General features: G+C 42.8%; 1 protein-coding gene and 1 long non-coding RNA gene across 6 annotated transcripts; one reads left to right on the plus strand and one right to left on the minus strand.

The window, feature by feature from the left end:
- Nucleotides 1-28,948: 28,948 nt before the first annotated feature.
- CPEB4 (cytoplasmic polyadenylation element binding protein 4) lies at nt 28,949-94,216 on the minus strand. Of its 5 annotated transcripts, XM_069972156.1 has the most exons (10): nt 93,740-94,216; nt 92,262-93,648; nt 69,583-69,664; nt 45,457-45,480; nt 39,634-39,807; nt 35,271-35,360; nt 34,001-34,119; nt 31,197-31,311; nt 29,873-30,054; nt 28,949-29,192 (listed from the first exon to the last, which is right to left on the minus strand). In XM_069972156.1, the coding sequence occupies exons 2-10, from the start codon at nt 93,372-93,374 to the stop codon at nt 28,965-28,967; spliced, it is 2,127 nt and encodes a 708-aa protein (XP_069828257.1). In that variant the 5' UTR covers nt 93,375-93,648; nt 93,740-94,216; the 3' UTR covers nt 28,949-28,964. The 5 variants fall into 5 exon arrangements, with proteins under 5 accessions (XP_069828257.1, XP_069828265.1, XP_069828271.1 ...); XM_069972164.1 differs by having other exon boundaries at nt 92,262-94,216; XM_069972170.1 differs by lacking the exon at nt 45,457-45,480 and having other exon boundaries at nt 93,740-94,215.
- LOC138793571 (uncharacterized) lies at nt 87,383-91,824 on the plus strand. The gene is made up of 2 exons (XR_011363302.1): nt 87,383-87,525; nt 91,566-91,824. It is a non-coding gene; the product is annotated as an uncharacterized lncRNA (long non-coding RNA).
- Nucleotides 94,217-144,179: the final 49,963 nt, after the last annotated feature.

Below are 144,179 nucleotides of genomic sequence, written 5' to 3' on the forward strand. Positions count from 1 at the left end.
TCACAGAGTAATGTTTTGTCTAACAGATGTTGCCATGACAGTGTTAAAAATTGGAAAATGTCAAATTTTACTAAATGTAAATTTTTGCCCTGGACAGCAGTGGACATTGGTGGATTAGCAGCATAAAATCAATTTTCTCCAAGAACAGCAGCAGACTTTGGTGGATGAGCAATGTAAAAGGATGCTTTCACCCATGATATCAGTGCACATTGGTGGAGAAGCTGCATTTTTCCTAGGACAGCAGTAAAGGTTGGTGGATCAGTGGTGTATACTTACCTTGACAGCATTGGACATTGGTGATTTAGAGACGTAAAATGACGCTTTCTCCCAGGACAGCAGTATACATTCTACTAGAGATGGAGTGATGAGATACCAGCGTCGTTGCCATAGTCAGGGAGGTACTTTATTATTTTCAAGCATCCACTCCTGGGCAGGGCCGCCATCAGGAATTTCGGGGCCCCATACAACCAAAGTGTCTGGGCCCCCCACATTAATAAAAAAAAAAAAAATTGTGTGTTCGACCCACGCCTTGCTGGGAGGTATAATTTGGTTCACATCAATTCTAGAGAACAGGCTCATATACCCCATTTTCCCCAGTGGCTTAAAATGTAACCTCTGTTATACAGTTATAAAATTGTAGAAACTACATGTGAACAAGGTGCAATTTAAATGTCACCATACAGACACTTACTTGTATAGCTGCCTCTTGTGCTCTGTATGCAGTGCATTATATTCACCCCTGCAATTTATAGCGCGTCTACAAGCCCAGCGGGGCTCATTATGATGGAGACTAAAACTTATACAAGAGTGGGGTAGGGGTTCCCCTGTATTCAGAATGGTGTTGAGTACTAGGCAATGCCCCGTTTGGGGCCCCCAGAGGTGGCCCCCATGAACTAATAATGCCCCCAGAGGTACCCCCATACACTATAATGCCCCCAGAGATGCCCCCATATACTAATAATGCCCCCAGAGGTGCCCCCATGAACTAATAATGCCCCCAGAGGTGCCCCCATATACTAATAATGCCCCCAGAGGTGCCCCCATGAGCTAATAATGCCCCCAGAGGTGCCCCCATACACTAATAATGCCCCCAGAGGTGCCCCCATGAACTAATAATGCCCCCAGAGGTTCCCCCATGAACTAATAATGCCCCCAGAGGTGCCCCCATATACTAATAATGCCCCCAGAGGTGCCCCCATACACTAATAATGCCCCCAGAGGTCACCCCATACACTAATAATGCCCCCAGAGGTGCCCCCATATACTAATAATGCCCCCAGAGGTGCCCCCATATACTAATAATGCCCCCAGAGGTGCCCCCATGAACTAATAATGCCCCCAGAGGTGCCCCATATACTAATAATGCCCCCAGAGGTGCCCCCATACACTAATAATGCCCCCAGAGGTGCCCCCATGAGCTAATAATGCCCCCAGAGGTGCCCCCATACACTAATAATGCCCCCAGATGTGCCCCCATGAGCTAATAATGCCCCCAGAGGTGCCCCCATATACTAATAATGCCCCCAGAGGTGCCCCCATGAGCTAATAATGCCCCCAGAGGTGCCCCCATACACTAATAATGCCCCCAGAGGTGCCCCATATACTAATAATGCCCCCAGAGGTGCCCCCATACACGAATAATGCCCCCAGAGGTGCCCCCATGAGCTAATAATGCCCCCAGAGGTGCCCCCATACACTAATAATGCCCCCAGATGTGCCCCCATGAGCTAATAATGCCCCCAGAGGTGCCCCCATATACTAATAATGCCCCCAGAGGTGCCCCCATGAGCTAATAATGCCCCCAGAGGTGCCCCCATACACTAATAATGCCCCCAGAGGTGCCCCCATGAACTAATAATGCCCCCAGAGGTGCCCCCATGAACTAATAATGCCCCCAGAGGTGCCCCCATATACTAATAATGCCCCCAGAGGTGCCCCCATACACTAATAATGCCCCCAGAGGTCACCCCATACACTAATAATGCCCCCAGAGGTGCCCCCATATACTAATAATGCCCCCAGAGGTGCCCCCATATACTAATAATGCCCCCAGAGGTGCCCCCATGAACTAATAATGCCCCCAGAGGTGCCCCATATACTAATAATGCCCCCAGAGGTGCCCCCATACACTAATAATGCCCCCAGAGGTGCCCCCATGAGCTAATAATGCCCCCAGAGGTGCCCCCATCCACTAATAATGCCCCCAGATGTGCCCCCATGAGCTAATAATGCCCCCAGAGGTGCCCCCATATACTAATAATGCCCCCAGAGGTGCCCCCATGAGCTAATAATGCCCCCAGAGGTGCCCCCATACACTAATAATGCCCCCAGAGGTGCCCCCCATGAGCTAATAATGCCCCCAGAGGTGCCCCTAAAAAAACAAACATCCTACTCACCTAATCCGCGCTGTGCAGGCAGCAGCTCTTCCTCCTCTTCGGGCTCCATCTTGCGAGCCGCAGGGACGGGACTTCCGGCAGACGTGATGACGTCACATCATCACGCCTGCCGGAAAGGTCACGGCCCGGCCTCCCATAGGTTGCTGGTATGAAGTGCCAGCAGCCTATGGGAGGGAATACAGGAGTAGGACGCTGACAGGTCCTGCTCCTGTATTCTGATCGCTTTAATGTTCCGCCCGCTCACTGTGCGGGCGGAACATCAAAGCGATCAGTGCATCCCGAGAAGCTGCGCGGCCGCAGCTTCTCGGGATGCTCAAAAACAGGTGGCAAGGGGGGCCGTGCGGGCCCCCCTAGCGTAGCGGACGGGGGTCGGCGGTCGGCGGCCCCCCCCCCCATGTCTGTTAGGGTCCGGGCCCCATACGGCGGTACCACTTGTACTGCCGTATCGGCGGCCCTGCTCCTAGGGCATATCTCAAAGTAGACCCCTTCTCAGACAACCCCTTAGAAAGTAAGGAGCAATACTGGTGAAAGGTGAATGTGATTCTTGGATTCTTGTACATTGTATATGGTAAGTGTTTGAGATAATAAAAAAGTCCGTCATTCTTATAGGACATGTAATGCTCCAATGGCAATAAGGCTAGGTTTACACTTTTTACATCTGTTTCACTGTATCCATTTTATTTTGAAGTACAGAAAAACATTTGTGTGCACAAAAAAAATCAAAAATCAAATGGATCTATTTTGATCCTTTTTTTTTTTTTTTACAACGGAAGTCAATGGAAAACAGATCCTGATTGATGGCATACAGCTGCGTCCATTTTTACCATACTTTTTTTTATAAATTGAATATGTTGAACAAACAGCAAAAACGCAGTGTGGACCTAGCCTAAAATTTATAAAGTGGCTCTCCTATAAAAGGAAAAATTCTTGCTCTCTATCTCATCGAGGTAGCAACCCTTCAAGTCTATGTCTCCTTAGAACATGTCGGGGGATTATTAGCCAAGCCAGAATTTCCTCCAGATCAAAGATATGCCCATCTGTAGACTTGTTTTGTACAGAGCAGGGTGCTGACTGGCTAGCAGAGAGACCTTCATTATGAGGCTGAAGGGGTAGCTCTGCTAATAATCTGAAGTCAAGTTTCAAGGCTCTTAAAGGGGTCAAGCATTGACTTTCAGGGATGCTTTATCTAGTAGGTAGCAGCAAGAAGCTTCCTTCCTTCGGCAGGAATATTATTTTGCATATTTTTTCCCAGTGGAACTTTGCATGGCCTATAAAAGTCGACACGCAATTTGGCATTCTCCTCAAGGACCTATATAGCACAGGGCAAACAAATCATAAATAACTTCATCTTTATTCATTATGCATAGTTACAAAGGATGAAAGCATAGTAAATAGGTAGGTCTGCTGTCAGAGTATATTTGTTTTCCTGACTTTGTAAGCTCTTTTGAGGTACTCCTGGTGTCCAAATAACAAAATGTAATATACAGACAGCAGGAAGTGTACCCCTAGTGTGCCTACAAAGTCAGGGAGACACATACATATTACCAACAAATGCCACATGCTACATGTTTCATCCTTGCTTTGTCAGGGGGAGTGTGTCAAGTTGTCATTGGTTGTTCAAATGTATGTACAGTATATGAAGGAACCAGTCAAAATTGAAAAAAATAAGATTAAGTATATAATGCAACAATTTACTGCAGAAGACTTAAATATGTTGCGTGCCTGAAGGAAGTGTTACTGCTTCAGGTTGGGTTCACACTACGTGTATATCAGTCAGTATTGTGGTCCTCATATTGCAACCAAAACCAGGATCTGTTCACACAATGTTGAAATTGAGTGGATGGCCACCATTTAATGGCAAATATTTGCTGTTATTTTAAAACAATGGCTGTTGTATTGAAATAATGGCAGTTATTTACTGTTATATGGCGGCCATCCACTCAATTTCAACATTGTGTGAACAGATCCTTTCTGTGTTTTTAATCTACTCCTGGTTTTGGTTGCAATACTGACTGAAATATACGTAGTGTGAACCCAGCCTATATCAATCCATACAATTCCAGAGCCGAACTGGGACTAAAAAGCAGCCCCTCCATTCCACACAAAATAATACCCACCTCCTTTAACCCCCTGCTGCCATTGCACTGTAAATTAATGTCACTGCAGCCTATGCCTGAGGCTGCAGTGACGTTAATTTAACCCCTCAAGGACCGGGCTAATTTTTGTTTTTGCGTTTTCCTTTTTTCCTCCTTGTGTATATAAGGCCATAGCAGTTGCATTTTTACACCTACAGACCCACATGAGCCCTTATTTTATGCAACACTAATTGTACTTTGCAATAACTGGCTGAATTTTTGCATACAATTTGCTGAGAAACCAGAAAAAAATTATATGCGTGGTGAAATTGAAAAAAAAAAATCGCAATTCTTTTTCTTTGGGAGGGCTTTGTTTTTACGCTGTGTGTCCTATGGAAAAACTGGCATGTTATATATGTTCCTCAAGTCGGTATGATTAAAACGATATGCAACTTGTATAACTTTTATATTAATTGATGGCTCGTAAAAAATTGAAACCTTTTTACAGAAAATAAACGTTCCTTAAATTCACTCTATTTCCATGTTATAGCGCTTTTATCCTTTGGTCTATGGGGCTTTCTGATGAGTTATTTTTTGCGCCATGATGTGTTTTTTCTATTGGTATCTTGATTGTGCATATGCAACTTTTTGATCGCTTTTTATTACAATTTTTCTGAATTTGATGCGACCAAAAATGCCCAATTTTGCACTTTGGAATTTTTTTGCGTTTACGCTGTTTACCGTGAGGGATCATGAATTAAATAAACTAATATTTCGGGCGATTATGCACGCATTGATACCAAACATGTTTGTTTATTTATTGATTTTTATTTATAACATAGGAAAAGGGGGGTGATTTGGACTTTTCTTAGGGGAGGGGGTTATTTATTAATAAAAACACTTTATTCTTTTTACACCAACAGTAATTAGAAGCCCTCAGGGGGACTTCTATATACACAGCACTGATCTCCCATTGAGATCAATGCTGTGTATATAACAGAGCACCGATCCATCAGTTCGGTGCTCTATTATAATGGTCTGCTGCAGACCATCTAAATGGATTGCCGAGCCGGGATCAGAGTCATTTCGACGCTGAGCCCCGACTGGCTCTTTAGAACGGATCTCCCCTCCACGATCACATCGCTGGGGGGAGATCCCCCACTAGTCCCCAGGGACAGGGGGCACATATACTATCCAAATGCAGCTGTGAGCTTTGACAGCTGCATTTAAATAGTTAATTAGCTGGCTAATACCTGCGGTCCCTGGCTGCACGTAGCAATCGGAGACCGCAGGCTGCAGAGAGGGCTCACGCCGGAAGCCCTCTCTGTTTTCCCTTAACGGCCCCATGACGGGTATACATGAATGGATACTGACATATTCATGATATGCATACACTAAGGGCAAACAAACAAATTTGAAAAGACTACAGGAAATGGGCACAGCTGAGGTCAAAGGACCACAGTATATAAAGTATAAATCCATGTGGCCATGTTTTCTGCTAGAATTTTCTTCCAGTTGCCAGCTCTTGGGCTCAACCCCACTGTGTGCCCCCGTGGTCACCTATTGAGCTCAAGTAAGGTGGGACCTACTGTACATTATTGAGATTACAAGAACAGGTGACAAGGTATATAGCACCAGAGATGCAACAGTTAATGACATATGTAGTCACAAGTTCCCAACTGCCTGCAAAAGTCTGCAATATGGTCTCTATACTTGTACTTGGCACACAGTTTCCATGAAGTCTGTTGGATCTGATGGAAGTACTGAGCTAACATGTGGTTCAATAGTAACGTGTTCCAGTGTTTCTGCAGCGCTTCCTGCATTTGTCTCGATCTGGAATGGTACAGAGAAATAAACCAATTGTCAGAAGATTGCCACTTCTTATGGGTCAAAAGGATGTTCAGTTGCTTTAGCTCTTTCTGTTTCAATTGAATAGTCTATGTATTCACATTCTTTGAATCTTCTAAGTTCCAATGCCTGTTGTTCAAAGGACTCTTCGGTGAGACATATTCTTTTGATCTATAGAAAGTGACCATAAGGAATATTTTATATTAGTCTCATGGGGTGAAAGAATCGACATGTAGCTCTGCATTGTCAGACCCCTTTTTTCTAAAAACATTTGATTGAATCTTTTGAGTCTGATTCACATAGACAAGGATATCAAGAAAATCTATTTCAGAGCATCGAGCCTTATATTTGAGTTTTAGGTTATGTTCACACAACGTGAGAGACCGGCCGTTCTGTGACCCCGGTACTGCAGTACCGGCCGGATGATCTTTCCGGCCGGAGCCGCTCGCTTCACTGTGTGAACTGATAGGGTTTCATACGGCCTCAATTCATTGAATTGCGGCCGCAGAAAATTGACATGTCAGTTATTTGCGGTGCGAGATTCTATAGAACAACAGGAAGTGTTCACAGGTGTACAAAGTACGGCCGTTGTTGCCGATGGTAAGATGGTAAATTGTAAAGATTCTTGTTATACCTCCAATAACTATTAATCGAGGCCTGATTACTAGCCATTATATGACTTTTAAGTGGTTAAAGTTATCTGCTGTCAGACTGTTGGTTCATTTGCAAAATGTTAAATTATTTATAGAAATGCCATTCTAATTTTGAAATACAAATTGTACTTCCGGGTATTCATTTTATCAACATGTCAGTTTATAAATACTATTCACTCTAGTCAATAGTTCATGTACATTCATGGAAAATCAAAGAATAAGAAAAAAAAAAAAAGTGAGTCATACAATGGTACAATGACACAAAAACACAAGGGGTTGGGGGTGGGGGTCATTACTTCAGTACCTGGGGTACATCTGCAATAAGTTGTAGATCTTTGCTCATGCCTGACTCACCTTGCTTGCATTCGCACAGACATGGCCTACAGCTCTATTCTGCATGGATTATGGGGTCTTCATTCTATCACTGCTACTTCATGTTTAGAATTTTTTTTTTACTTTTTTCTTTCTCTTTAAGCCAATGTGGAGCGTTGTCGACAGAATCCCCTTTGTCTGTGGAACTTAAAGGGGTTTTCCAACATAAGTGACTAATGTATGCTGCTGCCAGGGACAAAGCAGTGATACTTACCTGTCCTGCTTCACAGCAAATTCCAGTTCTTGGGCCGCCCACTGTCCTCTGCTCCCCACCACTGTAACCTACTTAACAACCTGGTTGCGTGCCTCATAGACTATTAAAGAAGAAGTCCTGTGAAACTAACAAATGACCGGAAAATATACTTACCAATCCTTGTGCCCTTATAGTGCCATTCTTGGGTCTCTCCAACAGCTTCCGGAAGTAATTTTTAGCTGGGTTCATCCATGTACATCATGGCCCTGCTCCTCCAACTGCAACGTCACAGACTGGCTGATGGATTGCCCACTTAGCCAGTCAGTGTCACGCCCAGTCACGGATAGGCTGAGCAGGCAATCCATCAGCTGAATATATGACGTTGCAGCTAGAGAAGCTGCAGGACACCGCCGGCTGTCGGATATTGTCAAGAAAGCACTATGGGGACACAGGGATTAGTAAGTATGCTATCTTTATTATGTTTCCAAACACCCCTGTCTGCTTGTTTTGGTAGATTCGTGGGACTTTACCTTTAAGTGCTTAACCCTTAGAGGACCGGGCCAATTTAAATTTTTGTGTTTTCGTTTTTTCCTCCTTGTGCTTAAAAGGCCATAGCAGTTGCATTTTTTTCACCTAGAGACCCACATGAGCCCTTATTTTTTGTGCCACAAATTGTACTTTGCAATGACCGGCTGAATTTTTTCATAAAGTACACTGCAAAAGCAGGAAAAAATTAAATGTGTGGTGAAATTGAAAAAAAAAACACATTTTTTTTATTTGGAGGGTTTTTGTTTTTACGCTGTTCACCCTGGGGTAAAACTGCCTTGTTATATATGTTCCTCAATTCATTATGATTACAACGATATGTAACATGTATAACTTTTATCTGATGGCTTGAAAAAATAAAACCATTGTTAACAAATATATGTTCCTTAAAATTGCTCTATTCCCAGGCTTATAGCGCTTTTGTTGTTTGGTCTATGGGGCTGTGTGAGGTGTCATTTTTTTGCGCCATGATGTGTTCTTTCTATTGGTACCTTGTTTGCGCATATGCAAGTTTTTGATAGTTTTTTTTTTTTCAATTTTTCTGGATTTGTTGTGACCAAAAATGCGCAATTTTGCACTTTGGGATTTTTTTGCGCTTACACCGTTTACCATAAGATTAATAAAAACATTTTTTTTTTTAAACTTATACTGGGGGAATTCTAGTATTAGTACACTGATCTCTCATTGAGATCTATGTAGTATAGTTATACTGCATAGATCAATGAGATCGGCACTCGATTGCTTTCGGCTGCAACAGCGAAAAACAAGCAAGTGCCAAGCCGGAATCAGCGCCATTACGGCGTAGACCTCGGGCGGATAAGTACACAGGGATCGCCCCTTGGGGGGATCCCCCCACTAGACACCAGGGAATCGGCTGCATGTAGTAATCAGATGCAGCTGTCAATTTTGAAAGCTGCATCTGATTACTTAATTAGCGCGCACGGCGATCAGGCCGTGCCCGCTAATAGCCGCGGTCCCAGGCTACAAGCAGCACCCGGGACCATGGTGGTTCAGAGCGGGGCCAGCGCACGGCCCCGCTCTAAACACCCCTTAGCGGCCCATGACGTACCTGTACACCCAGGGTTGTCTAGGGGTTAAAGGGGTTATTCAGTGCTACAAAAACATGACCACTTTTCCCCCTCTGTTGTCTGCAATTTGAGTGGGGTTTCAAACTAGTAAATGAGCATAATTGCAAACCACACCTGAACTGGAGACAACTACACAACAAGGAAAGGGTAATGCACAGCCAAATCAATGGTGCTCATAGTGTGACATACTAGACAGGCAACAATTACATACAAAAGAAAAAGATGTATGTCATAAAACACTAGGCACACAACTATTAATTAAAAAATATATAAATACCATCTTTATATATGAAGCAATACATACGAAACAACCCTACACAAACTCCAAAAACATTAAAAACACTTAAAAAACCCAATGTATCCAGGAGGGACCTATTTGCAATACACAAGATCTCTCTCAGCTCAATACAATTATACACACACTCTATTTATATTAATAATATAAAACCTCCAAAATGAATCAAGTCACAATATACCAAAAGCACACAGGATAAAGTGTCACCAAGTAGAGTGGGGTCAGCTGAGTGGGGTCCAAAGCACCCTACGCGTTACGTCCCGAACCCAGAACTTCATCAGGGGTACACTCACAATAAATCATTATCATATACACATGTGGAGATATTAAACTAACATATGGTGTATTTACACACAGAGATTTATCTGACAGATTTTGGAAGCCAAAGTCAGAAATGGATTTGAAAAGAGGAGAAATCTCAGGCTTTCCTTTATGACCCATTCTCTGTTTATAGTCTGTTCCTGGTTTTGGCTTCAAAGATCTGTCAGATAAATCTGTCTGTGTAAACGCAGCATTACAAGTGGAGGAGAGTCCCAACAGACATGCCTGCGGTTCCGCGCATGGTAAGGATGGCGCTTGTGGCGTGCTTGTATCTATTATGCGCATGCGCCAGCACTAAGTTATTAGCTAGCATGTAAGAAGGCCAGGAAATACCATACTGTGCTGCACGCATGCGCAATGTGCTCCCCTTAAAATGTAACCTACTGTTTGTCACCAAAATGTCATGAACTCGCTGCGCATGCGTAAGTTTCATATGTAAAAAGGAAACAATATAAACTGCATATATATTTCATGCACGTATTAAGTAGACATACCTACAAGCCCACGCCAAATTAAGTTCATACCTGCTTTGCACATGCGCTAGCACTAAGTCATTGGCCCGTATGTAAAATGGCCACAAGATACCAAACTGTGCTTACACGCATGCGTGATGTCTGTACCTTAGGACGCAGTCCGCTATTTATCACAAAGATGGCGCCCGCACACATAATGATCACACTGTGCATGCATGTATTTCGTACAAAGAAATAACCTGCATAAGTATCACCTACAAATATAAAACACCATGGATAGTTACTATCAATTCACTGGTCAGAAACACTTGACCGTTTATTAGGTGATTATGTGCCTGCGCTTTTCTCAAAGCGTTTGGCAGTGTTAGCAACACTTATAGAGGATGTTCATACAGTAGAATAACATAAACCCCCGAACATGCCAATGCGCGCGCTTACATGTGCCATTACAAAGTTATAGAAAAAATACATTCTGCTCACTCTCAGTGGGCATGCGCATGCGCAGCGTTCTCATTATGTGTGCGGGCGCAATCTTTGTGATAGATAGCGGACTGCATCCTAAGGTACAGACATCACGCATACGTGTAAGCACAGTTTGGTATCTTGTGGCCATTTTACATACCGGCCAATGACTTTGAGCTAGCGCATGTGTAAAACATATATGTACACCATCTTAATTAGGCACGGGCTTGTAGGTATGTCTACTTAATACGTGCATGAGATATATTTGTAGTTTATATTGTTTCCTTTTTACATATGAAACATAGGCATGCGCAGTGAATCATGGCGGGATGCACATTGCGCATGCGTGCAACACAGTTTGGTATTTCGCGGGCATCTTACATGCTGGCTAATAACTTAGTGCTGGCGCATGCGCATAATAGATACAACCACGCCACAAGGGCCATCTTTACCAGGTGCGGACCGCAGCCATGTCTGTTGGGACTCTCCTCTACTTGTAAGTTAGTTTAATATCTCCACATGTGTATACGATAATGATTTACTGTCTTGGATATATAAGCAACCCCAGACAACCAGAGTGTACCCCTGACGAAGTTCCGGGTTCGGGACGTAACGTGTAGGGTGCTTTGGACCCCACTTAGTTGACCCCACTCTATCTGGTGACACTTTATCCTGTGTGCTTTGGTTTAGTCACTTATTCATATATTTTTTTTCTACAATTGTATGCTGTATACTGTTGGATTCATGCACTTGCACTTTGGTATATTGTGACTTGATTCATTTCAGAGGTTTGTATGTAGAATGTGTGTATATTTGTATTGAGCCGGGTGGTGGAAGTAGGGATCTTGTGTATTGCAAATAGGTCCCTCCTGGATACATTGTGTTTTTTAAGTGTTTTTAATGTTTTTGGTGTTTGTGTAGGGTTGCTTTGTATGTATTGCTTCATGAATAAAGATGGTATTTATATATTTTTGAATTCATAGTTGTGTGCCTAGTGTTTTATGTCCTTTTCTTTTGTATGAAATTGTTGAACTGTAGACAAGAGAGGGGGGAAAAGTGGCCATGTTTTTGTAGCGCTGGATAACCCCTTTAAACAAGTCATCTTGCCCATGTTGTTTGTCAATCATCAGGATTTTCTGTTTCTGAGGCAAACAAACTTATTTATATTGCACAGAAAACTGGGTTAATTTCCTGGTGATTTGCATAATTTTAAAGCGACTCTGTACCCACAATCTGACCCCCCCAAAACCACTTGTACCTTCGGATAGCTGCTTTTAATCCAAGATCTGTCCTGTGGTCCGTTCGGCAGGTGATGCAGTTATTGTCATAAAAAAATACTTTTAAATTTGAAGCCCGTGCCAAACGGGAGTATCTGTGCCCTAACGTTGCACCACCCCTCCGTCCCTCCTCCCCACCCTCTTCAGCATTAGGAATGGCACTGAAACATTTTCTTTATGCTGAACATTGCACAGGTCCTTAACGATCCAGACCATGTGCCGGGCTGCCACAGGTGGGGAATAGGAGGCAATCTGCCTGGGGCATTCCTAATGATGAAGAGGGTGGGGAGGAGGGACAGAGAGGCTGTGCAAAGTTAGGGCACAGATACTCCCGTAGGGCATGGGGCTTCAAGTTTAAAAGTATTTTTTTAGGACAATAACTGCATCACCTGCTGAACGAACCCCAGGACGGATCTTGGATTAAAAGCAGCTATCTGAAGGTACAAGTGGTTTGGGGGGGTCAGATTGTGGGTACAGAGTTGCTTTAAGCTTGAAGCAGAAGAGGTAGAACCTTTTATGCTCTTCGCTTTTAGCTTTGCCTGTCCAGACTTGATGGGAATTGTGGTTTTGCAAAAGCTGTAGGGCAGAGGGTTCCCCATTCTTGCTTTAAAGGGATAGTGTATTAACTAACCCACTTCCCCAAAAAAGCTGGTACCGTCCGTTTGATGAGAGTAAGTCCTTTATGGCCGTGTCTTTTAAAATGTGCCCAGTTCCTTGGTTAGGGTTTAAAATTAGATTTTATTCTGCAGCAACCAAGTCAATGTGACATGGCCTACAGTGTATGTGCCCTAGACCTGCAACGCCTCTCCTATATTCCTTCCCTCTCTCCTCATCATTAGGAACCCATTGGCAGGATTTCTCCTAATAATTGCTTGTCTAAACATTGCACATGTGCGGGATTGTTAAGATACACAAGCACTGTTTAGACAAGTGATGAATAGGAGAAATCCCGGGGGCATTCCTAATGATAAGGAGGGAGGGAAGGAGAGGCATTGCAGGCCTAGGGCACTAGACAACGCCACATTGACTCGTGTTCTGGTGCCTAGTAGGGGGGCAGCTCCAAATTTTTGTTTTCATTTTTTTTTTACTCTCCCACCTCTTGTTCAGACTTGCCAATAAACCTGATGTCTTTTTGAGGTTGTGTGTGTATGTGGGAGGTGTGGTGGTATTGGTCAGGTCTGGTGTGGCGGTGTTACTCAGTCACAGTATGGCGGTACTGGTCAGGTCTGGTGTGGCATTGTTAAATGTGACGCCTGGAGCTATTACCCACCAATCCTACCAATTCGTTCAGTGAATATGCAGACTGCTCTAAACACTGATTTAATGTGGAAATTTGTGTACGTTTTAAGCTGTTTTAAGCAATTAAAGAACACATTTCTACATGTAGAGAAATGCATGTGGCCGAAACTAGGCTCCCATTTCTTCCCCAGTAGTCATGTGCTGTTACCAGGATTAGTGCCTATACGGCTATTGGTTACTGCATAAGGGTCTGGTTTCGGCTCCATAGGGTGACGTACAGTAAATGTGGGAACACGGCCTAAGACTGAAACTAGAAAATCATGATGCTAATTGGTGAGTGCAGATGGGGCGTCTGCAGGTTTAGTGCCTAGGGCAGCTGTTATTACGGCCCTGATGCAAAGAGAGAAGTTATCCAATTACTAGAAACATATTGGAAATAATTTTATTTTTTTATAGTAACTGGGGGAAAAAAATTATATAGAAAGTTCATATAAATAAATTGGAAAAAAAAGTGTGCATTAGCTTCCTGGTCCTAACTTGTATAAATAGTAAGTCTGCTGTGCAGCCCAGTCATTACTTGTATCAGAAAATAATGTAAAGTACTGCAGAGTATGTTGGCGATTAATAAATAAATATTATTAGGATAAATACCAATGCAAACAGAAACGTATTTGCATGAGTTACACAACACAGCAGCTAGGCAAACTACAAGCAGTCAGGACAGCAGCATCTGTCTAATTCTGGAACAATTTATTTTATGCTACTCGAGAATTTCAGTATTAACTAATGTTCCGATTGTAAAGTAATGAGCGTATGCTAATCTAGTGTTTTTGTAATGTAATTTGTACAGTTTTCTTGCACAGTATTATCTATCGCTTTCTGAATTGAAATATGAGTCCATTTCAGTTTGTCTAGTGGACACAATTATTACAACAATAACAAAGCCATAAATGATAAGAGGTCTTACAGGTAAAATTATGCCCTGTTCACGCTGCTTAAATACCCTATTGTACTTTAATGTGACTTGCAATTTATAAATCAGTTACACAGTACACGCTGAGAAATGAACAACTAAAAGGCCAAAGCTACCAGCTGCTGCTGGATATTGGCTTTTATTTAAAGAGAGTTGTGCTAGTAAAGCATACAGTGGCTTGAAAAAGTATTCACACCCCTTAAACTTTTCCACTATTCTTTTATGTTTTACTCACAAGTGTAAATTTATTTGGATTTTATGTGATAGTAGCAAGTAATTATGAAGTGGAAGCTCCATAAGATTGGATGGATGGAGACATCTGTGAACAGGCATTCTAACACATCAATATGATTTGATCCAAACCATGCCAATGTAGCTCTGGCTGTATGTTTAGAGTCACTGTCCTGCTAGATAAAATCTTAAAGGGGTACTCTGGAGGATATAAAAATGTTATTACATCATTTAGTGTCAGAAAGTTATACAGATTTGTAAAGTACCTCTATTTACAAAAGCCTTCCTGTACTTAGCAGCTGTTGAATGCCCTATAGGAATTGGTGTGTTCTTTCCTTTATGACATTGTGCTCTCTGCTGCCACCTCTGTCCATGTCAGGAACTGTCCAGAGCAGGATTGGTTTTATATAGGGATTTGCTACCAATCTGGACAGTTCCTGACGTTGTCAGAGCTGGCATTAGGGAGTACATGTCAGACTGGAAAAAAGTACTCAAGAAATACTTTTAAAAAAATTCTTTAATAGAAGTAACAGTATAACTTTCTGGCACAACTTTTTGTACCTCTTTAAAGGACAGCTGTGGTGTTTTATCCCCCCCTTAATCAACACCCATTACAAAGTTATATAACTTTGTAATATATGTTGTTTAGCTATCTGGCCCTGATATTGGCTGAGCAAATTGGAAGCCATGTTATGTGATCCAGCCAATGAAAAGGCTGCTTATGCGCATGTGCACCAGTAGCCTTTTCTCTCTCATTCACTTCAATGGAACCCAGAAGTAAGGGATATCTTAAGATGCCGACCGGAGCTGACAGAGACCACAGCGGGAAATTCAAGCAGCGATCCCCACCGGAGGGATGGTAAGAATGAAATGTATGTGTCTGTGTTTTGTTTTTTTTTGAACGCCGGAGTTGTCTTTTGCAGCCAGGTTTTTCTCCAGGACTTAAATAATCATATTTAGCGATTTTCCCATGAACTCTGACCAGCTTCCCTATCCATGCTGAAAAAACCCATCCCAACAGCATGATGTTGCCACCACCGTTTTTCATGGTGGGGTTGGTGTGTTCGATCTGATGTGTAGTGTAAGTTTTCCATCACATGTTTCCACTACTGTTAACACCAGGTAAGGGCAGTCAGACAGATATAGATAGACAGTGAGCCCTGGCTGTTCCCACCCTCTGTCCCTGCCTACTTGCCTTGGTCAGCCGTAGGCAGCTGCGGACAACCACAAAGACGGTCCCTGCATTGTTGTAAGTGGAAAACAGAACACGGACAGACAAACAAACACAATAAAGCGTGGTGAACAGTCCAGGTCAGTAACGGCGGGCAACAAAGGTACAAAATACGGAGGCAGTCAGATAGTCAGGGGTCAGGCAATATTTTCAAGGCAGGTGGCAAAACTGGGAAGACAGGAAACGAGCAAAAGGTTAGAGTACTACAAGTCACAGCAAGCTAGCCTAGCAAAGAACACTAATAGCCAGCACTGTCTGCTGGGCTTGCACACTATTTATGCAGGATCAGGAACTCAGTCCAGCAGCTGATTGAACCAGCCAATGATCCTCCACACAGCTCACCTGCACAGCAGCAGGTAACCCTCAAGCTGCCCAGGCATTACAAGCAAGACGGGTAGGGCTGAACAAACCTAAAATAGACCTGTGTACTAGAACTGCACAAAAACACCAACTCTGCGTCTTCTTGGCCGCACAGCTCTAACTGAGGAGCGCCAGCGCACAGTCCTAACAATTACACTTCACAATTACTTGCTACTTTGTGTTGGTCTATCCCATAAAATCGAAATAAAATATATTTTGTTAGTGTAAGAAGATAAAGAAATGTGGCGCTGCATATTGTTTACCTCCTAATAGTAAGTTGCCTCCATGTACACTTTTAGGCCAATTGCACACATACCGTATCACAGCGTATTTCATGCTGGGAGTGAAACTAGCCTTAGTTATTATGTTCCAGCCAGTTGTTAGAGGAGACTCCTATCCAATCACCATGCAAGGAAATTCATGCTTACGATTTCTAGAAAGTATATGTAGCTCTAATGACTTGACCTGAACCTGAGACACATTGAATTAATTGCATGTGGTCTCTGCTACAGTGGTGACAAAGGGCTGAAGTAGAAGAGTAATATTAGACATGTTGTTGACTGGCCACATATATATTTCCTACACAAGCTACTGTATGATGACTTCATAATTGAAGGTTCTTTTTACACGTACAGATAAATTGCTTAAGCAGTATTTTTTTTTTTTTTTTTTGGAGATGAAGAGATAAATTACTCTTAAAAGTTGTTGATATGATCATAATTGCATTTGTAGGCTGGGTTCACACTACGTATATTTCAGTCAGTATTGTGGTCCTCATATTGCAACCAAAACCAGGAGTGGATTAAAAACACAGAAAGGATCTGTTCACACGATGTTGAAATTGAGTGGATGGCCGCCATATAACAGTAAATAACGGCCATTATTTCAATATAACAGCCGTTGTTTTAAAATAACAGCAAATATTTGCCATTAAATGGCGGCCATCCACTCAATTTCAACATCGTGTGAACAGATCCTTTCTGTGTTTTTAATCCACTCCTGGTTTTGGTTGCAATATGAGGACCACAATATTGACTGAAATATACGTAGTGTGAACCCAGCCGTAATGTATATTGCAAACGCTGATCAGGTCAGATCAGGTCATAAAGGAAAGACAGATCTATCCTCCTCTCAAATCCATTCCTGGCTTTGGCTTCCAAAATCTGTCAGATAAATCTCTCTGTGTAAACGCACCCTTAGGCTATGTTCACACTACGTAAAACTTTTTTTTTTTTTTTTAATCCGTTCACTGACCCATGAATCACTAAGGGCAATATGTAGAGCAGAGTGGAGATGAATTTTCCACATCACTTACAAATCATAAAGTCCATAAAAAGGAATGAGGGAAAGAGGACAATCAGAGACAGAGACCATGCTTGCTTCTGGATAAACTGTTTACACTGCTCTATAATGTCTTCTATGCTGGGTAGGGAAGTGGGTTCTCCGGTTTTCTGTATGTATCTGAGCCATTATAGAGATTGATCAACCAGTCTGGGGTTAAGCTCAGAAAAAGCTGACAATTAAAAGCCTGCAGAGATGTAGCTAGTGAAAAAGCCATATACAAATTATATAATGGACAGAAATAGTGCTACTTCTCATGTACACATACAGGACAGCTCATTCTGAAAATATTTAGGACAGCACAGTGGAAGAAGGGCCCATGGCTTATTCTCTCTACATCATCACAAAGACAGGTTGTAATGAAACACTGACACAATGAGAGGGCACGAGCGTTCTGTGTCATGTGTCATCAGAGAACTACAGCACCTGATTGTGTTCCAAATCAGTAAATGGATCCACTAAAGGAAGAAGATCTACTACTGATTTCCCTTTATGTTGTTGAATGTGGAGCACAACATAATTTTATGTTGCAAGGTATCTTTTTTTTTTACAGTAAATAGGTCCAGAATTGCATCCCGATTAACTTCTTGCCTATATCTTTATAGCAGTAAGAGTTATGATTTTCCGCTTAGGGCGTTAAGTTATAGCTTTACATAAAGAAGAGAAATGTTTGTTATGTGTTGGACAATATAGTTGTGTTGTTTGTCATGTGTTGGACAAAACTGTGAAGTTATTGAAACACTTCTCTGTAGAAGTATTTGCTATCGTGTTTCTGGATAGTCAACTCTTGAAATAACAAGTATTTCCATAAAGCTTCTCCTACATACGTCTAGAAATATGTGGTCAAAGGTTCATTCCACTGGAAAACTATTTGTGAATGGGGGGCTTTCTTCCAACTGTTAGCATGTTTTCATGTGTTTGCATTTCCATGAAGAACTTCCCTTCTTGTGAGTAATGTCCTAAATGGTGCTTATCCTTTCAGAATAGATTCCAAAGCTTTATTTGGAAAGACCTGCTGACCGAAGAGGTTGGACAAACAGGAAAGTGAAGCCGGAGATAAAAAAAAAATGTAATGGTACTAGTTATGAATTTCAACTCCTTCACAGCCAATTATTTTTGTCCAAATGAATCTGAAATGAAATAAACAAAGTGGTACTGGGTGTTAAACAATTCTCATGATTTGGGGTCTACAGATGTATATTTTCTTCCAACTGTTGCTACCAGGCTACTAAGAAGTAGGGATTTGATGAAAGAAAGTGTGAGATCAGGAGTAGATTATACAGGGTTTTTTGTCTGTTACTATGAGCATGCATCAGTCTGCATAGCAGCTTTATTAAGAAGAATGATAGGATATGTTTCATTAAAGGAGAACTCCAGGCTGGGGTGATTTTTGGCAGAGTACTGGGAAGGGGCAGGATGAAGGAAGTAACATACTCTCACCAACCCCGCTTCAGGACTGGTGCCATCATCTCACAGCTCCGGTCCCGGACGCTTCTGGGTCTGAGTGGGTACCTGGGGCGTGAGGTGCCAGGCCTGCTCAGCCGGTCAGCGTCTGTAGGAGGGTCCCGTTGTGGGATACCGACAACCAACTACGATACGGTACGTGTCAATAGACCTTTAGGCCATTTTCACTCACAGTAAACTAAACGCAAAATATGACATTAAAATAGGTATAAAATGTGTCCGTGCTTTGACTCTAATATAGTCTTAAAATAAGGTACTGTACATCATGGATCTATTGGTATACCATAAAATCAGCAAGGGTTTTTCCACTACTTAGCTTCCCAATTAGGCCACATTCACACGTTCCATGTTCCGCACGGAACATGGACGTGGAAGGCCTGTAGCAGAGTCTGGCCCCCACATGGCAGCATCTCTGAGATGCTCCTGGGAGTGGGGGAACTGTACACATATGAGCCGCGCTGTAATGACCAAGCCGCGCAGTTCATATCTGTACTGTTCCCCCGCTTCCAGCAGCATATCAGGGATACTGCGGTGCGGGGGACGGACTCTGGAACAGGAACGTGTAAATGCGGCCTAAGACCCACATCAATATGTAAAATCCAGTGGATAGACAATAAAAGGCCCTGTGGAAAACTCCCTTATGTTCCAACTAAAGCTATCATTGCCCCAAATACTCTCTGCAATTTATATAATGGAAGAGAGCAGCTGTAGAAAATTGTAGAAAACTGCTGCTATAAATAGTTTCTGAGTATATTGAATGAAGAAACATAGATAGTGGTTGTGGTAAAGACCAACAGTCTATCTTTTCTCCACATTTGGGGAGCTTTTATAGTGCTGGGGAGCAGCTGTAGAAAATTAGATTTTTGTCAGAAGCTTTGGGTATTGGGGATTAGAAGAATAATGTGTGAATTACCTGAAAGGCACTGAAGAATTACACTGTTTTCACTTTTTAAGATGATTTAAAATATACAATATATTGTAGAATCATCTGTATTAGCATAGTAGCTGTGTGTTAATCTGACAATGTCCTCCTGTTTAGTATGCAACATCAACCACCAGCAGTGCAAGAGACACAAATGTGTCTTGTTTGCTTTAATTAAAAGTAAGAAATAACTAGAAAACAAGTCTGGAAGCAATTCATATCCCAGTTTCTTCATTGTAGTGTAGCCTAACAGAGCAACCAGTTGCCACAAAGAGGTTAAATGTTGTTTTCTACCATCCAAATGAGTGAACTCAGCTGTGTATTTATTTATGCAGTGGAAGACATGATGTCATCCAGTTCTTTCATCTGGCCATCAAGGGCTTTTATTCCTCTTTAATTTCCTGTGGCCAGCAAAAAGCCTGTTGGACAGTGGACTGACTTCGCTATGAATTTAGTGGGTACAGTCCCTGGAAGTTCTAACAAAGATAAAGGCCAGCATAAATGCACAGTCTGAACACCTTTTTTTAAAGTATATATGTACTGCAATTGTCCTAGGAATTCAGCAGTGAAGTTTTCATTAGTTTATGTTATACATGAATATACATAATGTTACCCTTGCAGCAAGTGTTCTGCAACTGTATCACACGTGTTGAAGGTTTAGTTGCCAAAAAGATAGAGCAACATTGTTATGCATCCAACTCACCGTTATAGTCAATAAGATCTAACATAACAGAACCAGGGTTGTTGTCCTATGACGGAACAGAAAACTAAAAAAAAAGCCTACCAATTAAATAGTAAAATGTCAGTATTTCTGTACATGAAAAACAAAGATTTAAAGGGGACTCATTAGTTCAGAGAAAAGTGGTACTGTTCATAAAGCACACTGAGAGAAATGATTTAGCTATTTTTCAAGTAAACTGGTGAATTAATTCATGAATGATGGGCAGTGAATCTGCAAAATACTAATCAGGCCAAAGTTTTTCTTTTCTTACTTACTGCCAAGAGACTGAACTTTACTCCATACAGAATATGATGTATCAGTCATGTAATAAGGTTTCTGTGTATTATACAGCCTTGCTGAAAGAAGAGGACATGGCTGCACATAAAGGGGTAATCTGGTAAACCAGGACATGTAATCTGCGTGTAAATCTGCTAGGGGAGGGCATAGATGCACACTAGAGCATTTACCTCTCTTCCTTCTACTTCTAGCCTCCTTCAGAATACATAGAACTCGTCCATGTTACTTTGCTGCTTGCTTATATTTTAAAGGGGTTATCCAGCGCTACAAAAACATGGCCACTTTTACTCCTCTCCTTCTCCAGATTGGGTGGGGTTTCAAACTCCCTTCCATTGAAATAAATGGAGCTTAATTGCAAACTGCACCTGAACTGGAAACAAGAAGGGGAAAAGTGGCCATGTTTTTGTAGTGCCCTTTAAGGGCATTATCCAAGATTTGTAAAAACACAACAACCTTCTTGCAAAACCTATCTTTAGGTTGTGTGCGGTATAACAATTCAACTCTGCTCACATCAATGGAATGGAGCTGCCAAACCCCACTACCAAACTTAAGACAAGAGTGGTGCTTTTTAGGGAAGAGGCTGTGTTTTTGCAAACCTGAATAACCTCTTTAGCATCCTGCATGAAGTATGATAGAAACAGAAGTCTTCAACTGTATTTAAAGCCCCCCACTCCACCCTACCTACTTAAAAGCAGGAAGTCTCAGAGGTATCTCTTAGTGACCCTACACTCCTGCTGACTCCAGTCTTCCTTTTGCCACAGCTATGTTACACTAGAGAGGAAATGTTTCACTTTTTCTAATTAAAGAGTACCAGTCAGGAAGAATCCCGGTGTAGATCAGCATGCAATCGTAGCTGGTGCCGGAGGGCATGAGCCCAATTAATTATAATAGGACTTACGCAGGGAACTCTGCACACGTGGGACATATCCACAGCATTGTGATCTGGAGCCAGCAAGCCGCTCTGCACTGGGATTCTTTTTTATAGCTACTCTTTAAATAAATGTATATATTTATGCTTTAGTTTACCAGGAGGTAAGTGATTGCCTGGGCAAAAGAGTTTTCATGTGTAGGAATAAAAAAAAAAAAAAAAAAAAAAAAAAAGCATGACTTGCCTCCCTAACTCTTGCACTGCTGGTTGACCCTCCTGAGTTTGTGACACTGCAGGCTCTCTCAACAAATCAATGGCTTAGATGGGACACTGCTGTAGTTGATGACTGGCTGGCTAGGCCTTTGACATTACAATGCCAAATCTGGAAGTAGGTACAGAGCAACATAATACTGGCAGCGTGGACCCCAGGAAGATGAGTAAATGTTATGTTTTTCATACACCCCCTCCCCAGGAATATACATAAATACTATCCTGCCCCTTTAACAATGACTGCAGCTTTGTTTTAACAGTACAAATGCCTTTGACATCAAGTTTCATTATGATAGTTTATTCCTTAAAGTGGACCTATCATCAGGAAAATAGGGGTGTAGATAATCAAAGGTATGTCTAGAATCATGCTGAGAGGCCCTATCTAACTATGGTCATATGTACAACCCTGTTTTTCTGCTGACAGGTTTGCCTTAAAAAGAATCCAACCTCCCCCCAATGAAAAATAATAATCAACTAGGCTACATGTATAGAGGCATAATATTAAAATCAGCAATAAGAGAGAGCGGCACTCATTGTATCAAGTAATGAAAGTCAGGTAGTGATGTACTGTACATATACACAAAGAAATAGTTCACATCCAGCTCACATTTTCAGCCTTAAAAAAGATTCATGATGTGAGCTAGATCTTTGTGTGTACCTGAACAAGTTAATAAAACTAAATATTTCTTTTATTTTATGGAGTGTTGAGGCCAATTCTCTTTACTATTATTATGTAAGAAAAACTGCAGTTTGGCTATTTAAATAAAGTTAAAAATACCTTTTGACATGTCATCAGGCATGTCAAAAGTTATTGATTGCAGTGGATCTGACACTCACTAATTCCGACACTGTAGCCCTATGGATTGGCGATCAGAAGCCAGGGAGTGGTTTGCACAGGCACCATGCTCTCTCCCTGGCCATCTCTCTTGATCTTAGCTGGTCTGAGCATTGAGACTTGCTGCGATGAATAACTTATGGCATGTCAAAAGATATTTTATACAGTGACACTTTAAAATCTGTTGAAATGACTTACATCAAGTAGCGTGTCCAGAAAAAGTGAATACCAGGATAAACAGTATGTATTATAAATGTCCATAGCATGTAAATCCCCAAAGAATATACTGCACAAACTGCAACATTAAAAAAAATAAAGACAAGCAAGAATGTAGAGTTAAAAGTTTATTCATTCAACATCTCACATTACAAATATTTAAAAATTATATGCATACTGGTATAAATAGTCATTTGCAAACTATTTAATAACATTAATTTTTCACTAGCACTTCAACAAATGAACTCTTTAAAAAAAGAACTTGTGTTATATAACTTAGAGTAAAACATACAAAAATATGAACATAAAAGTGAAAATGACTTTAATAAAAAAATGAATTATCTTTATTTAAAATGCTATAATAAATACTACAACCTCCCCATACACAGTAAAAACTATGTGTAAATTCAGCCAAGTGGTACAATTAACTGACATACTTAAATAACTTTTTTTCCTTCTGGTAAATGAGCAATACAATGGAAAAGAAGATAACATTAGGGATTAGTAAAAACTAGACACCCACTTGTTAATAATAATAATTATAATAATAATAATAATTTCACTTTCAAAAAAATATAACAAAGGAATCTGATGAAAATTATAAAAACTAATTATGCTTTCAAATTTAAAAATATAAAAAATAAAATAGTTGAATACAATATTGTCCCAATTCTTACAATGTTATCAATCACAGTAGCTTTAAACCCTGACTGTCTGGAGAGGCACAAGTCAAGAAGCCTCGTGCTCCTCCCTGACACCAGATGTTAAAAGAAGGTAACAAAATAACGCCAATGACCAAAACCTCTTTTATTCCATTTTTTTAAAAAATAATCTCAGTTTTACATTAGTAGAAAGATTGATTTCTGATTCTTTTCTTTAGAAACACCAGCAAGAAAGAGGATTACTAGAACAGTAGAAAACGACATCTTTAAATGCCTGCAATTAAAAACAATGAAGAATTACACTGCAAAGATCTCTCAAAAGTCAGAAATAAGTATTGCACATAACAACTTGAAGTTCAACTCGCCACAATATATTATCATATTCAAGTTTTAAAATCACCTTTTAACAGAAGGCTTAAACTCTTCAAAGCAATAAAAACATAAAAAAATAAAATTAAAAGTAAAACAATAAAAAAAAAAAAAACAATAAAAAGGTGGGATTATCAAGTCTTTCCAACAGCATTTTTTCTAAAATGCTGGTCATTCACTGCAAACATATTAACTTGCATTATGCAGAGGTCTGTGTATGGAGAAGTATATACTAGGCCAAAGCATTGGGCAGTGAGGGTTTCTGTCACGTGGAAACAAAAAGTAATGCGGTTCTGTTTTACAGTGCAGAAGAGATTCATGTTATAACACCCTGGCGTGTGATGCTAGGGCTGTTTTTCAGCTACAGGTACAAGCACTGCACTCACTGCTAGAAAGGCTTATTCAGAAGAAAGCAGGTTACAAAAAACCAAAAACTCCTGGCATGTGAAGAGACAAGGACTTATGCTATATATCACATGCTTAGCCCCAGCTAATAAACCGAGGTGCCGAATATTGGCCGAAGAGGTCGATTATCTACTAGCATACGTTATACTAAAGCCATGAGTCCGTACAATGGAGTAAGGTCATGGGACTGTAAATTAAAGTGTTACCAAGTCTGTATCTGTAAACACGCTTTTCACACAATAACAACAAGTGAATATTAGTAGAATAACTAGATTTTTTTTTTCCTTATATTAGTCATGCATACTAACATTACACATCTGGAACCCGAAGGTATGGTTTTATTTCTTTAATTTTTTTTTTTCCACTTAAAACTTTTTTTTTTTTACTTTTTTTTCTAAACTGCAGACTTGTCTGCAATATAAAACACCTAACATTAATTTCGTTAATATGTAAAATGGCTAAACATTCACCAAAAAAATTTGCAATTTATATATATATTTTTTCACTTCTTTAAAAAATGAGAAATATGAAGAAGCAGAATACATTTTCAGTTGTTACGTTAACTTTTTAAATTTTTATGCTACAATTTATTTTTTTTTTTGCATTTTTCCAAGGGACTAAAAGAGTAAATTGTCTTGTTCATGCGATTTCTATTTTTGTTTTTTAAATTCATCTCCTCAATATTGGATCTAGAACATCCTTAACTGAAACATCCACCAAATGTTTGGTGTGGGCTAGCATATTTGAAGCCACGTGCTTTGTATCTCTGCAGGTTCTGAAGTAGCATTACCAGTGCGCAACATCCATCATTCGTAATGTATGCAGGGCACTGAAATGTATAAAAAGCAGAATAAGAAAATAAAAATTTATTAAAATTATTTATCTTAAAAAATGAAGTTATATGAAGATCTCTCCGTAATAAAAGTACAAAAAGCTACTCTTTGCAATATGAAAAATTGAGGTATTGCATAAAGAGATATCCCGCCAGTGAAAAGTGGGCCTAAATGCTCACTGCTGGAAACATAAGATATATAAAATTAGTGCATAACAAGTGTACAATATGTGCATGACAAAAATAAGTTAGCTACAAAAACACTGTACCGAAAGTCAGCAGGTCATGTACAAAGGGAAATAAAGAGAAAATATTCTTCAAAGCTAGCTTCCAAACAGTGGTTTATTTCCACAGTTAACCTTTTCCATGCCAAGCTGGAGTCGACACAAAGCCACCCAGACTATTCTGTCTTGGATGTAAAAGGGACTTTTGGGCTTTGCTGTAGAAACGTTTAGCAATGAAAAGGTTAAGTTATCGCCACTGTTTACTGGTAGGAATGGCACTCTAGCACACCCCAAGCCTCCTACACTCACTTTCAGCAGATAAAAGGATTAAAACAAACAATCTGTCAATCCGTTGACTAGATGTATACAAGAGCACCCACCTATAGAAATGACGTTTGTCATTGTAGTACAGGGATTGGTTTTGTAAGCAGCTTCTCTCACGAGTTCTCTAGAACCATCAGCAAATGTCTCCACTTCGAAACATATTTACCATACCCCTCTGATGGTAGCGATGCACAGTATAACAAAGGAATATCGAGAATAAAAAAGGCAGGTGCATTGTTTAGTAACGTTAATGCTGAGGGGAAGGGAGGAAGGATCTGGCTTCCTCTGTGAAAAGGCAAATACCTCAATATTCTATTTGGGGAAAAAAAGAAGAAAAAGAAAAGATCTCATTCTGGAAGTGGAAATTTGGTAATAACAGAGGGGCTCCTAAAGAGTTAAGCAGCAAAACTGAAGCAAGTCTTTGGTTTCCACAACCTGTGACAGCATTGTAAGGAAGCAATGTGCTTGGGCATTTTGAACCAGTTAGGTCTGGTTAGTTTTTGGAGCTAGTACTTGCCTCTATAAGCTTACAGCAAGAAGTCATTGTAACCCTTTTGCAGTCAGACAGCACTAGGTTATGAGCTGCCATGAAAGCTCATTGAATAAGCCTTTGCAAAAATGTTGCCCTTCACAGCAGCAATTCAAGAATAAGAATCTGCAAACCTCTGCTAAACATGGTGTTATGTGCAATTATTGCCATACTGATCTATGCATCGGCTCTTCAATCCAGTCATGCCATTATGAACAGAATAGAAAGCTATTGGGTGTCTTAGAATCCACTACATGGACCTCAGAACTGCGCATGAGCAATGAGTGCGACTCCCTGTGGCCCCTGAAGTATTTGCTGCTTCAGACAAGTTAGGGGTCTGGCTAAAAGGATTCAATGGTGGGGATGATGCTCTGGTTAGTAGCTCAGAAAGCCATACAGTGGATACATACAAATCATGCATGAGAAGGCCCTAATATAAAGAGTCTATTCCAGTGATACATGGCATGCAAAGTGAACTTGTCACTTACACACAATAGAAGATGCATATTTCAAGGTTAGCCAATAATCACAAATCTCTGTTTCAAGCTCCTAGGGTCTCAGCAGACAATGCTCAGATATAAACTGCTTCTACTTCTTGTCAGCAAAAGCGGAGACACATACTGTACGAACTAGAAATGTGCTGCTCCTGGAGTATACATACATAACATAACTTTCTCTCAAGATGTCCTTATGGGTGTTGAGGTCACTCAGTAATGCACATTTGTGTGATGGGTAGCAGCAAATTTCCAAGCATAACAATATTGCACATTGGATGTAATGGATACATCTGCTTGAACATACAGGGCAGTGCTTGCTAACTAAAAAAAATAAAATAAAATTTTTATATATATATATATATATATATATATATATATATATATATATATATATATGACCTCACACCTACAGTACTAGCAAATATAATTATTATGAAACCCTTTTCAAGGTTGTTATGTCTCAGCGGCTGGCAAATATGACTGCTGGCTAAGTTACTTGGCCTGTGAAGAGTTAAGGCATCAAGATTATTCAGCGGTATAAGCAGCTTAAAGTCTACAGTGCCAAAGGCTTTAAAACTATGTACTGAAAGTTCCTTAGCCAAACTCTGCACAAGCTAGCTCAGAATGGAAAGAGTTTCATTTTAAAATAATTATATCTTAGCCTTGTACGAACTACAGCGAGAAAGGAGGGGGCATTTAAAGCAAAAGTGACAACTATTACAATGAGATCCAGCAGCCACATAGTACACTGTTTTCTAGGCTCGCTGGGTAACATTTCACTGCGCTACCCATAGCCAAGCAGAAGAAGCAGGTGTGTAAAGTGACTTTATGCTGAGGGAAGCCCTTCATTGGTCCTTTGACGTTCAAAGGGTAATAATACGTCTGCATGAGTTATGGGAAACTGACGTGCGCTGCCACTACACTCTCAGACAGCAAAGGGGTTACATAAGCAAGAATGGGCTCCTCTGTTAACGTCCAGAATACTAGACTGGAGGCATTACAAACATCTAGTTCCATCCTAGAGGTATCTTTCAAGTGGTCGATGTCAAAATGGAGAACAGAAGCTGGCACCTGATATAGGTTAAGAAAGTTAGGACTATAGATATATATTAAGCATCAAAAAATAAAAATCTATACATTTGTTCTTTCTGAGCAGAAAAAAAAACCTGCTTTCTGTAATTTTACTTCTTTCAGCTTTGGTAGGAATTTTTTTTTCGGGGGAATATGAGCTAACTGATACTGTGTTACTCTGTAGATTTTTTTTTATTATTTTTAGATTTTTTTTTTTCACTGAAAAAATAAATAAGTGCACTCCCCTCAGTAGTAACTTCACTCAACATTTACATTCTTAAAAAGCTTAAATAGCCCACGCTTAAAATACTTCAGAGCTCTAAGGAGATTCAGCCAGTTATGTGGATGCCAAAACAGAAAGAAAAAGTGACAATGAGATAATAGAAAAGATAAATATTGGAGGCATATGCCTTTGTTTTACCCTTCCAAAAATTGTTCACATAAACGCTGCTATCACTTTTCTCTAGCTTTTTGTGTGTGGGTTACATATTTTCACAATAGGCAATTAATAACTTTTGCTAAAAAGGTAAAAAGCAAACAAAAAGAAATAAAAAAAACAATCCCCAATAAATAGGAAATAAAAAATCCCCCAGTAAAAAATAAGCTGTGTCAAACAGACCAATAGTGTTACTGTGGTTGCATGGTTACATTAACAGTATTCTTCTGTTAATTTTTTTTAACAATAATTTAATTAAAAAAAATACTCTGGTTTTCTTTTCTTAATAATTATCTAGTTGCAAGCTCTCAAACTCTTCTCTTAGAATAATAATAATAATAAAAAAAAGTTTAATAATATTATTAGTTGCAGTCTCCCTGCTCCCTTGGTTTTCGATGAGGACAGCATGAAACATGCATGCATCAGAGTGATATTGTTATGAACAAAAAGGCTTTCCAATACAGTTCTCAATGACACAAGACTTTACAAATACCTATGGTGTAGGTCATTCTTTCATTATACTATTTTTAAAATACAGACTACAACAAGAGGACATGCTTTCCTAAGGATGGTAGGAGGGAGGAGGGTTAAGAGAACAGAAGAGTGCACTTATTTGGATCCTTGGAAGGAAGTTAAGCAATGGGTGGTTTAATTCCAACGGAATGAAATATGCCTCGGGCGATCTCCTCCCTCCTTCACCAGCGGCTTGTGGAACTCCCGGCCAGCACGCGAGTGGATAGCAGCCCAGCAATATTCACAGTAATACTGCAGACAGGTAACATTAGCACAGAAGAACGGAGCAAACTTGCCACTGCAGCGAGCTCCTTGACACTCATCACATAGCTGGTCATCCAAGACATATGGCTTCACCTCCACCTGAGCACGGAGTAAGCATAGATACAAATCAAAATCATAGTATACAGTAGGAAATTTATGAATAAATACAACATGATTTACAGCATATGTAGGATGAAGTATATCCTATAGACAACTGCAAAACTCTGAGCAGCAGATATAACTAATATCTAAGTTCATGTAAGGTCTCTAATGTTAAATGAAAGTACAATCAGATCCCCATCATTCAGGGTATATTCACAGAGGGCCAAAATGCTGCAGACTTGTGGCAGATTTTCCTTCAGAAGGGAAGTCAAAATCTGAGCCAAATCATGAATCTCTGTGAACATACCTTTAAACTTAAAAGGGGTTCTCCAATTAAAACTTACTTGGAGACGAGTAAGATTGCGGAGCTGGGGTCGAACCTCTGCACCCCCTGGTGATCTCCAGATAGGCCCTTGCCTCTTTTGTTTTGCGTACACCTGACCCGCGGCTGTATTCAAAACAAAGGAGGCAGAGGTCGGACCCCACTCGATGATTTACTTGTGGATAAGTGGCAAGTAGGCTTTAATCAGAGTAACCCTTTAAATTAAAATGGGGTTATTTCACAATAATAAAAGAGAGGAGTGTTATGCGCAGTAAGAGAAAGACCATGTTTCCATCTGGTTATATTATGCATCTTACTGTAGGTTAAGAAAATGCATGACCTGAAATCCACATACCCGCTTATCAATTTCTCCATGCTGAAGCTGAACGAAGCGGGCGCTGATAGCAGCTATATAACTTTGTTGATTGGAAAAGGCAACGCGCCCAGCTCCCTTGGGGTATTTTAGCTCAGGATCTGTGTCTATGCCAGCATAACATACACCTCCATACAGGCGGTCCATAATCATAGCTAGCTCCACTATGAAGACAAAACAAAACAAAGAAAAACAAATTAAGAGTCATATGCACTAGAAATAGATTATTTATACACTAGAATATGGACATATATCTACTATGAAAATTAGTATAAAGAAAAGAACTCCCTAAAACATCCATCTATACGAGGCACTGATACCAGCAATTCTTCTGCTTGCGGTCTGCAAATGGGAATTTTCACTGTTACCTTCAAGAGGATAAAATTCTGTCCTGGTGATAACCACATACAGGCGCTTCATAAGAATGATTAGGGCAGATTTTCATCATGTGGAAGTGAACAATGAAACTTTAATAAAAAAATAAATTTTTCTTCTATTTCTCCCACCATAACCTTTGACTTTTCTATCAACATAACCACAATTGGGCTTATTTTTGTAGGACAAGGTTTTTGGGAAGGGGGAATCTGTGGCGATCCATCTGCTGCAAAACTACAATCCCCATCGTGCCTTGACAGCCAAGGCTTTCCCACATGAACCCTATCTCCCAATATATGTTAAAGGGGATTCCACTCTATTTCAGGTGAAATACATCAACTGAATCATCCTGCCTCCCGGAGACTAACAATTCCTTCCATACTTCCATCCCCAAGTTCTGAGCCTGCTACTTTGTGCTGAAGACAAAGAAAACTGTGTGCGAGTTTTTCTCTCCCTGTCCCACGCCTTCCTTCCGAGACACCTCATATAAACAGCTCCATGGCTGGCTGTATCTGCACTCTGTAATACCTAGAGGGTTAATCTGAGGTTAAGCTGCTCCTGACCTTACGGTGATTAACCCTCTCAGCATAACAGAGTGCAGATACAGCCGTCCAGAGACTCTAATTACATGTGTTTAAATCAGCCGTCTTGGAAGGGAAGGGGGAAGAGAGGGAGATGGAGAGAACAGCTCACACACAGTTTTTGTGTCCTCAGCAGCAGCTCAGAACTGGGAGAAGGAGACTGAATAGATAACAAGTATGGAATAAATTGTTACTCTCACCATGGGTAGCAACATATGAAAAATTATATTTAAATGAAATACCCCTTTAAAGCAATAGCCTTCCCCTTAAGTTTATGTCTATGTCAAAATATCTGTACACACTAAAAACAATGAAAAATTAGTGGCTTTAACTGTACAAGTAAAACATACCAGCTCGCAAAGGTCGCGGGACACCCCCGACAAAAATAGTTTTTCGTGGATCGAGAGGTTGAGAGCCATCCATAACAAAGTCACTGTCACTAAGATTCCAGGGCCGTATCTGAACCTGTAAAGCAATACAGTGAATAAAATTAATTGTGGCTGCAGCAGAATGGTCCAACCTTCTTTTCTGAGGCTAAAAGTTTCCGATACTTGGTTAGAAAAATTGTAAATGCTTAAGGTTTAGCTCGGCTTTGGACTTACTTTGCATAAACAAATACTAAGTTGCTAAACTAACATTTTACTAGTTCACTTTCATTAAAGCGGCACTATCAGCAGGTTCGTTAACCTGCTGATATGAGCCAGCCGCTCTTTACCTCAGGATTCCCGGGCTCTCCGGTATAGTGGTGTTTTCTGATAATTCCTGAAATGCTGATTATCGGGTTCAGAGCATTTGGGGCGTTCCCCAATGTGTCAGAGCACCCGCTTGTCCCACCTGCCCCTCCTGGCCCACCCACTATGCATATTCATATATGCATAGTTAGTCCGCTTGTTACGGCGCATGTGCAGGAAGCAGCCGTAACAAGTGGCCTAACTATGAATATGCATAGTGGGCGGGCCAGGAAGGGGCAAGCTAGGCGGGACGAGACAGTGTTTGGATGCATAGGGAATGCCCCAAATGCTCTGAACCTTATAACTAACATATCGGGAATTATCAGAAAACACCACTATACCGGACCCCACAGCAATAAGTAGTACAGCCCGGAAATCCTGAGGCAAAGAGCAGCTGGCTCATATCAGCAGGTTCAATGGCCCAAACTTGCTGATAGTGCAGCTTTAAACAGGAACGCATTCCACAAGAAGTTAGTTCAGCACATGCAAAATTCCACTCCCTCTTTGACAGGGGCTTCTTCAAAGGAAAATTATCAGCAGGTTAGAAAAATTTAACCGGCGGATATTTCCCTATGGTCCACAGGTCACTGAGGATAAAGGTGCCATTTCCTTGCTATGATGAATTTAATCTTTATGCTAATTAGGCATTTTGGTGCAATGGGGGCATTCTGGTCGGGGACAGATTGGTGCACTGGGGGCATTCTGGTCAAGGACAGATTGGTGCACTGGGGGCGTTCCGGCCTGGGGCTTAATCCCGCCCCCAGTGCACTAAAATGCCTACTTGGCATAAAGAATAAACTTCTAATAACAAGGAAACTTACCTTCACCCTCAGCACCCTGTGTGCAACAGTGAGGTATTCGCAGGTAAGATTTATCTAACCTGCTAAAAGTTTCCCTTGAAAACATTGACTGACATTGAGTTAGCAACTGGACAACCCAATACCACACCACAGGGCGTTGTCATCTGAACAGAACCTGTAGTGGGGACAGTGGAAACTACTATGCTTGAAAAATCAAACTGGCCTTGGACAGCAGCGGTCCTTGCAGTCACATGATTGACTGTTATGGCAGTCTAGTTATAGGAAAATGAATATTTAAAAAAAAGAAAAGAAAGAAAAACCATTGCTTTCAGCAAATATGGTAAAAAAAAAATTAGATGTCTAGAAAAAAAGCGTAACCTTTTTAATTAGATAATTATTGGAGGATCCTATCATGAAAGGAAGATCTGACAACAATTTGATACTTTAAAGTGTCACTGTCGTGATTTTTTTTTTGCAGAAATCAATAGTCCAGGCGATTTTAAGAAACTTTGTAATTGGGTTTATTATCCGAAAAATGCATTTTTATCATGAAAAAGCAGTTTGAAGCTCTCCCCCCTGTCTTCATTGTTCTCCTATGGAGAGAGCTAAAGAAAAGACCAAAACAGGACAACAAAGAGTTAATCTACAAATCCCTCACCCGTTATCTCTTCTGACCATCACCAGTGACCTGTCTGAGCTCAGATTACAGCTGTCACCCAGCTCTGTGCCTGTAATCCTCTGTTATCTGCTTTCTGCTGCCGGCTAACTCCCTCCTTCCTCCTCCCCCCTCCCCTCTCCCTAGAACAGACAGGGTACGACTCCTGCAACAAGTCACAATTTTCAGATTTTTTGGATTGGATGAAAAAGAGGAAGGAGGGGGGGGGACCTGGGAAAAGGCTTTTTACATGCAGATAATGGCAGATTTGGATAATAAACCCAATTACAAAGTTTCTTAAAATCGCCTGGACTATTGATTTCTGCAAAAAAAAAAAAAAAAAAAATACGACAGTGACTCTCTAAGAATCTGATGGCTGTGTTATCCTATTTAAGAAAAAGTTAGAATTGTCCACCTATTGTCCAGTGGTCACTGGGCCAATGAAATCAGGTGCTAGGTGCGCAATCTACTGTGTCTGTTCACATCAGCACTGGTTTACATTGATACTAAAATGTATTAGATTATAGCAGCATAAGACGCTTATAATGCCAGAGTTTAGAATGGTAAAAGATCCAATAATTCAGCAATTACAGATCAAAAGATAGCAGATCAGACCATCTTCTCCTCCAGCAGACAAAAGCATCTTCTGCTTTTTCTATATACCTGTTACACAGCAGGTTTTACTACTAATGGGCTATTCACAAGACCATGGTTTCAGCCGCACTTTGATGGCTGGCCTTATTCTGAAATGAAGAAGAACTTATGAAGCACACTTGAAGTTGTCAAGCAGCGCACAAGACAGGATGTTCCACCCAGTTAAAGCTTTCAAGTCCCCGTGTAAACATTGGAGGTGCTTCAATGAAGACTTATTTTCCAAGCTTAGCCATTAGGTGATACTTGTACTTCAACTTACCTTGCCTGAATAACTACAAAGTGAAATTATGACATTTTTTATAATGAATACTCACAGGCTTGTCTTTAATGGTAGGGCTTGACACACACAGGTAGAGCTTACTATCCTCTTCAATGCAAGCATCAATAAGAGCCTGCACAGAACTTTCATCTTGAAACAGCAAGAATGCATAGCCTAGGTTATAAAATACAAAACAATTGCGTAAGATGAACCATTATATAAAAACCCATATTAACTGAAACTTTTTACCAGGTCATGTTAACCTCAGATAGGATATTGGGCAGATCTCAGAGTGGAGCACAGACACTAGCCTTTTGGTAAACTGGATATGGTTAGGCATGAGAAAGGAAGAAATGTAATGTGCAAACATACAGGCCAGCACGGCACTGAGCTATAACATTGTAAAAGAATGTCCCAGCTTGACTTCATGGTATGTTTTTGTTTTGTTTTTTTGGGGGGGGGGGGGGCAGAAGATGCCCCAAAAATACTACACTTCATGGCAATGAGGTTTTAGACTTGACAGCTAAACTGTGATCCGCTATATATGTCTCTTATATGCCCTCCTTTTACACTTGTGATTTGCATTATACCAACCTGTAGTTGTTCTGTTCAGTAACTTGTTGCAATTTATATTATACAGATCTTGTACATGGTATCTTTCTGGCTTTTCCTCAATGACTGTACAGTGGTCCCTCAACATAGAATATTAATGTGTTCTGGAAGGACCATTGTATGTTGAGCCCATAACTCTGGTAAAAATGGTAATTGGTTCTAAAGCCCCCCAAGATGTCAAACCGAATGGATAAATGGAATTGGACAGGCAATAGATAGATAGGAGATATATCAGGAATCACATCATCCACATACAGAAAAGGCCTATTACAAAAATCAGATTTCTGCATGCAGTCCTTGGACTGACTTACACCAGGGCTTAAAGTGACACTGACATTTAGCAGTTTTCATATCTTATTTTATATCATACATCATGGTTGCGTTAAGTGGGCGGGGCTTTGCGGCAATAGCACCACTTAGCCCCGCCCCCTCGCCTACCATTGGAACAGCCCCGCTGCAGTTACGGATTTGCTGCACGGGACCTCCGGGAGCAGGGAGCCTCAGATGCGGCCGGAGAGTGGAGCAGGTAAAATATCTTCCCGGTGGCGGGGGGTTAATGAGAGCGGCACTTACATACTCACAGCGAGATGACAATCCTGCTGCGAGTATGTAATCACATTGACACTGACAGGAGAGGTATCTGCAGCGGATTTCGCATGAAATACGCTCCGGATATGTTACATGTGAATCTAGCCTTTGGCAAAATAACATACCTTTTGGTGGGAAATAAGATTTGCTCTCTGCCTTATGTGGCCAATCCACGATCAGGGGACCAAACCGACGGAAACTAGCAGTGATCTCATCTAAAGGAAAAATACATAAAATGTACATTAGCGCAGTAATAATAATGGTGCTTCCCGTATAATAATAATAATGCTTTTATTTGTATAGCGCACACAGATTCCGCAGCACTTTACATAGTTTAGCCAATTATTGCTCCCTGTCCCCATTAGGACTCACAATCTAAATCCACCTATCTGTATGTTTTGGGTGTGGGAGGAAACTGGAGTACCCGGAGGAAACCCACGCAAACAAGGAGAGAACATACAAACTCTTTGCAGATGGTGGGATTTGAACCCAGGACCCCAGCGCTGCAAGGCTACAGTGCTAACCACTGAGCCACATTAACCACACAAGTATATCAGTATGTGGAATATACTAAATCTTAAATTACACCAATGTAGGAAAATGTACTATTGAGTGATAACTAGAGATGAGCGAACCGGGTTCGGGTCGTTCCGAACCCGAACATTCGGTATTTGATTAGCGGTGGCTGCTGAACTTGGATAAAGCTCTAAGGTTGTCTGGAAAACATGGATACAGTCAATGACTATATCCATGATTTCCACATAGCCTTAGGGCTTTATCCAAGTTCAGCAGTCACCGCTAATCAAATGCGGGTTTGGATCGACTAATTTTAGTTTTTGCGTTTTAGTTTTTTCCTCCTTGCGCTTAACCCCTTAACGACCGTGGGCGTATATTTACGCCCTGCGGTCGTTAAGGACGTTCAGAGCGGGGCCGCGCTCTGAACCGTGGCGGTCCCGGGTGCCGCTTGTAGGGTGCCGCTTGTAGACCGCAGGTATTAGCGGGCACGGTCCGATCGCCGTGCCCGCTAATACAGTAATCGGATGCAGCTGTCAAAGTTGACAGCTGCATCCGATTACAGTTTGCAGCGTCATCCCTGGTGTCTAGTGGGGCGATCTCAGTTACTGAAGCCGGCCGGGGACCGCTCCAAGATGGCGCCATCCCCGGCTCGGCACTCGTTTACTTCCGGCTGCAGCAGCCGGAAGTAAATGAGTGCCTATCTCATGGATCTCTGCAGCATATCTATGCTGCAGAGATCTCTATGAGAGATCAGTGCACTTATACTAGAAAATCCAAGAACAGAATAACGGATGGCACTCACCGGGTGATGTCAAAGTGAAATTTCGGCTTTATTGGAGCATGTGAGGAGCGGGGGAGGCTGGAGTCGGGTGACCGCAGTTTCACGGCAAGAGACGCTTTGGTGGGTTTGACAAAGCGGCTCTTGCCGTGAAACTGCGGGCACCCGACTCCAGCCTCCCCCGCTCCTCACATGCTCCAATAAAGCCGAAATTTCACTTTGACATCACCTGGTGAGTGCCATCCGTTATTCTGTTCTTGGATTTACATATACACTGTTTGTTTCTTGGATTGAGCAACACAAGAGGTGCATACCGCAGGTTATCGGCATGGTCTGAATAGCTATCTAAGGAGTTAGCAGTGCCGTCCTCTGTGTCTTTTTTCGGAGCACTTATACTAGAAGTCCCCTAGGGGGGCTTCTAGTATAAGTGTAAAAGTAAAAAAAAAAAAGTGTTGTTATTAATAAAAAGCCCCCTCCCCTAATAAAAGTCTGAATCACCCCCCTTTTCCCAGGTTATTAATAAAAGTAAATAAATAAACAAACATATTTGCTATCGCCGCGTGTGTAATCACCCGAACTATTAATTAATCACATTCCTGATCTTGCACGGTAAACTGTGTAAGCGCGAAAAAATCCCAAAGTGCACATTTTTGGTCGCATCAAATCCAGAAAAATGTTAATAAAAAGTGATCAAAAAGTCGTATATGCGCAATCAAGGTACCGATAGAAAGAACACATCATGGCGCAAAAAATGACACCTCACACAGCCCCATAGACCAAAGGATAAAAGTGCTATAAGCCTAGGAATGGAGCGATTTTAAGGAACATATATTTGTAAACAATGGTTTTAATTTTTTACAGGCCATCACATAATATAAAAGTTATACATGTTATATATCGTTTTAATCGTAACGACTTGTGGAACATATATAACAAGTCAGTTTTACCCCAGGGCGAACAGCGTAAAAACACATATCCACTAAATACACAAAATGTGTTTTTTTTTCCTGCTTTTGCAGTGTACTTTATGCAAAAATTCAGCCTGTCATTGCAAAGTACAATTAGTGGCGCAAAAAATAAGGACTCATGTGGGTTTCTAGGTGAAAAAATGCAACTGCTATGGCCTTTTATGCACAAGGAGGAAAAAACGAAAACACAAAAATCAAAATTGCCCCAGTCCTTAAGGGGTTAAAAGGCCATAGCACTTGCATTTTTACACCTACAGACCCACATGAGCCCTTATTTTTTGCGTCACTAATTGTACTTTGCAATGACAGGCTGAACTTTTGCATAAAATATGCTGCGAAACCAGAAAAAAATTATATGCGCAGTGAAATTGAAAAAAAAAACAAAACAAAAAAAAAAAACACAATTCTTTTTCTTTGGGGGGGATTGTGTTTTTACGCCGTGTGTCCTATGGAACTGACATGTTTTATATGTTCCTCAAGATACGATTATGTTACGATTAAAACGATATGCAACATGTATAAACTTTTCTTTTTTCTGATGGCCTGTAAAAAATTCAAACCATTGTTAACAAATATATGTCCCTTAAAATCGCTCCCTTCTCAGGCTTATAACGCTTTTATCCTTTGGTCTATGGGGCTGTATGAGGTGTAATTTTTTGCGCCATGATGTTTACTTTCTATCGGTACCTTGATTGCGCATATGCGACTTTTTAATCGCTTTTTATTACAATTTTGCTGGATTTGATGCGACCAAAAATGCACAATTTTGCACTATGGGATATTTTTGCGCTTACGCCGTTTACCGTGCGAGATCATGAATGTGATTAATTAATAGTTTGGGCGATTACTCACGGGGCGATACCAAACGTGTTTGTTTATTTATTTACTTTTATTTATAACCTTGGAAAAGGGGGGTGATTCAGACTTTTATTAGGGGAGGGGGCTTTTTATTGATAACACTTTATTTTATTTTTTTTACACATATACTAGAAGCCCCCCTGGGGGACTTCTAGTATATACACTTTGATCTCTCATTGAGATCTTTGCTGTATAGTTATACAGCAAAGATCAATGAGATCGGCACTCGTTTGCTTTCGGCTGCTGCAGCCGAAAACAAACGAATGCCGAGCCGGGGACGGCGCCATCTTGGAGAGGTCCCCGGCCGGCTTCAGTAACGGAGATCGCTCCTCCGGGACAACGTGCCGGAGGAGCGATCTCCCCCACTAGACACCAGGGAACGGCTGAATCCGGTAATCGGAGGCAGTTGTCATCTTTGACAGCTGCCTCCGATTATCTAATTAGCGGGCACGGCGATCGGACCGTGCCTGCTAATAGCCGCGATCCCGGGCTACATGAGGCACCCGGGATCGCGGCGGTTCAGAGCGGGGTCGCCGCGCGGCCCCGCTCCGAACGCCCGCACCCGCACGAGGACGTACAGTTACGTCCTTGTGCGGGACCAAAGGGTTAAATTCTATATTACCACACAGGATTCCAGCTACACCTTAGATCTAAATATATAGCTCACACACAGAGCTATCAGAAATCTGTGTGCATAAGCCCTTAGAACATATATCATCCGCTCCCTCGTGTAAAACCCGACTAGTATCCATCATCAGATCAGTTTTATATAGTATGTTTATTAAAGGAGTTTTCTGGGGAAATACAAAAATCCCTTTAAAAGGTAGCTTTACACACACACACGGGGTGTTAACAGGCGGCATTTACATATTCGCAGCGGGATGTCATTCCCACTGCGAGTATGTCTTCTCATTCAAATTAAATGACAAGGGATCCGCAGTGGATTCTGCTTCAAATTCGCAGCGTAAAATCCGCTGCAGATCCGTTGTGTATGAAGCTACCTTTAAAAGCCTTGGAAGTCATATGTCTATCTATGTGTGTCATACACTGACTGTGTTTGTACCAGATGTGGCATTAGGAGAGTGGACAAAAGGGCTGCAATGTCGCATATATGGGTAAGAATGGTTTTATTTATGAAGAAATTTAATTCAGGCAATGACTGTAAGTTAACTCTTTTCACCTTTGGTCTTAGGGAAAACTATTAAAATCACAATAAATAATATCTATTACAAGCTTGCGCCATTGACAAGTTCCTGTTCTACCAAGTCTGCATTTCTCATTATATATGTATAATAGATGCATTTAACAATGCACATATCATTAAAGACTTTAGGGCCCCATTTAATAGGTGTTATTGACTCTGCTGACCTTCATCGATGTCAGGAGGTAAACCACCCACAAACACTTTGCGGGAATAGCGCTCCACTCTTTCACCGTTCTGATGGGGAAAGCAGTGAGGAGATCCCAAGCCACTGTGGAGGGTTTGATCACTTCGACCGTCATCCAAAAAGCCATCTTCCATTGGAAACAGACAGGACTGGCCTACGAGAAATACAATATAATAAATAACTGTATACATGCATTCAGCTGTGTAAGTAGGCATTGGAATGCAATGAAATAAAGTGAAATGCAAACAAGCAACCAATGGGAAAATGTTGGTTTCCCCTTGGGTGACAAATCTAGGACAAATAGAAAGTTCCTGTAAGTATGATGTGCAGAATGACTTTTCTGCATTATATACTAAGCTATGTCCTTAAGGGGGTTACGCAGCGTTCCAAAATCTTATCTTCATTATAGTTTATTAATATTAAAACAGCGGGGGTTAGCCTCCCTGAACCCTGATCAGCTATATGAATGGGCGGTGGCGTCGTTCAAGTAAACAAGACAGTGCTGCAGTACCTTGCATTGCCTCTACTAATAAAAAAAAAAAAGCATAAGTAAACAATAAAGGGGCTACTGCACCTGTGCAAGCACTGCAATCTTTTCAAACACTTGATGTTGGAGGTGCCAGGATTTAAAACCCTACCAATATAATATTTATGGCCTATACTTAAATTATAATTAATATATCATTATTGTAAGGCTGGATAACCCCTTTAAATATTAGTCCTTATCCACATGCAGCCATGAGATACTGCCAGAAACCACATTACTGCTGTAGAGATTAAAGCAACTCTGTACCCACAATCTGCCCCCCCAAACCACTTGTACCTTCAGATAACTGCTTTTAACCCAAGATCTGTCCTGGGGTCCATTCGGCAGGGGATGCAGTTATTGTCATAAAAACAACTTTTATTCCTGTAGTGCTGTGTCTAACGGCAGGGGCTTACATTTGTATATGCATTAGGCTGGCACCACCTCTCCGTCCTTCCTCCCCACCCTCCTCATCATTGGGAATGCTCCAGGCAGATTACTTCCTATTCCCCACCTGTGTGTATAATGAACATGGGCTGGATCGTTAATACACCTGTGCAAAGCTCAAAACAGCAGTAAATGTTCCTGGATCATTCCTAATGATGAGGAGGGTGGGGAGGAAGGACGGAGAGGTGGTGCCAGCCTAATGCATATACAAATGTAAGCCCCGGCCGTTAGACACAGCGCTGCAGGATTAAAAGTAGTTTTTTAGGACAATAGCCGCATCACCTGCCGAACGGACCCCAGGACAGATCTTGGATTAAAAGCAGCTATCCGAAGGTCCAAGTGGTTTGGGGGGGACAGATTGTGGGTACAGAGTTGCTTTAAAACACCATTTTCTCTTCGCCTAGTCTATATATAGACCTTGACTATAACTATTCATCCAACCATGCTATTACAAATATAAAAAAGGACAAAGATGATTTTAAAAAATAACTAAAAAAAAAAGTAACCTTTCATACAGAAAAGAAGCATTTTACAAAACTGAAATTGTACATCAATTGTCTTAACACATGAATGCCTACTGCGGACGTCAATTGCATCCAGCAAATCAATACATTCTCATTCCCAACCACCATTCAAGCTGAACTGCAATTCAGATGTGAATTGGTTATAGCAGTACTTCTTCAGCAGCAGGAGACAGTGTGGTATTAAGCCCTGTGTACATCTCTTCAGGGTGGAACCTGCAATGCTCCCGTCTCCCATGCCATCCTAGGTCAGATCCAAGTGCATGCCCGTAGTCTGATGTTTATTCATGTGTAGGGAAGGATTAGGAAAGGAGGCTGTCTGGTACCTTACTGTACATGTGGACAAAGCAGACCTTCCTAGTTTACAATACTCTGTAACTAACATACTGTAAGTATCACAGAATGACACCATAGCCAAGCATAACCGCAAAAGTATAATACAGTATTCTATATAAAGAACAGCACATGAGAGTGTATTAAATAAAAAGCAGGAGCAATGGAAAACATGTTCTCCAAGTCACAGAATATTGCATAAAGAGGGCAATGTAGAGTAGTGCAAGAGGAAGAGTATTAATATAGATACTTTGCCAACTTTCCCAGTAACGGCACAGATCATTTATTTCTCGTCTATCTTGTTCTCACTTTTCTACTTTGTTGCAGAAAGAGTGTCCCGCTTGTTTGCCGACTATCTCAGCAGCCATGCACCCTTTAAGTAAATGGGGCTTAGTTACAATAGATGTATTTATAATACATAGCCCCTCCAGTAGCAATATTTGACCCAGTTTGGCTAAAATAAAGAGTAATGCATCCCACTTCATTCTAGTCTCATCTACACAATACTTACAAAACACAGAAACATGTACTCTGTGGGCAAAGAAAAATGCCAGTAGGTAAAAAACAAAAAAGACTGAACAGAAAGGGACGCGTGTTGTGAGAAAAGGTGCACAAGCACAGACAAAAAAAAAATCATACAGCTAACTAATACACCAAAGAGACATCACTTTACAACACAGATGATAGTAATATAGTTGTGTATAGTAGAAATGCAGCTGATAAATATGGAGGCCCATTGACAGAGCACATCTCTCCATATCCCAGAGAAACCTCTCATGTACTTGTTATATCTGCACAGAGAGTGTGATTTCTTCAGCACCCCCCAACGCATATGAATGTGTGGCCACTGTGCATTTTTTTATGATAAAGGAGTAAGGCTGTGTTCCCACATGCATGTGTCTGCCTATGTAAAGGGACCCTTCTAGGAGGAAAGCTTCAGACACCTGCCTGATACGAACACTTTATTTAATTTAAATTTAAAGTGCCATTACACGGCTCAGTCATAGTGAGTGTATGGCCGCCCAACTGCTGAATTGTTAGTGTGGCCTTCACTGCCCTCATTCTTGGCAGTACATGCCCTGTTTACATAGGGAGAAATATGGTCGATCAACAATGATCTCTGGTGTTGCAGAATCCCAGCAATCCCATTGGTTGCTGGCTAACAGCTGGGCCCTAAGGGTGGGCATACACCTTTGATAACTGTCAGCCAAGTTCTCTTTCATCCTCCCCACACAATGGAACATTTGGCACAGCCAAGTGTTCCTGTGTTCTCTATGTGGAGATGTAAGATGCAGCCATCTCTGGCAGCGGCTTATATCTCTTATGTCCACCAACTACATTTGTTGGTGGTGAAGTGTCTAGAGAGCACCATACACTCTATAACAGGGACGTGGAACGTACGACCTTCCAAATATTGCAAAACTACAATTCCCATCCTGCCTGGACAGCTAAAGCTTTGGATGGAAATTGTACTTTGGCAACAGCTGGAGGGCTATAGTTTCCCCATCCCTGCTCCATATCGATGGCTATATATAATGTTCCCTCATGTTTATTTTAATATAAAAATCGAATATTACGCTTTTCACCATGACCACTGGGGAATACACAGTGGGCTAAAACTTTTTATTCTGCCATTTATGTTGCTCTGCAATGTGGGTCATCTCCTATCACTAGGGGGTATAATAACAGAATGACAAGTCTATTGTACTGCTAGAAACTGTACGAGATTATACCGACGACAAACAGTACTAACAATGGCAGAGGGGAGAGGTTATATACACACAGAAGGCTCTTTATGAAGCCCCCACCCCGACACAGCCATGATGGGAAAGGCTGTACTACTACTCTTTTTAAAGATTGTATTAAAGCTTGTTCAAATGTGTGTATTAGAGCTTGTGTAGGTTCAAAACATTTAGCAGAAAATATCTTGTACAACTGAGAGAAAGAAGGATGCTGGCCAGAATATTCTGCAACTGCAGAGTGCAGTCCAAAATCTGAAGGTTTGCCTGTAAATGCAGGTTCCTTGGAATTTATTGTTTATATATAACTATGTCCTTATGACCCTAAATATAAATATGATAATTTAGTGGGGAAAAAAATTGTAATTATTATTTTTTTTTTACTGTATTCAAAAAGGGTGTGTGTGTATGTATGTGTGTGTGGGGTGGGGGGGGGGGGGGATGGACGACGGAATGGGTGTAAACAGATTCAGTATGACAAATGATGGTCTTAAAATAAATAATAATAAATAATAAATAATAATAATAATAAATAATAATAATAATAATAATAATAATAATAATAATAATAATAATAATTAATAATAATAAATAATAATAATAATGTGAAAACAATTTCTTGAACTAAACCTGTAAGTTATTGCTAAGGAAACATACATGCATCTCCTGTCAAGGGAATTAGGGTAGGTTCACACTACGGAATCCGTGTGGATAAGTTTCTGTGGATTCCGTCGCTCGTACCCATTTACGGTGGCGCACATATCCGCCGGCTCCATAGACACCATTCCGGTGTCCGCTGAAAGAATAGACATGTCAGTTCTTTCGGCGGAAGGCGGAATTCGCCTGGCCATAGAATGGTATCTATGGCACGGGTGGATAGGTGAAACGCTGTGAACAGGTATTAGCGACTGAATCTGCCGGAACTTATCCGCCCGGATTCCGTAGTGTGAACCTACCCTAGGATGCAACATTAGGGGCTTAAAGGGACTATCTGGTTAGGTAAAGTATATGTTGAGACTACTAATTGAGACTACTAATTCATTCCATTCATGTCATTACCCTTTTCTGTCTCCTACCCGCAGTTCTGAGCCTGCAGCTTTCTGCTGACGACATAGAAAACTGTATCTAAGCTGGGGGTTGAGAACTCAGATACAATTTTCTGTGTCTTCACCAGAAATTAGCAGCTCAGAACTGAGGGAAGGAGACAGAAAGAGTAATGACATGTATGGAAGCCCAGACTAGATAGAGTCTAAGTCTACCCCTTAACTCAGTAGGGGAATTGTGGGGGCTGTAGATAAGAATGCAGAGTCCCTCAAGACGGGCTCAAAACTGCAGGTGGTGTGCATTAAAGAGAAAAGGGGCTATACACCCTTAGGGTGCGTTCACACGTACAGGTCCACAGCAGATTTAATGGCGAAGATTTGAAGTCACAGATTCAAAGCAAATCAAATCTTGGCCTTCAAATCTGCTGCGGATCTGTCGCAGATTCAAATCTGTGTCATCAAATCTGCTGCGGATCCTGTATGTGTGAACAGACCCTTAAAGGGAACCAATCAGCACCAAAATGGCCCTGTAGCATTAAAAACAGTGCTATAAAGGCCCCAGCACTGATTTTGACCATATTTCTCATGACAACCAACTCCTCCTAGGTCTCAAAAATTAACTTTTAAAATTTTCTGCGTGTTTGTATTCACACAAGATAACAGGACGTCCTCCCTTCGTGAAGAAGATATCTCAGTCTTTCCTTTATGGCCTGTTCTCTGTTTATAGTCTGTTGCTGGCTTTGGCTTCAATAATTTGTCAGATAAATTTGTGAGTGTAAAAAGACCCTTAGATGGTTGACTTGCCCCATCATATACAGCTATTTCGGCAGATATTCATTTAATGTATAAAGTTGACTTAAAGTGATACTGACTCTTTGTTGTTCTGTGCAGTGGACAGTGTTACCTAGGCGGAGCTTCACTGCAGTTGGGCTTGGGGAGAGGGGGCCCAACTACAGAAATGCCCGACCTAGGTGACACTGTCCACCAATGAAATTAAGCAATTTTAGAACAGAAAGAAGACACAGACAAGTTTTATACAGCTATGTATCAAATGTCTAGCATCTGAGCTTTTACTCTAGCCATTACTAAAGGATATGATCAGAACACATTTTTATACTGCCAAGCTCTATAATCTGGTACTTATCACTGACATATAAACATTGTTAGAAGATGGGAAAAAAGCGGAAATATTACCTCTCCTTCGCCCATATGTCCTTGCTGCGTGTTAGAGAAAGAAAAGAACCTTTCAGAAAATGTTATCAAGGTTAAGAAATATAATTACATCCCCTGTACAGTATGTCATTTACTGCATATATCTAGTAAGAAATCTAGATGTGCACCTAAATACTGTGGTTACAGCTTGATACTAGTACAGGAGGAGAATACTGAAGACGTCAAACTTACATAAAAATTCTTTCATGAATTTGTATAACCTGGAAAGGTAACAGAACAGATCTAACATACTTCAGGTATATTCACACACAGCTGTCCCGTAAAACTGCTACCTAGATCTGCATTATGGCCACAAGACACGGATTCCTTGCAGTTTGAGTGAACTAGGCTTCAAAAACTACAAAACACTTCAGTCATGTGAATGAGGAATTGGTTACTTTCCAGCACAGGCATCAAATCTGAGTCCCTTCAGGTAACAATTCACACCGAAGTTTTAGCTGTCCAGTCATGATGGGTATTGTAGTTTGCAATAGCTGAAAGGTTGCAGGTTTGACACCACTGTTTTTGCCGATCTATATTCATTCTAGGGGTAGCTTCACACGTACCGTATCGCAGCAGATTTTACTAAATGAATGAACACAGCATTAGATCCGCACTGTCAAATCTGCTGCGGATCCACAGCAGATTTGATGCTGTGTTCATTCATTTAGTCAAATCTGGTACGGGTCTGCTGCGACCCACTGCAATGTGTTATGTGTGAAGCTACCATAGGAGAAAAATGTCAAGAGTCAGATAAAATGTAGCGTGCATTGTTGCATATAGAGCCCATAATATCCAGTCAGAGGCAACATGGCACCAGGGCCGGCGTTAGGGTAGATGGCGCCCTGTGCAGAATATTCTTTTGGCGCCCCTCCCCCGGCTGATTGTAGCCCATCCCAAGCCTATCTCTTGGAGACACACACTGTATATACTGCTTACACAAACAGATACAATCACATATACACATACAGACACACGGGGGAGATTCATCAATGTAAAGTGAAACTGGCTCAGTTGCCCCTAGCAACCAATCAGATTCCACCTTTCATTCCTCACAGACTCTTTGGGAAATGAAAGGTGGAATCTGATTGGTTGCCAGGGGCAACTGAGCCAGTTTCACTTTACACCATGTTTGATAAATCTCCCCCACAGACACACAGTACATATATCCCGCAAACACAGACACACATACACACCACACAGGAGCATGCTGGGAGTTGTTGTATTCCACACACACCACACAGGAGCATGCTGGGAGTTGTATTCCACACACACCACACTGAAGCATGCTGGGAGTTGTTGTATTCCACACACAGCCACATATGAGCATGCTGGGAGTTGTATTCCACACACAGCCACATATGAGCATGCTGGGAGTTGTTGTTGTATTCCACACACACCATACAGGAGCACGCTGGGAGTAGTTGTTGTATTCCACACACACCATACAGGAGCATGCTGGGAGTTGTATTCCACACGCACACACCACACAGGAGCACGCTGGGAGTTGTTGTATTCCACACACACCACACAGGAGCATGCTGGAAGTTGTTGTTGTATTCCACACACACCATACAGGCACACGCTGGGAGTTGTATTCCACACACACCACACAGGAGCACGCTGGGAGTTGTTGTATTCCACACACACCACACAGGAGTAGGGATGCACGATGCACCGAAATATCGATACTACTATCGATATTTCGGGCAGAAAAACGGTTCGATACCAGGATTTCCTGGTATCGATACTTTATGTTAATTTGCATAATATCGCAGTTTAACATAAAGTATAGAGCAGAGAACACGGCAGGCGGCTAGCTGAGCGCCCGCCGTGTTCTCTGTATGCCTCTCCCTGCTCCCGCCTGTCACTTCCTCCGCGCTCTCTCCCTCCGCTCCCGCCAATTTCAAATAGCCGGCACATTGCAATTGCATGTGCCGGCTATGTTGTGTTGATGCCGCTGTCACACTGACAGCGGCATTAACCCCTCCTGAGCCGCTCCGTATGCAGCAGGGGCGGCTACTGTGTGTAGCAGACCCCCGCTGCCGGTGTCTGTCTGATAATAGAGTCCGGCTCAGCCAGACTCTGTTATCAGAGAGATGATTTATGTGGCATGTGGATCTGCACGGAGGAGAGCGGGACGTCCGGGAGAGGAGGACAGAGAAGGCTGGAGGTGAGGAAGCTGAAGAGGGAGAGCGGGAGGACGGAGGAGAAGGCTAGAGGTGAGGAGGGAGAGCGGGGGTCGGGGAGAGGAGGACGGAGGAGAAGGCTGGAGGTCAGGAGGAGATGCGGCCACTCCATCTGGCTGCACTGTGAGGTGGGGGGCCGCAGGACTGTGACGAGGAGCGGCCGGGGCCCTCAGAACTCCCGGGCAGACATCAGTGGGGGAGGGGGGCTGTAACCTGCAAATTACCCTGCCGCCCAAATCCTGCTCACCATGCCCTGAAAGAAGGGAAAAGTGCAACTACAGCCCTCATCATCCCAATAACTGAAGTGTGTGTGTTACATGACTACAGCCCCCACCATCCCCCTGGTAGCTGAAGTGTGTGTTACATGACTACAGCCCCCACCATCCCCCTGGTAGCTGAAGTGTGTGTTACATGACTACAGCCCCCACCATCCCCCTGGTAGCTGAAGTGTGTGTTACATGACTACAGCCCCCACCATCCCCCTGGTAGCTGAAGTGTGTGTTACATGACTACAGCCCCCACCATCCCCCTGGTAGCTGAAGTGTGTGTGTTACATGACTACAGCCCCCACCATCCCCCTGGTAGCTGAAGTGTGTGTGTTACATGACTACAGCCCCCACCATCCCCCTGGTAGCTGAAGTGTGTGTGTTAAATGACTACAGCCCCCACCATCCCTCTGGTAGCTGAAGTGTGTGTGTTACATGACTACAGCCCCCAGCATTCTCCTGGTAGCTGAAGTGTGTGCTACATGACTACAGCCCCCACCATCCTCCTGGTAGCTTAAGTGTGTGTGTGTTACATGACTACAGCCCCCACCATCCTCCTGGTAGCTTAAGTGTGTGTGTGTGTTACATGACTACAGCCCCCACCATCCTCCTGGTAGCTTAAGTGTGTGTGTGTGTTACATGACTACAGCCCCCACCATCCTCCTGGTAGCTTAAGTGTGTGTGTGTGACATGACTACAGCCCCCAGCATTCTCCTGGTAGCTGAAGTGTGTGTGTTACATGACTACAGCCCCCACCATCCTCCTGGTAGCTTAAGTGTGTGTGTTACATGACTACAGCCCCCACCATCCCCCTGGTAGCTGAAGTGTGTGCTACATGACTACAGCCCCCACCATCCCCCTGGTAGCTGAAGTGTGTGCTACATGACTACAGCCCCCACCATTCTCCTGGTAGCTGAAGTGTGTGCTACATGACTACAGCCCCCACCATCCTCCTGGTAGCTTAAGTGTGTGTCTTACATGACTACAGCCCCCACCATCCTCCTGGTAGCTTAAGTGTGTGTCTTACATGACTACAGCCCCCACCATCCTCCTGGTAGCTTAAGTGTGTGTCTTACATGACTACAGCCCCCACCATCCTCCTGGTAGCTTAAGTGTGTGTCTTACATGACTACAGCCCCCACCATCCTCCTGGTAGCTTAAGTGTGTGTCTTACATGACTACAGCCCCCACCATCCCCAGCTAGCTAGTGGTACATGACTTCAATTTCTATTCTTGTGGGGTTTTTTATGTAATTTATTCAGTATCGAATTGGTATCGAGCATTGAAAAAAAAAAGTTGGTATTGGTATCGAACTCAAAATTCTGGTATCGTGACAACACTACACAGGAGCATGCTGGGAGTTGTTGTATTCCACACACACACTCCACTAACACACAGACAGATACATACATATACTCACACAGAAGGATCAGTGGAGGATGTCTCTGCCCATGAGGAGGTGGTGGAGGAGGTAGAGCAGAGGATCACATTGCTGATGTCTCCGTCCGGAGGGAGAGGGGGCGGGGGCTGGGGCATCTGTGAGCCGGGAGACGCTGTGGGGGGCGGGGGAGGGGGCCAGGCTGCAGTCACATGTCTGGGGGAGAGGAGGCTTCTCCTTGCTGACACTCAGCAAGGCTGCTGTGCCGGCGATATATGGTCTCAGGGGGAAGCAAGTGGCGCCCCCTTCCTACTGGGTGTGCACAGCGCCCTGTGCAGCCGCACTGCTCGCACACACCCTGCATGGCACATACATGAACTCACAATGAGAAGAATTGACCATTATTGTTTGGACTCAAAAACCTGCAAAAGTTCCAGACAAAACTGGTACATGTGAAAAATTTCCTGAATGTAGTAACTAGCTAAATCTGTTCAGGCCATTGGAAACAGTGGGGCCGGTGCCTGTCTGAACTCTGAGCATGGATACGTCAGCTTCTTTTTAACATTTTGCCAGTGTATCTGTGTAATGGATGACACAAAAGTGCTGTGAACCCTGCCTTAGCGATACCGAGGCCTAATTCACACATTCCATAGTCTGTAGGCACCAACCCATAGCTCCAGGCTATGCATCGGGCGTGCGGAAGTGCATCGGTAGGCTGCATTCACACGCTCTGCAGTACACGGACTTAATCAATAGAGAAAAAGTTATCACAGCCCGTAACACATACGGAATGGGCTTTTTAAATGAATGGGTCCATAGTGCTGCCCATAATTGCGGATCCACGCAATACAGAACGTGAGAACGAGGCCTTACTCTAAGGCTGGGTTCACACATTGCGTTATAAAAACACAGCATAACACAATAGATAATAGGAGAATCTTGTGGTTCGTAAGAACAGGACTGGAACCTAAATGAATTCTGTACACTTTGCATTGTGATCAGTATTATCATATATGACAAAAGATGGTACAGAATCGTGTTTTGCCTACTAGTGCACAAAAAGGCACATTTTACTATACATCGCAATCTACATTACAGTCACAATACGCTTTACACCACTCCATGCGTGTGACACTGCTTGTATACAGCTGCCTGGCCAAGGAAACCTATTCTTTCACATATGTTTGTAAAGGCAGACCGCACTGGTAGGTGTCTGATTTCATACATTTGGGGCAATGGAACTGAATGAAAACCTGACCTTCAATGATTAAGAGGTGAGGGTCAATACTGTACCTCGTACATCCCTGCAGCGAGGTATTGCAGTAGCCAAAAACATCCGAGTCAAAACCTACTAATGGCTGTATTGCAGGCTAGACTGCAGCTAGAGCCAAGATCCTGGTCCTTCCTCTATATTCTCACAAGGCTCTATAGCAGTCTAACCTTTATGACATGACATGACATTAATGTAATAACCCTATTACAGTAATATGTTTGGTTTTACTGACACATCCCATCAAACAGATCAGTATGACATCAATGTTCTCTAAATATTCGTAATCTTTATGGCTTGTTACCAAATGGACACCATATGCTTAATGTAACTCATGTAAATCCTGATTCTTGTTGATGTTGATTTCTAGCAATAGGGAAGTAGCAGAGTTCCTATATTGGAGCCACCATATGCTCAGAAGTCATGCCCCCTTCCCAGTACCCACTACACAAAAAAACATGCTGAAAATACCAGCCACTTACAACATCATTGGCATTCCAGTTTCAGCTTCCCCTTCTTGGCAGTCACGTGAAAGCAGTGTGTTGTGCTCTGTCCTAAGGCTATTTGTATTCCTCACATACTGAAAGTGGGGTTGGTTTTCGGATTTTTCTTGTGGGGTTCCAAATACAGATCAGAAGTGTTGGACTGGTTTAGGCTGGGATTCCTCACAAAAACGCTTATTCCATGAATTCTATCCCAGGTCCATAGGATAGGCGATAACTAGCAAATCAATGGGGTGTCCAACACCTGGGACCCCCACCAATCATGACAATGGGGGTGAAATTTTCCCCCACAATGTTCAGTAGCCCCATGGATAATGAATAGATCGCTGGTCATGGGTGTGAAGGTGCTTTGCTCATTCCGCAAGACATTTCACCTGCATTCTCATGAACAGTGAGGTTGGAGAGCTTGGGCACTCACCAATCAGCTAGTTATTCCCTATACTATGGACAGGGCATAACGTAAAAGGGGTTGTCCAGAATAACCTGATATTTAGCTACGCTGCCAGATACATGTCATTGAGGTATACTTACCTGTCCCAGGTCTCAGGCTACCCGCTCTCTGCCATTACAGCGATTTTTAAAACATTCAGTGACATGCCGTTCCAGTCTTTAATGGAAGCTCGACATAGACGGTATAGTTTATGTTGAGATGCCATTTCTAGTCAATAGCAGTTTTAAAAATTGCCGACAGCAGCGGCCCGGAGCCCAACAGCTGCAGTGAAGCGGGACAGGAAAGTATACCTCACCGACATGTCCCCTGCAGCCCTCGCAACATAACTAAATATCATTTTATCCCAGAAAACCCCTTTAATTATGTTCATGTCTGTAAATAAATAGAGGGACAAAGATTTCATTGTTGTAGTCTTTTAAGTCCCTACTAAAGTCTGTGTCTAATGCTGCCAAACTGGGAAATTACTGCAACAACACCATAACAGATATGTGTGTCATGTTCATCTATATTCATTCATATTTATTTTTTTATATTGTATGCCTACACAATCCCTTAAAGAGAATCACTAGCGCAGGCTTATTAAAATAACTACATTAGTGTGATAACCTTCTTAAATTTTTATTTGCTGGTGTCATTTCAAGAACTAACATACAAAGCAACCTAGAAGGGGGTGCTGAAATCAAGTCCATTCCTGAAGCAAGATCATGTGATGTGGTCAGTGACTGCAGTATTTAGTGTAAGGTCACATAATCATTATCAGGGCTGCTGAGAGGGATCAGGTGATAAGCCATCCACCAAAGAATGAGAACGCTATACATGCTACCATAGCTCTATAAGGGTAGGTTAATTAAAAAGGTCTGTTAAAAGTAGAGTTGTGCTCCTCTGTATATAGGAGGAGTAAGGGAGCATTGCACCCCAGCCTGACACTACACTGATCAATGCTAGTAATGGTACTTTTACACGGAGAGATAATTCGCCCGATCGCACGATTAACGATTTAGAATGAACGATGTTTTTTTCATAACGATCAGCGTTTACACGGAACGATACATCGTACGGAAAAATCTTTTGCTATCGTTTTGCGATCGCTTTAGCCTATCTCATTCATAGGTGAAATCGTTGAAAGACTGTTTACATGGAACGATCTGCGAATTTTTTGCGAACGATCAACGGCGATTTGAGATGTTGAAAGATCAAAATGAACGATTTCTCGCTCGTCACTTGATCGTTCGCTGCGTTTACACGGGCGATTATCGTTCCAAATCGACCGTTATCGTGCAAATTCGAACGATAAATCGTTCCGTGTAAAACCACCATTAGTTTCTTACTGATTTGTATTATAAACAAAATGTGATTGCTAAATCCACCAAGCACATCTAATCTATTTAAGTAACATTACATTTGAATAGTGTCTTACTATTAGGGGTATGCTCATCTCCAAAACTTTTATTATATGATAAATAGTTGAAAAACTTAGCAATTTAGCAAGTGCATTTTGGTCCATTTCTCTTTCCCTATATTTGACAGCTTTTTGTCTAGGTTAGAGACGATGACTCTCCGCTCTGGCAGCGGTGGCAGGGCTGCGACGTCACTCAGATGGTCGGGACCTCTGGAGCCGTAATTGCTTTTTAATTTGCTAATTTTCTTTGGCCCAATGAGAACTAACAGGTTAGTCTTCTAGCATTTTGCTATTTCCCTTTAAAGAGACTCTTAACCAGCATGTAGCTGTCCCCAAACCACCAGCACCGCATTGTAGAGGTCCTCACGCCATGTCTTGTACGGGGAAGGGGGGGGGGGGGGGGGTCAGTATTTCTCCCGGTGCTGGTATTTTGAAGAAAAAGTACTTTTATTTCTGCAGCGCAGGGAGTCAAACTGGCATTGCCTGTAGCACCTCTCTCCCAGCCTCCATCCAGGCCAGGCCATGGATGCTCTAGGCCATGCCAGTTTGACTTACAGGATCCGCAGCAGATTTGATGGTGCAGATATCAATATAACTAAATAAATAAACACCGCATCAAATCTGCTGCAGCTCCTGTATGTGTAAATGCACCCTAAAGCATTTTTGTAATCGTGAAATACATGCATGTAAAGTTAGCTATAGTGTATAGGTGTGAAACCAGTAAGGCTCTTCAGTACTTCTGTTACAGAAGAAGTGCCTCAGGCTTCTGTGCTGTGGAGGTCACAAATCTTCTGTCTATGTTCTGTTCCCCACAGAAACATTTAGATAATCATCAGTGTCCTTAAAAACCCTACCCATCTGCTACATGGCCAAAGCACAGGACTGTGTAACATTTGTGGAGATGGAGACTTGAATTCATATCCGAAAGACTGAACAAGGACAGGGTACCAGCTGAGCAGACTTAAGTGAAAGCCTTGTAGTAGTGCAGCCTCAGGTTTTAAAAATTTTTTACTTATTAGAAAAGTTTCTGTAACTTTAAAAAGGGGTTTTAAAGGACTTTATTGAATGCCTACCCTCCAATAGTCCATCAATATTTAAGCAGTGGGAGTCTGACCTACATACACAGAGCCAGAAGCAGAGAGCACTATATATAATATCCACAATGAAGAAACAGCAAAAAGTCCAGCACTCACCAGTCTGGTGCCTGACTAGACAAAGCACTGTGTGAGCGCGTAACGACTGTCGTCTGACCCTCCTGTATGCTTCTGCTGGACATCTTCCCTTTACACGCCTGAGCCTGTGTCCCCCGAATAACCTGCACTCTATATTCATCTGACTGGTGAGTGCTGGACTTTTTGCTGTTTTTTCATTGTGGATTTACCATATCTGGACTTTCAGGTCTGTGCACCACCTAGTCATCAGTCAGTGATAGACACATTACTTTGCCCCACAACTTACCTGCATAACCATATACATAAGGTGTGAACAGTGACGGCTGTATCTTTTGCTATGCACTATATATTATGTATGCAGTGACTATAGTGCATAGGTAGGGAACCTTGGCCCTCCAGCTGCTGCAAAACTACAACTCCTATCATGCCTGGACAGCCAAAGCTTTAGCTGTCCATGCATGATGGGAGTTGTAGTTTTGCAACAGCTGGACAGCCAAGGTTCCCTACCCCTGCTATAGTAGGTCACTGCAGCTCGGCTCTTATTGAAGTGAATGGCCACTTAATGTACAGAGCTGCCTGTTTCCGTTTCTGTTCTCTGTATATTCCATCCCCATGGCTTGACGATTAGAGAACATGTTTTAAGATCAAAATATACGATTGATCGCTCGTGCTTACACGAGCCGATTATCGCTCAAATGCGATAGTTATCGTGAAAATTCAATCGATAATCGTTTCATGTAAACACACCATCAACCTACAATAAGCCATTTGCAGTTCTTCACCCCTGTGGTGGCCCAGTACAAGGTCATCCACTTCATCTACTGTTTTTAAAGGGCAGAGTTGAGATCTTACAGATAACCTGAGACAACTGCCATTCGCACATCCAGTTTCTAACATCTAGCTGTAAGAAATATGTCCAAAGTGTTTTGCACTGGGGTTCTCCAATACATCATACTAGACTGTCTTTTACATAAGACTTGTGTTTCCGTAACCCTGGCAAAACTGTACAATAGGTGGGAGAGCTGAGGCCTGCAGGCGTTGCCCAGTTAGGAGTGTATGTATCCTGCTCTATAAAACATCTTGTGTACAAGATTCCTTGGACAACTGGTCCTGTGTCTTATTACTGCTTGGAAAGGGTGGATGCCCCTGAATTCCACTGAAAAGTAAAGAAGCAGGAGCTCGGCAGAAGGGAATAGATAGCTTACAACAGTTTACCATTATAAGGGAATCAGGAAAGGAGACTGCAATATGGCACTACTAAATACACATATATGGATGTCAGCTGGCAGGTCAGTACCCAAGCCACCAGCAATGGAACGTTGTTGGATGTTGCTTCTTTTTCTCCTTCCTAGTACAGCCCCTAGAGTACAGCAGGTTGTGAACAGCTGATAACAGACCAAATCCAATCTGAAGTGCCCTGTTATATATTCTTACATGTAGGCCAATTATACGGAGCCAAAAATAAACCATCATACCGTATACTCAGGAGGATCTGCACTGAGGGAAATTTATCATGGTTCATGCAAGCTTTACTTGGGCTCTGTTCATATTACATCTACTGTATATGCAGGGAAAGCAGTATACAGCTCTATAGAATAGCATACTAGACTACACTATTCTAAGCAGGGGCATCCAGTAAATGGACACATAGCTGAGTAAAAAAAACAAATGACAGAGGACCTTTGGCTGTTTGGAAAATTATAAAATCACATTTTCCTTCTAAGGTCAAGTGCTATTTAGACCGGGCTGAGATGCAACATACAGGCCTCCTCCATGGCCTGAATGACTCATGTACACAGCATGACTTCAAGCACTGCGTATATTGTCCACAGGACAATACTAGCATCATCCTCTAGGTCTGTTAATATACAGAGGACTACACAGAAATATTTAAGAAATAATGTAGCCCCTTACTAAACTATAAAATAGCTGATCATGGTGAAGACGTGGCAGCAGAAGCACCACCTTCTTTTTGCTCCCGTTCTTCCTGCTACCTCATTGCCTTTAGTAGTCTGACACAAGTATAAGGGACGGCAGAGAACACAGGGGAGGTGAGAACTCATTTTCTAGAACACCTTGTTGCTTATCACTAATATTAATATATAAAGGCTCAGGCCGATAGAACATAAAATAAATTCATAATTAATGATTTTTTTAAAGACTTATGGAGAAAAATGTTTTTCTTTAACCCCTTAAGGACAGAGCCTGAAATGGCCTTAATGACAGAGACAAATTTTATGAATATGACCAGTGTCACTTTATTCATTAATAACTTCGGGATGCTTTTACCTATCCGGCTGATTCTGAGATTGTTTTCTCGTGACATATTGTACTTTACATTTCTGGTAAATTGGAGTCGATACTCATAACGAATCTTTATGAAAAAAAACCCAAATAATGTGAAAAAATGTATTTTTCCAACTTTGAAACTTTTTTGCGTATACAGAAAGTGGTTATACCACATAAATTATATATTAAATAGCATTAGCAACATGTCTACTTTATGTTCAGCTCTTTATATAATCAGTGTTTAGTAATTTCACTTAATTAAGGAAGATGTTTGTTTTCACATAATTCGTATTCAGTATATTCGCTTAATTCAAGTTAGACAGATTTTGATATTAGTTTTTAACACTCAAGAGTGTTTTTGTGTGGGTGTGCAATGCACGGTTTGTTTATTAGTTTTTTCCCTTTTTTTTTTTTTTTTTTCTCCCCCCCCCCCACCGATATATGTTTTGTCCCTTCGATGTTTATTTTTTGTCACTTCACATTTAGTGATAGGGTCGCCCCTGAGTGATTGTTCTGAAATGTACGGAGGTGCCTGAAAATTCTAACCTCGTCACTGGACCTTTGTATAAGGACCATCCGCGGATTTTTCCACCATCGCTGACCCACTAGGACCGTATGGTCCACTGTTTTGGATATTCCTGAAACCAAGAAAGTTACATACACATGGAGTTGTAATTTCTCCCCAATGGTTCCTGAATAGACTGAGTTAGATGGACTGGATAGATCTATATTGATTACACAGACATGGACTTTCGCAGATGCCAAATAGGAAAACGCATCCAACTCTGTAGGACCGTATGGTTCTTTGTTGGCTGTAGAATGTGTATTTCGATATGACCTTCTACTTGATGCTTCCTTAACCCAAAAATGTCGTAGTTCGTTTGGCCCTCTGTGGACTTCTTCTTTCTTTCTTCCTCTTTTGCTAGCTATTTTCAGGTTACCTTGTATTTATTATTTTTCATTTTTTATCGGTGGCCAGGCTTAATAGACGGGTGCATTTTAATCAAGGTGGGAGATTTATTTATTATAGCATTTTATTATACGGTACATCACATATATACACACATTAAATCATATTTATATTTCACTGTGGTAGTTTGATGTCTATGGAAGGGTTTATTTAGACTAGAATTAAGTTAATGGGAAATAAAATAAGTTACATGCATGGTAAATTATAAATAATATTATACATATATATAAAAAATAAATAGTGAACGATAATAATGATAAATGAACAAAAAAGAAGAATAAATAATAAATAAATAAATAAAAATAAATAATAATAAATAATAATAATAATAAATACATAACCATAAATAAATAGTAAAATAGCACAAAAGTAAAAATCAAAAAACAAATAAATAAATAATAATACAATAAAAAAGATATAAAAATATATAAAATAATATAATAAAATACAAAATATAAAGAAATAAAAAAATAAAAAATCAAAAAATAAAAATAAATATATATAAAGTCATGGGTATATTAGGTGTTCTAAAAATAATGAATATCCTACAATAATAACAATCGTTTGAGTTATTTTATGTTATGTGTTAGCACTTTATATTGGGTGGTTCCTTTTTATACCCACTTGATGTAGGACCCGTTTTTTAGCCTGGCCACCGAAGTGCGAGTATTGGTTATCTTGAAATAAGTCTGTTTCTTTTTCTATTTTGTCTAAGTTTTTTCGCATGCGCGAACTCTGTATTACATAATAGTCACATGATCTTCTGTGTTGGTAGTCACGTGATTCCTTAAGTCGGGTCACGTCATGACTACATCCAATTCGCTTTGCATGCGTGAACATTGTATCACATGGGAGCCACATGACTTTCTGTACGGGTAGTCATGTGTTCCCACAAAGCCGGGCTACGTCATGATCACATGACACTATGCGCACGGACATGCGCATTAGGCGTTAGAGGACGCCGAGAGCGGCCATGTCTGGATGGGTCATCCACACAGCATAACACCACCAGGTAGTTGCGATCATCTAATTTAGCTAATTTAACAGCTGTATTGTATAGATATTTAGCTTGACCAAAGTATTTAAGGACACTGTGACACATAGTCTTCACTCCTGACGAAGTCACCGGAGGGTGACGATACGCGTGGGGTTCTTTTCCGGGGGTAGTAGCTCCATGACCCTTGATCCATTTAGGCACCGACATCTATCCTGTGTTGCTCTGGGTGATATCTCTTCAGACATACATTTTGATATCTTTGTAGTGCAGTACCTTGGTCTTTTGTTTTGCCGATATTTGGATTCATGTTTCCATCATTATGGTTTTTGATTATATTTTCTGACTTGATTAAGGCTTTATTTTGTTTAACACTGTTTCTCTAGGCTACACTGGTTTTTTATACGCGGTGCCTAGGGATTTGACTTCTTTATTTTTTGACATCTTAAATATATTATATTTGGGTCATGTTAACAATATTATTTGTTTGCTACCCCCCGTAGGTCTGATACCCAATACTGATTGTGTGGGTAGACCGTAGACTCGTATGTTAATGACTGAAACTTTTTTAAGTGTTTTTAATTGTATTGGTGTAGTGTTCTATGTGAGTATATTCAATAAAATTTATTTTTTCTATTTTTTCATAAATTATATGGTGGAGTGCACTCTTTGACTTATGTCTAGCTCTTTGTTTCTTTATGGTTGAATATGATTGTTATCTAGACATTGAGTGGCACCCCCGTAGTTTCATGTAGTATTTGGTTGAGCCACCTGTCTTCTTGTGTTCACATTCTGTCTACTTTATGTTGGCGCCATTTATTAAACGATCTTTCATTTTTTTTTAGACAATAGGAAGCTTAAAACATTAGCAGCAAATTTCCAAATTTTCAGTATAATTTCAAAATCTGATATTTTTAGGTTCCTGTTCAGGTTTAGGCTGGGTTCACACACTGTATACTTCAGGCAGTATTTGGTCCTCAAGTCAGGTCCTCATAGCAACCAAAACCAGGAGTGGATTGAAAACACAGAAAGGATCTGTTCACACAATGTTGAAATTGAGTGGATGGCCGTCATATAACGGTAAATAACTGCCATTATTTCAATATAACAGCCGTTGTTTTAAAATAACAGCAAAAATTTGCCATTAAATGACGGCCATCCACTCAATTACAACATTATGTGAACATAGCCTTTCTGTGTTTTCAATCCACTCCTGGTTTTGGTTGCTATACAGCCTCACAAATACAGCCTGAAATATACATAGTGTGAACCCAGCCTTAAAGTGTATTTGAGGGGCCTGTATGTTAGAAAGCCCCACAAAGCACCCCATTTCAGAAACTGCACCCCCCACACTCTGCAAAAGCATATCCAGAAAGTGTTTTAACCCTTTAGGGGAGTCACAGAAATAAAAGCTAAGTGTGTAAGAAATTTGAAAATTTTAATTTTCTGTGCAGAGATTTTATTGTAATCCAATAGTTTTCATAATTATAAACCTATTACCAGAGAAATGCACCCCAATAATTATTGCCCCGTTTCTGCAGTTTATAGAAATACCCCATATGTGGCCCTATTGCGCTATTTGACGCAACCACAAGCCTCAGATACAAAGGAGCGCCTAGTGAATTTCAATGGCTCCATTATATTTGGTCATTTCTGACTGTACCACTTCAGGTTGGCAGAGGCTCTGGGGTGCCAAAACCTAAAAAACACCCCTAAAGGGACACCATTTAGAAAACTACACCCCTCAAGGAATGTAACAAGGGGTGCGGTGAGCATTTGGACCCCACAGGTGCTTCACAGATTTTCCGAACAATATGGCGTGAAAAAAGAAAAATTTATTTTTTACACTAAAACGTTGTTCTAGCCTTCAATTTTTCATTTTCTTAAAGGGATAAGAGGAAAAAAAAAGACACAAAATGTGTAGCACAGTTTCTCCCGAGTACGGAAATACCCCACATGTGGCGATAAAGTGCCAAGGGGGCGCAGGACGAGCCTCCAAAGGGTAGGAGCGCCAATTGGCTTTTGGAAGCTGAATTTCACTGGAAAGGATTTCAAGGGCCATGTCGCATTTACAGAGCCCTCGTGCTGCCAAGACACTGGAAACCCCCCACAAGTGACCCCATTCTGGAAACTACACCCCTCAAGGAATCTAACAAGGGGGGCAGTGAGCATATGGACCCCACTGGTGACGGGCACAAATGTGGAACAATGTGCCGTAAAAGTAAAAAATTTCATTTTTTCACTTTCATGGCACAAATGTGCCCGTCATCAAGGGGTCCATATCCTCACTGCACCCCTTGTTAGATTCCTTGAGGGGTGCAGTTTCCAGAATGGGGTCACTTGTGGGGGTTTCCAGTGTTTTGGCAGCACGAGGGCTCTGTAAATGCGACATGGCGTTCATCATCCATTCTAGCCAAATCCAACCTCCAAAATCCAAATGGCGCTCCTTCCCTTTGGAGGCTTGCCCTGCGCCCACATGGCGCTTTATGTCCACATGTGGGGTATTTACGGACTCGAGGGAAATTGCTCTACACATATTGTGTGTTTTTTTCTCTTTTAACCCCTTGTGAAAATGATAAATTCAAGGCTAAACCAACATTATAGTGTAAAAAATGTAATATTTCATTTTCACGCCACATTGTTCCACATTTGTGCCCGTCACCAGTGGGGTCCATATGCTCACTACACCCCTTGTTACATTCCTTGAGGGGTGTAGTTTCCATAATGGGGTCACTTGTGGGGGGTTTCAACTGTTTTGGCAACACAGAGGCCTTTTGAATGCAACATGGCCCCTCGAAATCCACTCCATCCAAATCCAGCCTTCAAAAATGAAATGGCGCTCCTTCCCTTCGGAGGCTTACCCTGCACCCGCATAGCGCTTTATGTCCACATGTGGGGTATTTCCGTACTCAGGGGAAATTGCTCTACACATTTATTGTTTTTTTTTTTATCTTTTAGCCCCTTGTGAAAATGAAAAAAATCATGACAAGATTAATGATTTAGAGTAAAAATTTTACAAAAATTACACTAAATGTTGGTCTAGCCTTGATTTTTTCCATTTCCACAAGGGGTTAAAAAAGAAAATGAACACAAAACGTGTAGGGTAGTTTCCCCTGAGTACGAAAATACCCCACATGTGGACATAATGTGCCATATGGGCACAGGGCAAGCCACCAAAGGGACAGAGTGCCATTTAGAGGCTGGAATGGAGGATGGAGGCCATGTCGCAATTACGACAAGTGACCCCATTCTGGAAACTACACCCCATAAGGAATCTAACAAGGGGTGCAGTGAGGACATGGACCCCACTGGTGACAGTCACTTACATAGAACATGTGCAGAGAAAATAAAAAATACCATTTTTTTTCATTTTCACGTCCCAAATGTGGCCGTCACCAGGGGGCCATATCCCCGCTGCCCCCCTTGTTAGATTCCTTATGGGGTGTAGTTTCCAGAATGGGGTCACTTGTGGGGGGTTTCTACTGTCCTGGCCGCACAGAGGCTTTGTAATTGCATCATGGCATCCTCTAATGGGAATGGCGGCCATACCTACTTAGCTGGGGTGCTGGCATAAAAGTTATCCCCGTACAGGTGGTAACCTTTATCTAGCAGTGGGAAGATCAGTTCCCGGACGATCTTCCCACTTGTTCCGAGGATGGGGGGGGGGAGGGGGCATCTGGGGGCTGCATTCGGGTGTCCCTTCCTACATACACTCTAAGGATACGTGCACACTGCGGAATCGCGACAGATAACCCTTCGTGCATTCCGCAGTTGGCACCCGCCGGCTGACTGATGCAGGCGCACGTCTCCGTCCGTGTCATAGACTCCATTCTATGCACGGGCGGATTCCGCTCTCCGTCCAACGTATTAATTCTTTGGATGGACGACGGAATCCGCCCGTGCATAGAATGGAGTCTATGACACGGGTGGAGACGCGTGCCTGCATCAGTCCGCCAGCGGGTGCCAGCTGCGGAATGCACAAAGGGTTATCCTTTGCCATTCCGCAGTGTGCACGTACCCTAAATCTGTAAGTGTACCCTGAGGTATGCTCACAGAGTTTGTAGAATTTTACGCCATACCGTGATCTCTTATTGGGACGGTACTGGCGGAAAAGACGTGTCTGGGGGGCAGCGTACGCTACGCTACCCCCAGACACGTCACTGGATGATGAGGATGAATGGAGGAAATAAGGATCCCCCCCATTCATCCTCACTGGCTGTTTCGGTGTCGGAGGCAATAACGTATCCCTCTGACGCCGAAAACACCCTGGGGGCCATCTTTATACGGGGACTAGTATATGGGGTATGTAGTGGTGAAGTCTCAAACTTTATTTAATGTAGTGTGGTGTAATGTAGTGTTTTTTACGTGTTTTTCTTACAGTAAGTATAAAAAAAAACCTACGCCAACAGAGGAGTTGCTGATAAATGCCGCACTTATGTGCGCCACTTATCAGCAGATCGTGGCAGTAGAATATAGAAAAAAAACACCCTACGCCAAAAAGGAGGAGTTGCTGATTAGCAGCGCACTTTCGTGCGATGCTGATCAACACTCAGCGGCGATAGGGTGCGGAAAATAGAAAAAAAAAAAATTGGGAAAAAAAACCAAAACTTTTTCTACATTCTGAACATCCCTGTAGCTGCTGATAAGTGTATTACACATATCAGCCGCTAGAGGGCAGCAGAGCGCAAAATCCGGAAAATGACGAGGCTGGAGCGGAAAATAGCCGAAAGAAGACCGAACGGAATGACGGAGGACGCCGCGAACCCGGAAGACGCCGATCAGGAGCCCGGGACAGGTGAGTAATGTACAAATACCTGCTCTGGACCCCTCCGCTACCTAGCTGAGGGGTCCAGGGCAGGTATTTATTATTTTGTGGGACTCTGATCGCCGTGCCACCGGCCCGATCGCCGGCACGGTGACCACCATTACTTTTTACAGTAATGGCGGTCGGTGCCGTCCTCGGACAGCACCGACCGCCATTTTTTTTCCGGGTCATCGAGTCACCGATGACCCGGAAAGGTTCCGATCGCCGCTATTGGCTGATCTGAATTGATCAGCCTATAGCGGCGATCGTAAGCACGGGGGGTGTTAACCACCCCCCGTGCCGAGAAGCTAAGATGGCCTGCTATGATTTATAGCAGGCCATCTTCCCCGATCGCTGTGTGCGAACACGCAGCGATCGGGGAAACATCGGGCGTAAATTTACGCCCTGATGCGCCAAGTACCAGGGCGCGAGGGCGTAAGTTTACGCCTGATGTCGTTAAGGGGTTAAAGGCGTTGTACATATTAAAAGCATTTTTTATTCTCTCTGTATATGTTGTAAATAAACCATTTTTTCCACAGGTCTTTTTTTAGTTTCTCTTCTACTGTCTCATTGTATTCATATATAGTGTTGGCTGCTGTCTCATTCAAAAGGAGCTGCTTAAAGGGGTTATCCAGTGCTACAAAAACATGGCCACTTTCTTTCAAAGACAACACGACTCTTGTCTCCAGTTCAGGTGCGGTTTGCAATTAAGCTCTATTCACTTCAATGGAACCGAGCAGAAAAACCCCGCCCAAGTTTGAGGCAAGAGCAGGGCTGTCTCTGGAAGAAAGTGGCCATGTTTTTGTAGCGCTGGATAACCCCTTTAAAGGGGTCTGTTTCCAGCCCTTAGGTTGTATTCACACAGCGATAGTGCATCAGTCCACTGCATTAGTTTTTTAATTGCCACCCAGGAGACTTCATTGCAATATTGCAATGAAACTCAGTGTGCGAACATACTGTAAGGGTACAAACACACACACCGTATACGCAGCAGATTTAATGCTGTGTTCAGTTATTTAGATCTAAACTGGGCATCTGCTGTGTATTTGCTGCGTATCGCAGCAGTAAATGCGCTGCGTATACGGTGTGTTAAACTGTTAGACTGGGCTCACACCGCGTTTTTACAATCTGTTTAAGAAAAAAAAAAAAACAACCACGGATGCATTTGTGTGCATATGTTTTGATCTGTTTTATAGACTTCTATTATAAAAAATATGGATCATTTAAGCGTACGTAAAAATGGGGCCATCCACATTTTTGTGTACGTAAAAAAAAAACAAAAACGTTTTGATCCCCTTTTTATCATGAAAGTCAATGAAAAAACGAATGCACACAATGCATTAGTTTTCTCTTTTTTTTTTTTTTGCTAAAACAGATTAAAGGGGTTATCCAGCGCTACAAAAACATGGCCACTTTTCCCTCTACTGTTATCTCCAGTTCAGGTGCAGTTTTCAATTAAGTTCCATTTACTTCAATGGAACAGTTTCAAATCCCCACCCAAACTGGAGACAACAGTAGGGGGAAAGTGGCATTGTTTTTGTAGCGCTGGATAACCCCTTTAAAAAAACTGATTGCAAAAATGCAGTGTGAACCCGTTGACATCCAGCCACCCTTTATTGCGTTAACGCAATGAAACGTCAAGGCTATGCTCACACATAGCATTTACTGCACGTTTAATTAGTGTTAAGATATTCTATCTTGCCACAAATTCGCAATTTCGATGTAATAGCGTTGTTTTTGCTACAATTTTGACAAAAATATTGATGTTTTCCAGCAAATTGCACAAAATATCGCTACTTAAGCGCACATCAAATGTTATGTGTGAACATAGCCCAACATGTGCAAACATCCCCTAATCTTTCTTCTCCTGAATTAACCTCTGAGCGGGCTTTTGACAGATCAAAGGTTAATAAAAAATGCTAGAAATTTGTTCAGACATTTGTTGAGTGAATGAGGTTATAACCATGGATCTGGTATTATAAAGTTACTATATGTATACATGTCAGTTTATGATTCCCCTGATATATATAGTATAGTTATACTTTTGAGGATAATTTGACATTTCCCAGCAGTTTCCTTCCTCAGCGCTGTATCTGCAGAGTCTCCACTGCTATCCCCATGGTAACAATTACAGGTCATAAGCACTGCTATTACAGTGAGCTAGTTATGCAGTATGCTGCTCATCGGTGGTCATACCCCCCCTCCCCTATGTCTAGAGAATGATGTCACATCATTAATCTATTTCATTGTCTATCTGCAGGCTAGGGCTGAGATGAAAGACACCTGGCCAGATGTACTGCACCTCACACAGACAGGCTTCCAAGAGGCAGCTGGGAAGTGTAGTGCTGATGACTTGCAGAAGATGGCTGGTGCAGCCAAACCTAATGCATTCTGAAAATGGTGGAGTGGGAAAAAACATGCATGTATGAACGTGTGTGTTACAGCAGATTTAAAAACGTTGTCTGCTTAGACCCAAAGTTTTGTCCAAAGAATGAAGGGAAGGAATAGTTTATATACCATCATGGATGGCAGCATAAAATGCCGCCTGCTGTCTTCTTATGACTAACTTTCAAACCGCAGCTGCACCTCCGGGGCCTGCAAAAAAGCAGTGTACGCTCCCAAACCTACCAAGCGTTGTCACAATTACACTGCGTTTGTAACGAATGGATCCTGCGGGAATACTGTGCAGTATACAGCGACACACCGGATGGCTGCTTTTCTGACATATCACAAGCATAGGCTAGCTTTTAGATGTGAACCCTGTCTAATCTAGTTAGTATTAACCTACTGCAGGTCATCTCAAGGTTCAGTGTTCAGTTTTTAGTATCAGTCCTTTCAATTTACAGTTTATAAAGTGAGGAATACGCACAAATAGGAGACAGGTATTTTGTAGACAAATTGAGTCTAACAACAGATTGCAGATTATTTGACAACACACATGCTTCCATTTCAGGCTACTCGCAATATCACTACCTCTATTAGAGGAGCCAGAACCTGTACTGATGTGCGAGTTACTGCTCTTTTACCCGCTTGGTAATCAATATGAAAACTGCACTCATCTGCGGTAAAGCGGCGCATTGGCAGGATTTTTCACTGCACTTCATCTGCTACACGTAGCTTTAACCCAACAGCAGCATCCATACATGTACAGACTGCAGTAAAAGCAGTAAGGCTGGGTTCACACTACGTTTTTGCAATCAGATTTTTTCTCATCCATTTTTGCAAAAAACATATGGAAAAACGGATGCATGCAATGTTTTTATTGACTTGACGCACACAGAAATGTAGCTGACCTTACTTTTGTGTACGTTAGAAAAAAGGATGTGTTGATTCATTTTTAAATAATGGAAGTCAATGGAAAAAAGGATTCGCAGACAAATTCATCCAGTTTTTATATACATTTTTTTGCAAAAACATAAAAAAAAAAACAGATTGCAAAAACATAGTGTGAACCTAGCCTGAGAGGCAGAATTTTGCTCCAACTCTGCCCCCTGATGGATCCACTAAGGCAGAGGCAGGGAATTAAAGTGTCCCTGTCACTTTAAAAAAAAAATATATATATATACATGACATAGACAATTCAAATGTTCTGATTTTTGGGGTCATGAGACATAACCAGGAAAAACACCCTGGCTTACTGCTTGTGTAAGGTCTATAAGACCCACTTCCTGCATTGAGACAGTAAAGTATCCACAACATGTCACTTTTTTTGGAGGTACCATAGGGCCCAATAGACTTCTTTGGCTCAGTACAGCTCAGAGGTTGTATGAAGCTGTATAAGATCTCTTAGACAGCAAAAAACTGCTTTTGCTCTGCAAGACTGCAGGCATATGTGCATTATCCCATGCATTAGGTGACAGGTAATGCTGCAGTGAAAGCGATATGAGATAACCCCTAAGGTTATATTAACACATTGCTTTTGAAAAGTTCTAAAAAAATTTTTTTCAAACCTTATATGTTTTTACTAGAGATGAGCGATTTTACAGTGATAATGAAATTAAGCGCTTTGTTATTTCTACAATCTGCTCATCAGTCTGCTTTCATTTACCAGGAGTGGATCCAGCTTTTCCCAGCACCTGGGGAGGAGCGGCAGTCAGTTAAAAGTTAGCCGGCTGTGCTTCGATTCATTATTGCTGTAAAATCGCTCATCTCTGGTTTTTACCATAAATTACCTTAATTGCACACATTTTTAACACATTTCACCTGTAAAAAAAAACAAAACAAAAAAAAACACAAAAACTGAGGCAATTCATGGTAAAAAAAGAAGTATGGTCTTATAAAGGATTATGTATGAAGTTCTTAGCCTCATTGTGGGATTATACTCTTAGAATATTATCTATTTGTTAGCAAACAGCAGTAGGGAGGGACTATAAGAAAGCTCCAGACTAGTCTATGAGATGATAGCATTTATAACTTCTTCCTTGCTACAACTGTTCTGCTTAGCGTTAAACATCCCAATTCTAGCTGTCAAAACAATTTTCACCCTCATTCACCTTCTGTCATGAATTCACATCACCTTTTTTTCGTTTGAAGCCAAATGAATACTCCAGCAACGCCTCACATTCATCCTTTCAAAAAGCGCAGATAGCTAAACAAGTGATGGTGTGTGGAGCAAGACAGAGGTGTAAATGAGCATCAAGGAGAGGGAACACTAAGTGCCCTATTACACAGAAAGATTATGGATGATATTTCAGTGTGTATGCAGGCAACAATCAAACGACTAACGGAAATTTGTTAGTATGGTTGCTGACCGCATCTTTTGAGTAGACCATAATCTTTTGAGCAGACCAGCAAATATTTTGGCGTATGTACACATTCTTTGTCCGGATGTCACCTCTTTACTATCCAGGATTCCAGAGTGTCTATCGGCCATATCCTCCTTCTCCTCCAGCTTTCTAAAACTCAACATGAACAAAACAGAACTTATCTTTCCCCCATCCCGTTCCACCCCGCCGTCTAATCTGTCAATCACCGTCAATGGCTGCACTCTGTCCCCTGTCCCCCAAGTCCCTGCCTCAGGGTCACCTTTCATTCTGCCCTGTCTTTTAAACCACATATTCAGGCCCTGACCACCTCCTGCCGCCTTCACCTCAAAAACATTTCCAGAATTCGCTCTTTTCTCACACTAAACTGCTGGTACATGCTCTCAGTATTTCCCGCTTGGACTACTGTCTCTGGTCTTCCATCTTCCATCCCTTGATCCCCTCCAGTCTATCCTAAACTCTGCTGCTAGACTAATCCACCTTTCCCCTCACTTTGCCTCTGCCTCTCCCCTCTGCCAATCCCTTCACTGGCTCCCCATTGCCCAATGTATTCACTTTAAACTGTTGGCCATGACGTACAAGGTCATCCACAACCTGTCCCCTCCGTACATCTCTGACCCGATATCCCGCTACTGTCCCTCACGCAACCTTCGATCCTCCAGTGACCTCCGTCTGCACTCCCCCCTTGTTCGTACCGGAGGGAGGCTCCAAGACTTTGCCCGAGCCTCCCCCATACTCTGGAACTCGCTACCCCGACACACCCGGCTCTAATCCACCATCATGTCCTTCAAAAGTGACCTAAAAAAACCATCTCTTCAAACTAGGCTACAACCTACAATTCTGCATCACACTTGACTGGCTGCACTTTACCTCCTGTTTCTCTCCCCGTACCTTATAGATTGTAAGCCCTTGCAGGCAGGGTCCTCTTCCCCCATGTACCAACCTGTCTTTTGCTTTCATGTAATGTGTCCTGATCTTCACCTGTTCTTGCTTGTTACCCCTATCTATTGTATAGCGCTCTGGATTTAAGGGTGCTTTATAAAATAATAATAAATAATACTACAAGAGTATATGAAAAATCTTAACTCTAAGGCTGGGTCCACACTACGTTTTTGCGATCCGTTTTTTTTTTCAATCGGCTTTTTGCAAAAAAACTGATGCAATTGTGTCCATCCGAGTCAACCTCATTTTTGTGTCTGTTAAAAAAAAGATCTGTTTTGATCCATTTTTTTTTTTTATAATGTAAGCCAATGAAAAAACGGATGCACACAATTGCATCCATTTTTTCATCCCTTTTTTTCTGCAAAAAAAAAAAAAAAAAACAGATTGCAAAAACGTAGTGTGAACCCAGCCTTATATTAACTAACGACTATTGTTCTGTGTATTACGGTGAACAATTTCAGGTGTTTCCCAAAAGCGCTCGTTTGCAATCGTTGATCGTTAATTGGTGAGAATGAAAAATTGCTTTGTCTAATAGAACACCAAGGGCACCTACACATAAAGTAAATATGTGTCCTAGCCAGGCAAAAAAAGTGAGTGCAAAACTAAAGCAGATAACGTGAACAAGTTGTGTCTGCGATGTCTTCTCAGGTCTGACCATATCGCACATAGAGGAACGGCAAACATCACGTGGAAAGAGGTGACAGAAACGCATAGTTACCTTTCAGGGAGTCATTTTCTGCTCTCATTATGTCGATCAGGGAGCTTTCCAGTGAATGCATGTCAAATGTTCTGGTGCGATCCTGTAAAAGGTCACATAATATTTAGATGGAAAACTAGAGAAGAGAGACAAAATTGCAAAAGACACACATTACACTGAATAAGAAATACATGTTGCATAATGTGACCCCTTTACTGGAAGCAGTTATGTCAGACATCAAAGCTCTCCCAAACCAGGCGGCAGGTCTACGTCCATTAGCAGGCAGGGTTAGGAAACCTGGGTTTTAGTCTGACAGAACTGTTCTCTGTTATTTCCTGAAGTCCAGGGGAAAACAGGAAGCAAGCAGTAGAGAGGAGGCCTACAGAGGACAGTATCTGGGGGAGGGGAAGATTGTAGGTCTGGGGAAAATGCTGCTGTGGACTGTGGAGACTAGAACATTCTGTGTGGTTGTGGTCACTACACATGATGATAGAAGTGAACAGAAGATAATCTCGTCCACAAGGTTCATCAGTCTGCAGTATTCTCAAAGTGACACTGGGGTTATCTGTTCCATTTTCTGCAGGTGATCAGCTAAGAGGCGTGGCTTAGAAAAAGGGGCAATGCTTAGTATTTGCCTCCTTGTGCCGCCAGGACACAGGGGGGAGGCTCCTGCTGTAGCCACGCAATGGATGATCTCCTAGGACACACAATATTTCTCTACATATTTATCGTTTACCATCATTTTATTTGCAATATGAGACATCAGGGTAAATGCAGAAGTGCAAATAAAGAGAGGAATTGCTGGTGTATTTCATTTTTGTGCATTTTCTAGGTTTAGGGTCTCCTTAACCTACTCCCTGTTAAGGATGTAGGTACTAATTCCTTGAGCCTGTCAAGTCTCTAAAGCCCTCAAAACTGCCCCAGTACGAGAGGTGTGCTGGACAGCCATCTAGTGTTGTGTCAATGTGCTCTATGCCATGCCAAACTCTGCGTCACAGCAGCTTCTGGACATGCTGTCCATGCCCTCCTTCCTCCAAGTCAGGCTTTACTGACAACCTGAGTGCAGAGATCATCATAAGCCTAGCCTTCCGAAGTGGAGTGCACGACTGGCATGACTAGAAGCCACTAGGTCTACTCCTCTGTGACTTAGTTAGCAGAAACTAGCATATGGCAGGAGTCCTGGACAAGGACACATCAAAATGCTGTTCAGAACACCTATCAGGTACTGGGCAAGAAACAGCCACTAATAACCCACTGCATCTGCTTAGTCCATTTGTCAACTCTAAAGCTACCCATACACATCAGAATAATGCAGAAATCCCAACTCATAAAGCTAAGCCAGCATAGGAATTGTCTCTGCATCTGGTACATAGAGACATTTTAATTAAAAACACCCTCAACTTATGAAGTGCTGGGAGTGCTGCGGTGGGAGGTCTAACGACACTGCCCCGTCACTGGGCACCAGTCCTAAGAGTTTTTGGACTGTTCTCATCTGTAAGGTCCTGGGATCAGTGTGTGCTTCTCTTTATGGATAGTCCATAAGTTAACAGGGTTCTCCAATTTCAGATATTGATGGCCTTTCCGCAGGACAGGTAGACACTTAAACCCTCACCCCTGATCAGCTTTTTGGGTGAGCCACAGAGCCTGGATACATGCACAGTGCTTTGTACAGTGGTGGTGCTAGCTTCTGCAGCTCAACTTCCATTTATTTTAATGGGATATGATCTGCAGAAATATTCACAATGGACATCCTGGCATCATAAAGAAAAAAAAACAAAAGCAAAAGGTTGTGCAATAATTGCCTTGCCTCTTATATTTCATATACACTCAGTAAAGAAGAGGTCATCTTTTCTTAGTTAAATATATACACATATATTATCTATGGTGAGCGCTGGCTGTGGCTTATTTCTCCTAGAACAAGAAAAAAAAAAAAAAAAAAGTCAGGCAGTGATTTTCCCTCCGCCCAACCCCTAACTCCACTGACCTCATCTGTGGGAGAGCCCAATACACCTTTAGGCCTTATTACACGGAGCAATTATCAGCCAAAGAGTCTGATCTCATCCTGTTTAATCGGGCCAGAGATCAACCAATGAACAAGCGAATGCTCATTCCTCAGCCAATTGCATGGTTCTGACTTGAAGCTGCACATCCCCCTGTATAATAGGAAATGTGCAGCTGTCTAACATATGACTCAAAGAGTACATGAAGGATCTAGTGATCATTCCTTTACTTTTACCACCATAGTAGTCTCTGGTCCCTATTACACTGAACAATTAGCAGTCTTACTTGGCCAATTATCAACCATTCAGACAGATAATAGTTCAGTGTAATTGCACATGTATGTTGATCATGGTCTTTCAACATGTTTGAAACATTAGCGACAGTCTGCTGCTGTGATTCCTCTTGCCTGTTGTCATGCACTGCAGACCGTCGATGACCTGAATGGTCCACCCAAACAATCTAAGGATCATTCTGGCGTCCCCTCCCGCTGCTCCCCACTCGCTGTCTGTGCATGTAATAGCACAGGCAGTGAGCGGGGAACGAGAGGAAAGTGAGCACTGAGCCGACAGGTCGCCACTCACTTCCCTGGTGCATTGAGCCTTGTAATATGGCCCTTACTTATTTAGCATAGGCCTCAGGCCATGCAAGAAGGCCTTTATTCCCAGACTGCCTCTTCCTCATTTACCTGTGCAAAAGGGGGAACGGCGCAAGATAGCTTTTCAACACACATTACGAAGTTATATAACTTTGTAATGTGTGTTAATTAAGCTAAAAAAAAAAAAGTCACTGAAGTTGTCCTTTAATTTACAGAATGTATCTTGATTGCTCAAGGCATGTTCCATTCTCCCATAAAGAACACAGAACTCATGATTTCCTTACAAAGAAAAGAGAAAAGCATGTCCTGTAACGAAAGTAACTACTGTAGAGGACCTGCCTAGGACACCCCCAATGGCGGATTATAATGTAGGCGGCTTGGGCGGCCGCCCGGGGCCCGAGGCTCCGGGGGGGCCCATGCCTTGCCGCCCACATTATAATGCCGCCCGGGAGGCCCCCTTCCCCCCCCCCACTGCACTCTTGTGACCGCAAGCATTGTTTCGCTTGCGGTCACAAGAGTCTCCGGCTGCCTCCGTCTGATGCGCGGCTGCCGGGGGTGTCCGGTCCTCTCCCCGGCAGCGCGCGCATCACACAGCTCCTAGTGCCGCCTGGGGCCCTGACTTCCGGTACTGGAGCGCACGTACCGGAAGTCAGGGCCCAGGCGGCACTAGGAGCTGTGTGATGCGCGCGCTGCCGGGGAGAGGACCGGACACCCCCGGCAGCCGCGCATCAGACGGAGACTGCAGAAGGAGAGAAGATCGACGGGGGAACGGACGGCAGGTGAGTTGTATTTTGTTATTTTTGTGTTATTTACTCACTGGGGGGGGCATCTATAAAGGGGGGGAAAGGGGGGGCAGCTATAAAGGGGGGGAAAGAGGGGGACCATCTATAAAGGGAGGGGGGAGAGGGGGACCATCTATCTATAAGGGGGGAGAGGGGGACCATCTATAAGGGAGAGGGCGACTATCTATAAGGGGGGAGAGGGGGACCATCTATAAGGGAGGAGGGAGAGGGGGACCATCTATAAGGGGGGAAAGGAGGACCAGCTATAAGGGGGAGAGGGAAGAGGGGGACCAGCTATAAGGGGGGAAAGGAGGACCAGCTATAAGGGGGGAAAGAGGGGGACCAGCTATAAGGGGGGAAAAGAGGACCATCTATAAGGGGGGAGAGGGAAGAGGGGGACCATCTATAGAGGGGGAAAGAGGGGGACCATCTATAGAGGGGGAAAGAGGGGGACCATCTATAAAGGGGGAAAGAGGGGGACCATCTATAAGGGGGGAAAGAGGGGGAACCATCTATAGAGGGGGAAAGAGGGAGACCATCTATAAAGGGGGACTATCTCCTATAGGATTAGCACCCTCCTCTCCTGACATCCTCTGTGCTGCTCGGTCCTCTCCTATAAGATCAGCACCCTCTTCTCCTGACATCCTCTGTGCTGCTTGGACCTCTCCTATAAGATCAGCACCCTCCTCTCCTGACATCCTCTGTGCTGCTGTGACCTTGGGGGGGGGCAACATCAGGGGACCAGGTGGGGTGGCGATATGTTTATTGGGGGCAGTGGAGGTGGGGTGGGCAATGCTTACTGGGGGTAGCAGCAAGGGACCAAACATTATGTTTATTGGGGCCAGCAGGGAGGGGAGGCAGGCAGTGTTTATTGGGGACAGTGGGGGGGGGGGGGGGGGGGGGACGCAGTAGCAGATTATAATGTGGGCGAATTGACTGGGGGGGGGGGCCCAGGTTGGCCCAGAGTACATTTAATCCGCCACTGGACACCCCATATGCTTCTACATACAAACAGTAACAATGTAAAAGACTTTCTAACCCACTAACCACAATTACCAGAAATATGTATATCCCTGTGTCACTCACCAACTATTTAACATTTGTAGAGTCTATAATCTGCATATGATGCCATGTGAGCTCCTGCTCTACACGTTTGACAGGCTATCACATGAAAGTATCGCTTAATATCTGTCGGCAGAAGCCTCTGTCCCCCCTCCCCCCAGTTTATCTGAACAGTTCACAAACCCCTCCCAGACCTGTCTTAACCTGCTGTAAATGAGACACGTGACAGGTATGTATAGCGCACCACACGTTAGGTGTGGTAATGTGTGTTATTCTGTGAATAATTCTTTACTGCCGCACTACCCCTTTAAGAGATGCTCCCAGCCTGCACAATAACTCATTGCAATATCATAGTTAGCCTAATTACAACTTTCGTGCAGACTTTAAAATCATGGTTAGATTGGATAAACATGGCGTTTTTGCAGTCTAACGTATCCGTTTATTAATGGTTACTTTTAATGTACAAAAAAAGTGGTCAAGCGCATTTGTCTGTAAGCAAAAAAAAAGAAAAGAAAAAAACATTCGATTTGATCCATTTTTTTTTTTATTATGGAAGTAAATGGAGAAATGAATCCAAACGGATTGCACACAATTGCATCAGTTTTTGCACCCTTTTCCCCCATAAAACGTATATATTAAATGGACTGCAAAAACACAGTGTTAGCCCAGCCTTAATCAGCGGCACATCTTCTCTGTGTGTAATGAGTGAAACAAATACTAAAGACCTATTTACACTGGCCAATTATCGGGATAAATTATGCTGCGTTTACACATAACGATTTTTGTGCGAATAGCGTGATAACGCAGCGAACGATCAAACGACGAACGAGAAATCGTTCATTTTGATCTTACAACATGTTCTCAAATCATAGTTCGCAAAAAATTTGCAGATCGTTCCGTGTAAACAGTCGTTCGCCGATTTAAGCAATGTGTGAGATAGGCTTAAGCGATCGCAAAACGAATTTTCCGTACGATATATCGTACAGTCTAAACGCTATTCATTATGAAAAAAAAAAACGTTACTCTGACCGTTAATCGCACGATCGGGCCAATTATCGTTTTGTGTAAACGCAGCATAAGTATTTCTACAAACACTCATTCCTGGCAACAGGCCAATAATAATATTAATAATAATAATAATAATAATAATAATATTTATTTGTATAGCGCCAACAGATTCCGCAACGCTCATGTACAAGGGCAAGCGCTCAGCAAGCCAATTAGACACTAGTTCATCAGCTGGTCGCATCTTATGTGCGGCCATATAGATCATCACTAATGGCAACACATCACTCATTGTAAACAGGGTGTATGTGGTTAACAGAAATTAATTTATTAGGCCACATGAACAATCCAGCGGCCCATCCACATGAGTAATTCAGCCTAGTAAAGGCTCTGCAAACCTATACTGATCAGTGAGATCAGCGCTTGTTGTCTAATCACAATTGACCCCTGTAAAAGGGCCCTTAGATGTAAGCCATGTGACTGCAAGATTTGCAACATGACTTGAATGCATTATAATTTGTGTCATGTGAGCAAGTCAATATATCCTTAGCCTTGTGGATTGAAGAAGTATGGACAGTGACTAAACGGCACTAAATAGAAGCCAATGCTGTTTGTTTGCCCCACAAAGTGGGAAAGCTTGCAGCACACGTACAAAACCTACCCAAAGGCAAAAAGTGTCCTTTTGGCCTCCATCAGACCGATAGGTCAGTACACATTTATTTCTATCCAAATAACACAAGAGAATTGAACGCTTTATAAGACAGAATATGAAGTATGTTTGTGTAGTCATACATAGATTCCAGTGACATACTTACACATAACACCTCTCAGTCATGTTTGAGCTTCTCTATAGGGTCGGCAGACGACTATTGCACCCAACTGCCAGTCCCAGGGTCAGAATCAGTGTGTACAATAAAGTATATGACATTCCAGGGGGGGGGGACCAACCTCCTTCTCATGTGTTTGGTATATGCAGTATCTAAGGAAAGGCTTGGCCCAGCTCCGAAATGTTTTATATTTTATTGTACACCTAAGAAAAGTAAAATGCAAAAAAAACCAGAGAAGCTCAAACAGAGAAAACAAAATATTAAATGTCTATAAGATGGAAGTACCTGAGGGCAGTGCCGATAAAAGTTTTATTCCTGTGCACATTGATTTTCCTTTGACAAAATAGATTATTAATTTTTGTTTACATCAGTGAGAGGCTACCTACATTTTCCAATCGAACCTTTTCATCAATTTTGTGTGATTCATACAAATACGAAAGACTAGTCAAAGGCAGCCTAGTGCATGGAAAGAAACGGCATCATCCAGGATCCAGCATTTATAAACCCCTCTCTAAGCAAACAGTAGCATCAGACAGCACCAGTTTTTGTGTCAACACATGACTGTTTGCACAGAGCAGAACAAGCAGTGTGCAGACCATGCACAGATCTCATACACTACTACAGTGACAATCTGTATAAAAACAAACCACACACACACACACAGCATTTCTCCTCACCATAATGTACATGTACACTCTGTTCAGCTGAATGTACAGATTCATTTCAATGGGGAGAGACGAATATAAAAGATCATGGATGCCCAGAAAGTTTTCTGTCAAAGAGCTGATCCTTCATGTCAGACAATATATCTGCCTGTATAGTCTGCCTATTTTCCATCACTGACTTCCACTAAACCATTTCTTTGTTTAGTTCTGCACAGTATAGTGGCGTACCTTGCTTAAACATATGCCAAACAGACATACAGCTGCACAACAGAAGCCCATGGCTGTATTACCTAATAGGACTGAAAACCTTCTCTGGTGCCTATACAGATTATCATACTGAAAGCTATGCTGCAACTGAAGAAACTAGGACTTATTTTTCTATGAAAAGCATCATCAGAAATGATGATAGATACTAATATGATGGTACAATGACTGCACACAATCCACCTAAAGAGCTCACTCACATTTCTGTGTATTGCATGTGTAATAGTTCAGTTCTGGGTTAACACTTCAGGGTTTTTTATTTTTATTTTTTATGCACTTTCTACAAACATGGCATAAACAGCAGGTTTATATATTGGCATAAGTACCATTTTGCCCCATAACAGTCAATGGGTTGATTTTAATTTCCCATGCCATTTCTTAATAGTAATAATAATGATAATAAATAACAAATGAATAAAAGCAAAAGCTACAATAAATAGGAAACAAACTGAGCTGAAAAGGAGCAAACAATTACCCTATATTATACAGTACATATATACTCAATACACCTTTGTATACAGTAGTGTAAAGGCAGCCTAACACTGACTGCATGTTGCTTGTGCACTGACCATATAGGTCACTGATTCTTAAAGGGGTAGTGCGGCGGTAAAAAATTATTCACAGAATAACACACATTACAAAGTTATACAACTTCGTAATGTATGTTATGTCTGTGAATGGCCCCCTTCCCCGTGTCCCACCACCCCCACCCGTGTACCCGGAAGTGTAGTGCATTATACATACCTGATCCGTGCCGACATGCGTCCGCCATCTTGTGCCAAACGTCATCTTCGGCCGGCCGGCCCGAACACCTTCGATCTTCCCGAGTGCCGGCCGCGTCATCAGCCGCTGAGCCGCGATTGGCCGAGCACAGTTATGCTCAGCCAATCGCGGCTGAGCAGCTGATGACGCGGCCGGCACTCGGGAAGATCGGAGGTGTTCGTGTGGTTCGTGTGGAGGCGGACGCGTGTCGGCACGGATCAGGTATGTATAAAGCACTACACTTCCGGGTACACGGGTGGGGGTGGTGGGACACGGGGAAGGGGGCCATTCACAGACATAACATACATTACAAAGTTGTATAACTTTGTAATGTGTGTTATCCTGTGAATAATTTTTTACCGCCGCACTACCCCTTTAACAACTGGTTATTTATATATAAAAAAGTAGACTGAAAAAATCAGTGGAAAGTCTTTGTAACCCCAAGTTAGTTATTAGAGATGAGCGAACCTGGAGCATGCTCGAGTCGGTCAGAACCCGAACTTTCGGCATTTGATTAGCGGTGGCTGCTGAAGTTGGATAAAGCCCAAAGGCTATGTGGAAAACATGGATATAGTCATTGACTGTATCCATGTTTTCCAGACAACCTTAGAGCTTTATCCAAGTTCAGCAGCCACAACTAATGAAATGCCGAAATGTTCGGGTTCGGATGGACTTAAACTCGAACCCGGTTCGCTCATCTCTATTAGTTACCCATTGACCAAAACAATATTTGAATCATGTCACTCAAAGAATTTCCATTCATGATGATTGGCTGTAGCATATGTCCTCTGTTGCAGAGTTAGGGCCCTATTACACGGGACGATCATCACGCGAAAAATCGTTAAGTCGTTCAAATTTAAACGATAATCGTTTTGTGTAATTGCAGGCAATGATCGAAAAAATCATTCATATGTCGTTGATATAGATCTGAACCTAAAATTATCGTTAATCGTTCGCTGTAATTCCACGTTCCTTCGCTCAAGTTCCACATTTTTTCACTAATCGTTCACTGTAATAGCACATTGTTCATTGTTTTTCTGGGATCGGAAGGAATAAACGATAATAGTAACGATCGCAATAACGATTGTAGTAACGATCGTAACTAACAATTATCGTTCTGTGTAAAATGGTGAATGATTTCAGGTTAGCGATAAACAATCTCGTTTACAATCGTTTATTGTTAGTCGTTAATTGTTAAAAATCACTCAGTGTAATAGGACCCTTACATAGGGATTTTACTGCAGGTTTAAGGAGAACTTGACATGCATGCCAGCTTTCTGGCGTAAAAAAAAAAAAAGTTGCAAACTTTTGCACAAGCCTCACTTTATCCCAAAAATGTACACCTTTTCTGTGTTTTAGACAGTTAAATGTCTTGTCTGACAAAGGGGCGTGGCTTCTGCAAGCAAAGCATGTGGTTTAAATCTAATTTAGACCTCCAAGTTTAGACAAAATTTATTATATGACCTTAAAAAAAAAAAAAAAAAAAGAAACATTATAAAATTATATAATATATATTTATCTTAATTTTTGCACTACTCCACTCACTAGGTGGGGTACAAACAAAACAAAAAAAAGGGCAGTGGTGAAGTGAGCACAATACAGTGTACAATAATAAGGAGAAGGTGCAAACTTGGGGGAAAAAAAAAGTGTGAAAGTTACAAATGACAAATTTGACTCCTCTTTGTCTTTTGTACTACAAAGGGTGATAATCCGCTAAAATTCTGTAATGCCAAAAGGCATGCTGCAAATTGTAGAATAAGTGATATTTCTTTCCCGCCATCTGTGAATACAGATTTGAAAACCTCCCTGCATCTAAAACCCACAACTAATCAACCATGTCTGAATGTAACCTTAAGCGCAAATCACAAGTAGTACCACTTGCAATATGCATAACTGATACATAGAGATATATATGTGTATATATTATGTAACAGCTGATAATTCCTGAACACATAGTATCTGTACCTCTGGGCCCCTGGTCATAAGCTGAATGCCATGTTGTCAATGATCATTTTTAGTTCCCATACTTTTCCATTTGAATTAGTCGTTATGGAAGCCAGAAATGCTTACAGATTAGAGATGAGCGAACCGGGTTCGGGTCGATCCGAAACCGAACGATCGGCATTTGATTAGCGGGGGCTGCTGAACTTGGATAAAGCTCTAAGGTTGTCTGGAAAGCATGGATACAGCTAATGACTATATCCATGTTTTCCACATAGCCTTAGGGCTTCATCCAACTTCAGCAGCCACCGCTAATCGAATGCTGAAAGTTCAGGTTCGGATGGACTCAAGCATGCTCCAGGTTCGCTCATCTCTATTACAGACGACTATATCCGTATAGAGGAATATTCACAAGTCTGTTGTTTTCCTTATGGCAGTAACATTATGAAGGCAATCCAACCTTCCACAATTACTGTAATTGTACATCATCATTTTATTTCCCAACACGTCTGATTGAGAAATCCCTCCCAGATACTGGACGTGCTGACTAATGGCTTTCTATGTGAACAAGCTTTGCTACTGTCAATAGACAACTGCATTAACTTGTTTTTCTACATGCATTAGTAATAGGCTGGAAAGCATGCACGTACTTTTATTAGATATACCAGGGAGTATCACAGGCGGAAAACTGAGAAGGGCTGGTGAAAGGCTAAAGGCTAATGATGGAATGGTATCAAACTACACCTAAATAAAGCAGAGCTGAGAGAACTCTGGAAATCCCATCTTATGGAGTTTGAGTATAGTAAGATCCTGAACCAGTATTGCTCTATTTTATCAAGTCCAGTCACCTGTACTAAAGAACGCCTCTTAAAAAGACAAAAAACACTAGGCAACAGTCGTAGAAGCTGCCCCCTCCAGCCAATTGCGTCTAAGCAAATAAGTAAAAAAAAAAAAAAAAAAAAGGGGAGGAACCTCCATTGTAGATTATAACAGATTTAACCTGTAAAAATGGCTGACACTATGATGGAACCCAAAGAATGTCAAAAAGGTTTGTTGGCTACTGGGTATTGGTTATATAACAGATCCATCGTGACTATGATTTTCATAATTCTGTTCCAATAGCAAACAGAGTAAAAAAAGAAATGTAAACCAGAAATCATACAATCCAGCAATGGCTATCAACTAGCTTCCATCTACCTATCCCTCAAGACCAGGCGCACAGCTGGTGTATATTCCCATGTCCTTCCTTTGTTGCCAAGCAGCAAGCCATACACGTTTTCTACTTTTAAGGTTTACAATGGGACAGTCCATTTTTATTATATTTATCATTACAGCAAAAATAAAAAAATGAATACATTTAAAAATATTATCTTGTGTACAATGTATCTGTATACAATGTGGTGCGACTCTGCTGTCATCACAACAGCCAAGCTTACAAGACCACTAACATGGCATCCAGCACTGACAAAACAAGAAAATGTGGGTGGAACAGCACTGTGTATAAAGGCTAGGATGCACACAAATTGGCGTGGCCTAGAGTGTCTGTGCATTAGACTTGCACCACCCCTCTGTCCCTCCTCCCCGCCCTCTTCATCATTAGGAATGCCCCAGGCAGGTTTTCTTCTATTCATCACCAACCTGAACACTGCAAATGTGCTGGATCGTTAAGGCACCTGTGCAATGACTAGGGATGGTCCGAACAGAGTTCAGTTCGGGTTCGTACAAACCCGAACTCTCGGTAATGATTCCCGCTGTCTGCCCGCTCCGTGCAGCGGGTGGATCCAGCAGGAGGACCGCCTGGAAAACTGGGGTACAGCCATAGCCATAGGCTGTATCCCAGTTTTCCAGGCGGTCCTCCCGCTGTATTCGGCATCAGCGGGAATCTGATGCAGAGCGTTAGGGTTCATACTAACCGGAACCTCGGAGGGTTCGGACCATCCCTAGTTCTGACATGTGATGAATAGAAAAAAACCTGCCCTGCGCATTCCTAATGGTGAAGATGGTGGGGATGAGGAACGGAAAGGCGGTGCAATCCTAGGGCACGCATACTCTAGGCCACACCAATTTGACACAGGGCTGTGAATGTAAAAGTTGTTTTTTTAGGACAATAACTGCATCCCCTGTTGAATGGACCCCAGGACAGATCTTGGATTAAAACCAGCTATTAGAAGGTACAAGCGGTTAGGAGGGGGCAGATTGTGGGTTCAGAGTCGCTTTAAAAACAACTTGTGACATGTCAAAGGTTATGATATAACCTTATTGAAGCAATTCACTAAAGTCAACTACTAAAAAAAAGAAAAGCTTAGTATTATGATAGAGAGACTAAAGCGGTCTTAAAACATTGTTTTTACACTTAACTTTCTCCAATTCTGTAAGCTAATAATTAAAATGGGTTTGCTAGACATTAAAAATTTATATTTTTCGAGTTCAGCATTACGTAACATTGGGCAACCCCAGAGAATGAATGGAACACAGGCCACTCCAGGGAAGACTGCATCTTTGTTCTTGGGATCTGAGGGGTTCAAGTGGCCACCCCCCACGATCAGCTTGTTATGTCCGCAAGAGATAACTGAGCAAAAGGTTTTTACAGCGTTCTGATCACTGCTCTGAAACACAAGTGGAAATACAGTCTGAGGCTCACACGCTGCATAAACAATGGCCATTATTTGGCACTCAAAACAGTGGCCATTGCTTTTTAAAAAAAATTGCATTGAAGTCTATGGGCAACGGCTGAAAATAATTGACATGATTATTATTTTGATGGCCGTTCAATTAATTGTGTGAAACGACTGCCTTTTTTGCATGGACGTCAATACAAATCATCGCATTATCCAAAGTACGTCCGTTTTGTAAATTAAAGACAATGGCCGTTCTTTTCATCAACTGTATGTTGTGTGAACATAGCCTGAGGCTGCTCTTAACAACTTGGTTATTACAGCATCTGCTGCATGCGTTTAATCCCCGCAGCCAGCACCTGGGGTTGTCGCTTTCAGTGTCGGAAAGACCAGGTACCAGCTGTAATTATCAAGGAATCTCCAGTGCTAGTAGCCAATGTCCACAATGAGCATATTCTCCGCCAAACATGTAATGCAGTTACAAATAAGGTTTGCACAACATTGGGAACAAATTATGGGCCTTTTCTCTATACAAAAAGTTGCAGTTTATTGATATTTTTGTGGGGTGCCCTGCATACGCTGCCTTCTTTATGTCATACCACTGCATCTGCAGAAGGTAAAAGTTGGGACCACGGCTTGATAATTCCAAAATGACATCCTTTTTCAACTAATCTTCAGTTGATTTTCTTGTGCACTTTGGGTCATTGTTCTGCTGTATCAACTACTTGCATCTATTTAAGCTGAAATCATGGACTGGTGTCCATACAATCTCCTGGTAAATAGGTCTGATACATCTTTAGGCCATGTTCACACACTTAATTTTGGCATTAAACTACGACCATTTTTGCAGGTTGCAATAACAGCTGTTGTTTAATGATACTGATGAATTACATTACAGTGTATGGATCAAGGGCCGTAGTGTATACACACATTGTATACACTATGGCCGCTGTTCTCTACGGATGCACAAAATAACGGACAGGTCTAGTCTGTGCGGACGCTATACAATGAACAACAGCCGTACAAAATAGCCTGTGCTCACAGTGTAAAGTACAGCTCCTGGACGTACTTTACATTGTGGGCTATGGCACCGGAATGTGGCCGTGTTACAATTAAAATAAAAAGTGATGTTCATCCGGCCGATACTGGTGACACATGTAAGAGAACAGCCGTTGTTTGACATGGGGTAGTCTTACCTCGTGTGAACAGGGCCTTAAATTATTATTCCTTTACGATATCCAGGGTCCGAGGCAGCGAAGCAACCCCAAACCATGATGTTCCTTTCACCATGGTTCTTAGTAAGGATGAGGTCTTGGTATGGAGTTCTTTTTCCATCCAACTGTAGTAATGTGCATTTGTACAAAGTTCAACTTTTGCTTCATCTGTCAATAGAACATTTTGCCAGAACCATTCTAGAACACCCAGGTGGAAAACCTAAAATGGGCTGCAATTAGAGAACAGCAAATTTACAGTAATAATGAGGCAAAGCACTTCATTTTAACTGACTGCCACTCCATGCCGCTCCTCCCCAGGTGCCGGGAAAAGCTGGATCCAGACCTGGGAAACTGGGACTTCACTTTATTACTGTAAATCTACTCATCTCTAGCTGCAGTCTTTTTTTCTCTTAAGACAGCAGCACTGTTTGATTTCCTACCATTTACACTATCCTTGTTCATGGTCTCTTTATAATTATTGACCACATGACCACATATTATTGCAGTTTAAGGATACCTATCATTTCTAAAAATTTCTGATATATAGTAACAAGTTAGACTTTGTGATCCCTTGGTGTTGTCACGAAGTTAAAAGGGGTAAAAAGGGGCAACGTGTGGAGAAGGCTCCACAGCTGGTGTACATTTTTAAGCCTGCCTTTCCGTAACAGCAGGGTGTGGCATGGTGGCAGGGATTTACGTCCATCTTGATAAATCTCCCCAATTTTCCAGCTTCTGGCACCTCTATAAAACTTTTTATTAAGTATTGTGAACATTGTTTACATCGAACCATGGTTTGTAATAATTAATCTTTCTTGAAGAAAAAAAACGAAACATTTATCAGTCATCAGGTTTTGTGCTCCTTTATTTTATGGACAACACCCCTGTGAATCCCATACTTCCAAACTCATCTCCTGCTCTGAAACACTTTTCTCATATAGCACTTTGAGGAGTCACTTTTTGTATTTCTCCCTGCACTGTGGTTATTTACTTAATGTGCTCAGGAAAGGATATTAGTAATGGTAAAATCAGATGTTGGTATAATCAGAAGTTTACCACGCTCATAAGGAGTAGAAATGTGAAATTTTTAAGTAACATAACTTACATGCCTTGACAGTTTTTAGGTCGGGTTCACATATCTATGTCATCTGGCATATTTGCCAATTGGTGTGCAAGCACCGGATCAAAAAATATGCGTACATTCATCTTTCCTTGATCTGGCTGGAGGGCAAATATGCTGGATGGTTCACATGTTCAGCACCTGAGCCTATGGGCCAACAGATGGGACGCCGAATGCAAAAGATTTAGCTTGTGGTATCCAGTGCCCACATCCGTTCCCATCACGGAAGGTGGTAGATCAATAGATATCACCCATGGGTCTGATCGCTTCCTGGTTTCCTCTGTGAACTGTGACCCTGCTGTTGCTATGTAACAGTTCACCCACTTTCCCACAACCCCCCTTGCTTGCATGTCCAGTGAAGACCAACTGCCAGTACTAATGGGACTAGTCAGGAGACTGAAGTTGAGCTGAGCATGTGTGACTCACTTTAGTGGATGTCCAAAGGCCGTAACCAAGGGCAACACATTATCAAAACAAAGCAGGCACATGGAGAATCAGTAATGGTTGTAAATATAAAATGTAAATTACATTATGCATCAGGGGAGACAACCATGTTAAAAATACCTATCACTTTAGTCTGTTTCACAAGTTTGGTGTTCAGAGGCAGCTGGCACCAGGAGATTAGGGTGACTTGGGAACATCACATGCCCAGTGAGCTCTGTGCACAAGCCCTGCCCTATTCTAACTAACAGGGCTTGTGCACAGAATTTGCTAGGTGTAGGGTTTATCATGCTATTTTATAGTAAGATTCTCTTTATTACCTATGGGAACCAAGCACAGTTCCCCTTTTAATTTTACTAGAGCAATATGAGAGATAAAGGCTGAGCTCTGATTGGTTACTATGGGAAACGGACTCTTAAAGGGGTCGTCCAGTTAGGTAAATTACATGTTGAAACATCCCCCCTCCAAGAGACTAACAATTCATTCCATAGTTATTACCTTTTTGTCTCCTTCCCCCAGTTTTCAGCCTGCTGTTTTGTGCTGAAGACACAGAAATTTGTGTGTGAGCTTTTCTCTCCATCTCCCTACCTTCCCAGATGGGGGAAACAGCCTCCCTGGCAGGCTGAATCTGCTCTCTGTAATGAAGGGAGGATTAATCTGAGGTCAAGATGATGATGACCTCACTGTGATTAACCCCAACCAGATAAAACTCTTTAGGGGCATTTTACACGTGCCGGTTATCATCCGGGAGGGTTGCTAGAAACGCTTCTTTAGCCAATAATCGGTCTATGTAAAAAAAAAAGACAGTGATAAGTCGAAGAGAGGGAGAACCCCCATCTTGTTTGCTACTTTAAAATTTATCGCTATGGGCTGCACATCCCTCTGTGTGAACAGAAGATGTGCGACTGATAGCAAAGGGAAACTCACAGCATAGATATGAATATATTTGTTCTCTCTGTTTCCAGATCACACAAGCAGTGCATCCTTACCTTCAGCACTGCTGTGTGATCCGGCATTGTCAGCACCCGACTCGCACTCCAGCTGATGCTGTGTCTTTAGGCTGCAACACTGCCTCCTCTGGCTGTCAATCTTTCTGGAAGAGGCAGGGCGATGGCCTGTAGTTACTGCAACTGACAGGAGCTGACAGTGCCTGATCACACAGCAGTGGTGAATGGAATGTATGCACTGCTTGTGTGATCTGGAAACTAGCAGCATGGATATATGCATATCTGTACTGTCAGTTTTAATGGCAGCGCAAGTGATGCACAGATCATTTGTGCGGCCCGGATGCTTGATTAATTGTGCTGTGTGCACTGCTGATCTCACTGATTGGTGCTAGTTTGCATCCTTGCATGGCCCACATGTCGAAGGACCAGGGCTGTGGAGTCGGTAAACAGCAGCTCAGACTCCTTTGCCTGAATTTTATCAGGACCGATTCCTTCATAAATGGCCAGTCAGACTTAATTCTTCCAACTAGTGTAAAGTAGAACTGGCTCAGTAGCTTCAGTGTAATGTCCTACATGATGCTGGGGTGACTTCTGAGGGAATAAGGAAGGCAGATTCTCCTGTGTGTAGTGGATGCAGCCAGTCTCCAGCCTCCATGTCCTGAACAACTCAGAACTAGACTAGATGGAGCAGGTGGTCTTTTCCTGCTGACAGTTTTCTATGTTTCTAACTAATATTCACCATACACAAAGAAATACTGCTAACAATGTCAGATACCTGTAATATAGAGGGGCCAGCCATAGTGATATAGAGGTCAGACATAGGCCCAGAATTATCAGCTCTATTTCAGCATCCGCGCTCCTGAATCATCGCGGCCCCACAGGAACTACCCACTCAGCCAGTCAGTGACTACAGCTGTGTCCTGCCTCACTCACCGATTGGCTGAGCGGGCATTTCTGAGTGGGGCAATGACATCACAGGATTGGGAGCATGTTGCACTGTGGGGACACGGAGACAGGTAAATAGAACTTCCTTATTATTATCCCCTCTCCCCCTTGGATTTTTCACACACACACAGCCTGCTGCAGCCATAGAGTGCACACACACACATATAGCCTGCTGCAGCCATAGCGCACACACACATATAGCCTGCTGCAGCCATAGCGCGCACACACACATATAGCCTGCTGCAGCCATAGCGCACACACACATATAGCCTGCACACACACATATAGCCTGCTGTAGCCATAGCACACACACATATAGCCTGCTGCAGCCATAGCACACACACACACATAGCCTGCTGCAGCCATAGCACACACACACATAGCCTGCTGCAGCCATAGCACACACACACATAGCCTGCTGCAGCCATAGCACACACACACATAGCCTGCTGCAGCCATAGCACACACACACATAGCCTGCTGCAGCCATAGCACACACACACATAGCCTGCTGCAGCCATAGCACACTGAAGAAAAACACAAACTCTTCTCTTAGAGAGAAAACACCACACTGAGAACAGATGTTTCTGCTACACTACTTATGTCTTCTCCTCCTTCTCTATATTACACGGGATATAGTCATATTAAACTGCTGCTGATATACAATCATCCATCATTGAGTAACAGAACAGCACAGATCTCCACAAAATGGACTCTTCCAGCTCAGATACAAGCTGCCAGAGACCAGATTACTGATATATATGGAGGAAGCTAAATCTATGTGAGAAAATGTTTTTCTGGTTGTTATAAATAAGGGGCTTAGATTGATAGAACTTAAACTATATTGAGAAGGAACATTTATAAAATCGAGATGAAAACTCAATTATAACATTTTAAAAGATTTTTTTTTCTAAGTTGGAGTCGGAGTCAGTACATTTTTGACGACTCCAACTCCAGCCAAAACTAGCTCAGACTCCGACTCCACGGCCCTGCGAAGGACCCCAACTATAAGACAGCTTGGTAAATCTCCACCTCAGCATGCAACCATATATGAGGTTAATAAGCTGGTTGAAAGGGGAGAAGGCATATTTATACCAAGACCAAATAGGATAGCTATGTAACAAGCAAGTCACCAACCATAAGCTGAATGTGACAGTCTGCTTCTACTCCCATGTGATCAGAACCCCACCATCTTGACTGCCACATGCCTGCAGGCTGACCCAAACATGGACACAGTTGTTCTCCATTATGTTATAAGAAGCTTAATCGGATTTACCAGTATTCAGCTTCTAGGTCCGAAGGTCTGCTTGAAAATTGAAAATAAAGATTTTTTTCCCAAAACATAATTGCTTGTCCATGGAGTATGTCTAGTATAAAACTCTAGTGAACAAAGCAGACCTGCATTACATTACTTTTAATCTTAAGGTAGCTTCACACTTACCTCATCGCAGCTCATTTTCTGCTGCGGATCCACAGCAGATTTGACTAAATGAATGAACACAGCATTAAATCCGCACTGTAAAATCTGCTGCAGATTTGATGGTGCAGATCTGATGCTGTGTTCATTTATTTAGTCAAATCTGTTGCAGAACCGCAGCAGAAAATAAGCTGCGATACGGTACATGTGAAGCTACACAACATATCGCAGTGGATTTTCTGCTGCGGATCAGATGATTTGATCTAAATAACTGAACACAGCATCAAATCTGATGCGGATCTGCTGCAGATCCAGTGTGTATGAAGGCACCCTAAACTGAGAACATGTGGGAAGTGAAATAACCAATGCTATCTGTTATTACCTTTAAATATACTGCTATTTACTTCAGATCCTGAATGTGGCTTTGTGCGCTAGGCTTACAAGTGTCACATGACGGGAATGAGGAAAAACCTGGTATCCCCTCCATTCTATTATTAATGAGTAAAGAATGTGAAGCCTGTAACAATATTAGAGCTGTATATAAGAAAATCTGATTAATAGCACAAATGGAGATGTTACTAAATCCAGAGTCCCACCCCACTTTCTGCCATGTCAGCTGCACACTGCACTGAAGCGCACAGTCTGGTTACTATGGATACACTTCCTTTCCAATGCAGCACGTCCCTACCAACCAGTCTGCTCCAGATTACTTGCGTCTTCAGGATTATACAGTACACCTTTCTCCGGCTGATAGAGAACCTCTTTACATATAGTCATTAGCTTTTTCATACCGGCAATGGAATGAAAACCATTTATTCCTCGTGTTAAAGGGAAAGCGTCATCAGACAATGGCCGACTGTCTAAGGGCGAACTCACACATGGCAGATATGCCGCAAAAATGCCTGCATCTGTCCTATCCATGGGAGTTGTCCTTATGAATGAAAGTGATTCAGTAGAAATGTCTGCCACAAATCTGCCGCATGTGAACACACCTCTTATGAAGTTTTAATGTTAACGTAGAAATCTGGAGGGGGGGTTAAAAAAAAAAAAATCACTATGGGCAGGGGGTGGGAGGAAATAAATAAAAGCCCATATGCTTACCGCTTCCTGAGCCTGCGCTGCGCCACATCACAGAGCTCCTGGACCCCACCGGCTGTCATCTTCTCCTGCATTCTGGGCATGTCACAGATGGGTGGGATTTAGCCCACTCAGTCAGTCAGTGACTGCAGCAGTACCCCGCTCCAGTCACTGACTGGCTGAGTGGGAAATCAGTCAGACGGATCGTGACTTAGCTGAAAAAGAGCTCAGAAGACAGCTGGCGGGGTCCAGGTACGGGACGCGGCTCTGTGCAGGCACAGGGACCATAACTTATTTTATATTTTTCCCCCACCCCGTCCGTAATGATTGCACAGGTCACAAATCATGCCAAGAATACTGTCACACAGAAGCTAGCTCTAGATCAGGGCGTCAAATTTGCGGCCCTCCAGCTGTTGCAAAACTACAATTCCCATCATGCCAGGACAGCCAAATCTTATGGTGTAGACTGTAGGTTTTTGCTGTAAAGCACAGCATTAAAGAGGACTTGTTACCCCCCGTGCCGGGGTGACAGGCTCCCTACCCCCAGCTACATGCCCTTATATTGACCTCACCCTGCCGAGTCCCGCTCCCGGAGCCGGTCCCGGGACGGAGATATCCTGGTCAGAAGCCGGCACGTGCGCTGTGGAGATAGGTCCGGCGTCCATAGAGTCCATAGAGAATGAATGGAGCTGTGCGCGCGCTGCAGAGATGAGTCCGGCTCCATTCATTCTCTATGGACGCCGGACCTATCTCCACAGTGCGCGCGCTGGCTTCTGACCAGGATATCTCCGTCCCGGGACCGGCTCCTGGAGCGGAACTCGGCGAAATGAGGTCAGTATAAGAGGATCTAGCTGGGGGTCGGGAGCCTGTCACCCCGGCACGGGGGGTGACAGGTCTCCTTTAAATGCTGTTAAAATCTGCTTAGGCAAGATGGCTGCTCCTGTAATTTTGTACAGAAAAAAAAAAACGTAAGAAATAACGTCAGAAATAAAGAATATGGATCACTATCTGGTTTAGATACACCCCTTCAAATAAAGCAATGGCAGTCAGCCTCTCAATAACAGAATAGCAGTGGCAACCAAGATCGGCCACTAGTTTGCTGGTGTAAATGTTTACGCAGCACAATTATTCCAATGGAACAACAAACTGCTTTTCCACTCTATTTGTAGTTATGGTAAGTAAACCTTAACAGGGGACGTTATGCCAGTGTGCATACTGCAGTGGAGACTAAACCTGCCATCTCACGTGGTTCACCATTGATACTGCAGTGGAAAAACGATGGCTTAACCAAGTGCAACATACTGTCACACAAGTTAAACATTATCAGTCCAAAGCAGACGCTATTTTGTTATATCAAGAATGAACATAAATGAAGGGCTGTTTTATAAAACCATGTACTATAATAATTAAAAAGTAGTGTGTGTATGTGTATATATTTATATATATTGGTAAGTAGTGCCGGACATGAAATACAATCCTTATTCGCCTACACGCCATCATCCAGAAGCCTACCCAGGAATGTAGCAATAAAAGTAACCCATTATCTTCCAAGGATGCTGGATATTCTTTGCAGGCATCTAAGATGGATTCTGAATATTACTGCATTAAACACCTGCAGACGACACGGTGGGGGTCACCTCTTAATAAGGTCACTAATCTGACACCTACATCTGCTCTCTCCAGAAATGATCTAATGCTATAAAATGAGTCTTATAAAAAAAAAAAAAAAAACCCTGATATAAACTATGACGGAGATTTAATAGGTTGTTTTATAGTAAGGTTCTCTTTATTGCCCATTGCAACCAATCACAGCTCAGCTTTCTCTTTACCGCAGCAATATAAGAAATGAAAGCTGAGCTGTGATTGGTTGCTGCGGGCAGAGATAATCTTACTTGATACATATCCCTGTGTATGTCGATTGATGGTGGCATCAGAGCGCAGTATTAAACGGAGGATTTGTGCCCCGTCCTCTGCTGTAGGACACAATGCCTTTTTTGTGCTGACACAATATTTACCAGGACTCTTCTGCCAAACATTTTATAAAGTGAAATGGTTGCTGAACAATACATTGTAGCTGCTAAGGCCTGCACACGGATGCAGCAGAGCTGGGTTAGCAGCCTGTGTACAAGCTATAAATCCATCACACTGCATGGATGGCATGAAAGTGGAGGAATGCCGGCAGCAGCGCTGGGCACATTCTTAGAGCCTGCATACCATGGATAAAAATAACCACCACTAGAATGTAACACATTGAGCAGAGATGCACATCAGCTGACCTGAAAACATTTGTTTTGGAAACAATAAGGATCCCTTGTCTATTTTTACAGGGTCTATGGGCCACTGCCAGGAGCTGATGTGATATCTGCAATGTACACAGCCCATCACCGAAAGGCACAACGGCTGAGAGATGGACAAGGACTGGAGCTCTGCTGCAATACTTCAAGGTCAACCATGACGCAACTATTGATACTGCCAGCGCTGACTAGCACATAGGAACCCGACCCAAATGGAAATGTGAGAAGCAGAACTGATGTTGCTGTCTATACCTGCATTGATCAGAGCCATCAATAAAGAGCAGTAAATGTAGTGACGGCAAGTGCAGTGCACAGTGGTGCAGAGCCTCTTCCTCCTCCTCCAAGGCTTATGCTCGGTTACTATGCATATTCATTCCTGCTCTGTAACCAATATTACATATGTGGATGTTTAGGATCATGTATCACTTGCATTGTCAGAGCAATGCCAGTAAAAATGGCCTCTGTGACATTTGATGTCACACAAGACCTCCCATCTGCCGCACCTTGAGGACCCCCTCTATCCTGCTGTAAATTACCGCTGTCACTTGTGGACACAACTGCAGTGTCATCCTGGTTGGGGCTGGAAAAAGGCATCAACATGGCTTGTCCGATACGCATAACACGCTAACTAGAAGTTATACATTTCCTCCCCACCCCCCACACACACACATCCTATGGTTCCCAGCACTTCCAGACACACACAGACATACAACACATATATATCCTCACCGCAAAAGGAAATATGTTGTCGGCTCTGTTCAAGCTGTCTTCCATCCAAGATTTTTGTGCAAAGGCAGAGTTGGGCCTGGCGTACTTCTGCAACTGGATGTGGTTATTCCCAAAATTCTTCTTTAAGGGCGAGATAGAATTCATGGGCGTTATTCCTCCATTGAGTCCTCTTCGATGGTCCCTACCTTGGGACCCACCCCATCCTCCATATCCACTACCACCTTGGCTCCATGAAGAGGATGGTGTGGGGGATGGGCTTTGGTAGCTGCTCCATGGGGAGGGGGGTTTATTGAGATTATTGGCCAAATGGGGTAGTTGGTTGAAAGCAGCATTTCTGTGGGGAAATGGGGGTGGGTGGGGACTGGCAGGAGACCTCCTCTGCTGTTGGTGTTGGTTGTGGTGGTGCTGAAAGTGTGGATGATGGGGGTGATGTTGAGACATGGGTCCAATCTGCGGAGAGAAACTACCTCCGAAGCCGGGGCTGACATGGTGAGGGAAATTTTGAAACAGCAAAGCACCATTATTAGCCGAAGCAGCTGTGACCCCTCCCTGGTGAAAGAAACTGGCATCCTCATTGATGATAGTGTTAGAAGAAGGGGCGATAGCAGCTGACCAATTGCTGAAACCCGTCAGGGGGGAAGCGGAAGAAGTCAGGGTCTGGTTGGAAGACCCCAGCCCCGAGGCCTCTTGGTAATCAAACCCGGTCAACACAGGAGACTCGATCCTTATTTTCTCCTTGCCGTTCTCCGATGAGCTGTCTCCTTGGTTTTCGTCCGCTTTCACCTTCTCGGGGTCGGGTAGGATTCCCGTTTCCTGGCTTTGGCTAGGGGAAAGCTGCTGTTTTTCTAAAGACTCTTGCTGTTCCTGTTGAGCCTTGGATTTGTCCGAGCCCAGGATCTCATCCTGAATGTTATGGGCCGCCGGGGCGGGAAAGAGCCAAGCCGAGCCGCCACTGCTGCCATTGGCGGCAGTATTATTAATGAAAGCAGCGGGGCTGGGGGTTGCGTTCTGATGATGGTGAGGGGGCTGCAGATGGGGGTGAAACCTGACGGGGAAAGCCGATTTGTTCCCTGTGTTATTCTGCACCAGCACTCCAAACCCGTAATCCCCCATTTATTCCAAGTGACAGGAGCACAGAGTGCGGCAGCGGCGGGTTCTGGTCTGCTCCACCAGAGGGCGCTCTGCTATCTGCCCCTAATAGCAGGGATCCTGGCAGGGGAGGGGGCTGGGATCTAGCCTGTGACTCTTTGGTTGGGTGAAGCTGGGCTGTGCCTGTCCCCGGCCTCCTGTGTCATGGAGGGGCTAGTAGGAGAGCAGGGCCCTGGCTGCGATCGTCTTCTCCTCCTGGCAGCAGCTCGTCTGTCCTCCTCCTCCTCCTCTCTGCACCCTGCCCAGCAGTCACAGAAAAGACAGAGCAAAGTAAGATGACGTCTGCATGTGGTGTGTCCACGGAGCCCCCCGCCGCACCACCCCGTTACCTCATGAAGCCAGCACTCCGGTGACAGCAGCAGCCTCGTCCGCCTCCGAGCTCTCCTCCACACGACGTGCCTAGCGCTGCAGCTCGCCTCCCAGCCCCTGTGACATTACAGCATATGGTTGGCTCCCCCGCCCCGGTGACAGCTCGGCCCCGGTGTGGTGACAGAAGCGAGCGGAGGAGACGGTGACGCGAGGAGGAAGGTGATGATGATGATGATGATGAAGAAGAAGAAGGGGGTCTCAGTCTCGGTGACGGTCTCGGGGAGCGGGGGGAGGGGGATTAGGATCCCTCTAGGTGCGTCTCTGTCCGTCTCCGCTGCTCCTCCCCGTCCTTCTAGTCAGAACCGAGCGCACAGAGAAATGACAACCAGCTGGAGCAAGAGGCGCTTCCGGTTCGCGTACTCGGGAGACACAGAGCAACCCCCCGGCTTAGAGGTGGCCAATGGCAGAGCGAGGGCGGAATGGGGTGGGCGGGATCCTGACCGGCAGCTTCTCACTAAGCCACGCCCTAGAAGGTCAGAAGAGGAAGAGGAGAGCGATGACGCTAAGGTCACGTGGGGGAGCTTCACGCCTCCTCCCATGAAGGTCATATCATAGCTCCGCCCAGTAAGGTCACTGCTGGAGAGAGGCGTACAGTGCGTATAATGAGGTCAACCAGAGGAGGTTTGGGTGTTGTCTGCTGCTGCTGATGGGCAGGATGTGCACACAGCACTTGCTGTATTGTAGCCATGCAGTGACCTGCTGGACTGGACAGAATCCTATGGGAAAATCTGCTTGACACATATCTGAAACCCGAATTTGTGCCTAGAGGCTTACAAACACTAGCTATGGACTCTTAAAGGTGAAGCCTAAAGCCTGCAGTTTCTTCCTCCTGGAAAGCCTGCTTTGGCTCACTAGTCTCTAATATATTAGCCTCTTAATATGCAAAAATACAGCTTGGCTCTCCAGGCATGCTGGGAGTTGTAGTCTCACAACAGAGAGCCACAGCTTTGGTTGGAGACTACTGCTTCGGGCAATGTGCTTTGCTGCCTTCATAAGGTCTTCAGGGGGGGTTATGGTGTCACATTTAGGCTGGGTTCACCTCAGCATTTTTTCCACTGTTCTGCTTCATAATAGTAAATTGTATTGGTTGTTCTGCCAGGTGCTACAATGGGAAGCAGAGAAGATGGTGCTGCAGTGCTCCATAAGCTGTGGCCACTGTATTAGGGTTCTGTGCAGTACAGATCATACATTTGGCATTGTGCATGAGATCCATCACGCCTTTTGAATCCAGGAGTGCCGCATGCACATTACTGTGTGTTGGTAGTGTATGTACGGACCGCGTCCTAGCTGCCCCAGCAGGGTCATCTTTACAGGTGTACAACATCTTAGGAGCTCATCCTGCTTTCTGTGTGCAGTGCAGAGGGGCTCTTTGTTCTTTATAATTATTCTGCCATGTTTCCCGAAAATAAGACGCCCTCCTAAAATAAGACACCCCAACTACCCTACCCTCTATCCTATAGTAAGGCTTGCCCCAGAAAATAAGGCACCCCTACCCTAAACTAGGGCACCCCGAAAGTAAGGCTACCCCTTGCCACCCAGGTTTTACCTAATCCCTATGTGGAGCTTCACTGCCGGTGCCACAGGCAGCTTGGTCCATGGCCCTACACATCCCGGGGGGTCCGGGGGAATGCCTTGTTTCTCTTGCCCAATTGGGGGGGGGGGGGAGAAATAAGACATATCCTGAAAATAAGACATAGGGGGAGATTTATAAAAGGGTGTAAAATATAGACTGCTGCAAACTGGCCACAGCAACCAATCACAGCTCAGCTTCTAGCTCTGGTGAAAGGAAAGAGGAGCTGTGATTGGTTGCAGGGGGAAATTTGCACCAGTCTAAATTTTAAACCCTTTGATAAATCTCCCCCATAGTGCCTGTTTTTGAGTTATTTTCAGGAAAACGCGGTAAAAGAATGACATTACAGTTACACAAATTTAATATTACAGCCCTAATTTCTGACTGTGGTCTAATGCTCACACTTAACAGCATCACACAGTGGATTCCAATGATGTTTTTATGTTGGGTTAAAGGAGAAGTACAGCGAAAATTTTTAATAAAGTATTGTATTGCCCCCCAAAAGTTATACAAATCAGCAATATACACTTTTTACGGGAAATGCTTAAAAAGTGCTTTTTTCCCTCTACTTACTACTGCATCAAGGCTTCACTTCCTGGATAACATGGTGATGTCACGACCCGACTCCCAGAGCTGTGTGGGCTGTGACTGCTGGAGAGGATGATGGCAGGGGGATGCTCAGTGTCCCTCCAGTGCCCTGTGTCCCTCAGTGTCCCTCTGCCATCATCCTCTCCAGCAGCCACAACCCACAAATTTCGTAGTCTGAACCCACCCTTATCCAAGAAGTGAAGCCTTAATGCAGTAATAAGTGCAGGGAGAACAGCACTTTATAAGCATTTCCTGTAATAAGTGTATATTGGTGATTTGTATAACTTTTGGGGGGCAATACAATACTTTAATACACATTTTCTCTGGACTTCTCCTTTAATAAACCCACTGTTAAGTTATAAACTTTCAATGAAGCAAATTATTTTTAGGGTATAAACCCACACACCGTATACGCAGCGAATACGCAGCAGATGTGATGGTGAAGATTTGATGCTGTGTTCAGTTATTTCGATCTAATCTGCTGCGTATTTGCTGCGTATTTGCTTAGTATTTGCTGCGTATCGCAGCAGTAAATACGCTGCGTATACGGTGTGTGGGTTTATACCCTTATAAAATCTTTTATAAGGGTACAAACACACACACCATATACGCAGCAGATACACAGCAAATACGCAGCAGATCTGCAGCAGATCTGATGGTGCAGATTTGATGCTGTGTTCAGTTATTTAGATCTAATCTGCTGCGTGTTTGCTGCGTATTTGCTGCGTATCACAGCAGTAAATACGCTGCGTATACGGTGTGTGTGTTTGTACCCTAAATGTTATAGTTCAGAAGATTCCAAATGTCTTCAAAGCTGCAAATCTTGGTAAAGCCAAGCATGGCAGGAAATATTGCCATATTCAAGATGCCTGTTTTAACTCCAAATTATCTAATAACCAACACCTTTACCCTGTGACTTTTCTCCCCCAGCCTTCCTGTGAACCTATGTAGTTTCAGTTCTAGGAATTAAATTACTGTGTTAAAAAATATTGCTTAATACTGTATAAGGGCTTCATGCACCAGTGAGCAAAGCTGCACACCCAGTATCACTTACACATGTCACCTGTTCCACTGTAACCCTATATCTGCTTTTTCCTTCTAGAAGTATGTGTAATTTCTTCATACCTGCATCTCAAACATTAAAAGAAATGTATTCTTTTGTAGAGGATTGTTTCAACAGATTCAGAGTTTTAATGATGACACTTGTTTGTATCCAGAGGTAGACCATGTTGCCAGTCACTATTTTGGGCAGTTTTATGGGTGAAAAAACTGGCTAAATAATCACAGCACTGTGGCCTAGTCCCCAAATAGACGTTGTTTGGGCTATATTTCTAATTACAAACCAAAAATAATGTGCCCTAAAGGTAGGTAATATGGATGGTATTAATACCAGAGCCAACTTGTAAGGGCCAAAAGCCCAAATCACATCCAATAACACCTACCACTGAATAAAACGTAACTTTTAATGGCCTTCAAATAGAAAATAATACGTATAAAGTTGTTCTCATTAAAATCACATAGCTTCCCTAGCCTTCCAGAGTGGATTGTACCTATATTTGTATAGTCCTAGTAGCTGCAGACTACTGACTAACTAGTAGTAATAGTACTATCTAACTGGGCTATGAGAGCAATGCACTTAAAATAAACCGCACAGCCCCTCTAAGAGAAAAATAAATGCAAATGAACCTGCTACTATCTCCCTGCAGCCACATACCTAATTTTTCCAGCATGGTCTTCTTTTCTTGCTCTGTCCCATTGTTTTCGATAACTCTTAATACAAAAGGAATATGTAAATAAGCTTGTTAGGGTCACTGAGGACGTTCCTCAGCCTTCCAGTGCATCATTCTGCCAACCCATCGCCTCTTTTGGTTGTGTCTACCTAAAGAATATGCATAGAATATGCATAGTTAGGCGTGACCAAAGGAGGTGTCAGGCAGAGCGAACAGTGCACTGGGGGGCCGAGGAAAGCCCTCAGTGATCCTAACAAGCCTATTTAGATACTTCTCTTTTATTAAAGTTATCAAAAACAGTGGGACGAACAAAGAAAAGAAGAAGTTACACTCATCCCTAATGGCTTCCTTGGCAACTGTAACACTCAGAGTGGATCTGCATCCCTCCACACCTGATTTGAAGAATGGGCAAGGGATTAGCTTTACAGTTAAGGGCCTTTTACATGGGCTGAATAGCGTCCAGGATCATTGCAAGAAACGCTCCTATGGCTGATAATCGGCCTATGTAAAAGTGACAGCAATCAGCCAAGGACAGGGAAAACTCCCAAACCTTGTCTGATCATGTCTTTAGAAAAGGAAAAGGAACATGCTGTCAGTTTCCTTGGCTGCACGAACTATACATGGAGTGTTCTTACAGCCCCGCTGCTCGATTTCTCGTGCCATGTAAAGGTGCTGTAAACGAGCGCTGATCCTGCTGATCGGTGCTCGTTTGCGCCTGCGGCGGTCAAATCCATTGATGTAAAATAACTCTTACACTTTACATCTGTTTATGTTGCCCCCACATGTTGTTTATGTTTGTGGAGCCCCCACAAAACAGAAGTTCACAAACACCAGCGCTATGATAGTCTTGCAGCTGTCAGGCTGGGAGTCACCTGCTTCTCTCCACAAATAAATAAGTTACTAATAAATACTAAAGTGCCAAGCGCAAGTAAACATGTACTGTAATACTATAAGTGCAACAATAGGTCTCTTTTTATATAATTGCACGCTGTACGTCTCTATGAAATGGATAAAAGTGAACTACAAATTAATATTAAAATGCCAAGCATAGATATTATGAGCTGTAGTACTTAAAAAGGCAATGATAAAACTCTTTTATAGTTGTACGCTAGATATCACTGTGAAATAGATGAAAGTACCTGTAGAAATCGTGCAGTAAAAACTTCATAGGCGTAGTAGTCCTCCAATGTTGGTGGTAATGGCAGACCGAGATCTGGTACGTTGGCGTTGCTCCAAGGTCCAATTATGGTGCAGAAATGTGCAATATTTTTCCCAAGCTGTTTGGATAGGGATGCCCCGGCCGGCGGCTAATCCCCCCAAGAAAAAAAGGAAGGTTCACGGAACCGAGTGACGTCACTCTCTCCCACTACGGATTCCCGTAGAGACTCAAAAATCAACGCGTTTCAACAAAATAAAGCGTTTACCTTCGTCAGGGTTGATCTCTTTACTCATTGACTTCAATGAAAAAGTCAAATCTGCAACAAATCCACAATGAAATTTTATATTTGTGAATTTTTTGTGGATCTACAGCAATCTGTGGATAGTTAACACATAGATTTTTTTTAAGCACTATAGAAAAAGTAGTGGCTCCACACAATTTGCTGTGAATATTCTGCTATGGTTTTACTTGTGAAATGCCGACAGGGAAACAAGGAAATAGTGCAACTCAAATCACTCATGAAATATTTAAAATAAGTAAGAATAGCGCAGTGTAAATCTGTTCTCATTTATTTAACTGTCAATGATTTATTGTGTAGAACTGATTTTATTAAAATTAAAATATTGACTAAAGAGGAACATCCAGTATGCTATGTAATAAATAGTTAATGAAACCGTCTCATAGACTGTGTGCTGAGTCACTGCCGAGGGATCAATAGTTATTGTTTTCTTCTTATTGAATCATTTCATGTCATAAATGCAAGGAATATTGGCAAAGATTTCCAGTATATGTAATATTGATTGCATTGTGAGCATAAGTAGCACAGACAAGTACCCTCTCGACTTCCGTTCCTGTCCCTGTATTGTGTTTATGATGCTGTGTGGTCTGCATGTAAGTGTGATTAATGTAGAAACATGATGGCTGGTAATATTATACCTCCAGCATTGCAATATATGTTCTGTCGGAGACAGCTGAGGTCCAGTGAGTGGTCAGAATCCATTTCCTTCAATCATGTGATTCATTCTAAATGTAGAAATAGTGAGCATACTGTATAAATGATGGCACTGTTCAAGAGAAGCATGTTCTGGAAATAGCAAAGATTTACATGGCGATACATTTGGATGTGTTTTTTATGTTCACGTAGCAGAAGAAATATGCACTGGATTCAGAGCATTCTGTGCACTGTTAGACTTGCAGCATGTTAAAGGGCCTTTATATAGGGCAAATATAAAACTTTTAGCATAGGTCTTTCTGTGCATTTACAAAATAAAAACCAGCATACTTACCTACTGTGCTGCCTCTGTCATATCTTCCAGTCCCCACTCCTCTTTGTCCTGCTTCTGATGACTTTTCGCCTCTGCACAATCTGTCCACTCAGTTCTATTATTGGCTAAGCAGGAGACGTAGATGGGACATCATTGGAAAGAGAAAGAACAGGACCACAGTGGGAACCTGGAGATCAGAAGGGGGCTTTTACTTGCCCCTGTTTTGTCTTGCTGCATTTGCTCCTTACTTTAGTAAAGTTAACTTTTTCTAGCTTTAGGTTAGGGTTTCCATTAGAGATATCTACAGGGTCAGTTGTATCTGGTGTTAGGGTCATTGTTCAGGAGTAGATCTAGGCAAAGATTCGGGGATAGATAATTAGGGTCAAATTTTGTACTTTGTTCTTTTTTGTCATTCATGTGTTTTAGTTCCTGATGTCATGTTCATCATTTGATTCTGCCTCCATTTCCATTATTCTTATTACTTGTTACCTGCTTGCATTGGCACATGCTTTCATATACAGTATTTGTTCTTGTGGCTGTTGTGCTGTGCCCTACTATAAGTCCTGGCAGTATCAGAGTACTTGAAACCATAGTTAGGATCCAGAAAGAAATCTGCTATAGATGGGGTCCAGTTCTGCCATCCTGTGATTAGCTGGTATTCTTATACTTGGTCATTTAATGTTTTAATATCTTTTGCTGCCTTGGAGTTTCTATTTTATTGATGTCGGCTGCCAAGGTTAGGCTGATGGGGGTGATGCAATGGTGTGATTGTGCGAGACATGGTTATGTGGCACACCCTTAGGCCTTTGATATCTCTGGGTAGACGTTTGTACAGTAGGGCTTATCTTAGCATTTTTGCTGACCAAATTCATTCCTCCATGGCAGCTGTTTACCTTGTGGCGGAAGGACAATGTACCATGTCACAAGGGTCGTATTGTCATGGATAGGTTGTAGGAACATGACTGGCCTTTATGATTCCAAGATATTAATCTTATAGAGCATCTTTGGGATTTGGTAGAATTGCCTGCCCAGAGAATATCAGTACTATGAGAAGCTATCCTGTCCACATGGGCCAATATACCTCCATTTCAACACCCATTGAAATCTATGCCACAATAAATTGTTGCATCTTTAGAGCGTAAAAAGGGCCCAATGCACTAAACGGATGTCATTGTGTTTGTGTATAAATATATATATGGCAGATAAAAGGTTCTTACTTCATTGAGAATGTCTGTAGGTCCAATTGATGCTACAGTGTGTTTATCAATGATATGACAAATATTGTGCATGTAAATACTTAATATTACTGCTGAACTATATTTTCTGATATGGAAGGTTTGACATTTGCCATCACAGGTTAAAGTCTGTCAGCTTACTAGTTAATATCAGTATGCCTTCAAAGTTCTCAGGTTGGTCACACTGTAGACAAACAGAAACCAAAATAAATATTTGATGGAACCAGTAACTATTCAGAAGAACAACCCTTGCTGGATCTGCCTTGTCCATTGGCCTAGGCAAACTGTGCCACCTGCTCAGGACCTATTTTTGTTCCCCATCAAGTCAGCAGAGAGATCAGTATATCAAGTGAAGGACGAGCAGTGCATGTACCGTATACTGTACCTAATGGCTTAGTCTTCATTGACACTGCAGGGAGATGTCATGTTGTGTGTCTGGTAAATCCTGTATTGATATTGTAGGATACCACCCTATGGAGAGATCTCCTTATCAGAGAATTTTTCTTACTCACATCTGTACACAGGGTAATAATGATCAAGGTCATAGTTGATTTTTTTAAGAAGTAATAAGAGTGAAGGTCAGGAGTATCAGGCAAGTAGCTTAATGTAGTTACAAGGAGTAGTAGGGGTTCCTATAAAGGATTATTATTTCTGTGCCTCCAAGCAAACATTTTTAGGATGCTCACTGTCACACTATCGTCATCTCAATATCATATGGGGACTGGTCCATACATATGGAGTCCCCTTTATGCCCCATACAGTACACCCTCCCTTCTTTTGCGGCTCCCATATAGCAGATGGCCCCTATACAGTAGTTCCCCTCCTGTGCTGCTGCTATATAGTAGATGGCCCCCATGCAAATGATTTCCCCTTGTGCTCCTCCGATGTTATAGATGCCCCCATACAGTAAATGCCTCTTCTTTTTCCATATAATAGATACCCCAATATAGTAAATTTTCCCTCTTGCTGCTCCCATACAACAGATGCCCCAGTAGAGTAGACCCCCCCTTCCTTCCACTTCGTGCTGCACATTGTAAAAAAACCCACTAAACTTCAAAAAACACTAAAATCACCTCACACATGCTTCAACACTGCAGCTCTCCTGTCTTCAGACAACGTGTTATAGAGATGCTGCCTGTGCCGAAGGCCTGGCTGCCTGCATTCATTTAATTGTATGTATGTCTTAAAAGTGCACACCCAGTTGAATGGTGAGCTCACCCGGGAATCCGTGACAGGTGTCCTGCATTTCTGTGACAGAGCTGAACAGCCCCAGCAGATAGGGCTCTGAGTGCCACCGATTCACCATCAATGCTCTAAAATTTAGTTACTGTCTCCCATAGGTAATAGGAAATGAAACTTTACTGCAGTAAGATTGTAGGGGGACATCCCCAAAAGAAAATTGCTTCCAATGTAATTTAACCAGAACAGACCTTATACTATTGTCTGTGACAGTTGCAAGTATTAAGGTGTAGGATTATTGACTTTGCCACCAAACATCTAGCCAACTTTTTTTGGCTATATAGACTGATGATACCCTATGCACACCTGGCATAGGGTGAGGTTTGATTTGATAGAGGCCTCCCCTAAAACAAAAACGGTACTATAGTAGTAATCCTGCTTTGCATATTGGGAACAATATTACAATCTTACCTAGGCATACCAATCCATTGAAGACCACTTTTGCATAACACTTCCAGGTTCCAGGAGCATACCTTTTTAGGTGCACTAATAATATCTGTTACATAATAATGACAACATACACTTATGGTGCTAAGGAGCTCTGCCTGCCAAACAGACATGTTTGGCCTAGTTGGATGTGGTATTTAGTTGAATCAGAGATGTCTCTAAAGTTATGAAGACAAATAAGTCTAGATATTGAGCTAAAAAATAAATATATATTGTTGTTGATCTGTATGTTGCCAATGTACCTCTATGTTTAGTGCTGTCAACCTTTTGGCAACATGTGCTGCATAAATACAGCATGACTTCCCAGGACTAAAATGGTCATTATCATTTTAAGTGCCTTCCCTTTAATTGATACCCCCCCCCCAAAAAAAACAACAAAAACAAACAACAAACAAACAAAAAAAAAAAAAACAGGAAGAGCCTTGGCCATTAGGTGTGTTGCTTCCCTGCATACTGCTGTCCACTGCACTGTACTCTGCTCTCCCCCATCTCCTTACACATCATGATTTTTAGCAGCAGTTTACTGCTTAGACCTAAGCTGCATTTGTGATGTCTCCTGCCCATGCTAGCATGCTTACAGCTGCCGAAGATGGTCGGAAAGAAGAAAACAGCTGAGGCATCTGTTCTATGAAATTTGCTTAACTCTCAGTATCGTTAATGGGAGTTGCATAAACAGCGCAGCACCACTAGCTATACTTTTTTTCATACATATCTATAACTATAATTTTCCTATACTACTGAAAGGACTCTTTTATCTATAGCATATGGAACCATGTAAACCAACTGTCTATATGACCTGAAGAGAAGGTAAAGGGGGTTTCCTGCTAGTAAATATCATTCCTAGATAAATCCGCTATTGGCAACATTTTACAGTTACAGTTCTTTTCCTTGTGCTCATCCGTTTCTCCAGCGTTCCTTCAGTGTTGTATGCTTGGTACATATAGCTGCACCCACATGACCTCTAGTATCTCACCGTGTGCCAAATGCAGACTTTGTAAGTACTAGCACAGGAAACGAGATCTTGCAGCCAAACAATGAGGCACATATAATATTCATAGCCAATGGCAATAACATAAAAGAGCAAAATTTGGTGGATAGAGAACATGCAACTAAAATATAAGGAGCTTTCTTAAATATGGTTATAGTACTCATTTAATTTAGATAACCACCCCCATAGGAAATATTCAACTGCATTGTTGTAAAGAAGAAGTTATTAGTCTGTACAATGACATCAGTAGTCACGTGCCTCCCAACACTTCAATTGAGTAGTAGGAATTTTCACTTCAATTTGCACAAAACCTTGATACTATCAGGTTCAAGATTTTCTCATTGTGTGAAGAGAGCAGGGTCCTTTGGCTCTATGCATCTTGAGTTGTACATGACTACTAACATTGCAACTGGAACTACCCATATTACTGTGTATATTCCTTTCAAGCACTCTCGTTTCTCGACATAGGAAACAATATTGTGTTTAGTCTTACAATTATGGTGGTGTTTTTTTCCCCTTGCATTGTTAGCATGGTATTATTTTCAGTCAATGCCTTAACAGTTTATCTGTGATCTGTTGTATTGTTCCAGCTCAGTAATTATCATGTGTTTAGCCAGTGAAACTTAGTTGTGACATGATGGAATGCTAATCAACACTGGGACTTGCCTGGTGGAAGGCAAGAAAAGAGGAGATGTGGAATGGTTAATAATATACAGTGAGAGAAATAAGTATTTTTTATACACTGCCAGAAGTCTATAATTTTATCATATGTACCCTCATATGTCATAGAGACATGTCAAAAGTTTTTTGTTACGACAGTGACACTTTAAATAAACATACCGACTGGTAACTTTAAGTGTGGCCATTGTAAACGATGCAGCTATCTTATTAATGTACATTGTATATAGTTGGGGGGTCATGAAATAACAGTGGATAGCTTTATAACTTGCTAGACATCATATGTATTATCGGTGGTAATTTGTAAGGCTATGTTCACACGGCATGAGAGGCCGGTCTCTGCCTGGATCATCGCGGCTGGCACTTAAGTACCGGCCGGATGATCTGTCCGGCCACAGAGCTCTGATGCCGGCGCATCAGCGCGCGCCCGCATCAGAGCTTCCCCCTGCACACAATGAAGCAAGCGGCCGAAGCCGCTTGCTTAATAGTGTGAACTGACAGGGTTTTCTACGGCCGCAATTCATTGAATTGCGGCCGCAGAAAACTGACATGTCAGTTATTTGCGGCCCCATACGGGATCCTGGCCGGAGCGCATACGATGTGTATACGCTCCGGCCGGGATCCCATTGAAACTAAGGCATTGTTCCACCCCGCAAAAACTACGGCCGTTGTTGCCATCGACAACAACGGCCATAGTTTTACGCAGTGTTAATATAGCCTAAATGTGGTTTATTCTGGATAGGAAAGCACAGACTTGGCTCGGCACAGCATACTGAGGGCAGGCCAGCTGTCCTCCAGTGTGACCATATCCCCTACTCTCTGTGATGCATCTCCATTGTCACGCATTTGTCTCGTGTTGTGTTCCACCTAAATGGTCTAAGTTGTCTTGTGTCACCAAAGGACACGTTAAGGCAAGTAGGCAGGGACAGTGTGCACTTGTCTTTGCATCACCTACGTGTTCCCTGACCTGTCTTAACACCTCATTTCTCCATAGTAAAACTTTTGGCGTGGAAGATGTTACCCATGGCAGCAGGAGTATTATCATAGCAAACATCAGTAACATTGTTTTATGATGGTTCGAACATTATATAAAATTTAAGGGTGCCTTCACACCTACCGGATCCACAGCGGATCTCACTTCTGCGGATTCGAAGCGAGAACCGCTGCGGATCCGGTACCATTCACCCCTATGATAGCACATATTCGCAGCGGGATTAACATCCCGCTGTGAATATGTGCTTTAACCCCTCACTGTCCGCAGCCCCGCCGCCGCATCCCCATCTCCGGCCGCATCTCCCCATCCCCCGCCGCATCCCCCCATCTCCGGCCACATCCCCCCACCCCCCTCCGCTACCGGCAGCCCGCATCCCCTATCCCCGGCCGAATCCTGCAGCCCACCGCCGAGAGCATAAAGTACCTGCTCGGCGGCGCGGCTGCAGTAAGGCTCCTGGGTCCGGTCCCGCTCATTAGCGGGACCGGAGCCGGGAGCCTCACTGCAGCTGCGCCGCCGAGCAGGTACTTTATGCTCTCGGCACCGGGCTGCAGGATGCAGCCAGGGATGCGGGCTGCTGGATGGGGGGATGCGGCCGGAGATGGGGGATGCGGGGCTGCGGACAGCGAGGGGTTAAAGCACATATTAACAGCGGGATTTTAATCCCGCTGCGAATATGTGCTATCATAGGGGTAAATGGTACCGGATCTGCAGCGGTTCTTGCTTCGAATCCGCAGAAGTGAGATCCGCTGTGGATCCAGTAGGTGTGAAGGCACCCTAAGACAGAATTAAAGGGGACTGTCATATATATTCAGGATATGTTCGCAAAGAAGGGCAAAATAAATTGTACTTATATTTTATGCTGTGGAAACATACCCTTAGGCTATGTTCACACTAAACAAAAACAACAGACATATTTCATAACTATGTTTTTACATAGTGTGAACCTGGCCTAATCTGGATTTTTGCACTAAAAGCCATATTAGACAGCCTGATGCACAGGGTAAGTGAGTTGATTTAGTAAAAGTCCAATTTTTTGAAACTCTAAAAATAAATTTCCATTCTACATTGTTAAATGTGTGGGAAGCTCTGAGGGGATTCCTCCCTGCCTCTACAATGAAAGCAACTATTACATTGTTGTTAAATAAAGATCCACTAAGGATGGAGGCATATCTCTCCATTTCTTTGATAAATACTGATGTTAACTTGCTTGAACAGGTGTTAGCAAGCAGATTAGTTGTAGTAATTATTGTAGTCATTCATAAAGATCATGCAAGGTTTATACTCCATAAATCAACCTATCAAAATATTAGGAGGGTTTATAGCACTATAGAGGCTCAACTTTAGGATCCTGTTCTAGAAAATATAATCAGAATTTGCAGTGCATATAAAGTGAATTGTGCAGTGGGTTATACAGATCTAACCTGCTGCTAAATTTCAATAGGACAGGCAACGTGGAGTGTGGCGATAACTTTAATTTAAAAGGTTCGTTGCTGCTTTTTCACTGATAAAACCTTTGTTTAATATGTAAATTAGGCAGTTTGGTGCACTGGGGATGGAATTGTAAAAGCAGTCGTGGACCACATCTATAAGCGGGTGTGCCTGGCTAATTAGCCATTGACAACTGCATTTAAATGGCTTCATCCTATCTGTGGGGGTATAGTGGCTGGATTGCCCCCTTGGGATTCAATCATGGAGGGCTCTTCAGTCCGGGTTCAGCATTCTATTGCTATGGGCTCTAGAAGCCCTTAATAATCGAACATTGATCTCATTAATCAATGCAGATTAGTGAGTTCAGTAACTCGTTGCCGCAATATGATGTTCCGGGAATGTCATACTGTCCCTAGCGGTGATCAGATGGCTGCCACACACTGCTTTCTCCTGCCGCCACCCCCGGAAAGGAGCCCGCTTGAAACTACCCCCCCCCCCCCAGTCGGTGGAACAGCAGCGTCTATGGGGAATCACTTAGATTTTCTCAGTCCTCAATTAAAGTTACACACTTGTTCAAATCAAATATTTTTGATTAGTAGGATAATAATTTATTATATTTTATATTTAATGGGGCATTTTTCATCCAACGCCAGAAAGTACAATAACATGAATTGATGACCTATTTCTTTATTCAGAAAGAATTATCTAAATGACAGTACATGAGGCTTTACAGTTGAATTAAGTAAACAATTTATTGCATTTCTTGACATTCTGATACACCAGGACAATTCTGAATGAGCTACAAAGAGGGAATATTGACAACTACTTTTAGGCTATGTTCCTGGTGAGTGTTTTTGCTCCGTATTTTGCCACCAAAGCCAGGAGTGGATTAAAAACACAGAAATGTTTGCACACTATTGAAATTGAGTGGATGGCCATCATTTATTGGCAAATAATTGTCGTTATTTTAAAACAATGGCCATTGTTTTAAAAGAACAGTCGTTTTTGCCATTGAATGACGGCCATCCACTCAATTTCAACAGTGTGTAAACATAGTCTTTCTGTGTTTTTAATTTACTCCTGCTTTTGGTGACAAAATGCTGAGCAAAAACACTCTCCAGGAACATAGCCTAAAAGTAATTGTCAATATTCCCTCCATTAAGTTCTAGTCAATAAAGAGGAATGGCGCAACAAATATAAATGTATAAAGATTAGCCAAAACTATTCTCTACAGACTTAAAAATAAAAACGTTATTCGAAAGAATCACAATAGCAACCTGCAAAGAATTACCAAACCAAAATTTTTTAAAAATAGGAGAGCGAACTTTACATCTGTTAAAATCATAAATATGTATCGTTACAAAAAGGGAGCACAGATATTACTCACGCTGAGGAGGGGAGTTTTGGAATGCTCCCCTCCACCTCCAGGTTATCCACCTGGAGGTGGAGGGGAGCATTCCAAAACTCCCCTCCTCAGCGTGAGTAACATCTGTGCTCCCTTTTTTTAACGATACATATTTATGATTTTAACAGATGTAAAGTTCGCTCTCCTATTTTTTTTATATTTTTTTGTTTGGTATTTTGGAGACCGGGGAACTGGGAGTTCACACCGGGAGGATCGCAGCGAGCCTTGCATAATTATCTTTGGGCGTGTTACTTTTAGGAGTGGTGAAATCCTCACCACTCACCAAGTGTAAGTTCACCATTTCTAAGGACTAGTTCACACAGAAGACGTTACCGCTCCCAAAGTTTTTTTCTTTCTTTTCTATTTTTTACCTGCAAAGAATGGAAGTTCCTTAACAAAGAAGAAATGTCTCATAGTTACTAGGAAGAAAATTACAACTTTAGATCTAAACTTTAGATCAACTTGCAACTGCAGCTCAGCTACTGTTGGCATTACCCGGTAGTGTGTATATGTTCTTACATAATAATCTATGGGGGTGAAACTCTAGATTCATTCTTATTCGTCAAACGAAGTATTGGCCCTCCTTTTTACATTCTACTGATTATACTGTCATATATACCTATAATAAGGTTCTTGCGCACAAACTGCTGATAGTTCCCGGTAGCTGTTTACTTCCTCTTACCGGCCTGTGGATTTGATAAAATGTAATTCTATAAAAAAAAAAAATGCAAATTAGATTGTCTCGCCTGCTGGCTCTGATGCTTACGTCTATTTATATGCATAAGGAGCAGGCTGGAATATGCGTCAGGAGGCGTGGGCATCTCATCCAGTGGACGATCTGAATGGTCCTCTTGGGGGGCTGAAAAATGCCCCCTGTGCTCCAAAAGATCTTATTTACATATTTTTATAGCATTGAATTTAATCAAAACCACAGGACTTACAAGCTTCAGTAAAAATGCGCCAGTAAGAGAAAGTAAGATGCTACCAAGAACTATCAGCAGGTTTGTATGCAGAAACTTTTCTTTAAACATTTATTTTGTGGCATATACAACCTATTTACTTTTTTAAAAATTATTTTCTTAATTTTTGGGGATTCTTTGATGTAAATTGTCATATAGTATAAATCTATATTATTTTTTATTACATACTCTTTTTAAATAAAAAAAAGTTGCATATTCCTGTTTAAAGCGACTCTGTACCCACAATCTGACCCCCCCCAAACCACTTGTACCTTTGGATAGCTGCTTTTAATCCAAGATCTGTCCTGCGGTCCGTTCGGCAGGTGATGCAGTTAATGTCCTAAAAAAATACTTTCAAACGGGAGTATCTGTGCCCTAACTTTTGCCACCCCTCCGTCCCTCCTCCCCACCCTCTTCATCATTAGGAACACCACTGAAACATTTTCTTTATGCTGAACATTGCACAGATCCTTAACGATCCAGCCCATGTGCTGGGCGGACACAGGTGGGGAATAGGAGGCAATCTGCCTGGAGCATTCCTAATGATGAAGAGGGTGAGGAGGAGGGACAGAGAGGTTGTGCAAAGTTAGGGCACAGATACTCCCTTTTGGCACTGGCTTTAAGTTTAAGGGTGCCTTCACACCTACCGGGTACCTTCATACCTAATCTCACTTCTGCGGATTCGAAGCGAGAACCGCTGCGGATCCGGTATCAATTCACTCCTATGATAGCACATATTCGCAGCGGGATTGACATCCCGCTGTGAATATGTGCTTTATCTCCCTGGTGCCCGCAGCCCCGCCGTCGCATCATCTATCCCCGGTGGTGGCACATCGCCCCCCCCATCCCGGCCACATCCTCCCCCCCATCCGGGCCACATCCCCCATCAGCCCATCTCCGGCCCGCCGCCCCGAGCATACATTACCTGCTCGGCGGTGCGGCTGCAGTGAGGCTCCCGGCTCTGGTCCCGCTTAGCTAATCTGAGCGGGACCGGAGCCGGCAGCCTCACTGCAGCCGTGCTGCCGAGCAGGTACTGTATGCTCTCGGCGGCGGGATGCGGGCTGGGGGTGGGCTGATGAGGGGATGTGGCCGGGATGGGGGGATGCGACGGCGGGGCTGCGGGCACCAGGGAGTTAAAGCACATATTCACAGCGGGATGTTAATCCCGCTGCGAATATGTGCTATCATAGGGGTGAATTGATACCGGATCCACAGCGGTTCTCGCTTCGAATCCGCAGAAGTGAGATCCGCTGTGGATCCGGTAGGTGTGAAGGCACCCTTAAAGTATTTTTTTAGGACAATAACTGCATCACCTGCCGAACGGACCACAGGACAGATCTTGGATTAAAAGCAGCTATCTTTTTTTTTATCGTTTTTTTTTTTTTTTGGGGGGGGGGGGGGGTCAGATTGTGGGTAGAGAGTCGCTTTAAGTCCAGGTATGTAAGAATGAAAAGTGCGCTCACATGATGTAATTTTCTTTTATTGAAATGTAAGTTTAAAATCCATAGGACATGCTTGGCAGTTCAACAAATGGCAGACACCTAGTGAAACAGAGTAGCCCAGCATGCCCTATGGATTTTAAACTTACATGTCAATAAAGGAAAATCACATCATTTGGTGAGTGTCCATTCCAGTGGTCAGAACTCATTGCAAGCCTACATTCGCCAAATACCCCCACTCCAGTTAAACCCCTTGGAGATAGTGCCTGTGGCTTCTGTCCTGTTTAAGTTTGATATTCCTCTTTAAAAAATTTATATAAATTAAGAGCTCATTTTATGAATTGAAAAGTTTTCTAGAAAATAAATAAGACCTCACACAGAAAAATTAAAAGACAAAGCAAGATGTACCCTTAAGGGGTTAAATGGTTAGCAAAAGTAATCCATTTGACACATAAACATACAGTAGCATTCCTATCAATAGGAAATCATTCATTCACACATAGTAGGCAATTCTTCTAATGGGTTTCAGAACTGAAGCCAGCTAATTATGCTAGATGCCACATAAACAAAACAAACCGTGGCTGGCGGGAGCCAGAGGAACAAGGGACTCATAAGAATTCATCCATTAGGTTGTAGAAAATATGACAAATATCCAAACAGTGATGTAATTAATAACAAAAAATCCTCTCACTGTTCAATTTACTTAACTACCGTTGTTGAAAATATTTCAGTTTTTGATTCATGTTATTGGGACAATGTAATGTTTAACACGGTTGGATAAAAACTGATATCATCCATTATTTTAGTTTGTTGTATATGTCAATCCACTGATTTCACATCATTTAACTGATGTATTAACATATCTGTATTAAAACTATATGTACTCTTATCACCAAGAGTCACCTTATTACCTTCTCGTGTTTACATCGCTATTATTAACATGCTCCGTATATGAGTTAGGCATTTTGCTACAAACATCTCCTTTTTAGACTGAATCTGTAATTATTTTGCAGATATTTCATGACAACTTTATGTTATGAGTTGGAAACTAGACATAGAGGCCGTGACAGAATACAGCCACGAACACCTTGATCACAGCACAGGAATGCAGTCATGGGACCAGAGTGTGAACAGAGAACTGGAGCTTGAACATGAAATTAGAGCATGATCACAGGTTAGGGATTTGGCAAGAGCTGTAACCAGGAACAATGAAACCAGAAACAGACTAATGGTGTGTTTACACAGACAGATTTATCTGACAGATCTTTGAAGCCAAAACCAGGAACAAACTATAAACAGGGATCAGTTCATAAACAGAGATGAGCGAACTTTTCAAAAGTTAGGTCCGACCGAATTTCGGATTTTTTCGGAAAGTTCGGTCCGACCGAATTTCAGATTTCTTTGGATTTCATAGTTTAAAGCATCTATATGATACGGGGGTAGTGTATTCGGTTGAATTTAGGGCTCTACATGTCAGTAACATCATTATCTTTTCGATATCTCAAAGTCATTTCTTTTTTTTAGACTTTAATATTCACTATTACAGGCTCTATGCAGGAAATTCACCATTACAGGGTCTATGCAGGAAACTCACCATTACAGGGTCTGCAGGAAAAAGGTCACAAATGCAGTGAAGGAGCAGCAGTAGTCATTGGAGGCCAGTGGAGGTCCAGCAATAGTCATTTGAGGCCAGTACCGGAGCAGAAGTAGTCAACATGGAGCCCAGGTAGGAGCAGCAGTAGCCAACATGGACGACAGGCAGGAGCAGCAGTAGCCAACATGGAGGCCAGGCAGGATCATTAGTAGCCAACATGGAAGCCAGGCAGGAGCAGCAGTAGCCAACATGGAGAGCAGGCAGGATCAACAGTAGCCAACATGGAGGGCAGGCAGGAGCAGCAGTAGCCAACATGGAGGCCAGGCAGGAGCAGCAGTAGCCAACATGGAGGCCAGGCAGGAGCAACAGTAGTCAACATGGAGGGCAGGCAGGATCAGCAGTAGCCAACATGGAGGCCAGGCAGGAGCAGCAGTAGCCAACATGGAGGCCAGGCAGGAGCAACAGTAGTGAACATGGAGGGCAGGCAGGATCAGCAGTATATAGCACTTTTTTATATAGCACAGGGTATATAGCACTTTTTTTTAAAGATATAATGCTATACACCTGAACCAGGTATTTTAGTCTCTCAAGATAAGACTGATGTGATATACACACTTTCAATCAGAAGGGTCCAAGTATAGAAATTGGGTATATAGCACTTTTTTTTAAGATACAATGCTATACACCTGAACCAGATATTTTTGTCTCTCAGGATAAGACAGATTTGATATACACACTATCAGAAGTATAGGACTTCTATATCTGTACAGCACGTTTTGGTTCCGTGCACCCTTTGCTGTCCTATGCCTAATCTATCTATCTTTCGCCCTCTTTATATTTCTCTCTCAATCACTAGATGTTTCTCCTCTCCGCTTTCCTAATCTTTCCTTTCCTTTCCCACAATATCTTCTCAGTAGTCTGTAGTACACAACAGCAGCTTGCTTCCTCTCTCTCTTTCTCCCTCTACACACTGCGTGGTGCGGTCATGTGACTGCTCCTTTTAAAGCAATACCGATGTTACACAGGGGGTGGGCTAGTACAAGACCCCTGCTGATTGGATGTGTTCCGGGCATCATGGGAAAGCGCTTTTCCTGCCCGGAACACTTCCTGCTTAATAGAAAGGCGGCTGCCATTTTAGAAAGCAAGAAGAAAAAAAAAAATTGGAGCAGATTTACAAAAATCCGAATCCGATCGGACTCGGATTTTTGGGAAAATCCGAACCGGATCCCATACCGGGCGAACTGGTTCGCTCATCTATAGTCATAAAGGAAAGACTGGGATCTATCCTCTTTTCAAATCCATTCCTGGGTTTGGCTTCCAAAATCTGTCACATAAATCTTTCTGTGTAAACGCACCCTAAGGGCCCATTACATGGGACGATTATCGTGTGAAAAATCATTATATCATTCAAATTTAAACAATAATCGTTCATGTGTCAATCTTTGATTTAGGTCTGAACCTAAAATCATTGTTAATCGTTCGCTGTAATTCCACATTCGTTCGCTCAAGTTCTGCATTGTGTAATTGCACATTGTTCATTGTTTTTCTGGGACCAGATGGAGTAAACGATCGTAGTAACGATCACAGTAACGACCATAGTAACAATAGTAATTAACGACTATCGGTCTGTGTAATATGGTGAACGATTTCAGGTTAGCGATAAACAATCTTGTTTGCAATCGTTAAAAATCGCTTTGCCAAATAGGACCCTAAGAACTAGAAGATACCAGAAATAGGGTCAGACTTAGGTGGTATAAGGAATAATGTTGAGGAAAAGGCTGGGGTCTGAATCAGTAGATTTCAGGAACAGTGCCTGAGAGCAGGCTGAGACTGGAACCACTTAGCAGTAGTGTCTGGGAACAGGAATTGGATTTAAAAGCCATAAGAACTACCATTAACAGTCCATGGACAGAACCAGATTATACCGGAATAGTGACAAAGAACAGGCCTTAGATGAATCAGGTGAGCCAGGAATTGATGTAGACTTTAAACCAGGAGAGAACCCGGGAACCTGGCTACTAGGATGTAGACCCCGGTATCAGATCCAGGAACACCAGGAGCAAATAGGGTCAGAACAAGGAGAATAACTACACATGCCTACACATATCTAAGGGTCTTGGTAGATATTTAGTCAGACATCATAACTTGGAGTAGTACCAAAATTACCCGCCTTAGTATCTAAGGAGCTGAAAATGAAACAAATTAATCATGCAAGCCCTGCCTTCCAATAATTTTATAAATAACAATTTGAAAAAAAGCAGATTTTGGATGTTAAGGTCCAGGGTAAATATGCCCTATTTGTAGGAATGGAATATTTTTGGTCTTGAAAGAAGGTCTAGAATCGCATTTGTAGGTGTCATCTTTATCATAGCCCTAATAAAAAAAAGTGCATGGGGTGGGGGAGATACTGTCACACCCTCCATTTGTGCAAAGCACTTCAGCTCTTAAGCTATGCATTTCTATGGACTCCACTCATCCACTCCAGTTTGCCTATTTAAAGGAAACCTGTCACCCCCGTGCCGAGTTGAAGGCCGCCTGACCCACGCTAGAGCCCCGGATACTTACCCCATCTCCCCAAGTCCCACTCCTGAAGCAGGTCCCGGGACGGAGATATCCTTGTTGAAAATCTGGTGCGCGCTGCAGAGGTAAGTCCGCCACCCATAGAGAATGACTGCTCCATTCATTCTCTATGGGCATCAGACACATCTATGCAGCGCGCACACGGGCTTCCAACAAGGATATCTCTGTCCCGGGACCGGGTCCAGTAGTGGGACTCGACGAGATGGGGTAAGTATTCGGGGCTCTAGCAAGGGTCGGGCAGCCTTCACCCCGGCACGGGGGTGACAGGTTTCCTTTAAGGACTTCTCCCTTTCTGCCCCATGTCTTAGGCCTGATATTCCCTACTGTAATACTATTAATGGGTCAACTGTAAAAAGTGATGAGTCTATAAACACAGGCCGGATGGGAAAAATGTGTCCTAAAAAGCTTTGCAGTTTCCGTTTGGACTATGAGGCTGGGCTCACACTTCTCTAATACAGACATATTTTATGGCTCCAAGTCCCACCCCAACCATGAGTCTGGTGACCCATATTGACAGCGACTAGTGTAAACCCAGGCTTAGCATTCCAGCACTACAATATTTGTGGCTACTGCCCTATTACAGTAGACCATTGTGTTCTGGATTAAAGGATTTCAACTAATATTTTATTTATCCAGTAATACATTTAAACCAGTTATCTATAAATTATATTCACATATTTTTTCAATGTGTTAGTATCATCAGGGCTATACTTACAGTAGTTGTCTATTAAGAATTTTACCATCTAACCTGATCCTATCTATAAGTTTAAAATAACACATAGCTTCAAGGAACAAACCACAGCAGTTGCCATTTGCCTAAATATAGATAGTGGTTTTAAATAGCAACATCTATTCAGCACAGACTGGAAGAGATAATAAATATGACAGTTCTTCTTCTCAGACACAAAACACTGGAGATATTCTCCTGAATCACAAGATGATTAATGGCACCTTCTAGAAATTCTGCACAGTAATATTCAATAGACAGGAGGATATTGTGATTTCAGTCTCCTGTTTCATATGTGTCTGCAGCAAGATATGGATATGCAGTGTTGAATCAGTTTTATCACAAGCTTTTGACTGCCTGTGGCCCATTTTGTATATTATGTACTACATATTAAATACAAAATATACATGAATTATCTCCAATAGCCTGTTATATAGTAGCCAGCCTTCCCCTATAGCCTCTTATGTAGTAGCCAGCCCTCCCCAATAGTCTCTTATATAGAAGCCAGCCCTCCCCCATAGTCTTATATAGAAGTCAGCCCTCCCTTTAGCCTCTTATAAAGTAGCCAGCCCTCCCCAAATCTCTTATATAGTAGCCAGCCCTCCCCCATAGTCTGTTTTGGAGTAGCCAGCCCTCCCCCATAGCCTCTTATATAGTAGCCAGCCCTCACCCATAGTCTTATATAGAAGTCAGCTCTTCCTTTAGCCTATTATAAAGTAGCCAGCCCTCCTTAAGTCTCTTATATAGTAGCCAGCCCTCCCCAAGTCTCTTATATAGTAGCCAGCCCTCCCCCATAGTCTGTTATGGAGTAGCCAGCCCTCCCCCATAGTCTGTTATTGAGTAGCCAGCCCTCCCCCATAGCCTCTTATATAGTAGCCAGCCCTCTACCATAGTCTCTTATATAGCAGCCAGCCCTTCCCAGTAGTCTCATATAGTAGCCAGCCCTCCCCCATAGTCTCTTATATAGTAGCCAGCCCTCCCCATAGTCTCTTATATAGTAGCCAGCCCTTCCCAGTAGTCTCATATAGTAGCCAGCCCTCCCCATAGTCTCTTATATAGTAGCCAGCCCTTCACCATAGTCTCTTATGAAGTAGCCAGCCCTCCCCAAGTCTCGTTTATAGTAGCCAGCCCTCCCCAATAGCCTCTTATGGAGCAGCCAGCCCTCCCCGTAGCCTGTTATGGAGCAGCCAACCCTCCCCCATAGACTCAACCTTACTGCGACCCCAGCCGGTGCCGGAGGCGCCGGACTTGCGCAACGACGTCATCACGTTTCCGGCACCGGCGCGCCCTACATATTGCAGCCTTCAAGATTATAATATGGGAGGTCTGAGCGGCCGTTCGAAGCTCCCATATTATAATCTGTGATGTTGGCGGGCCAGAATTAATAAAAGAGTAAAATAGTGTGGCGGGCCAAAAATAATGGAACCGCGGGCCAGAGTTTGACATGTCTGATCTATTACATTGTTAGGCTAGGTTCACATCACGATTTTGCTATCCGTTTTATTTATCTGTTCTATGTAAAAAAAAAAAAAAACGTATGGTAAAAACAGATGCTGTTGTATGCTATACGTTTTGATATGTTTTCTATTGACTTACATTATAAAAAAAGGGATCAAAACGGATACTTTTTTTTTTTTTTTTTTTTACATTTTGTAACATAAACAACGTGGTTGACCACGTTTTTCTGTACGTTTTACAAAACGGATACAGTGAGACGGATTGCAAAATCGTGATGTGACCTTAGCCTTACCAGAATCTGGTACGAGTGAACACCAGGGGCGTAACTATCACTGAAGCAGTTGCTATGGGGCCCACCGCATCAGGGGGCCCCGTTGCCTTGTCCTAATACAGTGGGCCCCCTGATCTGTCATTTGCAGCATCAGGTGGCTGAGTAGGCCTCTTGGGATCCCCCTTTAACTGCAAGAACTACTGACGAGCACTAGCAGTTAAGCAGTTATGACTACACTTGACGGCTTAGTGGTCAGTGAGGAAGGGGGGAGGGGGGACAATCAAAAGTTTGCTATGAGGTTCAGCCACTTCTAGTTACACCCCTGGTGAACACTGTAACTTTAGGTTGCAATATCTACGTTGGATGCTCTTTTTGCAGTCTCTGTTAAAGGGAACCTGTCACCCCCCGTGCCGGGGTGACAGGCTCCCGACCCCCCGTTAGAGCCCCCTATACTCACCTAATCCCGCCAGGTCCCGCTTCTGGATCCGGTCGGGTGATGAAGATCTCAGCCGCTGCAGCCCGGCGCGCGCGCTGAGAGATGAGTCCAACGCTCATAGAGAATGACGGAGCGCTGGACTCTCCTGTCTTTCTCTATGGGTGTTGGACTCATCTCTCAGCGTGCGCGCCGGGCTGCAGCAGCTGAGATCTTCATCACCCGACCGGATCCAGACGCGGGACCCGGCGGGATTAGGTGAGTATAGGGGGCTCTAACGGGGGGTCGGGAGCCTGTCACCCCGGCACGGGGGGTGACAGGTTCCCTTTAATTCTGTTATATTGCAGATGGAAGGACATGATTAAATTTGATAGACTCAGGGGGATCTAATGGGTGCCATTGGTGTCCATTGTTTTAAATTTTCTACACCTATTATGAAACAGAAATATTAAACAGACCACAAAAATGTGAACTAAGTATAGAAGTTAATAAAAGTCAAAAAGAAAATGGAAGGGGGGGGGGGGGTTCTAATTTTATTCAGAAATAGATTTGGGCTTAAGCGGTTTCAGTTGGATAATAATTAAAAAATTGTGTTGGTCCCGAGGGATAGATGATTGATAGTAGGTAAGGATGGTTCTCATTTTGGCCTGGGCCTACTAAAGCAGTGCTACTTCTGCCGCCCTCATTGCTGCCTTACATTTGAGCAGAGACTTTATGGAGGCACATTGGCAAACGTTTATCAGTCTGTCTGAATCATACAGTGTAGGATTGATAAGTACTCTCTATTTAAATCTGTCAGCACCTGGACCCTAATCAAGGTGCTGACAGTGTGCTGTAGTTGGCAGTGCCCTTCTGAGCATCTTAACTTTTGGTAATTAGTTAGTGTATTATGCACAATCTCAGCTCCTACTGTAATGAAGAGTCAAAGAGGGGATGTGGCTCAGTGTTTGTGCTGCACTCTGGCACACCTTACCTGTGCTTTCTCATCCCTGTTCTTCATGAATAATCATTGCTGCCTGGCCTCCCGCTGGCTTAGCTGTCAGCCAGTGTCTCTGCTTTCAGATCAGTCCTGTGTAGGCAGTTTATGTCTGAAAGAAACACTCAGATATAATTGAATCTCCTTTTCCAAATGTGTTGGAGCAGTGGTCTAGGGATAAATCATGTGGGTAGAGACCAACAACAGTTTTTTTCTTCCCTTGGTTCAAATCCTCTGATGGAAATTAAAGATTTTACCCATCTATTCTCTATATTGTATCACTTTTAAAATGTTAAAGAATTCCCAATCAGGTCCAAAGTTTAGTTTTAAAATTCTCTTTTTTATACAATACAATAATATATTTCATTTCCATCAGTGGAATCTAACCAAATTAAAAAAAAACAAAAAACAACTGTTACTCTCTACTCAATTGATTTACCCCTAGACCACATCTCCAACACATTTGGGCTAAGAGATTCAACTATATCTGAGTTTCAAACAGGTGGGTGTGTACTCGAGCGCTGTTTGTGTAAACTAGCTGCGTACTAAGGACAGATGGGATCACCTGAATATCCCAAAAGTAGTACCAACAAAAACAAAGCATATATCATATGTGCGGAACAGGTACAATTACTTTGTTTTTATATCGGAATTTCTTTTAGACATAAATTGCCTACAGAGGACTGATCTGCAATCAGAGACCTAAAATCGTGAGAGAGCAGGAGGCTGAGCAGCACATATTATTCATGAAGAAGAGGGAGGAGAAAGCAGCGGTGAGATGTGGCAGAATGCGCCACAAATGCAGAGCCATAATTCCTCTTTGACTGTTCATTACAGTAGGAGACCTGTCTGCATAATCCACTCCACAAATTACCAAAAGATAACATGCTTACTAGGGAACTGCCAGCTACAGCACACTGTCAGCCCCTCGGGCAGGGCCCGGTGGCTGACAGATTCCCTTTAAGATTTAGAAAAGTGCATAAAAACCATATTAAACTGCAGTGTAAAAATGAGCTATATTACAATATCTATTGCACTCTGTGTGTGCTCCAGAATTAAGGTGCAAAATCTGTTGTTACACAGATTTGAAACCAAATTAGATAAAACATCTGTCAGATGTTAATCAGGGCTTAAGGCACCAAGATTGTGCCAAGAACGAAGCCAAATTAAAGGTGGTGCAGACTAAAACTTGACAGTCTCTAAAATGATGTAATGTTAAACATTTCCCTAGGCATATCTTTTGCAATACAATTAACATCTGGCTTTGTAGGTGTTAGCAATGCAATTGGCCCTGGACCAAATATGCTGTTAAGTCTGGTGCTGGAATATTTTTTAAATGGTCTAAATGTTTTTTAACCGTTCTTTTTCATTTCGATTTACCTTCTTATATAACCAGAATTTTAGCCTGAATATCATTAGCTTTCAGTTTTGTGTAAACAACTGTTATTCTAATTTTATTCTATTCTCTATTCTATATTAAAGGGATATTTCTTAAAAAATTAATATATTGCTGGGCAAGTTGTAAAAATAAAAAACAGGTGATACAGATGGGGAACTACTGCGGATGAGGGTTCAGGGACATATGGTCCCCAATTACTTGTTTCTTTTCCCTGGATAAGTGGTCTGAGCAAAACCTGCCCAACTCAGCCAATCACTGGCCATGACAAAACACTGCTGTGATCAATGATTGGTTGAGCAGCCCTTTCCTGCTTTAACTTCTCATCTTGGATGCAGGGAGAAAAGACCAGTATAGGTAAGTATTACTTTTTTTTTCTCTTTTACAACATGGCCAGCTAAATATAAAAACAAAATATTTTGCTAAAATACCCCTTAAGGGTGCCTTCACGCATACCAACTTGCAGCAGAAATCTCGCTGCGAGTTTTGCAGTGAGATCCGCTACAAGCTAAGGTCCTGGCAGACCCCTGTGACTACATACTCGCAGTGGTCTGCTCTCCCGCCCAGCCAATCAGTGGCTGTGGCTGGGCAACAGACTGATTGGCTGTACTGGAGAGCAGGAAGCCGGAAACCCTGTGCAGCAAGGAAACAGGTAATGTATATAAAGACAGCGCGGGAGCAAATGAAGGGGTTAAGGGGGCGGCTGCATTTTAGACCACTGAGAGTATGTAGTCACAGGGGCCTGCCAGGACCTTAGCTCATAGCGGATCTCGCTGCAAAACTCGCAGTGGGATTTCCAATGCGAGTCGGTATGTGTGAAGGCACCCTTAATCGTCGTCCCTAATTTGGTCATGTTAGAATCTATCTGATTTATAAGATACCTGCCAGATTGGGTCTGGGCTTGCAGTTGTAATGTTAAAACAAAAATGCACCTGTGTTGCACTCATCTGCAACCAACCCAAATATGACTCTTTACTCTTAGACGACCTAGGACGTATCGGTATGGCCAGGAAGTCTGTGCGCAGTCGACCCTGGGCGTACCGGTACGTCCTGAACTATGAAGTACGCTCCGGAACGGAGCGCGCTTCATAGCAGGTGGGGGCCTCACCATTAATGACAGGCTGCAGCACGTCATTAACTTCTTAAACGCTGCGCGGCCGCAGTGTTTAAGTGTAAGTGACAGGGGGAGTCCCCTGTCACTTACCAATTGGGACCCCCGCAGTGTGGGGGTCCCCATCGTTAAAACGGACAGCCAGAGGTCTCTCACCTGCCCCCGTGCGGTCCGATCGGCGATTTGCTCACTGAGCCTGCACAGGCATGCTCAATGAGCAGATCGCCTATCACACTGATCAATGTTATGCCTCTGGCATAGCAATGATCAGTGTAGTAAATGAAAGTAATGTAAGTAAAAGTCCCCCAAAGGGGCTTAAAATGTGTAAAAAAAAAAAAGTTAAAATCACTAATACACTACCCCAAAACCCCTCGCCCAATAAAAGTTGAAATCAGCCCCCTTTCCTATTATAGAAATAAAACATAAAAATAAATAAACATATATACTGTAGCGCGCGTAATTGTCCAATCTATTGAAATATAACAAGCGCCATTGCAAACGGCGTAGACGAAAGGAGGGAAAAAAGTGCGTGGATTACCGATTTTATGTTACATTATATATTAAAAAAAATATATAAAAAGTAATCAAAACGTCTGATCTTCACAAATATGGTATTACTAAAAACTAGAGATCATGGCGGAAAAAATGACATCTCATACAGCCCCATAGGGCCCATTTTATTAATAATTAATTGCCAAAAAAAAGTATTTCATTGAAAAAAAAAAAAAAAAAAAACATTAGAGAATCTGTGTAAACCTGCATATGGTTGTGTTCGGGCTGATCTATAGATTAGTGGTATCACGTCACTTTTACCATATAGTTCATTACGTAGACACAGGAACCCCCCAAAAGTTACCATATTGCATCCTTTTTTTAATTTCACCTATTTATATCTTCATAAATAATATATTTGGGGTTCCATCATACATGTTATGGTAAAATGAAAGACACCATTACAAATTACAACTACTCCTGTAAAAAACAAGCCATTACATGGCCTTGTAGATAGAAAACTGAAAGTGCTAGAGCTCTTAGAAGGGGAGGAGGAAAAAACGAAAGCGCAAAGATCAAAATGTGTGCGGTCCACTGGGTCATTTTGGACCTGGTCCTCAAAGGGTTAACAGTCTTGATTCCAGTAGGAAGTAGGAATTAGTACTCTTTATGTGGACTGGATATTTCTTTCCAGAAAAAATTAATCATTGGTAGATTAGGAACTTAAAGGGGTACTCCAGCGAAAAGCTTTTTCTCATTAATTGAAACACATTACAAAGTTATATAACTTTGTAATATGCTTCAATCACCTATCTGCCCCTCTTCCCTATCTTTCCCCCCCTCAACCTCCCACCAGGAAGTGAAGTAAACTCATTCTTACCTGATGACTGTTGACCCCAGGCTTTTCTGTGGCAGCCATTTTGTGACAATGTCATCATCAAGAGGGAGGTGGGTCTAAGCCCTGTTAGGCCAGCCTCCCTTTGTCAGATGACTCAGGTTACTCAGCTCTGATTGGCTGAGCAAGATGTAAGCCATCTTATAGTTCTACAGAGTCAGTTAGACATCACAGGAGACAAAATGCATCATGAGAAACACCAAACCCGGAAGCTGTGCCTATGCAGATTACGTCATTGTCACAAAATGGCTTCCACAGAACAGCCTGGGGTCAACAGTAATAAGGTAAGAATGAGTTTATTTCACTTCCTGGTGGGAGGTTGAAGGGGGGAAAGATAGGGAAGGGGGGCAGATAGGTGATTGAAGCATATTACAAAAAAATGTTTTCAGAGTTAAACAACAGCCAGGATTGCAGTTGTACCTCCTGCCCTTCCATCATTATAGTACTACCCCTCTAATCCTCCTTACTCCTCCATCATCATAGTACTACCCCCTTCATCCTCCTGCCCTACCATCAAAAAGCAAAAGCATCCTTTTGTCCCTTCATCTGTATTTAAAACAAAAAAAAAACTATACTTACCTCACCAGTATGGTTCCTCTAGTCCCCCAGGGACTCCTCTCCCTGCTCTGCATGACTGACATCACTCGCGCTGGAAGGGGGGGACTTCCCGCAGTAGGGGCGGAGCTTCCCGGGACATGGTTTTACCAGGGCTGTCTCCTTAGAATCGGAACAGTCCCGGCACAACAGGGACTGTTGGCAACTGTCAACTGTCATTTATAAGACAATGGTACCACAGGGCCCATTAGGTTTAGGAGAAAACACCTCATTCTGAAAACGGTTTTGGAGTGGATCATGATCATCTTTGGTCTATCTGCACAAATAACCTTCCAGTGCAGTGAAAACAGCAACGTTTATGATGAAGGTAAGAAAAGATAAGCACATACTCTCTAGAGCAGGAGCTGGTACAGGTTATAGTAAACTGTACCTGAAAGTGCATTCATGTCAGCTAATGCGAAAATCCCTTTCCCCAGGCCCATAGAAACGTAGAAATATTTTACAGCGCATCCGTTTTTTTCCTTCATGTCCTGTTTTATTTAACTACATGCTAAGTTTTACTAGATTGAAGTAAACCTAAAAGGGCACCACCAGGTTTTGTGATCTCTCTATAAATAATTTACAAATGCAAAGTGACAGGTTTCCTTCATCCACCCCCTTCTTTTGCTTAAGTAGAATGCAAGGGTTGTAGCTGCCTAAGAACAAATGTGCCTTCCAGTTTTTCCCCATGTTAGGAAATGGACTCATTACTGGAGAGGGAACACACACATACACACAGCTAGCTCACAGAAAGCAGGTTTGTGCAGAGCAGCTGGGGCCCAGAGCCAGAAATCCCATTAAAATAAGCCCTGCTATTTCCAGACCTACATAGAGCTTTGCAGCATGATTATATTCAGCCATCTAATTCAGAAAGAGAGGGCAGCCTGTATACCGTAAGAGCCGGAATAAAATGATTTCTACTCCTTCCAGTTTCTGATTAATAGATAATCTGCAATGTCTTCCCTTGGCATTGGCCTGAACACTTTGTCTACATTTTTGTCAACTGCACAGTTTGCAGGAGCAATGAATATTGCATAAAGCAAAGGGAAATTAATGCTAGCAGTAGCACCAGACTACATTATTGTCAGTACATTTTGTAGCTAGTCATCATAAAGATTTCATTTGGTTAATTCTAGAAATCACACTGTGTAAAGAGGGCCTAAAAAGGCTCCACACCCATGTGCTCTTCTAGGCATTGTTCAGCTGTGCGTAATGTATGCATCAGGAACAGAGGTGCTTTACTGTGCAAATACAGGAGAGTGATTGTTTGATGTATGATGTTTTCAGTAATTAGCATATTAGGACGAACTATGAGATTTTTCTGTAGTTGCCATGGAGATCGGTGATCGCTATGGCCTCTGTAATCCTAATCAGAATTTCCATCACAAAGTGTATTGAGCAACAATCCCACTTGTCTCATATGTCAGCAAGGCCAAGTGTAATACTCGCCTTGAAATACTGTACATTAGTTTTCCATAGAGGGTATCAGTAAAAATCCTGGAACCGCTAACCAGGGTAGCTTCTAGGATTCTAAGAGAACAATAGTACGGCATGCTGCTATATTCTTACTAGCTAACATCACAAGAACCACTATTTTTGTGGAGAGTGCAAGGTCTATGCACACTGTATGGTATTATTACCCTACTTTAGTAGATAGTGCTCACATGTAAAGGTTATAGAACAGGAACGGATGACGGCATGGAGGCTTGGGTTGCAGAGGAGCTCTCTTTACTGAACTTGCAATGGTGCTAGAGCTGGTCCCTTCAAATAAAAAGTTATTTTTACTTGAAGGGTAAAAGTTATTTGCTGAATGTCCAATGTTATAGTAAATTAAAAAATATTATAGTTAACTACCAAATCTACCTAGATATTGATTACTTATGTGCTGTAGTCATAGATTATTTAACAGGTAGTGTAACGAACAAGTGGCAGGCTCTTACTTATTTTTAACTCTTAGATTACCTTTTTAAAAGAACCCTCACAATGGGTGGCATCCCCACCTCTTACAAGCAGCAGTAGGGAACCATTATCTAACAAAGTCCTATTACATGTAGCAATTATTGTGTAAAAGATTGGCTGTAACAATCGATCGCTAGTGAAAACTCGCAAATTAATAGCGAGCGATTCTGAGGTTATCACATTCACTGATTGCTGTTATGAGGATCATTTTTACGGTCGCTAATCGTTCTTCAGAGAAACCCACACAGCGTGATTTTTCGTCAGGTTGAAAGACAACGATTAACAACTTTTTGTTTGTCATTTGAGCGTAAAATGTTACTTCACGGGCAAACAATCGTTCATTTTTAAATGATAGTCATGTGTAATAGGGCCTTCACATGGCATATGCCACCAACACTGCCAGCTTCCACAACAATTACTATCCCTGTCCATTTTCGGCTGCACCCCATACAGTGCCATGGGTCTCCCATTTCATGCAGTTGGAAGTCGTCTTTCCAATCCTGAGATGAGTCAATATCCTGACACACAGCACTGTACATCACCACTACCATGGCAACTAGAGCTCAAATGGTCCTCAGGAGCTAGGCTTCCAGTTGCAATCAAATTCATTGTTCATAGACAGTGGTGTGTACAGACAGAAAATGCTGGAAAGTAGGAAAGTGGCAGACAAATGGAGGACGATGTATCTCCTACACTTTTCTTGGGGCTGACAAATGCAGACCCTTGTACACAGAAAGGCAAGTCAGGCATTCGTTCCTGCCATGGCAACAGTCCCCTATTCCTGTGGAGTTGATATTTCCCTTTAGCATCTTTTTCGAGCATTTTCTCATCAGTCACATCTTCAAACAATGATGCAGAATGTGCAATCAATTGGTAATAGATCTTGTTGCTTGACAGCTGTGCAGCCAGGCTTCACTGGAGGTTTCTAGCATGGGGGCTCGTTCATTTTGACAGCCTCTTCAGATTTCACTGCATGCCAAGCACTGCTGGATCCTATTCACAGGACTGGCCATCTGAGCAGAAGTGTTGGAATAGAGGTTTTTGGGATAGTATTATCATAGACATCTAAGGTCTCCCTCACCTGCCTGTTGAGCAGCTGCTAAAGTTGTCCTTGTCGCTGTCATGGTGGCTGCACTTGTGGAAAGGACACCTTTGGACAAGGCTTCTCAGTTGCTGTGGGTTCTTGAGTGCTTCCTGTATTGTCTTCCTGGCATGGATGAGATGCAACCACATCTGTTGACCTGCCTGTTACACAGAATAGTGCCTCAACCTTCTTGCTAAGGTTATTTGGAAACATCATGAATTCAAGATGGTTTGAAATATTTGCAGTTTAAAGGGGTAGTGCGGCACTAAACATTTATTCACAAAATAACACACATTATTATACAAATACAACATTGTTATACAACTTAATGTGTGTTATGTAAGTGAATGGCGCCCTTCCCAGTGTCCCCCCCCCCCCTGGAAGTGTGGTGCATTATACTCACCGCATTACTGTCGACCCCCGGCCGCTATCTTTGGACAATGACGACATCTTCCGGAGGCCGGATGAACCGCTCCAGCCGTCCCTCATGCCAGCCCCCCTCTGCCGCGTCATCAGCTGCTCAGCTGCCATTCACTTACATAACACACATTACAAAGTTGTATAACTTTGTAATGTGTGTTATTTTGTGAATAAATGTTTAGTGCAGCACTACCCCTTTAATTGCAACCATACACACAAATCCAATGATTCCCGCTGTCTGCCCTCTCCGTGGAGAGAGTGGATACAGCGGGAGGACCGCCTGGAAAACTGGGATACAGCCATAGCCATAGGCTCTATCCCGGTTTTCCAGGCGGTCCTCCCACTGTATCCACCCACTGCACGGAGCGGGCAGACAGCGGGAATCTGATGCCGAGCGTTCGGGTTCATACGAACCCGAACCTCGGCAGTTTCGGACCATCCCTATTTGATATACAATAAAGAGACAAATTAACCTAAAGATTAGAACATCATGGCTTACAAGGTCCCAACAATACAGAAAGACCAAGGGTGTCCAAAAATCCAAATTTTAAAGCATACTTGTCAAGTCAGGTGACACTTGAGAATAATCTGCTGTGTGAACACAAGGAGGAACACTATTTCTGGCTATCATATAACATGTGTATGATATTTTTCACCGGTTTCCCACTCCACAGGCTTTATTTCTAATTTTCAGTTGTCCCACAGCTAGAAGGTGGTGAATAACTGCTATGATGTCTTCCGTCTAGGATGCCATACTGTACCTCTGCAGACAATCAACTTTTGAACAGCATAATATGTTGTTGCTATGACAAGTTATTGAGAAATTGAAATTTTTGGTTGGGGTAAACTCACCACTGTTGTTAGCTTTTGTTTCAATAAGATGTTTGAGATAAGGAATTGCACATTGAAATGCCCTACTTTCAGGATATAATATCATGCTAGTGTGAAGTTTTTACGTTTCCCATAAGTTGCAAGCCAAATGTCCCTAATTTTTTGTGAGTTATCCATACATCTTAATTAGTAGCTACACCTGTTGTAGTGGTGGATCCTCTGTTCTATATAATTCATAAGCTATCAAGATAATTAACTGCATACATTATTTCCACTACATGGAAATAGAATAACATGGAATGTATAAAAAAAACATAGATTTTGCACAGTTGACCTAAAATCTCTTTACACAAGATTTCATCTTGCAGTTTGTAATTTCACATAGGTGAACCTAATAACTTCTGACAACATATGACAACAAAGTTATATGCAGTCAACTAGAGAGGGATGTATATATTTTTGGTTGAATACAGAAAATATTAAAAAGGAAAATAAGGGACATGTTCAGACCTTGGCTTGGTCTTTGGCTCATGGTATATGGCAGAGACTGCACTCTTAGCCATGATTTTGTATTTGAATTCTATGTTTTATTTGCACCAGTCTGAGCGCTGAACTCAGATCAGTTCCTTCTCCTCTAGTAATTGATTCTGCACCACACCCATCTCCCCCCTGCTCAGTTCCCTTTGGTCATTTAACAGTAAGTCCTTATTCACACAATCCGTGCCATGATCTGGAGGAGGATCGCAGCACGGATCCCCTAGCCGGAGCTCCACCACCACCACCGCCCAGCACGGATCCCCCCCCCTGCCCCGGCAGCAGAGATGACAGGAGAGCATGATGTGCACTCCAGTCATCGCATCTACCACTCCCCTATTTTCCCATGCAGGCCGGCTACACATGCTCACCGGAAGTGGCCTGGATTACGCTGCCAGGAGAAGAAGGCAGCATAGTCTATGCCACTTCTGGTGAGCATGTGTGCCGGTCTGCACGGGGGAATAGGTGAGTATTAGTAAATGCGATGACAGGAGCGCACATCATGCTCTCCTGTCATCTCTGCTACCGGGGGGTGAGGGGTGGGGCGCTGATCCATGCCGCGCTCCGCACTAGGACATGTCCTATTTTTTCAGGGTGCAGGTCGTGGCACGGATCATGTAAATGGCTGCATTCACTTTAATAGTATCTACAATTTTACAGGACGTGTGAATGCAGCCTAAGGGTCCTTTTACATACACCGATATCTGACAGATGATCTGACAAATTCTTTAAAAGCCAGGAATGGATTTACAAAGAGGAGAAATCTTAATCTTTCCTTAATGACCTGTTCCCTGTTTATAGTCTGTTCCTGGCTTTGACTTCAAGAATCTGTCAGATATCTGTGTGTGTAAAGGGACCCTAAAGGCCCTATTACACCACCAGATCTGACGACAGATTATCTGCCAAAGATTTGAAGCCAAACCCAGGAGTGGATTTGAATAAAGGAGAAATCCAGTCTTTCCTTTATGACCTGTTCTCTGATTATAGTCTGTTCCTGGGTTTGGCTTCAAATCTTTGGCAGATAATCTGTCGTCAGATCTGTTGGTGGAATAGGGCCTTAAGGCCTCACACATTCAGTGACTTTTCAGGTCTGCATATTAGTCTGCTATTTTTACTCCGTGATCCGTAGTTGCATCCATAGTGCTTCCACATCGACTAAAATTGTACAGTTCTAGTTAATAGTCCACGTGAACTGGTAAAAAAAAGAAATGTAACTAGCTTGCCCATATTTAATCAACGTTTTACACGAATATCACGGTTGTGACATCTGCAAAAAAACTCAAATACCATAGACTTCTATTGGCTAATCCAAATATTGCAGTCATGATCCACACTAGAATATGTCCTATTTATTTCTCGTAACGGATTATGGATCAATAAGATATCTGGACCTGGGAATTTATTTATTTCAGGTAAGGTGAAAAGTTGTGTAAGAGTAGGTTTGTTTTCCAGATATTTTACAAATGTAATGGAATTTAGAAAGGAATTGATAATTGAGATGAGATTGAAGCATCTGTTTGTTCAAGCTTATATAGAGGTGTGTAATATGTAAAATTCTGAATTTATGCAAGGTGGGGAGGTAACTTTTTTGCTTGAGATAGAATATAATGTATGGCCTTGGAGCCTGTATCTCCGTGTACATAAGTTTTGTATTTGAAGATCAGATACACTTTGACTGAGTGTGTTTTAACCATTTCTAAAGATCTTTTTGTGCAGAGGTTACTGATGATCTTCTGTGTAAATTTTTGAAAGTGCAATTAATGGAAGAAGAGAGTTGATGTAGCAATCTCTTTAATTTTTTTCTACATGTATTATGACTATTTGGTTCTCGCCTGATACATGCTTAAAGGAAAAGTCCAGCGAAAACTTGTATTAAAGTATTGTATTGCCCCCTCAAAAGTTATACAAATCACCAATATACATTACATACATGTATTATGGTAAATGCTTATGCTTAAGTGCTTTTTTCCCTGCTCTTATTACTGCATCAAGGTTTCACTTCCTGGATAAAATGGTGATGTCACGACCCAACTCCCAGAGCTGTGCGGGCTGTGGCTGCTGGAGAGGATGATGGCAGAGGGATGCTCAGTGTCCCTTCAGTGCCCTGTGTCCCTCAGTGTCCCCCTGCCATCATCCTCTCCAGCAGCCACAGCCCACACAGCTCTGGGAGTCCGTTCGTGACATCACCATTTTATCCAGGAAGTGAAGCCTTGATGCAGTAGTATGTGGAGGGAAAAAAGCATTCTTTACATTTCCCGTAATAAGTGTATATTGTATTTGTATTTTTGAGGGGCAAAACAATGCTTTAGTAAAATTTTTTACTGGACTTCTCCTTTAACCCTTAGGGGACACAGCCACTTTTCATTTTTGTACTTTTGTTTTCACCTCCTTGTGTATATAAGGTAGAGCTGGGCGATATGGCCAAAAAATAAAATCTCGATTTTTTTAAAATTTTGGACGATTCTCGATTAAAATCTCGATTTTTTTTCCTTTTTGCTAAATAAACAGAATAGTTTTGTCCTTGCAGCATCAGATACTATTTTAATGACATTTGAGACAACTGTATTGCTTCTCACTGTAACAGTGCTCCCCTGTAGTAGACAAGCCCCCTGTGTGCCATTCTGGGCCCCCATATAGTATAGGAGATCTTCTTTGTGTGTTTAGTAGTGGAGGTATAGTGGATAAGGGGTGTAGTAGTAGTAGTACAGGTAAAGATGAGGGGTGTAGTAGTACAGGTACAGATGAGGGCTGTAGTAGTACAGGTATAGATGAGGGGTGTGGTAGTACAGGTAAAGATGAGGGGTTTAGTAGTAGTACAGGTATAGATGAGGGGTGTAGTAGTAGTACAGGTATAGATGAGGGGTGTAGTAGTAGTACAGGTATAGATGAGGGGTGTAGTAGTAGTACAGGTATAGATGAGGGGTGTGGTAGTACAGGTATAGATGAGGGGTGTGGTAGTACAGGTATAGATGAGGGGTGTGGTAGTACAGGTATAGATGAGGGGTGTGGTAGTACAGGTATAGATGAGGGGTGTGGTAGTAGTACAGGTATAGATGAGGGGTGTGGTAGTACAGGTATAGATGAGGGGTGTGGTAGTACAGGTACAGATGAGGGGTGTGGTAGTACAGGTACAGATGAGGGCTGTAGTAGTACAGGTATAGATGGGCAGCTAGGGGGTGACGGAGGGCGACTGGGGGTGACGGAGGGCGACTGGGGGTGACGGAGGGCGACTGGGGGTGACGGAGGGCGACTGAAGGAGGAGTGGGGGTGATGGAGGGCGACTGGGGGTGACTGAAGGAGGAGTGGGGGTGATGGAGGGCGACTGGGGGTGACTGAAGGAGGAGTGGGGGTGATGGAGGGCGACTGGGGGTGACTGAAGGAGGAGTGGGGGTGATGGAGGGCGACTGAAGGAGGAGTGGGGGTGACTGAAGGGGGACTGGGGGTGATGGAGGGCGACTGGGGGTGACTGAAGGGGGACTGGGGGTGATGGAGGGCGACTGGGGGTGACTGAAGGGGGACTGGGGGTGATGGAGGGCGACTGGGGGTGACTGAAGGGGGACTGGGGGTGATGGAGGGCGACTGGGGGTGATGAAGGGGGACTGGGGGTGATGAAGGGGGACTGGGGGTGATGGAGGGGGACTGGGGGTGATGGAGGGCGACTGGGGGTGATGGAGGGCGACTGGGGGTGATGGAGGGCGACTGGGGGTGACGGAGGGCGACTGGGGGTGACTGAAGGGGGACTGGGGGTGATGGAGGGCGACTGGGGGTGATGGAGGGGGGCTGGGGCAGCTGGGAATGATTGGGAAAGGAGTACACATAGCCCTCCTCCCCTCACCCCGGCCACACATGCAGGTCCCGGTCTCTGCAGGAGGCTGCAGGGACTGTAGTGGTGATAGCGTCGCTGCCATTACTGGAGCTGTACAGCGGGATCAGGGGTGAAGATCCTGCTGTACAGCTCCAGTAATGGCAGCGACGCTATCACCACTACAGTCCCTGCAGCCTCCTGCAGAGACCGGGACCTGCATGTGTGGCCGGTAGGGGAACGGAACGCTATGTGTACAGCTGGGGAAGGTCGGTCGCGGCTCTGGAGGACTGCCGACCGACCTGCACCTGGCCGCACTTCCCGCCCGCCCGGCACCTCCACGCAGCGCCGCCCCCTCACTTCCCGCCGGCCGTAACCTGCACCTCATGGCCGGCCGGCACCTCCACGCAGTGCTGCCCGCCCTCCATCTCCCGCCCGGCACATGCACCTCCCGTCCGCCCGCCCGACTGACTCTCCGCGCTTCTCTGCCCTTCTCTGCCCGCAATGATTTTTTGTGAAAATCGAATTTACGATTTTCACAAAAAATCAAATCGATTCTACCCTTCTGGGCGAATTAATCGAATTAATTCGATTAATCGCCCAGCCCTAATATAAGGCCATAGCGCGTGCATTTTTCCACCTAGAGACCCATTTTTGCTGTCTGTGAGAGGGCATAAAATGCAATTAGTAGGGATGGTCCGAACCTGCCGAGGTTCGGGTTCGTACTAACCTGAACTCTCGGCAATGATTACTGCTGTCTGCCCGCTCCGTGGAGAGGGTGGATACAGCCGGAGGACCGCCTGGAAAACTGGGATACAGCCTATGGCTATTGCTGTATCCCAGTTTTCCAGGCGGTCCTCCGGCTGTATCCACCCTCTCCACGGAGCGGGCAGACAGCAGTAATCATTGACGAGAGTTCAGGTTTGTGCGAACCTGAACCTCGGCAGGTTCGGACCATCCCTAGCAGTCAGTGATAAAAATGGTGATCATTTAAGCAGTGTGTGGAAGGTATGTAGAGTGGTCCATAAGAATAAGGGGCAGGGGTATAATAAATGGGTCTGCAAGGGAATAGATGGGAGTACAGGGAGCATTCTGTGAGAGAGGGTATGAGTTACTTGCTGTGTGATACATGGTGATATTTATTTGCAGTTTTTAATTGCCCAGTTTAGAAGAGTCCCTAACATTAGCTACAGAAGCATACACAATACATATTAGCCCACCCTTTCATTTAAATAATTTAGTTTTCATACTTACACACATGTAGTGCCCCACTATGTGTTTTTCTTCTTCTCTTACACCTAGGCAAAAGTGTTTCTACTCAGTGTCACAGGACAGTAAGCTGCTCCACCTTACTCCAACCACTACGTGTCACACACTCCCACATTACAGCTGCTTTCAAAACTAGGTTTAGCGACACACACACACTTCCCTCTCTAGTCTTGACTTCCCTTTAGTTTAATTAGTTAGTGCCTGGCTTCAGGCAAGGCAGGACATATCTAGCTTGTTCTCCAGAACTAGTGAATCAACCTTCATGAGTTGGTAGACTTCACCCCCAGGGATGCTGAAGAAAGGGGAGTTTCACCCCTTGTCTAAGCCATAGATTTTTCTAAACTCTGGAGAGTCAACCACCTAAAGAAAGGAGAGGAACACTAAGACTGTACTGCAGTAGAGCACAATGTAAGTTAGCCGCTCTCTACTGACTTATGCTCAGCTGAGTAGGAAGGATACTACTAGTTAGCTCCAGCAAGTGACAAAGACCTGGGACTCATACTACGCAATTAGGATGGAAACCCGACACTGAGGGGCAGAAGTTGGTTAGATGAGATAACTGAGACTCATCTATACGTGAGTACGAGGATTTTCTCTTTTACTATTAAACACTTCACTACATCCCGGCAGAGTACTCATTAATCAGGCAAGGGGCCCTCCTATCCAGTCCCTGACACCTGCTACTGTTATCTTCTATCAACTCATCCTCTATCAGTTTCTATTTACTATTATTGATTTTTGCATTAAGTACTTAAGCACTGTTTCTTACTACTCTTGCACTTAGGATACCTTTTTTCAGTAAAGTTGAACGTTGTTTAAAGTGGGACTCTATCATCTGTCATCTCTATTGCTGCACCTGCACTCCACACCTCACTTTAGTCCTAACCGAGGACTGCGGTTCAACACCAGTTGCAGCAACTCGGCATTTGACCTGAAACAACAAGGTCCTGATGCTAAGTTGCAGACAAAACAAATTGGTATAGTTGGACGTGGGACAGCATTGATGTTGGAATATGAAGTTCCACAACTGAAAATGGGACATTTTCCATCTCTACCACCCAATGGGGAGGCTGTTGTTACTGTTGTTTATGGGCTGTTGGGGTGATTTTTTTTTCTTATAATTATTCAATTCATGCTTTACCAAGTAGTAGCAGAAGGAGATCAGCATCTAGGAGATGTTGGCAAATCTGAACCAAGGTAACTGATGCATCAGCTTAAAAAAAGTCTCACACCAACATTTATTTTTGATGTTAGTTCTCATTCTGACCAACCCACCTAATATCTTGCCCCTTACCTTATTATCCTGTAGATGCGATTAACTTTTCAGCAAGCTGTCATTTAGATCTCTATATAGAACTGACAAGAAAATCTTCGGAGGACTGAAATCTTCAAAATCCTCAAAGCCAAAAAGTGGCCTCTACAGTAGGGTACCTCAGTCTGATAACACTAAATGACAGCAAAAATTAGTCTCAGGCAAAAAGAAATTGAGCATAATCTCTCTTAAGGTTGGCAAGCATCATTTTTTCTCAGCATGGAGGTAAATTCCCCTATCCCTCCAACAGTAGTAGAATGATTATCTTTCTTCTGCAAACAAATCTAGATGTCCCAAAGGAGAGGCATCTGTAGGGGAAAATGATACGTTAGAAGTTTTTATGACATCCTCTCAACCAAGAGGGATCTCTGGATATGCTTCAAGAGTTTCAGTACACCAATATGTAGACACTGGTCAAGAAACATGAAAGATTATAGCCACCTCAGATGTGGGAAATTCAGTTATTGATCTGGCCTACAAAGCATAAGTCTTTGTAGTGCTATGCAGGCTCTGAAACTCCCCCAGTTAAAGAGTAAATACAAAGTTAACACAGTTGATATCTTTTCATTCAAGTAGGAAGGGCAATATTTGGAAGTGGTTTAGCAATCCTGGGAAGCTCATCATCTTGAGCAGATCTCCCAAGAAGATGAGTGGTATGTGGAACCACCATCATAGGTCTTATAATATTCTGTCAAACAGCAGAGGGTAATTGAGGCAGTAAAAGGAGCCTCCTTGTTGATCTTAAAGTGTCCGTGTCGTTATAACTTTTAAAATCTTAATCTGCAGTAGATGTGATCTAAAAGTTTGCAATTTACATTCGTTTTTTTTTTTTTTAGTTATCATGGAAAACACGGCACTTCCTAGAGAAGGCAGTCATGTGACTGATGGACACATTGAGCCGTGACTCTCTGTACTGGCTGGGACTTCCTGTGTTTAGTCTTTTTTTCAACCAGCACAAGTCAGAAAGTCTGCCTTCCAGAGACTGGACCTGGATTTCTGGTAAGTTCAGCTTTGTTTTACAGCATGATAACAACAAAAAAATAATGAATGTAAATTGCAAACTTGCTTTATATAACATCTAATGTTGATTTAGATTTTGAAAGTTATAACGACAGTGACACTTTAATGCCAAGATAAGTAAGTGGAGACTTAACAGAACTCTTACTCAACCCCTAAATATGCCGAACAGTGTTGATTGTTTTCGTTCTAATTGCAGTAACACACTCTTCTATTGATTGACTTGATATGCAGGAAAATGCCCAAAATAGGTCACGGTGTACAGGACGTGTTGTAGATGTGACTTGGCGTCATAAGGGAGAAAAAGTCATCATCGGTACAAAAGGACAATTTTAATTTATGCTTAAGGCCACGACCACTCAACGCCTTTTTTATCCGTTTGATGGCCATTTTCAAATAAAGCCAGTTATATATCCTCGAAATGATAGCTGCCCCAAAAAAACGGCAAGCGGCCAAAAGAAGACATGTGGTTGTAGGCTAATAGTGATACCTGTGTACAAATCGAATCGAGATGTTGGACAAGGGGTTCTAGGCTAGGTTGGCCTTTTGCTTTTTGGCTTAGCCCTTGTAGTGTGGCTGTGAATATCTATGTAACCTTACAGTTACACAGTACACTGAAGCCACTGGTTTATGATTTTGTTCCTCTATAGGGTTTAGACATACATATACTCAGTCTCAGCATAATAAAAAAAAACAACAACCCGATTAACTAAAATTGCATTTGCTGAATTTGTTTATCACATGGGATATTTCAGAAGCCCATGATTGCCTTTGGATGCAGTTTTCAGCAAAGTGGTCCTCTAGAGTAAATGGCTTAATTAGAAGCTTGCTGAAGCAGAAACTCCATGAATATAACAGTACACAATGAGGGATTGTCTGCATCCAGAATGGCTGATAGGTAACACAATGCAATCAGTCAGTTAGTCTCCGAAATACAGTAGCACAGAAAAGAGAAATTTGATCTGTTTTTATGAAAGTGTCACTTTGCATGGCTGAACACTCTGTGCAACCAGATATCTGTGATGGTGTATTTCAGCAATGTGTATCCAGTCTCACTGGACCAGGGCCTGTAAGAAACTGCTAAATTATGGATCACAGGCCCACTTAACATGAGCATCTCTGGCAAACAATGAGCTAGTCTTCCACTGGGCAGATCCCTCCCGTGCACTGATCAGCAGAGTCGCTTATTTAGATGAGTCATCTTTTACTGCAACAACATTTTTGCACAGCACGCCTGGCTGAAAGAGATGTAAAAACTGCAATATGAAAGACGATAATCTTTTAGGGTGTGATTCTCTTTTTTCCCAACAGCTGTTTCTAGCTACTGTGCCTACATATAATTATGATATATTATAATTATTGTATACATTTCATACACTGGTGCTTGAAAGCACTAAATTATAAGAACTATTACAACTATAAACTGGCGGGAAAATTCTGTTATAATTACCAGGTTATTACACCCACTGGAATGTGGAGCAAAGCATACACATTGTTTTGTGCATGTTACAGCATTAGTTGCTAAAAGGTAAGTAGAGTACCAATGATATTATCCATATGCGCCTCTTTCATGGAAGTAATACATGTTTAATGCTTTCCAAAGAATAGTTATTACTGGATTACTCTCAGTGTTATGTCATTTGGCTTAAAGCTCATGACCTTGACTTTCCTGGGGAGAGATAAACTGATGGAAAGGGTAAAAGGGGATGGCTTTATGTAAGGCCTTATTCACACGTTCCGTAATTTACGGATCCGTATTTCCGTATCCGAGTTAGTGCACATTGAAGTCTATTGGGCTATTCACACGATCAGTAGCAGAAATGGATGAAAATCAATCCGTAAAAAAAAAAGGACATGTCCTAGTGCGGACCGGGTGCGGACCCAGATTTTTTCACGGATGCTCTCATTGACATCAATTGTCTACGGATTGTTTGCGGATTGCAACATGTTTGGCATCCGTATTTCCGTAGAAAAATATGGATAACTCATGCTCCTATTGTGCACAGCAGTATATAGAAGTGCTGGGATCTATAGTTCTCCGGATCTCCGGGCGGACAGCTGACGGAATTCCGCGGACATTTTCCGCGAGAATTCCTCAGTCTGAACCTGCGGCTGCATCAGACCCCCTCCTGCGGCGGCATCAGACCCCCTCTGCGGCATCAGACCCCCTCCTGCGGCATCATCAGACCTCCTCTGCGGCGGCATCAGACCCCCTCCTGCGGCATCATCAGACCTCCTCTGCGGCGGCATCAGACCCCCTCCTGCATCATCAGACCCCCTCTGCGGCATCAGACCCCCTCCGGCGGCATCAGACCCCCTCCTGCGGCATCATCAGACCCCTCCTGCGGTAAGGATGCGATCTCCTATGCGATCCTCCTGTGCCGTTCTGCCTTCAGTGCTCTTAATTGATTCATTGATACTTTCCTAACCACATAGTAAACACCAATTTATTGAGCTAATTGGTAATGATGATTGGCAGCTGGGCTACAAAGGTACAAGTACCAATTACCTCAATAAATTGGGGTGTTTACAATCAACACCCCAATTTATTGAGGTAATTGGTACTTGTACCTTTGTAGCCCAGCTGCCAATCATCATTACCAATTAGCTCAATAAATTGGTGTTTACTATGTGGTTAGGAAAGTATCAATGAATCAATTAAGAGCACTGAAGGCAGAACGGCACAGGAGGATCGCATAGGAGATCGCATCCTTACCGCAGGAGGGGTCTGATGATGCCGCAGAGGGGGTCTGATGATGCCGCAGAGGGGGTCTGATGCCGCCGCAGGAGGGGGTCTGATGCCGCCGCAGGAGGGGGTCTGATGCAGCCGCAGGAGGGGGTCTGATGCAGCCGCAGGAGGGGGTCTGATGCCGCCGCAGGAGGGGGTCTGATGCAGCCGCAGGAGGGGGTCTGATGCAGCCGCAGGAGGGGGTCTGATGCAGCCGCAGGAGGGGGTCTGATGCAGCCGCAGGAGGGGGTCTGATGCAGCCGCAGGAGGGGGTCTGATGCAGCCGCAGGAGGGGGTCTGATGCAGCCGCAGAGGGGGTCTGCAGAGGGGGTCTGCCATTCATTCACTGCTCAGTTGAAGTCTGGTCCAGCAACGGATGGAATACGGATGGAATACGGATGGAATACGGATGTCCAATCCGCAATTTCTCACGGGTTGTTTCAGGACCAGAAAAAAATACTGAACGTGTGCATAAGGCCTAAGTCTACACTCTAAGCTAAATCAGAATCAAATTTGAGACCAATAGGTGGAATGATTTAGTTAAAGGGGATATACAGCGAAAATCTTTTTCTTTCAAATCAACTGGTGTCAGAAAGTTATATAGAGTTGTATTTACTTCTATTAAAAAATCTCAAGTCTTTCCATACTTGTTAGCTACCATATGTCATACAGGAAGTGTTGTTTTTTTTTCAGTCTGACACAGTGCTCTCTGCTGACATCTCTGGCCGAGACAGGAACTCTGTCTCGGTTTTCTATGAATCCCCATAGAAAACCTCTCCTGCTCTGGACGGTTCCTGTCTTGGCCAGAGATGTCAGCAGAGAGCACTGTATCAGACTGAAAATAAAAGAACATTTCCTGCTGGACATATAGTAGCTGATAAGTATGGAAAGACTTGACATTTTTTAATAGAAGTAAATTACAAATCTATATAACTTTCTAACACCAGTTGATTTGAAAGAAAAAGATTTTCACTTTGGGGAGAATTTGGAGCTGTGTTTTTGGCTGCATATGTTCATCTGCATGTGGGAATGTGGCCAATCGAGTTTGCTGGGTACAGCACATTTCTTTCTGGCCTTTAAAGGGATATTCCTATCTCAACTAATATAGTAATACTTGTTGGGCTCCTCAAGTAAAAGATTTTAGCAAATACATTAATTTAGCAAACTTACCACCTTCTCCTGATTTGCTGCTCTTCTCCTCCCATTGTTGACAGCTCATTGTCTAGGTTACCGGTCACCACTCTGCTCTAAAAGCAGTAATCTAATGTATATACAGCTATAATGTATATATAGAAAATATAGCTTGAAAAGCCCTTTCTACAGAATTATGTTAAGGTGGTTTCCTGGAATTTAGTCACTTTGTGGTAAATATTTAAGCATGCCTGTATAACTTACAAATGTTCTCTATTTTTTTGCAAGACAACATTTTCCTGAGCTCTTGCTGGAAAAAAGAATTTCTATATGTACAATACAGCCATGGTAATGTCCTCCATAACTATGTCATGTATGTAGGTCATATTACATACCCATGGGACTGCAGTGTTTGATGGCTTTAACATTGTATTGATTCATGTGATGTTGCTCTTCTCTTCCAGCTTCTTACCATTCATAGTATTGCAGTCCTATTAAGAGACAGATGGGCCTATAGGTCTCCTAAGTAACAGGGCACAGGTGTAACTGAAATTCAAGTCATGATGGTAGTGGCTCTGACAGTTCCCTTGCCTTCTCTTGGTCTAAAGTTTTACAATTACAGCACTGAAAGCAACCGCAACAACATCTAAGGCTGCGTTCACACTGCCTTTTTCCTATCCGTTTAACATATACGCTTTATGGAAAAAACGGATGCTAAAAACGGATGTAATTGTGTTCCATCCTTTGGAATCTTCTTCCATTGACTTCCATTCTATAAAAACCAAAAACATATCAAAACGGATGCACTTTTTTTTTAACATAAAAATAGTGTTGGCTACATTTTTCTGTCCGTTTAAAGTAACCAATTAAAAATGCATACGTTAAATGGATAGGATAAACGCAGTGTGAACCCAGCCTAATACTATGTTCTCAAAGCTTGTCTTAAAGACAGGAAGGGCCAAAAGCCCTAAATCTGCAAGGTACTTGCACGATTGACACTATATATGTACTATCCATTTTGCTGTGGGAAAAGAAGGCCTTGTATGCACAGTGACAGATATACAGACCCAGTCAATCTTGTGTGGCCATATGTGGGTGTCACAATCTCCTCCCCACTGCTCTATGCATTTAGCTTCCACTCCTTTTTGATTTAGAAGCTAGAGTCAGTTCCTGAAGTTGATGTGCTGGTAGCAGGATGAATGGATAAGTGTAAGGATTCAAGTGACTTTCATAAGGGCCAAATTGTGACAGCTGGTTAAGCGGGGCCAGGGCATCGCCAAAAGACCAGGTCTCATGTTTCCAGTATTAAGTGGTTAGTAGCTACCAAAAGTGGTCCAAAATGGGACACATGGGTGCTAAAGCTTGTAGGTATGTAGGTATTAAATGGTACCTTGTAGTGTGTAGGTATTAAATTGTACCCTATATAGTCTCATTGTACACTTTTGTATTGCATAGATCAGTATAAGCAATCTAATGATTGCCTATGAAAGGCTCACAGGGGGACTAGTGTTAACAAGAAAAAAGAACTCCCATAATAAAAGTTAAGTTCAAATCACAACCATTTTCCCATTTTCCAAATTAAAAAATGTAAACAAAAATAAATTAAACATATTTGGTATGCCAAAATTACAGATTTTTGGTCGCATCATACATCAGAAAAAAAAAAAAAAAAGCAAAAGCTAAATAAATGGGATATCACCACAATCGCACTAACTCACAGAATACAGATAACATAGCATTTTTACTTTAACCTTCATGGTGAAAAAAACAGTTTCCCTAAGTTTTCTAAATTGCAGCTTTTTTATTTTCATTCTCAATCCACAAATATTTTTTTTCAGTTACAGTTCAGTTCTGAACATTTTATAGTATAATGAAAGGAGTCATGAGAAAGTACATTTAGTCCCGCAAAAAACAAGCCCTCATAGGGCTCTGCATATAGAAACTTAAAAGCATTATGGGTTTTAGAAGGCCCAGTTATAAACATGAAAACTCAAAAGTGGAATCCAATGTTTGTGGCTAAATTGCTAAAGCTAAACCCAGCCCAAGACCTGCAAAATATCACCTGGCCTACAACATTTTGTTTCCTTACTCCTGACTGTGCGCAGCCCTTATTGTTTTCCATCTACATAACAGCTGTGTGGATTTTCCAGGACGTCTGTCGTTGCTAAGCAGGAAATAAAAGCTGTGGCTATTAACTTATTACTTGTAATACACATTGATGTGTGAGCCTATATTTTACTGTGCAGTTCTTTTATTTTTCAGCCATTCTATTCCGATGTATTTTAATTAATACCTTTATCAGGAAAATAATGCCCCATAATATGTGACTTAACCTCACTTCATAACAAATACATTTTAACAGCTCAATCCCAATCCGATTATGCATTCCTCTTGTCATTTTTAAGCTGTGGAGGAGAAGCAGGCAGCGTCGGCCAGTGACACATTTCCATACACCAGGTCACCTGATCAGCCTGTTTTGGAAGGGAAACATGATGAAGCACCAGTTTTGCAGTATAAATAGCTACTATGTGCCATCAGGGGATCTACTGACACAGTGTGGTATCAGCAAAAGGGAAATGTATTTTGCATCTAGTTCAAGCAGACTGCAGGAATTAACCTTTAATGTCTCAGCCCATTGCAAAGGATGTTGTACCCAGGGCCGTCTTAACAGTATTATGGGCCCCTGGGCAGAGGTGCGAATTGCCCCCCCCCAACCGCCACCATCAAATCCCCCACATCTTTGCATATATTGCCCCCCATAGTAGCCAATCCCCCCATAGTAGCCAATCCCCCCCATATAGTGCCCCCCATAGTAGCCAATCCCCTCATATAGTGCCCCCCATAGTAGCCAGTGCCCACATAGTAGCCAGTGGCCCCCATAGTAGCCAGTGCCCCCCATAGTAGTCAGTGCCCCTTATAGTAGCCAGTACCCCCCATAGTAGCCAGTGCCCCCCATAGTAGCCAGTGCCCCCATAGTAGCCAGTGCCCCCCATAGTAGCCAGTGCCCCCCACAGTAGCCAGTGCCCCCATAGTAGCCAGTGCCTCCCACAGTAGCCAGTGGCCCCCATAGTAGCCAGTGTCCCCCATAGTAGCCAGTGCCCCCATAGTAGCCAGTGCCCCCCATAGTAGCCAGTGCCCCTCATAGTAGCCAGTGCCCCTCATAGTAGCCAGTGCCCCCCATAGTAGCCAGTGCCCCCATAGTAGCCAGTGCCCCCACAGTAGCCAGTGCCCCCATAGTAGCCAGTGCCCCCACAGTAGCCAGTGCCCCCACAATAGCCAGTGCCCCCCACAGTAGCCAGTGCCCCCACAGTAGCCAGTGCCCCCACAATAGCCAGTGCCCCCCACAGTAGCCAGTGCCCCCATAGTAGCCAGTGTCCCCCATAGTAGCCAGTGCCCCCATAGTAGCCAGTGCCCCCCATAGTAGCCAGTGGCCCCCATAGTAGCCAGTGCCCCCCATAGTAGCCAGTGCCCCCCATAGTAGCCAGTGCCCCCCAAAACAACAAACCAGTTACTCACCCGTCCGCCGGCCCCAGCAGCTGATGTCTCCCGGCAGCGCGCACTCCCGACATCCTCCGGGCACAGGCAGCGGGGTACACAGAGAGACTGCCTGTGCCGGAAGTGACCTGCTGCATGACACATCCAGGACACAGGCAGCGTCTCTGTACCCCGCTGCCTGTGCCCGGAGGATGACGGGAGCGCGCTGCCGGGAGAGGAGCTGCTGGGGCCGCCGGACAGGTGAGTTCCTGGACTGCCCGCCCCTTCTATCGCCGCTTAGCTGAGTCGATCAGAAGCCCAGGAAAGTGCTGCTCATTGCACTGGGCTTCTGTTCGGCTGTCAGCTGAGAAGCGATAGAAGGGGCGGGCGGAGGGGGTCGCTCAGGGCCGCTCACTATGCATATGCATAGTGAGCGGCAATACAGGGGGCGGGCGGGACGGCTTCCTTGCGGTGCTCAGCACTGCTTGGGAGCCGTCTTTGCTTTATAGGACGCACTTAGTTTTATAAGTGCGTCTTATAAAGCTAAAAATCACAGGTCACAGAGGGCAGGGGCCCCCTAGGACGCAAGGGCCCCCGGGCAGCCGCCTACCCTGCCTAATGGATAAGACGGCCCTGGTTGTACCTCTATTATGTGCTTCATGGGTAAATGCATTGTCATATAAATGTTTTTTTACTTTACTTTTACTTGGCTAGTTTGATGTTGATCCTGCTAATTTAGGAGATGGGGGGGGGGTGTAAATCATTAGTATATGTCATCACTTTAAGAACAGTGGGGGTCCAATTTCTGGGAAAATGAAGTGCTGATACAGTGCTTCTATAACTTTATGAGATAGAAATAACCTTTTAATGTTAAAATAATGAGCTGTATGGTAGCAGAGAGCACTGTGTTAGACTGGAAAAAACTTTATTTCCTGAAGGGCATACGGCAACTGATAAGTACTAGAAGGCTTGAGTTTTTCTTTTTAAATAGAAATAAACTAGAGCACCCCTTTAATTTCAGGGTGTAGTCTGGAGTCTTCATTTCTTTTTTAGTCTAGTCTGGGGTCTGCATTTATTTTTGGATTTGGTGTGATTTAAAGTGGCACTGTTGTTAGAAGTTTTTTTGCAGAAATTAATAGAACAGGCGATTTTAAGAAACTTTGTAATTGGGTTTATTAGCCGAAAAAT

Source organism: Dendropsophus ebraccatus, chromosome 1, assembly GCF_027789765.1.
Source record: "Dendropsophus ebraccatus isolate aDenEbr1 chromosome 1, aDenEbr1.pat, whole genome shotgun sequence".
NCBI classification, from domain to species: Eukaryota; Metazoa; Chordata; class Amphibia; order Anura; family Hylidae; genus Dendropsophus; species Dendropsophus ebraccatus.

Coding starts and splice junctions, on each gene's coding strand:
- CPEB4 (XM_069972156.1), bottom strand. CDS start 93,374: ATGGGGGATTACGGGTTTGGAGTGCTGGTGCAGAATAACACAGGGAAC. Junction 34,120..35,270: donor ATCTTATTTCCCACCAAAAG/GTATGTTATTTT, acceptor TTTATAACCTAG/GCTATGCATTCTTGCTGTTT. Junction 30,055..31,196: donor CCCGCGACCTTTGCGAGCTG/GTATGTTTTACT, acceptor TTGTCTTCATAG/TGGAGCTAGCTATGATTATG.